Below are 144,179 nucleotides of genomic sequence, written 5' to 3' on the forward strand. Positions count from 1 at the left end.
TAAGGGGAAAGTTCATAGCAATACAGGCATACCTCAAGAAACAAGAAAAAAGTCAAATAAATAACCTAATTCTACACCTAAAGCAACTAGAAAAGGAAGAAATGAAGAACCCCAGGGTTAGTAGAAGGAAAGAAATCTTAAAAATTAGGGCAGAAATAAATGCAAAAGAAACAAAAGAGACCATAGCAAAAATCAACAAAGCCAAAAGCTGATTCTTGGAGAGGATAAATAAAATTGACAAACCATTAGCCAGACTCATCAAGAAACAAAGGGAGAAAAAACAAATCAACAAAATTGAAATGAAAATGGAGAGATCACAACAGACAACACAGAAATACAAAGGATCATAAAAGACTACTATCAGCAGTTATATACCAATAAAATGGACAACTTGGAAGAAATGGACAATTTCTTAGAAAAGTACAACTTTCCAAAACTGAACCAGGAAGAAATAGAAAATCTTAACAGACCCATCACAAGCAAGGAAATTGAAAGTGTAGTCAGAAATCTTCCAGCAAACAAGAGCCCAGGTCCAGACAGCTTCACAGCTGAATGCTACCAAAAATTTAGAGAATAGTTAACACTTATCCTACTCAAACTCTTCCAGAAAGTTACAGAGAAAGGTAAACTTCCCAACTCATTCAATGAGGCCACCTAATACCCAAACTTGACAAAGATGCCACAAAAAAGAAAACTACAGGCCAATATCACAGATGAACATAGATGCAAAAATCCTTAACAAAATTCTAGCAATCAGAATCCAACAACACATTAAAAAGATCATACACCATGACCAAGTGGGCTTTATCCCAGGGATGCAAGGATTCTTCAATATCCACAAATCAATCAATGTAATTCACCACATTAACAAATTGAAAAATAAAAGCCATATGATTATCTCAATAGATGCAGAGAAAGCCTTTGACAAAATTCAACATCCATTTATGATAAAAATTCTCCAGAAAGCAGGAATAGAAGGAACATACCTCAACATAATAAAAGCTATATATGACAAACCCACAGCAAACATTCTCCTCAATGGTGAAAAATTGAAAGCATTTCCCCTAAAGTCAGGAACAAGACAAGGGTGCCCACTTTCACCACTACTATTCAACATAGTTTTGGAAGTTCTGGCCACAGCAATCAGAGCAGAAAAAGAAATAAAAAGAATCCAAATTGGAAAAGAAGAAGTAAAACTCTCACTGTTTGCAGATGGCATGATCCTCTACATAGAAAACCCTAAAGACTCCACCAGAAAATTACTAGAGCTAATCAATGAATATAGTAAAGTTGCAGGATATAAAATCAACATGCAGAAATCCCTTGCATTCCTATACACTAATGAGAAAGTAGAAAAAGAAATTAAGGAAACAATCCCATTCATCAAAAGAATAAAATACTTAGGAATATATCTACCTAAAGAAACTAAAGACCTATATATAGAAAACTATAAAACACTGATGAAAGAAATCAAAGAGGACACTAATAGATGGAGAAATATACCATGTACATGGATTGGAAGAATCAATATAGTGAAAATGAGTATACTACCCAAAGCAATCCACATATTCAATGCAATCCCTATCAAGCTACCAGCCATATTTTTCACAGAGCTAGAACAAATAATTTCAAGATTTGTATGGAAATACAAAAAACCTTGAATAACCAAAGCAAACTTTAGAAAGAGGAATGGAACTGGAGGAATCAACCTGGCTGACTTCAGGCTCTACTACAAAGCCACAGTCATCAAGACAGTATGGCACTGGCACAAAGACAGAGATATAGATCAATGGAGCAAAATAGAAAGCCCAGAGATAAACCCATGCACTTATGGACACCTTATCTTTGACAAAGGCGGCAAGAATATACAATGGAGAAAAGACAATCTCTTTAACAAGTGGTGCTGGGAAAACTGGTCAACCACCTGTAAGAGAATGAAACTAAAACACTTTCTAACACCATACACAAAAATAAACTCAAAATGGATTAAAGATCTAAACGTAAGACCAGAAACTATAAAACTCCTAGAGGAGAACATAGGCAAAACACTCTCCGACATAAATCACAGCAGGATCCTCTATGACCCACCTCACAGAATTTTGGAAATACAAGCAAAAATAAACAGATGGGATCTAATTAAAATTAAAAGCTTCTGCACAACAAAGGAAACTACAAGCAAGGTGAAAAGACAGCCTTCAGAATGGGAGAAAATAATAGCAAGTGAAGCAACTGACAAACAACTAATCTCAAAAATATACAAGCAACTCCTGCAGCTCAATTCTAGAAAAATAAACAACCCAATCAAAAAAAGGGCCAAAGAACTAAAGAGACATTTCTCCAAAGAAGACATACAGATGGCTAACAAACATATGAAAATATGCTCAACATCACTCATTATCAGAGAAATGCAAATTAAAACCACAATGAGGTACCATTTCATGCCAGTCAGAATGGCTGCTATCCAAAAGTCTACAAGCAATAAATGCTGGAGAGGCTGTGGAGAAAAGGGAACCCTCTCACATTGTTGGTGGGAATGCAAACTAGTACAGCCACTATAGAGTACAGTGTGGAAATTCCTTAAAAAACTGGAAATAGAACTGTCTTATGACCCAGCAATCCCACTACTGGGCATACACACTGAGGAAACCAGAATTGAAAGAGACACATGTACCCCAATGTTCATCACAGCACTGTTTATAATTGCCAGGACATGGAAGCAACTTAGATGTCCATGAGCAGAGGAATGGATAAGAAAGCTGTGGTACATATACACAGTGGAGTATTACTCAGCCATTAAAAAGAATGCATTTGAATCAGTTCTAATGAGGTGGATGAAACTGGAGCTGATTATAAAGAGTGAGGTTAACCAGAAAGAAAAACACCAATACAGTATACTAACACATATATGTGGAATATAGAAAGATGGTAACAATAACCCTGTATGTGAGACAACAAAAGAGACATAGATGTTTAGAACAGTCTTTTGGACTCTGTGAGAGAGGGAGAGGGTGGGATGATTTGGGAGAATGGCACTGAAACATGTATACTATCACATAAGAAACAAATCACCAGTCCAGGTTTGATGCAGGATACAGGATGCTTGGGGCTGGTGCACTGGGATGACACAGAGGGATGGTATGGGGAGGGAGGTGAGAGGGGGGTTCAGGATTGGGAACACGTGTACACCCATGGCAGATTCATGTTGATGTATGGGAAAACCAATACAATATTGTAAAGTAATTAGCCTCCAATTAAATAAATTAAAAAAATTGAAGTATAGTTTATCTGTGATTTAACATGTTTCAGACTTACAGCAAAATGATTCAGTTATTCATGGATATGTCTGTTCTTTTTCAGATTCTTTTCCATTATAGGCTATTCCAAAATATTGAAATATTTTAAATATTCCAAAATGCTATATTGTATAGCATTTATTGTTTATGTATTTCATATATATTAATAGTAGTGTGTATCTGTTAATCCCAAATTCCCAGTTTACTCCCCCTCATGCAATTTCCCCATTGGTAGCCATCAGTTTGGGCTTCCCTGGTGGCTCTGTGGTAAAGAATCCTCCTGCCAATGCAGGAGATGTGGGGTCAATCCCTGAGGTGGGAAGATTCCCTGGAGAAGGAAAAGGCAACACACTCCAGTATTCTTGCCTGGGAAATCTCATGGACAGAGAAAAGCCTGGAGGGCCACAGTCCATGCAGTCACAAAGAGTCAGACACTATTTAGGAAATAAAAACAAGAGCAAACCATGTTTGTTTTCTATGTCTGGGAGTCTATTTCTGCTTTGTAAATAAGTTCATTTAAGATATCATTTTTAGAAAAGACATACTATTTGTGTACAGCCTAGAAAGAAGAGACAATGCTGCTAATTAAACTGTGATGTAGTGCCTTCCTAGAACTTTGAATTTTGATTCATACCTGTTAAAAGAGCATCTTATGACATTTAAATGTGAATTTGTGTTGTTTATCAATTTTTTGTATACGTAAGAAGGAAACCATGAAACTATCATTATGGTGTTCTTAAAATGTCTTCACATCTATATCCTTTAAATCATTTTTAAAGTCATAATTGTTTTTAAAATCTTAATTGTTTTTGTTCAGCATCCTCTATATTAGCTAAGCTGCTCAAACTTTTTCTTCAGTTTTGATGTTGACATTTTCCTGTTTGTTTTTTTTTTTTTCCCTCAGTTGAATTGCATGCTGCCAGCCAGAAGTTTAGAAGCTTCTGATCAAAGTCACTGTAAAGTTTTGACAAACTGATACTTGGCAGTTCTGAGTGAAGCATAACTTGCTCACACCAATCCTTCATTGCTTTGAAATTTCTTTAAACTATTTTGTGGAATTTGGCAACTTTTCCTGTCTTCAGGTGCATTGTTTGGTCTGTGATAGGAAATCTTCTGGCATGTGTTTCAGTAATCAAACATAGCACAGCTTCATCTCCTTGGGGGTATGCCATGCCAGAAAGTGTGGAACTGTGGTTATACCAGTCAGAGTGGGGTTGATGATGCCCAAACCTCTGTGGCTTAAAACTACCAAGTTTATTCTTGTTCATGCTACGTGTTCTTCTGGGTTGGCTGGGAACTTTTCTTCACATCATCCTTTATCCAAGATTCATTCTGATGAAATAGACATTGTTGGGAACATTGCTGGTCATTGTGGCTTAAGGGGAAAAATAGAAGTCATAAATTGTTCACAGCTTTTAAGGTTACCCATACAGCTGGTGCTCACATTTCTCTGGCCAGAGGATATCCTCTGATCACATCCATCATCAGGGATTTGGAGAAGTACAATCACACCAAATGTCTGGAAGAAGGGGGATATTTGGTAGACAGCAATAATGTCTACTACTGTTTTCCTTTGTGGGCAAAAGATACTGTTTGCCCTCTTCACTCCATATGGAACATACTTATTCCATCCTAAAAGAAATTGACTCAAACTCAACTCATTCCCTACAGCTACTTGAAAGACTAGCTATATGCATGATGTCAGGTGGTTTCTTCACTGGGGAAGGTGTGCAGTGACTTCTATGTCAGGTTTGAATGTAGTGTCTCTAGATTCAGAGACCTACAAACTAAAAAGACTTCTTGTTCTGCTCCCTCTACCACCTAACTCATCCAGTTAACCTATGGGTAGAACAGGAGCACTGACTCTCAGCACTTCTGTTCATGGAGGGGAAGACGGAGAGAAATGCACCAGTCACTCTTTCAAAGCAGTTTTGAAATCCCCCTGGGCAGACATGACAAAGGGCTACTGGTTTCGTGGTGGGGAACATTCCTAATTAACTTATAGGGATATCTTCTAACTCGTCTATTTTCTGTTAACGTTAGATCCACTCTCTAGGAGATTTTATTCTTGCCATTCTTTTTGTCTACAACTGTAGAAGACCTTGGCAGATATACCCTCTTAGGGCCTAGATGCTTTCTTAACCCATTATCTGTATATGTTCACCCCAGAGATGTAGTAATAACTTCAAGAAAATAGACAATAATAAAATATTATAAAAATAATTAAAAAGTGGTGAGTTTTGAGCATTATCTTGGTTTTTGACATAATTTATGTAATTTAAAAATAATGGTGGTATTTAACAACCATCTTACAAGTTTCTAAAAAATATAACCATTAAGCTTGTATGCTGCTGCTGCTGCTAAGTCGCTTCAGTCATGTTCGACTCTGTGTGATCCCATGGATAGCAGCCCACCAGGCTCCTCTGTCCATGGGGCTCTCCAGGCAAGAATACTGGAGTGGATTGCCATTTCCTTCTCCAAGCTCATATGAGTCAGTTCAAAACACCATTGCCTTAGTCCATTCAGATGTGATAACTGAGTGTGATGGCCATGCACTTTAATTCTTCCTTTGAGACTGAGCTCTAACTTTCTATTATTGCTTCATCTTTTTATCAGTTTGGGGATTGAAAAGCAGTTCCCCCAACAAGTTCTGGAATGCCCACCTGAGAGCAGAAGAAACTCCCAGTTTATGAACAATGAAGTTTGGAGAGGGGTTTGGAGATGAGATGGATCTTCAGAGCCTTCCTCCAGCCTCCAGAACTGTGAGAAATAAATATTTGTTGTCTAAAGTCATACCTGTTATAGTACTCTGTTATGGCAACTTGAACTAAGACGGAGGCTGTTGTATCAGGAAAACTGAGTGAGCAGCAACAAAGCAGATCAATAGATGTATCTGCAGGAATTCCACAGATAAAAGGCAGCACCCTTGGTGGCTGGTTCATATGGTCTGGGGCCATATTGCTTGGAGGGTGTGACTTATTCCAGTTACTGTATAGGATGAGCAGAGTTAGTCATAGCTGAGGCTAAATATATACTTATTTGGCAGCAGAGAAAAAAAAATCAGTTATATTTTTAATCTGTTATATATATGTGATATAAGGACTGGAATGATACTGAAATGGGCAGCAAAAGGTGAGAGGTAGTAGCTGGCCTGATTTGTTGGAATGAGTAAAAGAAGGAAGAAAAGATTTGTATAGAAAGTATTCTTGGGCAAAGCTGACCATATTTAATTTACTGGTGTAGTCATTGGAAGTGCCTCCAGTCATTCCTCTCTTCTCCTCACCAAGCCCATCACCCGCCTTCCCATGGCTGTTTGGTTAGGGCAAGTGGGAGAAGGAAAGAGTTATGGTTCTAGGGATAGGATTTAATTTTGGAGTAGAAACTACTCTACATTGTTTACCCATTTCCCAAGAGGGTTCTCAGGATTTTTTTACTGATGGGATAGTTGAGAATATTATCCATAAAGCCCAAGGGTACATCATTTAAAATACTGCCTAGACTTTCATTGCCTTTAGGAAGGCACAGATGTTGAATCATACTGAATTTTATATTTAAAATATAGATAAAATTTTACTTCTAATGACATGTGATTCTAATTACAGTCATTTCCTTATGCCATGTAAGTGTGCATCTTATATACCTTTTACGGTGAAGGTTGCTGGACCTATTAAGAAACATTCCTAACTTACATGCTGTGCATTAGGTTTTAAAGTCAGTGCTTGTTGAAAGTGCTAGTACATTCAATTACTCCGAATTTCTTCCAAACATGTTAAATGATCTTGTAGGATTAGGCACAGTAGATTTGCTACTTTTAAAAAATAACATATTTTGATTTAACTTGCCATACTTTTTTTAATTCCCTCTTCCCAACTCTTTGAATAAGAAGCAAGATTTCTGGGGAAAACACTCTTGGTACATATACTGGTCCTCCTCAGTTGGTAGATAGCAATGCTGCTATGATTGAATCTCCCAGTGGGATGGTTGTTTTCAAAAGATTGACATTGGGGCCCTGGTTATGATACTACAGTCCCAATCAGTCTTTTATTATTCTTGCTCTGTAACCTGACGTTGGTTCAGGAAGAGGAAATCCTTGGGCTTAATGAAGACAATCAGCCTAAGGTCAGGAGGGTAATACTAAACAGACTGAAAGTTAAGGTAGCATGGAAATAAGGAAGAAGGAAAGGCTGGAGTGGATTCAAAGGTTAGACTCAAAGATGGAAGCCAAATGCACCTGGAAGGCAAAATATACTTGAACCCTAAAATATACAGAGCCCTGGGGAGATATAAAAATAAATCAAGCTTATTTAGTTTATTGCCTTTCCACTTCCCTGGTGGCTTATCCAGCTGTTCCCCAACTTTGGGCAGGTGGTTTGTGGGCCTGATTTTTAGGTGTTTATCATGGGGTGCCTACTAGAACAGCTGCTGGGAAAAGGGGCCCTCAAGGCCTTCGTTATACATCAGTTCCCAAACTTCACAGTTCCTGATATTAAACTGCTTTGATTGGAGATTATAGTGTTTCATTTAAATTTCAAATGACACATTGCAATGTACTTTTAGGTAATCTGTAATGTGCCTCTGGGCATAGCGCAGTTTTTTTTTTTTTTTAATTTTTATATAGGTGTCTAAATTGCACAAGAAAATGGGAATGCTTTAGATTAAAATGAGTAAGCAGCCCCTTCTTTTCTGTTAGCTGCATTGCCCCTTGCAGACCTGGATATGGGTAATAAAATATCATATGAAAGTTACTGATTATTGAAAATGGAGTCTCTTTTGCAAAAGCCATTGAGAGTTGGCCATAAGTTTTCCCTGAAAGGTAGTTGTTATTAATACCATTTTACAGATGAGGAAATCAAAGGCTGCTTAAATGAGACTCATAAATTCTTATAGACTAGCACTGTGGTCAGAAGGCTGGACTGTGGGGAAAAATGCCTGGATTTGAGTCTTGGCTCCTTCACATATTATCTATGTTGCTCTGAGCAAGTTATTTATCGTTTTCATATTTTCACATCTGAAAAGAGAAATAACATTAGTTTCTGCCTCATAGGGTTATTATGAGGAATGATGAGTTCATATGTTTAAAGCACTTAGAATAATGCCTGGTACATGATAAGTGTGATGAAAGTGTTCATATAGATTCACAGACTCTTATCTGAAACCCTGAGGGACAGATAGATTTTGGAATTCAGAATTTTTCCAGCTTTTACAAAGGTGATACGAGACAAAAGTTTATTTTATTATACCTAACAGCTACAGAGTCTGAGCACACTGTAATCAACTGGATAATTCTGCAGCTAAATGGATGGGCAGTCATGCTAACTGGGAAAACATGTATAAACAGGCTTATATTAGCTTAGGCCAGGTTTAGGTACTAAGTCAGTTACAAAATTTTGGATTTCAGAGCCTTTCTATGTTTTTAAGTTATGGATGAGGGATTGTGGATCTGAAATAACATTGAATAGTAGATATATTATTGAATCTATTTCCAAGGTCCAGGCTAGAATTTTGAGCCAACATTCTTTCTCTCATGGTTTTGCAAAATGAAAACAGAACTTCAGTGGTTTGATCAAGGTCACACAACTGCTCACCAATGGTTTGGTCAAGGATGTACAACTGCTCGTGTCAAGTATGGGACTATATTCTTGGTTTCTTGATGTTGAGCCTAATGTTCTGCATGAAACACAAATGTTTCCAGAAGCATACTCCCTCCAAAACTAATCCCATGCAAAATAATGCTTAGTCCAATCAAAAAGGAGTTTTGGGATTTTTGTTTAGGAAACCTGTTTTTTCAGAGTCCTTATTGTTCTGATGATTCTTTACTTGGTGGCTCAGTGGGTAAAGCATCTGCCTACAATGTGGGAGACCTGGGTTTGATCCCTGGGTCGGGAAGATCCCCTGGAGAAGGAAATGGCAACCCACTCCAGTACTCTTGCCTGGAAAATCCCATGGACTGAGAAGCCTGGTAGGCTACAGTCCATGGGGTTGCAAAGAGTCGGACATGACTGAGCGACTTTCCCTTCCCTATTGTTCTGATGAGCATTGGGAGTCTGCAAGAAGGAGGACTGTTACATACCTTTCCTAAACTTATTTGCCCACTCATTCCTATTTTGAGAACATTTCAGGTATCACATTTTAGTACATGCTGGTTTATGTTAGTCTAAACAAGACCTTTAAGGGTCCTTGCACTTAGTGGATACAGGCAGAATTGTGATTCCCATCTTTATAATGAATGATACCAGTTTCTTTCCAGGACATCATTCAAGAAGAGCTGTGTGCTTACTGAGCTCTCTGTTTCTGGTTGTGGTTAGCTTGATTAAAAAGGCACTGCAATACCCATAGTTAAGGGGTCCAGGAATCCCAATATAGCAACTTCCAAGAATGTGAAGTCTTGAGTATTTATGGAAGACATTGATACAAATCATGCTTTTTATTTTGCATAGGATGAGGTTCATAGATTAAAAAAAGAAGTGAACCCATAAAAACTGACTTCATCCTGTCTCCCATCTCACAACTCCACTAAAGGAGAACAATTTCCTTATCCTTTGGCTACTGAAGAATTTCAGTTTCATCATTTTCACCACAAGGCAGTGAGGGGGTTGATGCTTATAACATCTGTGGGTAAATCCTTGGGCTTGGATTGAAATGAACCTTCTGGTATGTATGCCCATGAGTCTTCTAAAGAAAACATGGTTTCTTTTAATGTTGATATTCCAGAAATGTTGCATAGACCCTTGGAAATGAGTTGTTCTTCCTAAAAATAATATCAGCTCTCTTGGACATGCTATGAGGAGGGTACATTATGTGCTTGAAGCGTTTTGTTCTGCTAAGGTACCATTGGGAAAACTTTTGGTTAGAAATTGATTGTTTAGAGTAAGAATTTAATGCGCTGTATTCCTGTGAAATCTTTTGTTCCCTAAGTATTTGCTGTTTATGTTTCTCTTATGAATCAACTAGCTTTTCTTCCAAGTTTATGCTATTTTTTATTTTTAAAAATGTTGACTACTTTGGGAGCAAGGCTTATATATACAGACTTCATTTATGCTACCAGCAGCCTAGTAAGTTTTTCATTAAAAGAACCCTTGAAAGGAGTGGTATTTACTTGGTTATATATGAATCATTCAGGCTCACCTGGGAAACTATATCGGAATCACAGCCTCAGTATTAATGCTGAAAACTTGTTCTCTGTATGCTGGTGCTGAATCAAATCTCAGAGACAGGATTTGGGGTGAAGTAGAAAAGAATAGCTTTATTGCTTTGCCAGGCAAAGGGGTGTTGCCAGCCAAAATCTTGGCCTTCTCTGCCCACCGAAGCTGAATGAAAAATACGGAGAGTTTGGAGGAAACAGAAAGGTGGCTTTTATTCGCAGCCTCTCAGCCGGTGGAGAAGGGGAAACAGCAGGCTCATGCCTCAAGAACTGTGCCTCCCCCTCCGCGAGGAGTCCAGGGGCTTAAAAAAGGCAAGGGCTCACAGTCAGGAGTTGGTGGTGGAGCAGAGGTGATAGGATCTTAATTACTTCTTCTTGCATTATTTCAAAGACAGTCATAAGCTGGCGTCAGTAACCCAGTAATTGAGTCTGGCAGTTTGGTGGCCCTGTGGCCTGCTTTCTGATATGTAACTGCAAAGCGAAGGATGTTATAAGGATAAACACCAGATAGGAGAATGTATTTAGCATAGAGTCAAAGAAGAAAATGTGAATTGTCGCTCCTGCAGAGTTAGGGGTAGAAAAGCAAACTTAGTTATAGACATGTAGAGTTAGGGGCAGTTAAAGGAAAAACAAACAAAAAAACAGGAATGTTCAGGCCTTCTCTCTGTTCTGTTTATCTTGGTTCTCAGGAAAGAGAAAGAGAAAAACTCATTCCTCTTTTTTCCTTTTCATTGTGGGGTGGGGTTGGGGGATAGGGCACAGCCTTGTGCCTGTGTCCCACCCTGGGGACGTTTGGTGAGGAGTGTTCTAGCAGTGGTTCAAGGGCAGAGCTGCTAGGGATCAGGATGTGTGCTGGGCCTACAATCTTGTAGTCTGGCTTCAGGTAGTCTCTTGATGAGCTTCTTGAGGTTATCAAACTGTGACTGTCTCTGGGATGAAGGATGCTGCCATCTTCTTTTTCATGTTGTTCATGGGGTTCTCAAGGTAGGACTACTGAAGTTGTTTGCCATCTCTTGATGAAAGTGAAAGAGGAGAGTGAAAAACTTGGCTTAAAACTAAACATTCAAAAAACTAAGATCATGGCATCCGGCCCCATCACTTCATGGCAAGTAGATGGGGAAACAATGGAAACAGTGAGAGACTTTATTTTCTTGGGCTCCAAAATCACTGAAGATGGTGACTGCAGCCATGAAATTAAAAGACGCTTGCTCCTTGGGAAAAAAGCTATGACCAACCTAGGCAAAATATTAAAAAAGCAGAGACGTTACATTGCTGACAAAGGTCTGTCTAGTCAAGGCTATGGTTTTTCCAGTAGTCATGTATGGATGTGAGAGTTGGACTATAAAGAAAGCTGAGCACCGAAGAATTGATGTTTTTTGAACTTGTGGACTGCAAGGAGATCAAACCAGTCAATCCTAAAGGAAATCAGTCCTGAACATTAATTGGAAAGACTGATGTTGAAGCTGAAACTCCAATACTTTGGCCACCTGATGTGAAGTATTGACTCACTGGAAAATCCCCTGGTGCTAGGAAAGATTGAAGGTGGGAGGAGAAGGGGGAGACAGTGGATGAGATGGTTGGATGGCATCACTGACTCGATGGACATGAGCTTAAGTAAACTTCAGAAGTTGGTGATGGACAAGGAAGCCTAGGGTGATGCATTCATGGGGTCGCAAAGAGTCAAACACGACTGAGGGACTGAACTGAGCTGAACATCTTCCTTTGTGTGTGTGCCCAGTCACTTAGTCGTGTCCGATCTTCGCAACCCTGTGGACTGTAGCCCACCAGGCTCCTCTGTTCATGGAATTTTCCAAGCAAGAATACTGGAGTCGGTTGCCATTTCCTCCTCCAGGGAATCTTCCTGATCCAGGGATTGAACCATGTCTCTTGTGTCTCCTGCATTGGCAGGTCGATTTGTTACCACTAGTATGAGATGGTTGGATGGCGTTGCTGACTCAATGGACATGAGTTTGAGCAAACTCCAGGTGACAGTGAAGGACAGGGAAGCCTGGTGTGCAGTCCATGGGATCTCAAAGAGGTGGACACAACTGAGTGACTGCACAACAACAAGTGCTACCTGGGAAGCCCAATATATCTTCCTTTAGTTGGGGGCTTAGTTCTGTGGAAGAGATCAAAAATACTATCCTGTGTCTCCTTTGAGGCAGAACCAGGATGCTGCCTAAAGCCTGCTCTATTTTTTTCTTGGCTGCTCCTCCCTTGTCTCTGCATCCCCTCCCTTCCCTGATTAGCAACTGTTTGAATCTGCCCTTTTGAACTCAGGGAATGTCGTGGAGGCTGGAGTCTATTCCCCACAAATAAAATATGGAAGACACAGAAGAGCTTCTGTGCCTAGGAGCCCCAGAGAGTCCTGCTAGGTTTCAGTATTTTTTAACTTTCTGGATGATTCTGTTAGGGGAAGCACACTGACTGAAGCCGCCCACCCTGGGCAGACCCTTTAGTAACCATTCACATGAGTTGTTTTATGACAGGAGATCCTGGTAAGGAATACGGAACTAATAAGCCACCACCAACCGGAAGAGTTTGGGAAAGGTCAAAGGAGACACCATGTGTCTGTCCACTTCCCAGAATCCCTCTTGCTAGCATCCATCTTGGCTGGGCGATGCCTGCACCACCAGAAAAGACTGAATTAGAATGATTGGCCAAAGACCACCTGGAAACTAATCCCATCACCATAAAATCAGAGACTGCGAGCCCCGTGGCAAAGCAGTTCTCCTGGGTTCCCTTACCCTACTGCTCTCCACCCGGGTGCCCTTTCCCAATAAAATCTCTTGCTTTGTCAGCACATGTGTCTCCTCGGACAATTCATTTCTGAGTGTTAGACAAAAGCCCAGTTTTGGGCCCTGGAAGGGGTCCCCCTTCCTACAACAATTCTGTCTGGCCAAGATTGAGAAATACTCTTTTAGGCCAAGTGGTTGGTTTATCCCACCTGATTCAGGTATTTTCATTAACCATACCTCAGGGCTTATAGTCTAGTAGTCTGTGAACTGAATGCTGCATAGAACAATGTTAAATATGCCTGAATTAGAAAACCCATGGGCAAGATATGTGCTCTCCACTGCCCCCAGTCTCAGCAATCTCTGTTGTGTTATACCCAGTCACTTCTCATGCTTATGACATCTGTCTAGCAACCATGGGTATTTGAATCTGTGACCCCTGAAATACTGAGAGGGGTTCTCTAGTTCAAAACTATATTAAATCATTAAGAGTATCTGAGAATGACTACATGTACATGAAAGGCTGAAGATATTTGCTGTTTATGGGAGCCCAGATTACTAGTTCGGAGAAGGCAATGGCAACCCACTCCAGTACTCTTGCCTGGAAAATCCCATGGACAGAGGAGCCTGGTAGGCTGCAGTCCATGGGGTTGCTAAGAGTTGGACATGACTGAGCGACTTCCCTTTCACTTTTCACTTTCATGCATTGGAGAAGGAAATGGCAACCCACTCCAGTGTTCTTGCCTGGAGAATCCCAGGGACGGGGGAGCTTGGTGGGCTGCTGTCTACGGGGTCGCAAAGAGTCGGACATGCCTGAAGCGACTTAGCAGCAGCAGCAGCAGCAGATTACTAGTTGCACCCTTTAAGGAGAGTTTCCTTTGGGGCAGAGAGGTGTTCCTAGGGGTGCTAGACAAACTGAAACCCCACATGGTGTCTATCACATGTGATCAGTGGCAGTGGAACCAGAGCAAAACTGACTTCTCCCTTGTGAGGAGTGACTAAAGGTAACATCTCTGAAGGAGAGGCAAAGAGGAAAAGAGTAGGATGAGAAATAGGGTTAGCTGCTGAGAGGTAAGATCAAGTCCAGACTGAGGAAGGGTTAGGAGAAGTGTTCTGAATCAGGGTGGTGAGTAGGGGGCAATCTTTTGGCTTCACTGGGAGCACCCTTTAAGTGTGACAGGTTTGTTTTGTTGCTTTGTTTCAAGCTCAAATGCTGGACATCGATACCCACTATACCAGGGCCAGTGACTACAAGTACCTAAAGGTTTATTACTTAGGCATATGCAGGCAAGAGGCGGCTTTAGGAGAGGGGGCTGCCAGCAAAGTGGCTCTCTGACGTCTGAGCAGAGAAAATCTGATTGTGGAGACAAATATAAGGCAGAAACCTTCTGGCTGGGATTTTGAGTAATGCCCAGGGCAGAATTTCCATTGCTTGCCCTCATGTAGGGGTAGATGAAAGGAATAGGTATGTTGCCTTTCATGTGACTTAGAAGGTTAGCAGAAGTGTGTCTGTGTGATGTACAGAGAACAAAAAATTAGAGATCTTTCATTCTGTGAATTCAATAAATTTTATTAAACAGCTACTATGGACAGACTCTGTGATCCAAACAGTTACAGTCTCTGGGCGGAGAGAGACAAACACACAAATATACACCATATTGAGTGGAAAGGATATGAGTAAGATGCAAAGTTATTTAAATAGAGTAGCCTGGGAAGGCCTCTCTGAAAATGGAAATTTTTTCCTCCCAAGCATGGGAAGGGAGACCACTGGAAGGTTTTGAGCAGTGGATAAGAACAATCTGATTGACCACATATAAAGAAGGGATAATTTGTGGTTTACACACACTTATTGCAAAAGTCATTGAGGAAAGGAGTATGGGATGTGGATTAGAACCATGAGACCAAGGGTGTTCAGAGGAGGGAAGATAAATTTATTATGCAAAACCCTAGTAAGGAAACAGATTGGAAAATATGCAACAATTAATTTGCCAAACATGGAATTTGTTGCTGAAAACTAAAGAAAAAAAGCCCTGAGCCTTTCACATAAAACATTTCCTGGAGAGAGAAAGACAGACAAATTTGAAGTGCTTTCAGAGTGGACAGAGCCGTTTTGCTTCTAGCTTAAAAAAAAAAAAAAGCCCTTGGCAGTTGTAATCAATTGGGTAAATCTGGCTTGGATCAGTCTAAAGTACATTTGCTCTAAAATCTCAGATCTACTTTCAAAAGGCTGTACATGTGTATTCTTGTATCCCTTGAGTGAAAAATAGCTATGGTGCTGCCTGTTCTGTTTCCCAGGGCCTGTGAGAGCACTTAGCATTGGGTGCCTGGCTTAGCTGGGAGCACTGATCTGAAATCTGGTCTGGGTCCTCTTCCTTGGCATCCTTGTGGTTCACTGTTTGTGAATCTCTGTGTCTGATATCATCCTCCACTTGTCTATGATGAGATTCATGGAGGCTGGGCATTTTCTTTTTTAGCTTTTTATTTTATATTGGAGTATATTTTCAGGTGTATAGCAATTAAAATCAGGTGTATTCATGTATACATATACATGTATCTATTCTTTTCCCACTTAGGTAGTTACATAATATTGAGCCGGGTTCCCTATGCTGTGCAGTAGGTCCTTGTTGGTTATCTATTTTATTTTATTCTTTATTTATTTTAAATTGGAGTGTAATTGCTTTTCAATATTGTTCGTTTCTGCTGTACAACATGAATCAGCTATACGTGTATATATATCCCCTCTCTCTTGAGCCTCACAAAGCCCCCATCCCACACTTCTAGATCGTCATAGAGCACCAAGCTGAGCTGCCTATGCTGCACAGGAGCTTCCTACTAGCTGCAGTAGTGTATACATGTCAATGCTACTCTCTCAGTTCACTCCACCCCCTCCTCCCCACTCCCTCAGCCCCTGTGTCCAGAGTCTGTTCTCTATGTCTGTCTCTCTATTTCTGGGCTGGACACTTTTCTTTTGAAGCTTATGATATGCTAATTATAGAGTTAGGCTTCTCTTCTGCTGTGATTATAGTTCAGTCCTTCCCAGTTTTCTGGTTCAGCTAAGTTCAGCCACAGGCTTCTGCTCTTCTAACTAATACTCACTTACTGTTGCACACACCCACGCAGAGCAAGTGCCCTGGCAGTGACATTCTCAGAGCTTCAGGAATCTCAATGAAATGCCACCTCTCCACGAACGCCTTCTACAATTTCTGCTACTTCCATAGGGGACTTTAAAAAAAAATCACTTTTCATATTGGAGATACAATTTATTTTAAGAAGAAAATTGGGGCTTCCCTGAAGTGCAGGAGGGGTTTGATACTTGGATTGGGAAGATCCCCTGGAGGAAGGCGTGGCAACCCACTCCAGTATTCTTCCCTGGAGAATCCCCATGGACAGAGGAGCATGGCGGGCTGCAGTCCATGGGGTCACAAAGAGTTGGACACAACTAAGCGACTAAGCACAACACAGCACAGAGAAGAAACAACTTTAAAAGCTCTCATCTAAAAAATAAATCCCATCCACGTTATCCCCTATAGGTTTGTCCCCTACCATGAGCTGAATGCCTTCAATGACGGGTCGCAAAGAGTCGGACATGACTGAGTGACTAAGCACAAGCACAAGAAGAAAATTGCCTCAAATATTCTTATTCCTGGTTCAAAATGCTTTCATCTTCAATTGAAAAGATAATCTCTCCCCATCAGTCTTCCTTCTGCCTAGCTTCCCAGTTGGCAGCAGAGTTCCCTCTTGGTGGTCTTCAAACTTACTATTTGGTACTTAAACCATGGGAGGTGTATGCTCATCTGTGATCTTTGATGAGCTCTTAGCTGAGGTTCACCAGAACTATGACTATCCCTTAACATCACAGTTATGATTTCATTTCTTCCTCTCATCTCACCGACTCAGCCTGTGGTCACTTTAGAGAATTCTCTTTGAAGGAAATTCGTGCTTTGGTGAGATTCTTTTATGAATTTGTCATATGTCATTTATCTAATACATTCGTCTTGCATAGAATACACATTCTTTAAACATGTTTCAGTTCTCTAAATTCCTTCTGTACTGCTCCCCTCCTTTCCCTATAGCCACCTCTCGTATTATTCCTCATCTGGACTAATGAATCATTCCTCATCAGGACTGATGCATCAAACCCCTAATTTGCTTCCAGGCTTCTGTGAGTCTGATCACCATCAGGCTGTAAGCCCTTAGAAGGTAGAGACTCTGTCTTGTTTCTGTTTTTTCCATTGCCTAACTGGTGCCATGCACATGGTGGGATCTGAATGAATGTTTCTAAAAGAAGAAATGCTGCTGAGTCTGTAGAGTTACTCTAAATCAGAATTTCCCAAAGTTAAGTTATGTGGAAGAATTCTTTCTCCAATATTGTCTGCTTCAAACAAAGAATTTCCATGGTTAAATAATTATGGGAATCATGGTAAACTTCATATTTGCTGTAGGTAATCAGAGTGCACATTAGATTATCAAGCCACAGAAAAGACCCATAGAGCCTAACTTTAACTCTATTTACCAAACATACTTGACTGCGGATTTATTTTTAAATGCATAACACATTGATATCTTGCTGTTGTTGTTCAGTCACTAGGTCATGTCCGACTCTTCGCAAACCCATGAACTGTAGCACACTAGGCTCAACTCTCTTCCCCTGTCTCTTGGATTTGTGTCCATTGAATTGGTGATGCTATCTAAACATCTCATCCTCTGCTGCCCCCTTCTCCTTTTGCCTTCTATTAGCATTAGGGTCTTTTCCAATGAATTAGCTATTTGCATCAAATGGCCAAGTTATTGGAGCTTCAGCTTCAGCAACAGTCCTTCCAATAAACATTCGGGGTTGATTTCCTTTAGGATTGACTAGTTTGATCTCCTTGAAGTCCAAGGGAACTCTAAACTCCAGCAGTATAATTCAAAAGCATCAGTTCTTTGGTACTCAGCCTTCTTTATGGATCAACTCTTGCATCTGTACTTGACTACTGGAAAAACCATAGCTTTGGCTATATGGAACTTTGCTGGGAAAGTGAGGTCTTTGCTTTTTAATATACTGTCTAGGTTTGCCATATTTTTCCTTTCAAGGAGCAAGTGTCTTTTAATTTCCTGGCTGCAATTCACTGTCCGCAGTGATTTTGGAGCCCAATAAAATAAAGTCTGTCACTGTTTCCACTTTCTCCCCTTCTATTTACTGTGAAGTGATGGGACCAAATGCCATGATCTTAGTTTTTTTCATGTTGTGTTTCAAGCCAGCTTTTTTGCTCTCCTCTTTCAACCTCATCAAGACTCTCTTTAGCTCCTTTTCACTTTATGACATGAGAGTGGTATCATCTACATATCTGAAAGTGTTTATATTTCTCCCAGCAATCTTAATTCCAGCTTGTGATTCATCCAGCCCAGCATTTCACATAATGTACTCTGCATTGTAAGTTAAGTAAGCAGGGTGACAATAGACAGCCTTTATGTACTCCTTTCCTAAATTTGAACCAGTCCATTGTTCCATGTCTTGTTCTAACTTTTGCATCTTGGCCTGCATAAAGGTTTCTCAGGAGGCAGCCAAGGTGGTCTGGTTCCCATCTCTGAGAATTTTCCACAGTTTGCTGTGATCCACACAATCAAACGCTTTAGCATAGTCAATGATGCAGATGTTTTTCTGGAATTCCATTGCTTTCTCTGTGATCCAACAAATTTTGGCAATTTGATCTTTGGTTCCTCTGCCTCTTTGAATCCCAGCTTGTACATCTGGAAGTTCTTGGTTCACGTACTGTCAAAACTTAGCTTGAAGGATTTGGAGTATTACCTTGCTAGCATGTGAAATGAGTACAATTGTATGGTCGTTTGACTATTTGGGGGCATTGCTTTTCTTTGGGATTGGAATGAAAACTGACCTTTTCCAGTCCTGTGGCCACTGCTGAGTTTTTCAAATTCACTGACATATTGAGTGCAACACTTTAACATGATCATCTTTTAGGTTCTGAAATAGTTCAGTTGGAATTCCATCACCTCCACTATGTTTGTGGTGATACTTCCTAAGGCCCCCTTGACTTCACACTTCCAGGTGTCAGGCTCTAGGTGAGTGACCATGCCATCATGGTTGTTGAGGTCATTGAGACCTTTCTTATATAGTTCTTCTGTGTATTCTTGCCACTTCTTCTTAATCTCTTCTGCTTCTTTTAAGTCCTTACCATTTTTGCCTTTTATCATGCCCATCCTTGCATGAAATATTCCCTTGATAGCTCCCATTTTCTTGAAAAGATCTCTGTTTTCCTATTCTCTTGTTTTACTCTATTTCTTTGATTTATTCATTTAAGAAGCCCTTCTTATCTCTCCTTGCTATTTCATGGAACTCTGCATTCAGTGGGTATATTTCTCCCTTCCTCCCTTGCCTTTCAGTTTTCTTCTTTCCTCAGCTATTTGTAAAGCCTCCTCAGATAATCACTTTACCCTCTTGCACTTCTTTTTCTTTCGGATGGTTTTGGTTACTGCCTCCTGTAAAATGTTATGAACCTCCATCCATAGTTCTCAGGCATTCTGTCTACCAGATCTAACCCCTTAAAGCTATTCATCACCTCCCACTGTATAACCATAAGGGATTCAATTTAGATCATGCTTGAATGTCCCATACTTTCTTCATAAGGATTTCATAAAGTCTTCAGAAAGTATCCCATAATTTCTTCAGTATAAGTCTGTATTTTGCAATAATGAGCTCATGATCTGAGCCACAGTCAGCTCCAGGTCTGGTTTTTACTCACTATATAGAGCTTCTCCACCTTTGGCTGCAATGAGCATTCAATTCAGTTCAGTTCAGTCGCTCAGTTGTGCCCAATTCTTTGCGACCCCATGGACTGCATCACCCGAGGCTTCCCTGTCTGTCATCAACTCCTGGAGCCTACTCAAACTCATGTCCATCACGTTGGTGATGCCACCCAACCATCTTATCCACTGTCACCCGCTTCTCCTCCCACCTTCAATCTTTCCCAGCATCAGGGTCTTTTCCAATGAGTCAGTTCTTCACATTAGGTGGCCGAAGTATTGACATTTCAGCTTCAGCATCAGTCCTTCCAATGAATATTCAGGACATAATCGATGAACATAATCAATCTGATTTCTGTTTTGACCATCTAGTTATGTCCATGGATAGCATCATCTCTTCTGCTGTTGGAAATGGGTGTATGCTGTGACCAGCGTGTTCTCTTGACAAAACTGTTATCTGTTTCCCTGTTTCATTTTGTATCCCAAGACCCAGTTTGCCTGTTATTCTGTATCTCACATGCTAGTAAAGTAATGCTTAAAATTCTCCAAGCCAGGCTTCAGCAATATGTGAACCGTGAACTCCCTGATGTTCAAGCTGGTTTTAGAAAAGGCAGAGGAACCAGAGATCAAATTGCCAACATCTGCTGGATCATGGAAAAAGCAAGAAAGTTCCAGAAAAACATCTATTTCTGCCTTATTGACTATGCCAAAGCCTTTGACTGTGTGGATCACAATAAACTGTGGAAAATTCTGAAAGAGATGGGACTACCAGACCACCTGACCTGCCTCTTGAGAAAGCTCTATGCAGGTCAGGAAGCAACAGTTAGAACTAGACATGGAACAACAGACTGGTTCCAAATAGGAAAACGAATACATCAAGGCTGTATATTGTCACCCTGATTATTTAACTTCTATGCAGAGTACATCATGAGAAACACTGGACTGGAAGAAACACAAGCTGGAATCAAGATTGCCGGGAGAAATATCAATAACCTCAGATATGCACCACCTCAGATGGTGCCTTAAATTGAACCTCAGATGACACCACCCTTAATGGCAGAAAGTGAAGAGGAACTAAAAAGCCTCTTGATGAAAGTGAAAGAGGAGAGTGAAAAAGTTGGCTTAAAGCTCAACATTCAGAAAACGAAGATCATGGCATCTGGTCCCATCACTTCATGGGAAATAGATGGGGAAACAGTAGAAATAGTGTTAGACTTTATTTTTTTGGGCTCCAAAATCAGTGCAGATGGTGACTGCAGCCATGAAATTAAAAGACGCTTACTCCTTGGAAGAAAAGTTATGACCAACCTAGATTGTGTATTCAAAAGCAGAGACATTACTTTGCCGACTAAGGTCCGTCTAGTCAAGGCTATGGTTTTTCCTGTGGTCATGTATGGATGTGAGAGTTGGACTGTGAAGAAGGCTGAGTGCTGAAGAATTGATGGTTTTGAACTGTGGTGTTGGAGAAGACTCTTGAGAGTCCCTTGGACTGCAAGGAGATCCAACCAGTCCATTCTGAAGGAGATCAGCCCTGGCATTTCTTTGGAAGGAATGATGCTAAAGCTGAAGCTCCAGTACTTTGGCCACCTCATGCGAAGAGTTGACTCATTGGAAAAGACTCTGATGCTGGGAGGGATTGGGGGCAGGAGGAGAAGGGGAAGACAGAGGATGAGATAGCTGGATGGCATCATGGACTCGATGAACATGAGTTTGAGTGAACTCCGGGAGATGGTGATGGACAGGGAGGCCTGGCGTGCTGCGATTCATGGGGTCGCAAAGAGTCGGACACGACTGAGCGTCTGAACTGAACTGAACTGAACTGATGATGAAAAGGACATTTGTTTTTCTTATGTTAGTTCTAGAAGGTCTTATAGGTCTTCATAAAATGTGTCAACTTCAGCTTCTTCAGCAGTGGTTGGGACATAGACTTAGGTTACTGTGATGTTGAATACTTTGCCTTGGAGATGAACAGATTATTGTGTTGTTTTTTGAGATTGCACCCAAGTACTGCATTTTGGACTCTCTTGTTGACTATAAGGGCTCCTCCATTTCTTGTAAGGGATTCTTCCTCACGGTAGTAGATTTAATGGTCATTTGAATTAATTTTGTCCATTTCTGTCCATTTTCTGTTCACTGATTGCTAAGATGTTGATGTTCAATCTTGCCATCTCCTGCTTGACCCTGTCCAATTTACCTTGATTAATGGTCTAACATTCCAGGTTCCTATGCAATAACATTGTTGTTTACAGCATTAGATTTTATTTTCACCAGCAGACACATCCACAACTGAGCATCATTCCTGCTTTGGCCCAGCCACTTCATTCTTACTGGAGCTGTTGGTAATTGGCCAACACTCTTCTTTAGTAGCATATTGGACACCTTCTGACCAGAGGGGGCTCATCTTCTGGCATTGTATCTTTCTGCCTTTTCATACCACGGAGTTCTCTAGGCAAGAATCCTGGATTGGGGTGCCATCTCCTCTGGTGGACCATGTTTTGTCAGAACTCTTCACTGTGACCCGTCCTTCTTGGGTGGCCCAGCACAGTATCGCTCTTAGCTTCATTGAGTTATGCAAACCCCTTCTTGACAGCAAGGCTGTGATTCATGAAGGGGATTCATATTTGAGGTAGCTAATATTCTATGGGTCATATGCTGGGAGATAGTGTTCTGAATTTCCTCTTTCCATAATAACTGTAGAAAGAATATTGTCACTGATAGAGTCAACTCAGGCTTCTCTGAAGTTCTTACCCTCCAGGTTCTAAATAATAAAATATACTCGTAAGGGACTTATAGAAAATGGTGGCCCAAGTATTCTTTTTATCAATGGCCAGGCAGTTCTCAACACTGTAAACCTACAACTTGCAGTGGTGTGTTGAGGGGCTTGTCCTAGACTGGATGGTGATGTGGCACCGCCTAGTTTTCTCCCTACTGAATTGAGGGGTGTTAGCCCCGTGTAGGGTCACCGGTGTAGATGCAAGTGTAGACAAGGAATAAGGGCTGCCTCTTTTCAACACTTTCCAACAGTTTATACTTTTAACTTCTGGGGCTGAGTGGCTAAATTTATGATTATCCTTCCTCCAGGGGAAGGAGGGAAGGGCCTGCATTGAATCTCTGCAGTGGCAGTTTCATCTTTATTGGGGCTGTTTGCTCCCTATTTTCCCCTGGTTTTCCATGGCCATTAGGAATTTTAGCTTTTGTCCCAGAAGGTTCTAAAATGTATCATAAAGAATATTAAATACACTTTAGGTGTACACTGTACCTTATAGAAAGAGTAAATCCCCTATTCCCATTTCAAATTATGTCCTGACATAATTTGAAGATATAATACTGTTTTTTTTAACAAGTACAAAAAGACAGTATAAAAATAACCCAGAATAATTCAGTTTTAACTGTATGATAATGTCCCAGTGAGCAAGATGAATGATGCTCTAATTATTTTATTAGAAATAAAAATGAAACCTCCCTAAAACTAACATCCAGCAAAGTTAAAGATCAAAATTCTGTTCTCCACAATTACATAGTCTAGTTAATCTACATTCAGAAGAATGAGGGTTCTCAACATTGGGTGGACTTCAGGATATTTCAGTTCAGTTCAGTCACTCAATCGTGTCTGACTCTGTGACCCCATGGACTGCAGCATGCCAGGCTTCCCTGTCCATCACCAACTCCCAGAGCTTACTCAAACTACATCCATTGAGTTGGTGATGCCATCCAACCATCTCATCCTCTGTTGTCCCCTTCTCCTCCTGTCTTCAATCTTTCCCAGTATCAGGGTTTTTTCCCAGTGAGTCAGTTCTTCACATTAGGTGGCCAAAGTATTGGGAGTTTCAGCTTCAGCATCAGTCCTTCCATTGAATATTCAGGACTGATTTTCTTTAGGATTGACTAGTTGGATCTCCTTTAAGTTCAAGGGACTCTCAAGAGTCTTCTCCAACACCACAGTTCAAAAGCATCAGTTCTTCAGCACTCTGCTTCTTTATAGTCCAACTCTCACATCCATACATGACTACTGGAAAAACCATAGCTTTGACTAGAAGGACCTTTGTTGGCAAAGTCATGTCTCTGCTTTTCAATATGCTGTCTAGGTTGGTCATAGATTTTCTTCCAGGAGCAAGAATCTTTTAATTTCATGGCTGCAGTCACCATCTGCAGTGATTTTGGAGCCCCCCAAAATAAAGTGTCTGTTTCCACTGTTTCCCCATCTATTTGCCAGGAAGTGATGGGACTAGATACCATGATCTTAGTTTTCTGAATATTGAGCTTTAAGACAACTTTTTGACTCTCCTCTTTCACTTTTATCAAGAGGTTATTTAGTTCTTCTTAGCTTTCTGCCATAAGGGTGGTGTCATCTGCATATCTGAGGTTATTGATATTTCTCCTGGCAATCTTGATTCCAGCTTGTGCTTTATCCAGCCTGGCATTTCTCATGATGTATTCTGCATATAAGTTAAATAAGCAGGATGACAATATACAGGCTTGATGTATTCCTTTCCCAATTTGGAACCAGTCTGTTGTTCCATGTCCAGTTCTAACTGTTTCTTCTTGACCTGCATACAGATTTCTCAGGAGGTAGGTCAGGTGGTCTGATATTCCAATCTCTTTAAGAATTTCCCAAGGTTGTGGTGATCCACACAGTCAAAGACTTTTGCAAAGTCAATAAAGCAGAAGTAGATGTTTTCGTGGAACATGCTTTTGAACTGTGGTGTTGGAGAAGACTCTTCAGAGTCCCTTGGACTGCAAGGAGATCCAACTAATCCATTCTGAAGGAGATCAGCCCTGGGATTTCTTTGGAAGGAATGATGCTAAAGCTGAAAGTCCAGTACTTTGGCCACCTCATGTGAAGAGTTGACTCATTGGAAAAGACTCTGATGCTGGGAGGGATTGAGGGCAGGAGGAGAAGGGGACGACCGAGGATGAGATGGCTGGATGACATCACTGACTCAATGGACATGAGTCTGAGTGAACTCCGGGAGTTGGTGATGGACAGGGAGGCCTGGCATGCTGCAATTCATGGGGTCACAAAGAGTTGGACATGACTGAGCAACTGAACTGAACTAAACTTGCTTTTCCAGTGATCCAGTGGATGTTGGCAATTTGATCAGGATATTTATTGAGCCACATTTACTAATGATCAGGGCCACTTGCCCTCAGTAGGCCCTGGTAGCTTGTTTTCATTCTTTTTTTGACTAAGAGGATAAGAGTTCAGATTACTGTACTCTGCAGCCTTCTGGGAGATGGACCCTCCATGTATCTGAAGGCAATCTATCTTCAGCAGGAATCTGGAGGGTTCACCTTGACTTGATCAGGAGGATCTGCTCAATATCTTTTTCAAATCCTAGAGGGATCTGAAGTCTAGATTCCTCAGTGGTGGATGAAGTGCTGGTCTCATGAAAATTCAGGACCTGAGAATTAGAAACATTCATTTCTTCCTTGCTTCATCTGATAAACATACATCGGGTTTCTGTCATGGGTGAACTATGTGATAAAGAATAGGGATTTGATACCTGCCCTTGTGGTGCTTACAGTTTAACTGTGGATTTGCAGACTAGACAAACAATGATCCTTTGCAGCTTCGAGGGATACATTTTCAGAGAGATATTTGAGAAATTGGAGCACAAAAGAGGAGCAAGCATAGTGATAATGACTCTGGAACCCATATCCAATATCTAACAGTGGGAAGAACCAGGGGTGTTTGTTCTGCTCGTTAAGCAAGTATGTGTCCTTCGATGTTAGACGAGTCACTATGTGAAGGTCATGTAAACTCATTCTGAATGGCCCTAAGGTACAAAACTAGAAGCAGTGGACAGGAGTAATGGGCAGGTAGTTTCTGGGGAGCAGCTAAGTTGCCTATAGCAGAAACTGTTCTGGCAGTATCTACACAAATTTTGCCAGTGCTGCAGAAAAGATGCTGAAATGCTGAGGAGGATAAGCTAGGTGATAAAAAAAGTTCTGCAAATTCTTAAAGAGTTCTTTATGTAGAGGTTATGTAAGGGTCTTAAGGCATAAGAGATCTTAACATTTCTTGTGATCTGGGTCAGTTCAGATGCTCTAGGAACAGTGTCCCCAGCCTTTTTGGCACCAGGGACTGGTTTTGTGGAAGACAATTTTTCCATGGACCTGGGTTGGGGGGATGATTTGGGGATGACTCAAGGACACTGCATTTATTGTGCACTTTATTTCTATTATTATTACCTCAGCTCCACCTCAGATCATCAGGCACTAGATCCCAGAGGTTGGGGACCCCTGCTCTAGGAAGCAGACACTTAAAGAAGAAGAAACACCTGTGAAGGATAATGGGCATTAGTAGCAGAAATAGTTGGAGAGAGGGTCAGACCATAAGGCAGGTCTAAAAAGGGAGAGAGAAGGAAAAGAGATTGAGCAGGAGTCTCAGACTATGGGGCAGCTCTGAGAAAGTCTTAGCTGATATGTTGGGGAGCAAAGATCACCTGCTGGAAGAGCCCCATGTTGGGGAGGAATGGCCTTGTAGTACCCCTGATGTGTTCATTAGCTGGGGCAGCCCAGAGGGATAGTGCCCTCAGTGTGAACAGAACAGCGGATCACTGCCCACTCACTCCAGTGAGTCACGTCAGACTCTCTCCTGGGAGGATATCTAGGTAGCCCATTCCCATGACTGCTACAGGATCTCATACCCAGTGCAGTGTGTTACATTTGGCTGATACATGGTAAGGGCTTGCTGTGGATGAGGTCATTGAAATATTTGTGTTTTAATAGCCTTTGATGTCTTAGCCAAGGGGTTGCCCAATATTGAATTTTAGGGTTTGTGTAAGGATAATACCAAGGCTTCCCAGGTGGCTCAGTGGCAAAGAAGCTGGCTGTGATGCAGGAGATGTTTTTTCATTCTTTATTCTCTTTTACAGATTTTCTGCAGTTTTCCTTTATGGACTGGTGTTTGACTTACAAAATTTAGCGGGTAATATGTTCTCACTCTAGGCTCTTCTTGGAGGTGTGAACTTTTCAACCAAATGTCTTTCTTTTTTTGCAATGAAGCTCCTTAAACATTGGCCGTCAGTAGCTTTTGTCCTTTCTATAGGTGGTTGTTTCATTTTAATCAATACATTTATAACCCAAGGTGAGAATAATGGTTTTTGGAAAAAGTCTAGAGGATGGTAATAGTGTTATATAGTATTATCTTTAAAAAAATTGTTAGTGTTTTATGTGCTGATCAAATTCATGTGTGGACACCAACTTGACAACATCTTGGTGTCATGATTTAGGTATTTTAATCCTGAATGTGAATTAAGAAGTTTAATATATTTATGGTCTGCTCCAGTGGTCCAGCAGTAAAGAATCTACCTGCCAAGCAGGAGACTCAGGTTTGATCCCTGGGCTTGGAAGATCCCCTGGAGAAGGAAATGGCAACCCACTCCAGTATTCTTGCTTAGAAAATCCCATGGACAGAGGAGTCTGGTGGGGTACAATCCTTGGGGTCACAAAAGACTCGGACATAACTTAGTGATTAAACAGCCACAACCTTCTTTAAGGATACCCAGACAGAATTCTACACTTTGCATAGATGATTGGAAAGTAACTGTACCTTAATTAGTGTTAGTCTCTGAGATGTTGGGCAAGAATTTTCAGAAAGACATAGTGTCTTTTTTTGAAAAGAATAATCTGATTTTTGGTCAAAAGGATTGACCAGATTACCGAAGAAACGGACTCTCATGAAGCTCAAAGGATATGATATAATGCAAAAATTCTAAAGATATGAGTAGTTAATTCCAGGACACTCCATTTCCATGTAAAATCTTCAATCTTTTGAGGTCCTGAAATTTTGTGAATGTCTCATGGTTATCCTGTATTTGATCCATGAGTTTTGACTTAGCCATAAGTGGCCTTCCTGGATTCCTCTCTTATTTGTGAATTTCCTTCTTGGCGTAGCAAACCTTGTTTGACTTATTTTTCCTAAGAGAGGGATGGATGATTCACCAAAGTGTCTCTGTGCTGATAAATTGTGATTCTGAGCTACTTTATAATCTTGAGCAAAATCCTGTCAATTTGAGTCTCTTTGGTCAAGTGGAGCCCCTTTTGTGTTTCCTAATCAGATGTGTTACCTATTATTTTCTTAATCTTTATCAGAGTGTTTCAGCCATCTTAAGTCAAAATTATTGCTTCTCAGTCTTGGCCTTGGAGAACCTAGAGCAAAAATTGGTTATGTAAAGCAAATTACAGTTAAACACTATGATGTCTATATAAATCTATCTAAAGTTCATATGTGTAGTTTTGCTTTTTGAACAGAGGCTAATAATCACAAACATGGATATGATTTTCAGTGCTGATTAATGTCGGTCCATCTACCATTCTTTTGGGTTCGACGCATACAGTCATGCACACAGGTAACAACCATTCCCTCTGCCTGGAATGTTTTTCCTTCCTTTCCATCTGAGTGTCTAGAATACATTTCTCTTTTGAAGTCTATCTCATGTTACTCTAATGTAGGAAAATACTTGAATTGGCTTTTTTTTTCTTTTTTTTGGTCTACCAGACTTGACTTAAAGCTGAGTCACCCACAGGTTGTGTAATTTTAAATAAATTACTTATTTTAGACTCAACTTCCTTATATATAAAGTGGGAACAAAAATACCTACCTTACAGAATATTTATGAGAATCAAATTATATTAACAAAGCTTTGCACTGCATCTGTTTCAATGTATGCACTCAAATGTAAACCATTATTAATAAAAACAATCATCAGGTTCTTAGGCTAACCTACAACTCTTGATAGGTACTCATTAATTCCTAGCAACTATTATTACTTTTTCTTCATCTTCAAAAGGGATGTGATGTGTGTTTGTGTTCAGTTGTGTCCAGCTCTTTGTGATCCCCATCAACTGTAGCCCTCCAGGCTTCACTGTCCATGGGATTCTCCAGGCAAGAATACTGGAGTGGGTTGCATTTCTTTCTCCAGGGAATCTTCCAGGCTCAGGGATTGAACCGAGGTCTCCTGAGACTCCTGCATTGGTAGGCAGATTGTTTACCACTGTGCCACCTGGGAAGCCCCAGGATGTGTTGCCTACTTCTCAGCCTAGATGGTCCTGAATGTATCTTTGTGTTATCACTTGTAAAATGCCATAGATGATGGGACATCCCTGGCAGTCCAGTCATTCAGTTCAGTTCAGTCGCTCAGTTGTGTCTGACTCTTTGTGACCCCATGAATCGCAGCACGCCAGGCCTACCTGTCCATCACCATCTCCCGGAGTTCACTCAGACTCACATCCATCGAGTCAGTGATGCCATCCAGCCATCTCATCCTCAGTTGTCCCCTTCTCCTCCTGCCCCCAATCCCTACAGATCAGTCTTTTCCAATGAGTCAACTCTTTGTATGAGGTGGCCAAAGTACTAGAGTTTCAGCGTTAGCATCATTCCCTCCAAAGAAATCCCAGGGCTGATCTCCTTTAGAATGGACTGGTTGGATTTCCTTGCAGTCCAAGGGACTCTCAAGAGTCTTCTCCAACACCACAGTTCAAAAGCATCCATTCTTTGGCACTCAGCTTTCTTCACAGTCCAACTCTCACATCCATACATGACTAGTGGAAAAACCATAGCCTTAACTAGATGGACCTTAGTCGGTAAAGTAATGTCTCTGCTTTTGAATATGCTATATGGGTTGGTCATAACTTTTCTTCCAAGGAGTAAGCGTCTTTTAATTTCATGGCTGCAGTCACCATCTGCAGTGATTTTGGAGCCCAAAAAATAAAGTCTAACACTGTTTCCACTGTTTCCCCATCTATTTCCCATGAAGTGATGGGACCAGATGCCATGATCTTCGTTTTCTGAATGTTGAGCTTTAAGCCAACTTTTTCACTCTCCTCTTTCACTTTCATCAAGAGTAAGGGTTTGCTTTCCAGTGCAGGGGGTGGGGGGTTTGATCCCTGATCAGGCAACTAAGATTCTACATGCTTCAGGGTGTAGCCAAAATTTTTTTTTTTTAAATGCCATAGATAACTAAATGATTGTAAGATGCTTCAAAGATCCAGCTGTCTGCCCTGCTCCTTATACTTTTCCGTCAAGTATAAGGTTTGACTGCAACCTTACACTAAAGGTATTATCTAGATACAACTTGGATATGTAAAAGGCATTATCTAGGTATAACTTGGATAAATAGGTTTGGTTTTTCATCATTCATTTGACAAATATTTATTGACAATCTACTATTTGTTCATAACATGTGAGGTGAGAGTGGCTTCCTTTTGAGCTAATGTTAGGATAGCTGAAACTTAGATTCAAATAGGTTTTAGCTGTGCCTTTAGAAACAAATTCAATGATTAAAAATACCTTTTTTATTTCGGTCTTTTGATTTCCTTATGTTAATCAATGCTAGCTTTATGCTGTAGGAGAGGAAACATCTTTAAGTGCTGCGTGTATAGACAATTCTCAAAAACAATATTCTTGAACACATTTGGGTCAGTTCTAATGAGGTGGATGAAACTGAAGCCTATTACACAAAGTCAGAAAGAAAAACACCAATACAGTATATTAATGCATATATATGGAATTTAGAAAGATGGTAACAACGACCCTATATGCGAGGCAGCAAAAGAGACACAGATATAAAGAACAGACTTTTGAACTGTGGGAGAAGGCGAGGGTGGGATGATGTGAGAGAATAGCATGGAACGTGTATATTACCATATATGAAATAGATGACCAGTCCAAGTTCGATGCATGAAACAGGGCACTCAAAGCTGGGGCTCTGGGACAACTCAGAGGAATGGGATGGGGAGGGAGGTGGGAGGGGGGTTTGGGATGGGGGACATATGTACACTCATGGCTGATTCATGTCATTGTATGGCAAAAACCACCACAATATTGTAAAGTAATTAACCTCCAATTAAAATAAATTAATTTTAAAAAGAGATGGGAGGGGACATATGTATACCTATGGCTGATGTGTGTTTGGGATAAATTAATGCAATATTGTAAAGCAACTATCCACCAATTAAGAATTCTAAAAATAAAATAAAATAAAAAGAACATTATTCTCTATTCTATTTGCTTCCCCCCCCAAAAAAAACTTGTTTGACCCTGCCATTTTCTGCAGGTTATTGTAAGGTTTTATTTTTTAATGGTGCAAACTCACCTGCTCTGTATTATCTATTTTCAATTGCTACATGTAGTAGTAGCCAAATGAATCAGACATCTCTCTGCAGAAAATGTCATACAGTCCTCCATCTTAGACCCAGGGAAACTTCTGAAAATCCAGTGAAAGCGGGAGATTACTTAAGAGAGCGTGGGAATATTCTCCTTCTTTATACAGTGGAAGTGAGAAATATATTTAAGGGCCTAAATCTGATAGATAGAGTGCCTGATGAACTATGGAATGAGGTTCGTGACATTGTACAGGAGACGGGAATCCAAACCATCACCATGGAAAAGAAATGCAAAAAAGCAAAATGGCTGTCTGGGGAGGCCTTACAAATAGCTGTGAAAAGAAGAGAGGCAAAAAGCAAAAGAGAAAAGGAAAGATATAAGCATCTGAATGCAGAGTTCCAAAGAATAGCAAGAAGAGATAAGAATGCCTTCTTCAGCGATCAATGCAAAGAAATAGAGGAAAACAGCAGAATGGGAAGGTCTCTTTAAGAAAATTAGAGATACCAAGGGAACATTTCATGCAAAGATGGGCTTGATAAAGGACAGAAATGGTCTGGACCTAACCGAAGCAGAAGATATTAAGAGGTGGCAAGAATACACAGAAGAACTATACAAAAAAGATCTTCATGACCAAGATGATCATGATGTTGTGATCACTAATCTAGAGCCAGACATCTTGGAATGTGAAGTCAAGTGGGCCTTAGAAAGCATCACTACGAACAAAGCTAGTGGAGGTGATGGAATTCCAGCTGAGCTGTTTCAAATCCTGAAAGATGATGCTGTGAAAGTGCTGCACTCAATATGCCAGCAAATTTGAGAAACTCAGCAGTGGCCACAGGACTGGAAAAGGTCAGTTTTCATTCCAATTCCAAAGAAAGGCAATGCCAAAGAATGCTCAAACTACTGCACAATTGACCTCATCTCACATGCTAGTAAAGTAATGCTCAAAATTCTCCAAGCCAGGCTTCAGCAATACGTGAACCGCGAACTTCCTGATGTTCAAGCTGGTTTTAGAAAAGGCAGAGGAACCAGAGATCAAATTGCCAACATTCGCTGGCTCATGGATAAAGCAAGAGAGTTCCAGAAAAACATCTATTTCTGCTTTATTGACTATGACAAAGCCTTTGACTGTGTGAATCACAATAAACTGTGGAAAATTCTGAAAGAGATGGGAATACCAGACCACCTGACCTGCCTCTTGAGAAATCTGTATGCAGGCCAGGAAGCAACAGTTAGAACTGGACATGGAATAACAGACTGGTTCCAAATAGGAAAACGAGTACATCAAGGCTGTATATATTGTCACCCTGATTATTTAACTTCTATGCAGAGTACATCACGAGAAACGCTGGACTGGAAGAAACACAAGCTGGAATCAAGATTGCCAGGAGAAATATCAATCACCTCAGATATGCAGATGACACCACTCTTATGGCAGAAAGTGAAGAGGAACTAAAAAGCCTCTTGATGAAAGTGAAAGAGGAGAGTGAAAAAGTTGGCTTAAAGCTCAACATTCAGAAAACGAAGATCATGGCATCCGGTCCCATCACTTCATGGGAAATAGATGGGGAAACAGTGGAAACAGTGTTAGACTTTATTTTTTGGGCTCCAAAATCACTGCAGATGGTGACTGCAGCCATGAAATTAAAAGACGCTTACTCCTTGGAAGAAAAATTATGACCAACCTATATAGCATATTCAAAAGCAGAGTCATTACTTTGCCGACTAAGGTCCGTCTAGTCAAGGCTATGGTTTTTCCACTAGTCATGTATGGATGCGAGAGTTGGACTGTGAAGAAGGCTGAACTCCGAAGAATTGATGCCTTTGAACTGTGGTGTTGGAGAAGACTCTTGAGAGTCCCTTGGACTGCAAGGAGATCCAACCAGTCCATTCTGAAGGAGATCAGCCCTGGGATTTCTTTGGAGGGAATGATGCTAAAGCTGAAACTCCAGTACTTTGGCCTCCTCATGTGAAGAGTTGACTCATTGGAAAAGACTCTGATGCTAGGAGGGATTGGGGGCAGTAGGAGAAGGGGACGACCGAGGATGAGATGGCTGGATGACATCACTGACTCAATGGACGTGAATCTGAGTGAACTCTGGGAGTTGGTGATGGACAGGGAGGCCTGGCGTGCTGCGATTCATCGGGTCGCAATGAGTCGGACACGAGTGAGCAACTGAACTGAACTGAACTTAGTTTAGCCATCTGATTTCATCAGGCCTCTTGCTTCACTTCTCAGTAGACTAGTCATACATTGCCACAGTTGCTGGGGGCCATGACTCTGAGATGAATATAAGTCTTACGGTGAATGATTGGTTGTAAGTTTAGGAATTTTTCAACCTATGAAAACAGACCACATCCCGCTGCATGGGGGAAATTTGGGTAGAGTTCAGCATTTTCTCACCGAGTTGGATTGGATTCTGATCTAATTTCCTTTTCTATTAAAGTTATCTAAACTATGGTCAGGGCATCCCAGGCTCAGTAGTAAAGAACCTGCCTGCCAATGCAGGAGACATGGGTTCGATCCCTGGGTCTGGAAGATCCCCTGGAAAAAAGAAAAATGAAAGTGTTAGTCACTCAGTTGTGGAAAACTCTTTGTGACTCCATGGGCTGTAGCCTACTAGGTTCTTCTGTCCATAGGATTCTGCAGGCAAGAATACTGGAGTATTTCCTTCTCCAGAGGATCTTGCTGACCCAGGGATCAAACCCAGGCCTCCCATATTGCAGATTCTTTACTGTCTGAGCCACCAGGGGTTCCCATTCCCTGGAGCAGGAAATGACAACCCACTGCAGTATCTTACCTGGGAAATGCCATGGACAGAGGAGCCTGGTGGGTTACAATTTATGGGGTCGCAAAAGAGTCAGACACAACTTAGTTGCAACAACAAAGCTATGTTCATACAGAAGGAAAAAGTACTTTGTCTGCCTGTATTAGTATTGTCTTGGTGACAGTGTACAGACAGAAGCAATCAGTAAAACAGTGTTTTTTTTTTTTTTAAATTTAAAAATAGCTTAATTACTTTTGTCAGCTGAGTCTACAGGTAGGGTTCCATGTTCTGTGCTGTTTTCTGCAACTGGAAATAACACATTTTGAAGAAGCATGCAAGAGTATATTTGAAGATTTCACTCCTACTTTGACTGTTCTTGCTTTTTAGGTGCTAAATCGTGTCTGACTCTTTGCGACCCCATGGACTGCAGCACACCAAACTTTTCTGTCCTTCACTGTCTCTTGAGTTTTCTCAAACTCATGTCCACTGATTTGGTGATGCCATCCAACCATCTCATTCTGTTGGCCCCCTTTTCCTCCTGCCTTCAATCTTTCCTAGCATCAGGGTGTATTCCAAGGAGTCAGTTCTTCCCATCAGGTGGCCAAAGTATTGGAGCTTCAGCATCAGTCCTTCCAAGGAATATTCAGGACTGATTTCCCTTCAGATTGACTGATTTGATCTCCTTGCAGTCTAAGGGACTCTCAAGAGTATCATCTAGCACCACAGTTTGAAAGCATCAATTCTTTGGCGCTCAGCCTCCTGTATGGTCTAACTCTCACATCTGTACATGACTACTGGAAAAACCATAGCTTTGACTATCCAGATCTTTGTTGGCAAGGTGATGTCACTGCTTTTTAATATGCTGACTAGGTTTGCCAAAATTTTTTTTTTCCAAGGAGCAAATGTCTTAATTTCATGGCTGCAGTCACAGTTTGCAGTGATTTTGGAGCCCAAGAAAATAAATCTGTCACGATTTCCACTTTTCCCCATCTATTTGCCATGAAATGATGGGATCTGATGCCATGATGTTAATTTTTTTAATGTTGAGTTTTAAGCCAGCTTTTTCACTCTCCTCTCTCACTTTCATCAAGAGGCTCTTTAGTTCCTCTTCTTTTCCTGCCATGAAGGTTATGTCATCTGCATATCTGAAGTTATTGATATTTCTCCCAGCAATCTTGATTGCAGCTTGGGCTTCATCCAGTCCAGCGTTTCTCATGATGTACTCTGCATATAAGTTAAATAGGCAGGGTGACAATACACAGCCTTGACGTACTCCTTTCCCAATTTGGAACCAGTCCACTGTTCCATGTTGGTTCTAACTGTTGCTTCTTGACCTGCATATAGGTTTCTCAGGAGGCAGGTAAAGTGGTCTGGCATTCCCATCTCTTTAAGAATGTTCCACAGTTGTGATTCACACAGTCAAAGGCTTCAGCATAGTCAATGAAACAGAAGTAGATGTTTTTCTGGAATTCTGTTGCTTTTTTTATGATCCAAAGGAAGTTTGCAGTTTGATCTCTTATTCCTGTTTTTCTAAATCCAGCTTGTGAATCTGAATGTTCCCAGTTCCCATACTGCTGAGGCCTAGCTTGAAGGATTTTCAGCATAATCTTGCTAGCATGTGAAATGCATTCATTTGTGTAGTAGTTTGAACATTCTTTGACATTTCCCTTCTTTGGGACTGGAATAAAAACTGACCTTTTCCAGTCCTATGGCCATTGCTGTGTTTTAAAAATTTGCTGTCATGTTGAGTGCACCACTTTAATAGCAAATAGCACTATCTTTTAGGATTTGAAATAGCTCTGGTGGAATTCCATCACCCCTACTAGCTTTGTTCTTAGTAATGCTTCCTAAGACCCACTTCACTTCACACTCCAGGATTATCTGGCTGTAGGCAAGTGACCACACCATCAAGGTTATCTGGGTCATTAAGACTTTTTTTGTATAATTCTTCTGTGTATTCTTGCTACCTCTTCTTAATCTCTTCTTCTGATAAAGTCATTAAAAGAAGCTTTTAGGAGAGTAATGTGTTCCCTCTCTCTACCCCCAAATAGCCTCAGAATTAAAATAAATAAATGTATTCCAGTGGATGAAAACATTTATTTCAGGAATCATAAATCATAGTCTGTGTGATAAACATGTGGAACTGATTCTTGTCACTTCATACAACTGAAAAAACAATTTAATGTCAACTTACTGACAAATTAAGTTGCTATAACATCATTATTGTTTTAAGAAACACTGTTGGGGCAAAATATTTCAAAGCTAAAATGTATGTAGTGTGCTTTGTGAGTGTAGTTTGCTAATTACTGAGTGACAGAAAGTAAATCATTTTACAACCAGACTGTGGTTATTAGAGAGTGGTGAGATTATAGGATTATTATAATAGATGGTAATTTGACACTCCCTTGATTCAATTTTAAATTGAATCTTAGAGAGGGCAATACATTCAAATTGTTTCATCCCATATCTTTTTCCTCTTACCTCTTCTTTCCTTTATCTTTGTATCATCCTTTATCTCTTCTAATTCCAGGCTGAAATTCTAGGGAACATGCATAGTTAAGAATCTATGCTTCTGTGGGATGCTTGCATGCCTTTTAATCTATTCTTCTTACTCAGACAGCAATTGAAAATGATAGTTTAAATGTACATGGAACAGAATTTTCTTTATGAATCATAATAGCTAATGAGTTAACATTTATTTCTTATAAGGACAACAGTTCAGATATCTGTAATGCCTTTGAAAAATGCTCCTTCCTAAAGGGCTATCTTTGTTCTTGAAGGATTAGTAAGAACTTGGTGTTAAGGTTATATTTTTCTGAGCATGGACAAGCTAAAATGTGAAGCTATTCATCTTAATGATACTGTGACTCATATTTTCAAGCATTATTTTGAGTATATGTTTGTTTATCTGAGGATGCAGTTCATGGAAACATAATCTGCAAGTCAAATGCATTCTAAATGAGTGTTTTGCAAATCAACTAGCACCATTATGTTGGGAAAGCCACAACAATATTATCATATATCCAGGAACAGAAGTGGAAACAGAATGGAGGAGTTTTCAGTGAAGGGTGATAGGGGTAAGTACCAAGATAGGAGCTTACATAAGTGAAGGCTCAGTATCTAGCTACAGAGAAGAGTTGAGCCCATGCTTTAGTGTGAAAATCACACAGCATGTTGATCTTTTTCATAGACCTTCCTAGTCTCTCATGTAACTGTATCTTTTTATACTCTTTGCTCATGTAATATATTTCAAAGTAGATGGTTGGCAATGGAAATGCTTCTCTTTGTTACAATCTGTTTTGATTTTTTTTGATTGACCATGCCATGTGGCATGCAGGGATCTTAGTTCTCTGACCAGGGATTGAACCCATGCCCCCTGCAGTGGAAGTCTGGAGTCTTAGCCACCAGGCCTTCAGGGAAGTCCCTCTTTGTTACAACTTCTGATCTGTGAAGTTTGAAGTTTCACCAGCGTTTGAAACCAGACACAAGAGCATTAGCTTCCTATCTTCTTATTTTTATCCAAAATGCAACTTAATATAACGCATGGGGTGTTAAATCGAGATAACAAAACACCTCATTTAAAAATTGTTATTTTATACATCTGTGTCTCTTTTGCTGTCTCGCATACAGGGTCATCATTACCATCTTTCTAAATTCCGTATATATGTGTCAGTATACTGTATTGGTGTTTTTCTTTCTGGCTTACTTCACTCTGTATAATTTGCTCCAGTTTCATCCATCTCATCAGAACTGATTCAAATGTATTCTTTTAAATGGCTGAGTAATACTCCATTGTGTATATGTACCACAGCTTTCTTATCCATTCATCTGCTGATGGACATCTAGGTTGTTTCCATGTCCTGGCTATTGTATACACCCCTGGTGAATTCATGTCAATGTATGGCAAAACCAATACAGTATTGTAAAGTAAAATAAAGTAAAAAAAATTGTTATTTTATATTGGAGTATAGTTGATTAACAGTGTTGTGTTAGTTCAGATGTACATCAAAGTAATTTAATTATATATGTCTCTATTCTTTTTCAAAAGCCCCTCAGTTTGGATTAGACAAACTGATTAAGTCACAGTTTGTCATTAATTTGGACCCTTCAGGGTTCAGATCTTGAATGCTGAGGAATTCATTTATCAGTACATTTCATCTGTTTAGCAAATATCTGGGCATCTACCTCATGCCAGAATTTGTTAGACTTTAGTGATAGTAGTATATGACTTTATTGAATGTTCATTGTATTTCAGATAGCCTTCTAAATGCTTTTATGTCTTATATACATAGACCTCATGATAATTCCATGTGTTATGTCCCATTCTTGTATCCATTTAACATGTGAAGAATACAAGTTGCAGAGTATTTGTGTAATTCTCCCAAGCACACAAAACTGAGATGCAAACAATTCTGACTTCAGAGTCTGTGATCTTACACTATATGTTGTTCTGCTTCTTCAGTGGATGGTAAAAAGACTCGGGCCCCTGTCTTCAGTGCATTTATTGTTTAAAGAGGTAGGTAAGTAGATGATTTCAAAATAGTATATAAGTAGTGTGTTAGAATTAAGAGTATCAGGGACACATAGGGGAGGGAACTTACCCAGACTTGTCCGATCAGAGATAACTCCCTGGAGGGTATTTTTAGTAGAACTATGGAGTCTGGGTTGCCTTCCAAAGTTTCCTCTAACAGACTCAAATCACAGGCCCATAGAACTTTAGAAAACACCTACACACCTTCAATAAATAGACCAGGAAACTGAGGCTCAAACAAGTTATTTGTCTACAGGTTAATAGAATTTTAATAACTCAGGCATCAAGATACCCAAGTGCTTCTTTCATTATATTAGGTTGGCCAGAAAGTTTGTTTGGGCTTTTCCTAATAGGAAAACTTGAATGAATTTTTTCACCAATATTGTCACCTTGCTTATTTATATGCAGAGTACATCGTGCTAAATGGATGAAGCAAAAACTGGAATCAAGATTGCAGGGAGAAATATCAATAACCTCAGATATGCAGATGATACCACGCTTATGGCAGAAAGCAAAGAGGAACTAAAGAGCCTCTTGTTGAAAGTGAAAGAAGAGAATGAAGAAGCTGGCTTAAAACTTAACATTCATGGTGGGAATGCAAACTAGTACAACCACTATGGAGAACGGTATGGAGATTCCTTAAAAAATTGGAAATAGAACTGCTGTATGAACCAGCAATCCCACTGCTGGGCATACACACTGAGGAAACCGGAATTGAGAGAGACACGTGTACCCCAATGTTCATCGCAGCACTGTTTATAATAGCTAGGACATGGTAGCAATCTAGATGTCCATTGGCAGATGAATGGATAAAGAAGTTGTGGTACATATACACAGTGGAATATTCAGTTCAGTCACTCAGTTGTGTCTGACTCTGCAATCCCATGAATCGCAGCACGCCAGGCCTCCCTGTCCGTCACCAATTCCCGGAGTTCTACTTAGCTATAAAAAAGAATGCTTTTGAGTCAGTTCTAATGAGGTGGATGAAACTGGGCCTATTATACAGAGTGAAACGTCAGAAAGAGAAACACCAATAAGTGAAAGAGGAGTGTGAAAATGTTGGCTTAAAGCTCAACATTCAGAAAACGAAGATCATGGCATCTGGACCCATCACTTCATGGGAAATGGATGGGGAAACAGTGGAAACAGTGTCAGACTTTCTTTTTTGGGGCTCCAAAATCACTGCAGATGGTGATTGCAGCCATGAAATTAAAAGACACTTACTCCTTGGAAGAAAAGTTATGACCAACTTAGATAGTATATTGAAAAGCAGAGACATTACTTTGCCAACTAAGGTCCGTCTTGTCAAGGCTATGGTTTTTCCAGTGGTCATGTATGGATGTGAGAGTTGGACTGTGAAGAAAGCTGAGCACCAAAGAATTGATGCTTTTGAATTGTGGTGTTGGAGAAGACTCCTGAGAGTCCCTTGAACTGCAAGGAGATCCAACCAGTCCATTCTGAAGGAGATCAGCGCTGGGATTTCTTTGGAAGGAATGATGCTGAAGCTGAAACTCTAGTACTTTGGCCACCTCATGTGAAGAGTTGACTCATTGGAAAAGACTCTGATGCTGGGAGGGATTGGGGGCAGGAGGAGAAGGGGGCAACAGAGGATGAGAAGGCTGGACGGCATCACTGACTCGATGGACATGAGTTTGAGTGAACTCTGGGAGTTGGTGATGGACAGGGAGGCCTAGTGTGCTGCGATTCATGGGGTCACAAAGAGTCAGACACTACTGAGCAACTGAACTGAACTGAATGCATATATATAGAATTTAGAAAGATGGTATTGATAACACTGTATGCAAGACAGCGAAAAGAGACACAGATGTAAACAACATACTTTTGGACTCTGTGGGAGAAGGTGAGGGTGGGATGATTTGAGAGCATAGCATTGAAACATGCATACTACCCTATGTGAAAGAGATGACCAGTGCAAGTTTGATGCATGAAGAAGGGCACTCAAAGCTGGCTCTCTGGGGCAACACAGAGGGACGGAGTGGGGAGGGAGGTGGGAGGGGGGTTCATGATGGGGCGACACATGTACACCCATGGCTGATTCATGTCGATGTATGGCAAAAACCACCATAATAGTGTGAAGTAATTAGCCTCCAATTAAAATTAATTAAAATAAAACTCAACATTAAAAAAACCCTAAGATTATGGCATCTGGTCCCATCACTTCTTGGCAAATAGATGGGAAAACAATGGAAACAGTGAAAGACTTTATTTTCTTGGGCTTTAAAATCGCTGCAGATGGTGATTGCAGCCATGAAATTAAAAGACGTTTGCTCCTTGGAAGAAAAGCTATGACAAACCTAGACAGCATATTAAAATGCAGAGACATTAGTTTACTCACAAAGGTCCATCTAGTCAAAGCTATGGTTTTTCCAGTAGTCATGTAGGGATGTGAGAGTTGGACCATAGTGAATATTGAGTGGTGAAGCACTGATGCTTTTGAACTGTGGTGTTGGAGAAGACTCTTGAAAGTCCCTTGAACAGCAAGGAAATCAAACCAGTCAATCCTAAAGGAAATCAGTCCTGAATATTCATTGGAAGGACTGATGCTGAAGCTGAAACTCATACTTTGGCCACCTGATGCGAAGAACTGAGTCATTTGAAAAGACCCGGATGCTGGCAAAGATTGAAGGTGAGAGTACAAGCGGATGAGGTGATTGGATGGCATCACCGACTCAATGGACATGAGTTTGAATAAGCTCTGGGAGTTGGTGATGGACAGTGGAGTCTGATGTGCTCAGTCCATGGGGTTGCAAACAGTTGGACATGACTGAGCGACTTGAACCTACCTGACTGAACTGAATGGTGGCTCAGATGGTAGAGAATCTGCCTGCAAAGCAGGAGGCTCAGGTTCAGTTCCTGGGTCAGGAAGGTCTCCTGGAGAAGGAAATGGCTACCTACTCCAGTATTCTTGCTTAGAGAATTCTATGGACAGAGTGGCCTGGTAGGCTACAGTCCATGGGGTCACAGAGTTGGACACAACTGAGCAACTAACACAACAACAAATATATTTAAGCTGTAGTTTAAAAACTAAGTCCATGTTCCTCATGTGTTGATTGAAGATAAAATAGTCTTCCTTTTCTCACTCTATAGACCTTATTACTTTGCTATGATGTCACATGACCTTTAGGCTAGATATAAAATGCCATGCATAGGTTGATGCTGCTGCTGCTAAGTCACTTCAGTCATGTCTGACTCTGTGAGACCCCATAGATGGCTGTCCACCAGGCTCCCCCGTCCCTGGGATTCTCCAGGCAGGAACACTGGAGTGGGTTGCCATTTCCTTCTCCAGTGCATGAAAGTGAAAACTGAAAGTGAAGTTGCTCAGTCGTGTCTGACCCTCAGCGACCCCACTGACTGCAGCCCACCAGGCTCCTCCATCAATGGGATTTTCCAGGCAAGAGTACTGGAGTGGGGTGCCATTGCCTTCTCCAATGCATAGGTTAAGTGATCTTATAAAACAAAAAGAAAAGTTTGCTGATTATGGACAGTGTTAAGTATATATTGGTGTATTTTCAGGTGAAAGTCATGTAAGTGGGACCATCCTCTAGTTTAGATTCTTGTTATGTTAAAATTCTAGCTTTATTATTGTTGTTTTTCAGTCACTTAGTCATGTCTGACTCTTTGCAACCCCAGGGACTCTATCTAGCATGCCAGGCTCCTCTGTCCTCCACTATAAATTTGGGACTCTTACCCTTTCTACACCTCAGTGTTCTCACGTATAAACTGGGAATAGTAATCACTTCAGCATATCAGCATTTTGACATCAAGTTGCATTGAATTTCCAAACTTTTACTTGGTAATTACTCAAAGACCTCTCTTATGGACTATCTATTAACTGAGTTGCATAACTAATGTTACTACCAAAACCTTGAATTGAAAACAGAAGAATATTTATTTGCATTTCTCACTGGGCTTTTGCTTGAGGTCTATGAATCTTTTAAGCCCATGAGTGGATTTAGAGAATTCTTGAATGCCCAATATTGTGCATTTTTGTGGAAAGAAGGCTTATTATGATTTTTCTTGGTATCTTGAGGGCTATCCATGATCCCCATATTTTAGCAACTTATTGACCAGAGACATATCAACATATCTTTTGTTACTCCTATGTTACTGACTAAAGTGTTTCAATATTCACTTACATAATAAATCACTAGCCGCAGGCATTCATTTCTGCAAAAATCCCCTGGTCAATAATGTGTTAAGAACGACTAGAGTGTATTCTACCAAGTGAACCTGAAGTTGCTTGTTTCCAAAGATGGAAGACTCTTCCCACAACTGATCTGCGCTTCTCATTATTTATGCACTTTGTGGAGTATATGTGAGTAGTGAGAGAGATTTGATAGCTTCTCCTAGCTTCTTCTCTTGAGGAAACACCCTTCAGATTATATATAGACAAATAAACTATTAATGCCAATTAACGAAGCAATCAACCCACGACCAGCAAGGTGATTAACTATCAGCCTAACTAAGATAAACCAGCAGAAACCATGGAGTCTGTTGTAATGTCTCATCTGACTTGTTTGACTGAGTAAAGGGAGTCTGAAGAGGAGCTGATCTTTCCAAGTAGACTTTAAAATTAAGATCAGAAAAGTCGTTAAGCCTTATGCTCATCATTTGAGATGGTGGAAGAAGCATGAATTAGGTGAAGCCTGTGCAGTTGTGGGAAAGGCCTGGGCTTCACACACTGCATCTCATCAGTAGATGGCTGGGTAGTAAGTGGTGTCAGAGTGGCTCACATCATCTGTGTCGTCACCATAGCCTGAGCAGGCAAATGGAAACTTGGACCTTTGGAAGCCTGAGAACTGAGAGTATTTGCAAATGAACGTTAAAAACAACACAGATCAAAGAAAGAAATCCCACCAAAGGAGTTAGTTCCATGTATGATTTTAGGTAAGGCTAAGGCTAGGGACATCAGAAGCACTCTATCTTACCTGTCATCAGACAGGACCTGCACATCCTAGTTGAAGTTCCCCTTAGAAATTCTTGCCTGTCTGCCTCCCTAAACTGGATACTTTCTCATCCAGAGCATCCTTCATCTGAGTCTTCTACCTTCTCCCTCATCTTGTGACTTAAGAGCTCTTTTTAATGTCTATTGATTTGGAGCCACCATGGTCCTTTCCACTAGAAAAGAGGGGAGATGGCTATTTTCTGCTTTTGCATCTAAAATGTCTCCAAATGGAAATCCATCTGTGGCTGGCATCTTTTTGTCTGTTTCTAAGCAAACTTTAATCCATTGAACTAGTCAAAAATGTTTGACTTGGGCACTGAAAAAGAATTAATGTCTGTGTCCAAGATCAAAACATTACTTACAGTTAAAAAATAACCGTAAGTTATTTTTTTGGGGAGTTAGATGACCTTGAACAATATCTAGTGGTTTTTTAATAGTCCAAAGCTAAAATTGATTGAAATTTAATGGTTGCTTTAAGAATACTTAAATAGGAATGCAAAATAATTTTCAAACTACAGAGTATGTTTTTCAGACTTTGATATTTTTCTCTCTAAAGATGATTGCAGTTAAGTTTAGAAAAGTTGGTTATGGTGCTTATTGGCAAAGTCACCTGTCTCCTAGTATTGTTTGGTAGCCTGAATAACTGCATTATCAAAAGCACTTTTTTACTGGTATTTCCTCTTCTTTCATAGCACTGTTGCTGCTGCTGCTGCGTCACTTCAGTCGTGTCTGACTCTGTGCGACCCCATAGACAGCAGCCCACCATCCCTGGGATTCTCTAGGCAAGAACACTGGAGTGGGTTGCCATTTCCTTCTCCAATGCATGAAAGGGAAAAGTGAAAGTGAAGTCGCTCAGTCGTGTCCGACTCGTAGCGACCCTATGGACTGCAGCCTACCAGGCTCCTCTGTCCATGGGATTTTCCAGGCAAGAGTACTGGAGTGGGGTGCCATTGCCTTCTCTGCTTTCATAGCACAAGGAGTGGTATATAGATCATCTCCTATAATTTTCTAATGACCCCAGAATTAAAATATCCATTCAATAGAATTCCAGATAAATAGTGGCTGTGAACATGTGGACAAAGTCAGATGGAATAATTCTATGGTAGCAGTAGTTAAATGGAGGAGCAATGATACTAATTCAGAGATTTGGGTTGTAGATTATTTTATTCGAGGCCAATAAAAACCTCTTCAGTAAAGTGACCAATATAAAATATTAAGTCACAACTGGGTGCTAAGCCTTACTTGATATCTACTGACTATTGGTTTTAATATTAATCTTGCTTTTATGTAGTGTGTATGTGGGGGCAAATAAACTTAATAACCCAGGGTTTCAGATCATATGGATGTTTGAAATGGTCCCTGAGTAAAACAATAGATAACTGTAGGAGGTAAAGAAACTGAGGAGTATCTTGTTCTAAGGGAGCAAATGGTATTAATTTTCAGACAATTCAATTATAGAGTTATATGGGCCAGTGTTGTCAGAATGCTTGATTTTTCAAGAGAATCCTAACATTTAAATTTTATATGAAATATCCTGATTTTTAATTGATAGTTTAAATTAAGAGCAATTAGTTATTTTATTTCTAAACACTGTGCAGGTTAAGAACACAGCTTTAACCTTACGTTAGAATTTACAAAACACTCTTTAGTCCACATTTGGTCCTAAACGACCATAACATAGGAATGTATTTTTCTTAACTTTAAAAATAAGGATCATGAGTTCAGTTCAGTCGCTCGGTCGTGTCCGACTCTTTGTGACACCATGGATCTCAGCACGCCAGGCCTCCCTGTCCATCACCAACTCCCGGAGTTTGCTCAAACTCATGTCCATCGAGTCAGTGATGCCATTCAGCCATCTCATCCTCTGTCGTCCCCTTCTCCTCCTGCCCCCAATCCCTCCCAGCATCAGAGTCTTTTCCAATGAGTCAACTCTTTGCATGAGATGGCCAAAGTATTGGAGTTTCAACTTTAGCATCAGTCCTGCCAATGAAAACCCAGGACTGATCTCCCAGGACTGATCTCCTTTAAAATGGACTGGTTGGATCTCCTTGCAGTCCAAGGGACTCTCAAGAGTCTTCTCCAACACCACAGTTCAAAAGCATCAGTTCTTCGGCACTCAGCTTTCTTCACAGTCCAACTCATAGACTTGACTAGACAGACCTTTGTTGGCAAAGTAATGTCTCTGCTTTTTAATATGCTATCTAGATTGGTCATAACTTTCCTTCCAAGGAGTAAGCATCTTTTAATTTCATGGCTGCAATCACCATCTGCAGTGATTTTGGAGCCCCTAAAAATAAAGTCTGACACTGTTTCCACTGTTTCCCCATCTATTTACTAATGAGAACATACTGTATGTCACAGGAAACTCTAATTCATGCTCTGTGGTGGCCTGAATGGGAAGTTCAAAAGGGAGGGAATTTTATATATATATATATATATAGCTGATTCATTTTGCTGTAGAGTAGAAAGTAACACAACACTGTAAAGCAACTACACTCCAGTAAAACTTAATCTGAAAAAACAAGGAAACTGAGGACAGAGTGTTTAAAAGATAGGCCCAAGATGACACATCTATTTTGAAAAGAAAACACGTCCAGAATTCAAGTGTTCACACATGTAGGCTTAAATGAAACTGTATGTCATAGATCCTTTATTATTCATATTCTAAGACTTTCTATTACTGATGCAGAAAATAGCCCTCATTTATATCCTAAGATGTTCTACTTGAGTTTCATTCTTGCTCATCTGATTCCTCTGCTTTTGCAATGTATGTAATCTGTTGTCTCCCAAACAAAAATCACAAAGAATAATATCAACATTTCAGGCTTGGTTTATTTTGTTTAACTGACATTGGAGAGTCAACAAGAATTTTCACAGTGTTATTAATTATCCTCTATGTAGTTTTTTCTTTTTTAAAAATAATCAGTATATTCTCAGCTAGCAGGTGCTTTCCTAAAATCATGATGAATAAAATTATGAATTATACAAAAATTATTTTACTTTTATCATATATGTCTCAGTACAGCCATGATAAGCTTATTAGGAAAAATACTTCTTTTACACTGTTATTGTCAATTTTGTGCTCTACTTTTTGACAGTCTATACTTTCCAGCGGTCTCATAGTTAACTTCTTCAGCAAGAATAGATAGTTTTCTCTTTGTAATTAATTAAGAAAATTATATTTTACTAAAACCAAACTTATTTTTTGGAAGCAGAAGGGACACTTCATTTCTATAAAACCAATCAGCAAACAGTGATTTTACCTTAGCAATTAAGAAATCCCTCAAATGACAAGATGACTTGAGGGTATTTTGATATAGTCAAACTATTCCCTGGTGTTCTGAAAAGTTTCTAGAACTTTTTGATTAAAAAAATGCCTTGTTCTTTCAAGAGGGATTTGAACATTCAGCTTGAAACACCAAGGACTGCCTCCCCAACGGGCATTTGTCAGCTTTACCTGCAGCTGATGCTGTTCTAGACCCCAGGGGCATCCTCAGGAGCGCCTATACCTCTCTCCCATTTGTTACCTGAGTTTGTTTGTTTTTGAAACCATGCCAGTTCTCAGGAACTAGAAAATGGAGCCTGTAATTATATCAAGGTCAAAGCACTGGTGGAGGTTCAGTTCAGTTCAGTTGCTCAGTCGTGTCTGATTCTTTGTGACCCCATGGACTGCAGCACACCAGGCTTCCCTGTCCATCACCAGCTCCCGGAGTTTACTCAAACTCACGTCCATTGAGTCGGTGATGCCATCCAACCATCTCATTCTCTGTTGTCTCCTTCTCCTCCCGCCTTCAATCTTTACCAACATAAGGGTCTTTTCAAATGAGTCAGCTCTTCACATCAGGTGACTGAAGTATGGGAGTTTCAGCTTCAGCATCAGTCCTTCCAATGAAAACCCAGGACTGATCTCTTATAGAATGGACTGGCTGGATCTCCTTGCAGTCCAAGGGACTCTCAAGAGTCTTCTCCAACACCACAGTTCAAAAGTGTCAGTTCTTAGGTGCTCAGTTCAACTCTCACATCTATACATGACTACTGGAAAAACCATAGTTTTGACCAGATGGACCTTTGTTGGCAAAGTAATGTCTCTGCTTTTTAATATGCTGTCTAGGTTGGTCATAGCTCTTCTTCCAAGGAGCAAACGTCTTTTAATATCATGACTGCAGTCACCATCTGCAGTGATTTTGGAACCCAAGAAAATAAAGTCAGCCACTGTTTCCATTATTTCCCCATCTATTTGCCATGAAGTGATGGGACCGGGTAGAAATAAAAAAAAACAACACAACGGTGGGGTATGTAGGATGTCAAAAAGAGAAAAATTTAGAAGACAGGTTTAAATATCTCCCTGTTACTCATTATATGTGTGATCTTTTTATGTAGCTTAACCTGTTTTATTGGAGAAGGCAATGGCAACCCATTCCAGTACTCTTGCCTGGAAAATCCCATGGATGGAGGGGCCTGGTAGGCTGCAGTCCATGGGGTCTCTACGAGTCTGACACGACTGGGCGACTTCACTTTCACTTTTCACTTTCATGCATTGGAGAAGGAAATGGCAACCCATTCCAGTGTTCTTGCCTGGAGAATCCCAGGGACGGGGGAGCCTGGTGGGCTGCCGTCTATGGGGTTGCACAGAGTCGGACATGACTGAAGCAACTTAGCAGCAGGAGCAACCTGTTTTATATTCCTTTCCTTTATTAGTATCATGAGAAGAGTAAATCTTCTATTATGAGATAATGCGTGTGAAAGAATTCAATGGGTATTTTGTACATAGTAAACACATAACAAACATTTATTGAATCCTAACACAATTAAATGAAGAAAGAAAATAGGGCAAGATTTGGGGGTGGCATAAAGACAACCCAAAGCATTCTTTCTTGTCTGTACCTGTTCATTATAGGTTCCGTGCTTTTGGTCCGCTCTTGAACAGCTCATAACTGTTCCAAGATGGCGGCTCCATTTGGTTCATCACGCACAGGATACAGGAAGCCATTGTAGAGAGAAAAATCAGAGGCTTATTGAAACCCAGAGTCTGAAATTTCATCTTTCTCTCCTCTCTAGTTGAAAAGAAAAAAATCTGTGTAGCTAATTGAAAGACTGCCTTTTTTTTTTTTTTTTTTTCAGGAGAGAAGTCTCTTCTCTAATCACTTCCAGGACTTGGTTGGATATAACTGCTGTTCTGGGATTCTAGTATGTGAATAAGTTCCCTGCATCTGGGGGCCTACTGGAGCTGGAGCCCTAGAGGAAGAAAGCTATTCATTCGGAGCTGTCAGCACATCTTTCTCTATGAATTACTCTCTCCAACCTATCAGGACTTTTTCCTTTGGTATAGTAGAAGACTTTCTGTAAGAATGGGGCCCATTCAGAGCAGGTCACTACAAACATAGATTTCCTTGTTAATACACACTTGAGCCAAAGTATACTTCTTGCTTAACAGAACTGGGAAGAAATGAAATGGCTGAATCAGACTGCATTTGCCTTGTGGACTTTTTGAATAGATTCATATTAGCTCAGCCAAACAAAATGACTTTTTCTACCCTGGCACTGAACATGGGTGGCATACTTGCTGTGGTAACCAGGGCATATGAATTTATTATGGAAATGAGGTAACAATGTGTATTGAGTGGAGGAGTAGGAAAAGGATAGATTGATATTGAGCCTGCCCCCCCACATTGAAGGGCCTCCCCAGAGTCCCTGAAAGAACAAGAACAGTACACTAGGTGCAGAGATCCAGCTAGCTTTGTCTTTTGACCTTGGCTGCCACTTCAAGCATGGATTTTGCAAAGAATTAGGCTGACTCCATCACTCATCCATCACTGGCCCTGAAGGCCATGTCTACACAACAGCAAAAACAACTGAGTGATTCAGGCTGCAGCTACACCAGGGATTTCCCAATCTGTTGTTGTTTCCGTGGTTTCCAGGCATGTTACAAAATTTCACCCACTTGGTTTTTTACAAATTAAGGTAAATATGTATATTTTTAAGAAACTGAAAAAGAAGATGCTGTTTGAAGCTGAAACTTCAAGAGGAATAAGGATTACTCGTCTATACAATGCCTAAATAAATAATGGTAATCTGAAGAGTTCATTCATCAGATGGTTATTTGGCCTTCACCAGACCAAACAACCCATTTGATGAGTTTCTTATCACTGAATAATGTCTATTTTTCATGTTTCCTTGAGAAACATTGTATTATATTAAAAGTGAAACTCGACTATTATTGCTAGGAAGGGGTAAGTATGAATGTTTTAATCAAGGAAACACAAGCCTTTCTTTTTCCTTCCTTTCATCCCTTCTGTTTTTCCTCTCTCCCTTTCTTTGCTCCTCATTTCTCCCATTTCTGAGAGTCAAGAGTGAAATTGTGTTCAAGTCCTATGAATATAGTAGTATTTTGTAAAATACAGAGATATGTAACTACAGTAGGTTTATAAGAGAACCTTTGTTTATTATCACTAAGACTCATGGGTTGTAGGCCTTTGAATGTTATGGTAAGAAAAGAGGTAAGATGAAACTTCACTCACTTAATTATAATTCATTGGCCTTAGATTATGAACCAAGGTACATTGTCTTGGATACACCTGTAATCTGTAGTACTTATTTTCTAATGCTGGCAATGTCTTTGCCTAATTGTGCTTGGATAAACTGTATCACGTGGCAAACATTCTCTTCAGTGTCGATAGTATGCACTTGGCAAATTACATATCTGTGAGCTTTAAAGTTTTAAAATGTGTGTCTATAGTATTTCCAACTTTACCAGGAAGTTGTAAAGATTATATAAAAATACTTTGAAAAATTAGAGTTATTTACATAGAAGTGATTTAGCTCAATGATAAAGTGGTTTTTGGAATTAGACAATTCATAAGTTTAATTCGAGTTGCTCTCAAGCTGAGCAATCATAAATTATATTTCTTAATCTCTCTGTGTCAAGTTCTTTATCTGTATATTTAGAATAATAGCATTGTGTTGTTGATAGCATTCTTGTGAGAAAGAAATTCATGGAAAACACTTGATATAGCTTATGGCACAAAAGTCCTGAATGTGTGCTCAGTTGCTCAGTCATGTCCAACTCTTTGCAACCCTATGGACTATAGCTCACCAGGCTCCTCTTTCTATGGAATTTTCCAGGCAAGAATACTGGCATGGGTTGCTATTTCCTCCTCCAGGGGTCTTCCCCATCCAGGGATTGAACTCAAGTACACTATATTATTTTCAGATATAATTATAAAAGAAACTTACAATACTTAAATCAGATAAATATTTCTTATTTGTAATATATAGAAGTCAATATATCTGAAAAGCTAAAAAGTTGTTGTTGCTATTCATCTAAGGTGAGAAAACAAGTTTCTTCTCCTCTCTGTATACTCTTATGAAATGATCCCACCCATTGTAAGACTTTATATATTAACATAGATCTCAAAATCAGTCTCCAGGCTGGAGCTTTCTTCAGAGTTTTACACTTCATACATATACCCATTTGTATATAATTTCTTCTTGGGTGAGTAGCAAGCACCTCAAACTTAACTCCTCTGAACCTTTGATTTCCTTTGTAGTTTTTTACTCCTCAGAGTAAGTGGCTCTCCAGCTCAGTCACTGTTTCATCAGATCAAGACAGAAAATAGAAGTCATTCTTGACTCTTCATGTTTTACTCTTATTCTTCATCTTACCATCAAGTCCATCGTTTCTACCTACATAATTTACCTATATAAGCTGATAATAAGTGGATCATAGGTGTACTAGATTGAATCTTAGAACGTTACTCTAGGAAGTTATTTGTATAAGGGTTAGTTAGTGAAAAGAGATATCTACTGTTTTCATGAATCTCAAAGAAGATAATTGTATGATCCAATGGTCTACTGGTCCAGTAGATTTTATGATTATATCTATTTTTCCTGCTTGTAAACTACACACACACACATGCCTACAAATACTTCTGTCTCTTCAAATATGATTTCATCTTTAGTAATTCTCAGGTTATTAGCTTTACTTTTCATCCAGATGTTTTGGACTCATCACTGTTTCTTATTCATTGTGCTATGTTTGTGTCATACTTTTGAAACCTCCCTCATAGACACATCTTCTTGGTCCTCTGTTGTTGGATTTTGAATCTTTTCCAGTTCCCATTATCTTATTCTTCCCTAAGTCCCCACTCAGTGGAAAGTTAAGAGGGGACACTGTGTTTTGGGAATCTTTCACTCAGTTCTGCAAACTGAAACTATTTAAATGATTCTGAATAATCATATACATTTCTGATCCTTCTGCTGATTTCAAAAGAATATCTAGAGATGCCGTTAGTCATTCTGTAGATAGGACAAATCATAGCTAAGGCAGTGACTTCGATATAAGATGACTGTGTATCTTCACAACATCCCTTCTTTGGTGTTTAAGTGGGCCTCAGGCTCAACAAGAATTAGGACAGCACCCATCATCTACTCAGCTCAGGGTTGCAGAACTCATCCTTCTCCTTTACAAAGCTTCAGGGAGAAAAGCCTCCATCTAAACATAATTAAAATTCCATAATCCCTAAAAAGAGATAACAATATATGAACTCTCCCTTCCCATACTATGTTATAAATCTAATAACCATTATTATGTATTTTTCTAGTATATATTATTTTTCATTTAAAATAACATGCAAATATCTTTCAGGCATACTTGTTTTTCAGTCTTTAAGTTGTGTCTGACTCTGAAACCATGAACTGCAGCATGACAGGCTTCCCTGCCCTTCACTATCCCCTGGAGTTTCCTCAAACTCATGATGTCCGTTGAGTCAGTGATGCCATCCAACCATCTCGTATTCTGTTGCCGCCTTCCCCTTTTGCTCTCTCTCTTTCCAGCATCAGGGTCTTTTCCAGTGAGTCAGCTCTTCATATCAGGTGGCCAAAGTATTGGAGTTTCAGCTACAACTTCAAGTACACTATATTATTGCATTATTATTCCAATGCAATAAGTACACTTATTATTGCATTATTATTCCAATGAATATTCAGGGTTGATTTCCTTTAGGATTGACTGGTTTGATCTCCTTGCTGGTCTAAGGATCCTGAAGTGTCTTCTCTAGCAACATAATTTGAAAGCATTAATTCTTCGGTGCTCAGTCTTCTTTATGGTCTAACTCTCACATCTGTACCTGATTACTGGAAAACTTTCTGTTCAAATTCTTTAGTTCAGTTACTCAGTCTTGTTCAACTCTTTGCAACCCCAAGAACTGCAGCATTCCAGGGTTCCCTGTCCATCACCAACTCCTGGAGCTTGCTCAGGCTCATGTCCATTGAGTCGGTGATGCCATACAACCACCTCATCCTCTGTCACCCCCTTCTCCTCCTGCCTTCAATCTTTCCCAGCATCAGGGTCTTTTCCAATGAGTCAGTGCTTCATATCAGGTGGCCAAAGTATTGGAGTTTCAGCTACAGCATCAGTCATTCTAGTGAATATTCAGGACTGATTTCTTTTAGGATGGACTGGTTGGATCTCCTTGCAGTCCAAGGGACTCTCAAGAGTGTTCTACAACACCACAGTTCAAAAGTATCAATTCTTTAGCGCTCAGCCTTCTTTATCGTCCAACTCATATCCATACACGACTGCTGGAAAAACCATAGCTTTTTATTCAAATTCTTAGGATTTAAAATATTTTTTCTTTGATATGCATTTTGGTACTCTCTACATTATTGAGTGAGTCTGATATATTTTTAAAATGTTTTCTATGGAATTTCTATTAAAAGTTTAGAAAGCAGTCTGTGTTCATAGTTTGTATACTTAAATCAACAAACATTTATGGGTCAACAGTCTGTTGTCCATTGTGGGTCTAGAAGGACTAATAGGAAATAGGGAGAAACAGTGAATATGAAGGAGCACTCATTTATTTTGGTCTGTGTGATGGTTCCTAAGAGGATCAAAGGTTTAGTTCAGTGCCCAGTACTAAGAATATTTATTTCAAATGAAGAATTCATCAGAAAGGGATAGGGAAGCTTAGCATAGAGAAGAGAAGAACGTTGTCAGGAAACTATAATTAGATTAATGAAAAAAGTTGACATATGTCAGGTTCAGTTCCAAGTGCTTTATATGATACAGTAGCTTATTTTATTTTTTTGCAGCAACCCCATGATATGGATACTTGTTTTATCCATAATTTACAGATGAGAAAACTAAGGAACAAAGAAATAAATTATTTACCTAGGGTCACATGGTTTATGAAGTTGGATTTTAACCCAGGCAGCCTGGCTTCCAGGGTAATCTGAGATTTGGCCTTGCTTTTGCCTACTCCCCAATCCTTCTCTCCACTTCCTCTCCTATTTTCTCTCTTCTGTCTTTCCATTGTAGAGTGGAAAAGCAAATAAAGAAGGTGAAAACATAGCACATTTCATAGGTCAGAAGGAGACAGGAAGGCCAAAATAGGCCTTTCCTTAATTAACTCTGATGAGCCAAGCATCAATTGCTGATGACAGTTTGGTGGAAACTGAGAAAAACCCTAAGGAGAGTTGGGGTGAAATTGCTATGCTAAGCACAAGATCTTATACATGCATGTTTGTGGTGAGAGAGAAGAGAGTTGGGGATATCCACTGACAGGTAATTCTTCCTCTCCTAATGTAAGAATATTTAGAAAGAAGGTATATAAAAGACAATTTTAAAAAGTAGTGATTTCTTTTAAAGGCTGTATTATTACTAATAATGCTTTTTTGAAATATAAGCATTAGCCATAAATAAGCTTGGTTTTATTAAATGTCAAATAAGAGCTAATATTTATTAAACAACTAGTGTGTGCGGGTATTGTTATAAATGTTTTTCCTGATTTAACACTTAATGGCAGGCTTTGGCCTGCCATCATCAATTTCAGTGGCTGGCTCATGGAAATACCCAGTAACTGGGCATTGAACAGACAAATGAGGACTACAAACATTCATAGTAAAAGACTCCAGATACCTGGCTTTTTAATTCTATTTTTTGTCCCAAATGCCTTTTGATATAGTGTTAAATCATTAAGTTAAAAAATCAAGTATATACTATACAAAAATCAAGTTTACTGTTTTATGGATGAGGGGACTGAGTCATGAGAGGCCAGGTCACTTGCCCAAGGTCACACAGTCACATGGCGTGTACAGAGTATGGATTTGAAGCCAAACTGTGTGGCCACAGAGTCCATGCTCTTAACCTGGTCCTTTCTACCACAAGGGCATGTGTATCTATTTGCTTGGCATACAGTAGGTACTCAGTAAACTTTAAATTATTGAATTAATTACATGAATTCTAGCTGGTATGTCTTCCACTGTGGACTCAGTGTTCTTTTTATAATTAGGATAACATTTAAAGTGAAAACTTCAAGGCAGAATTATAAAGTGGAACAGAAGTAAAAACCACAGAAACTTTCACAACAATAGTTTTAGTGTTTTCACAGCCTGCCAGTCATTTCCAGCCATTTTCCAAAGACACAGCTCTCACATGTCTGTGAAGGTGCAGGGAGACCTACTGCTTAGAATCGTTTGCACTACTCTGATTAGTGCAGTTCACTGTTCATCTTTCAAAAGGTCCATTTAATAACCTCTTACATGAGGTCTGCATCCTTCTTCTCCAATCACCAATGACCTACTTCTCCCTTCTCTAATTGGACATGCTGGTAGCTGTCAAATTTTTACTGCCTCATCAGCAAGGAAGACTTTATTCAAGACTGTTGCAATAGGGAGTGAGATTAAACTCTACTCCACCAAAACAAAAGGTTAGAGGATTTTTAAGCGCTGGATGAGCTAGTGAAAAAGTACTGGAAGCACTTAGCAGGGAAGTTGGTCAAAGTCATTAGGCTATCTGTGTTTGCTAATTGTTGTTTACTGAAGTTAGACTTCTACCCTCTCACAGAAATTGAAAAATAGGGACACTGTCTTTTGTATTATTATTTTTTTAAATTTTGCTACATTGCATCTTAATTGTAGCACGTGGGATCTCTTGTTGCAGTGTGCAGACTTGACTTAGCAGCAGCAGCAGCAGCAGACTCTATAGTTATAGCATGGTAGTTGTGGCATGCAGGCTCAGTTGTGGTGTGTGGGCTAAATTGCTCCACAGCATGTGGGATCTTAGTTCCCAGACCAGGGATCAAACCCATATCCCCTGGATTGCAAGGCAGATTCTTAACCAAAGGACCACCAGGGAAGTCCCTGACAGTCTTTCTTGATGACTGTATTTCAAAGGGCTTCCCAGGTGGAGCTAGTGATAAAGAATCTGCCTGCCAATGCAGGATCCATAAGAGATGCAGGGATGCCTCCCAAGTCTATGAGAAAGATATTCCTGGACTGTACAACTGGCAACAGGCTGGGAGAAGGAGTTTGAGAGCATTTAAACTGTTGAAATTAAATTGTTGAATTCTTCCTGTTGAAAGAATTTACAACAGAAAGTTTCCTAAAGTAGATGCTCTAAGAAAAGGGAGGTCTACAGTCCAAAGTTTAATCAAGTAGAGGTGAACTTTAAGACTTGGTCTTAGGCAAACATTTTTCATGGTGGTTTCCATTGTATTATAACTAAAACTGTTGTCAAATTGACCCTCTTAAATATAAGACGCTTTAGCCTGCCATCATCAGTTTCAGTGGCTGGCTCATGGAAATACCCATTAACTGGGTATTGAACAGGCAAATGAAGACTCCAAACATTCATAGGAAAAGACTCCAGATACCTGGCTTTTTAATTCTGTTTTTTGTCCCCATATGCCTTTTGATATAGACTTTCAACTGACATGAAGTGAAAGGAGAAAGTTTTCTCTTATGTACTTTTCTCCAAAATAAATCAGGTTGAAGAAGTCTTGCTGAGAGAAAATGTTAGGAGTTAACCTTATTGGTGATGACAGTCCTGCCAAACCTGTCTTCTTCAATAAGTGCCTCTTTTGTTCTCTTTCTACTTTTGGGAAAGCGGTCTTGTTAGGCCCCTCCACCATCTCTGATACCATCTGGCTGCCCTAACCTCATCTGTATGCACACACATGTGGTGTAGTCTTTGGCAGGGAGAGTGCTGTTACAGAGACCACACCAGACAAAGAGCTAGAAGACTGCAGTCATGGGCTTGGATCCGCTCTTATTCAGTTGTTAAAGGCAAATGTCCTGCTCTGATCAGGTGCATTGGCTCACAGAAAGAGAATACAGATTAGATTATTTCACGAAACTACAATTTCCAGAATCTCTTGGAAAGTTAAAAGCCTCATTAATGCTGGGAAACTGTTAGTTGGTGCTGAGGGATGGCCATGGCCCCAAGACCTATTATTCATCATTGTCACCTCCATTCCCAATTTACACCCAGCCTGCTCCACCCAGTTTATCACTCACCTGGTCCAACGTCAAGTCAATCACTTCCTTTCCCCAGGACTCAATTCCTGCATCTATTACATGGGAATAATAATACTCCATAAAAAATTAAGGAAATCAAATGGGATTTTATTAATAGTTCATGCTATTTAGACATTCCACACCCAGTTCTTTTTTTATTGATGTTATATAACATCTCCCCTATGTTTGGCTTTGCTTTTTTGTGTGTGCAACTGTGTACTGTCTCCCAAATTGACCTTAACACCAAGATATAGTCGGAAGCACTTTATACTCCTTAGCCTCCAGTTAGTTCACAGTCAAAATACTTCAAGCGGTGATAAGGAGAAAAGATGCAAGATAAGATTGAAAGGAAGGGAAGGAAAAGAGCATAGAAGAATAGAGAAGAGAGCAGAGTTGTTTTATAGTCAAGAATTAAAGCCATTCTGTTAAAATTATAGTTTTGGAAGTCCATTTTGGTGATTTTCTTTTTTCTTTAATCAATGTTTAAAAATTGAAGTGTAGTTGATTTACAGATTTGTGTTGGTTTCTGCTGTACAGTAAAGTGACTCAGTTTTATACACATTCTTAATATTCTTTGCCATTACATTATCACAGGATCCTGGAGAAGGAAATGGCAACCCACTCCAGTACTCTTGTCTAGAAAATCCCATGGATGGAGGAGCCTGGTGCAGGCTACTGTCCATGGGGTCGCAAAGAGTCAGACACGACTGAGCGACTTCACTTACTATCACAGGATAGTGACTCTAGTTCCCTGTGCTATACAGCAGGACCTTGTTGTTTGTCCATTCTGAATACGAAAGCTTAAGTCTGCTAGGCCCAGCCTCCCACCCCACCCCACCCCTCCCCTGACCCCTCCGACTTGGCAGCCACCAGGCTGTTTTTTATGTCTGTGATTCTGTTTCAATAGATTCATTTGTGTCATATTTTAGATGCACGTTTAAGTGACATCATATGGCATTTGTCTTTCCCTTTTTTATTTACTTCATTTAGTATGATAACCTCTCGGTGCATCCATGTTGCTGAAAATGGCATTATTTTGTTCTTCTTTATGGCTGAGTATTTTGCCATTGTACATATGCACCACATCTTCTTTGTGATTTTCTTCTTAAACAAGTACGGTTTATATACTGTAATTAAGTTGCCATCTCTAATCCTAATCCTTGGGAAACCAGAATAGTATCCATCTGGGAGGAACAATGGTGCCTCAGTCTTTGTCTCCTTCAGCAGATACAGAAAACAAGGCCTAAGAAATTATCAGGTCCCTCAGATCTATTTGGAAAGTAAAGGGAAAAAAGTCGAGAAGGCGTAGTAATTTGTTGACTATAAATATCTTTGGAGTTCTGCAGATCTGGATTTGACATGTGCATCTAGTGGCTGTCAGTTATGTGATCTTGGGAAAATTATTTAACATCTCATTCCATCCTTAAAAATGGGGGACATGCTGTTTCCTTTGAGGGCTGATCTAAACTTTGCAGAGAATGCTTGGCATTTTTATAAATGTTAATAAATCCAGTTCTTGACATAGAAGATGTGCTCAAATTACAGTTTAACATGTAGATTTTCTGACTGAGTGGGGTTGGTTGTGGAGTTGTGGGAGGTATGAGAGTTAGAGAAGAAAGAACAAGGTAAAAGTAGTTTTTAGCAATGTCAGAGGGACTTAAGCTGGTGATGCCATGTCAACAAAGCCATAGTTGATATTAAGGACATTTATCTTCCTGTCAGTGAATTGGGGACAGCTCTAAAAATGCCTTAGGATGTGTCCTCCTATACATAGTAGGTGGTAAATAAAACACATGCTTACTCCCATATATATATCTTTAGACCAAAGAGTCTTTGGTTTCCTAGGACTTATGACCCTGGAGATATTAAGACAGTTTATTGGTTTGTAAGTTCTCCCTTCTAAGGGAATGCTTTCATTGGTAATTCGGCATTTTGTTTCCTCTCCTCATATTTTGTGGGTATGTTGGACATTTGTTGTTACATTTGGGCATGTGAATCCAATTCCCCTTCCTACTGGGTGGTGGAATGCAGTGCTACTACTACAAATGCCTTTGAGGGGACAGTCTCTCTCAGCCTTCCTCTGGCAGAGAAAGGGCATGGTGTCTTGGCTTGTCTATTATGATTCACTCACCTGGGATTTGAACCTGGAGAGACTGACAACAGGTGTATTGAATAGTTAGGACTTATTTGTGATGGTGGTAAGGAGCAGTGGCTCAGATGGGAAAGAATCTGCCTGCAGTGTGGGAGACCTGGGTCGAGAAGATTCCCTGGAGAAAGAAATGGCAACCCACTCCAGTCTTCTCTTGCCTGGAGAATTCCATGGGCAGAGGAGCCCGGCAGGCTACACAGTCCATGGGGTCACAAAGAGTCAGACATGACTGAATGTCTAACACTTTCAGGAAGCAGAAACTTCTAGTATTTTATAGAAGACCATGTTTCTATTTTCTGATAATCTTCATTATGTCCTCTGAACACTCATTGTTCTCTTCATGTTCTCTTTCCAGTTCTAAGACCAAAGCTTCTGCCTCTGTACTAAAAGGATGCTGTTGGAAGCATCAAACCACAAAACACATCAATGACAGGACTGCATATGTTCCTGGGAACAGTTATCTTGGCTTACACCTGACTGTGGCAACCTCATATTTAAAATCCTTCAGCCGAGGTCTCCAATACCCATTAATAGAAATTCCATTTTTTTTCATTTTCAGATCTCAACAATCCTTTATTATTTGTCTTATTGAAATTTTAGACCTTATGTCTCACTCCATTCTTCCTTGAGCACAAAGCTTAGTTTGCATTCTGAAATTTTTCGGTTCTTCAAAATGCAGAAACTCTCCACATGTATTTTAATCCCTCCTTGGACTTTTAAACTCCTAGGCCTATAAAACTGATTCTTGTTATCATGATGGTTAATGTTCTATGAAATCCCAGCAACGCTGCATTACCAAATACTGAACTATTTCCTGGGGGAGTACACACATACACACAGGTATACATATATCATAAAGATTATAATGTTAAATCCTAAAGGCAAAATATCCTGGTAGATTCTATTTTCTTTATTTTATGAAAGTAAAAGCGACATTCAAAAGTACTAAAGTGACTTATGTGAGGTTGCCCCAGTAATAGGAACCAGAGTTGGGATTCAAACCCAGTCTAACAGGCTGGTGTCAGAGCATCTTGCATCGCCCTGAAAATCTCCTTCCCCACCAGCACCCTGCAGTCTCTACCCTCTGCTCCTCTCTGAGCTGAAATGAGGAGACAGAACATTATCTTCTTCCATCTCTGCGGGGTACCTGTGAGTCTGGACATTTCAAAAATTTCTCTGCTCTGCACATGTCTGTGAATGAGCCAGAAAGAATTTCAAGTATTGATTTTAGGGTTACTGATTTTAGTGATATGACTTTGCAAATACAGAATCCATTGATAATGAGGACCAACTGTACATGTCTCCACTTCCACCCTTAGACTGAGTTCAGTATTCCTGCTGGTTGCTCTTGAATTTCCTCTGTCATACCTCAGTGTTAAAATTGCCTATTTATCACCCTGAGAGTATATAGTCTATAATAGGAACTTTTCTATATCAGCCATCATTGTATTTCCAAGTCCTATTCCAGTGTTTGACACATGATAGAAACTAAAAAAAGATATTTGCTGACTAAATGAATTAATGAGAAACTACAAATCATTCCACATGGCTGTGGCTATACAACCATCTTCACAACGAAGATTTAGTTAATTTCTGGTTAGGGTCTCAGGATATCTCCTAACAAAGGTTAGGGCATATTGCCCATTCAAGATGCCTTGATCAGTTTCCCTACGGTTCTTGCGAAAGACAGTGATAATGCAGAAACTTTGAAGTTCTGGGTGTTTCCTTCATTGTTTCTACATAGTAGGAAAGTATCACACATCAGAGGAGTCCTTATTTCAGAAGAGTTCTAGTATCGCCTTGAATTAGAAGAGATTTCTCTTTTTGACCAGCACACCCATAAAAGCTGTTCCATAAGCTTAAAAGGGAGGCTGACAAATCCAATGTCTACGTTTTGCCTTTGAATACAGAGAGATTGTCCAGTGGCACCAGTGATGTGTTAATCACTGAAGAAGTTTGGCGAGGTCAAAGTCAAAACTATCCTGTGGCTATTTTAACCAAGCCGTTCTGCTCTCAAAAGGGTGATGATTGTCTTAGACAAAGAATAAATATATTGCAAAAGGGGGACTAAGCCTTATAAACTGAGGATTTTTTTTTAATGAAATCCAAAAGAAAACCAAACTTATATCACACCTGATAGAAAATGAATGAGCCTATGATTGATGTGATTAAGACTAACATTGAGAAAATCTGACAGATATTTCTTTTGGACCTTGTTTTTATCGGTGATGTTAAAGCTAACTGGGGAAATTTGCCCTGGCCATGTATCAGGTCATTACAGAGGACGTAGGCTGAACTTCCATTCTCTGCTTTTCTGGTTAGGGCCTCCTATATCAGGCTCCCCTTCTAATCTCAGCCATGTTTATCTTGAATATAAAACTTGGCAAGAAAATTTAGCCCAAATGTAATTAAACTATGGTCATTCCAAATTTCTTTTTTTTTTACAAAAGTATGTTTTTCTCATTCCAATACTGAATTTCTTTCTGAGTTCCCATTTTCATAATTATCCATCAGATGAGTGTCAAGAAATAAATAACTTTTGTTAATTTGAGCAACGTAGTTACAAAAATCAAAATAGAACATTAATTCTAACAACTGATTTAATCTCTCTAAGCAAGAGAACTGTTATATAGGTTTAAAGCTGTTTGTGAAGGAAATATTGACAGTTTGCCAACAATAACTATCGATGATAGTAAAATTGCCTCTGGTGACAAGTCTTTTCAAGCTACACCTAAATTGGAAATAATTTGCATTGATCTTACTCTCCTTACCTATGATGGTCTATAGCTGTAAGAATGTTAATATGAAATATTCTTACTCTAAATTGATTATTACAAATATATTAGTAGTAAGCTGGCTTTTCAGTTACGTCTCCAAAGAAACAAAGCCAAGTCTCAATGTTCAGAACGTCAGTTTGAAACCTAATAACTTGGCAAGTGTGTTCTTTAACACGTGATAATTTCATTGACTTTAAATTTTGTCCCCCAAGTTTTTTAAACCTTTGTTTATTCTTGAGTGCCATCATTATTAAAACCATTAAAAAAACTTGATTTTATATTGAAGTACAGCTGGTTAACAATGTTGTAATAGTTTCAGGTGGACAGCAAAGGTATTCAGCCTTACACATGTGTGTATCCATTCTCCTTTGAACTCCCTTCCCTTCCCATCCAGGCTGCCACATAATGTTGAACAGAGTTTCCTATGTAAAGCCATTTATTTTTTAAAGTTTATGGCCAATCCTAGTTAGCCATGTCCGCTTAAAACTTTGCTCTTTCATTTTATTTTGCCTTTATTTACCTCTGAGTATCAGTGTATCTTCCTAATTTTTCTTTTACCTTCCTATTCTTTTCATCCTCCCTTTATTTTCTACTCTTATTTTTTCCCTTACTTGTCATCTGTGATATAAGGTATTAAAAACATAATAAATCAGAGCTTCTTAGATATTTCTCATAACAATTTGAATTCTCAAGTCAATTCCCGTAATGAATCTAAACATTTAAATGACTTGATACACCCAGAGGGTATATTGTTAATAGCCATCAATTAAATTTTTTATGTGCTGGAATGCTTATATTAAATATAATCAACAGAGAGAAGATCAAATTTTCCCTGAAGAGAAATATAATCTTAGTATATTAATCAAAAAACAAAAACTACGAAAGAGAAAAGTAAATCAGGAGGTTAGTCTGATGGAGTTCTGCTATTTTTAACTTTTATATTAGTTTATTTTTGTTAGATTTCATGCTCTAAATACAGGAATTGTTGGAAAGAGTTTGAAACTTGAGTAGTAATTTTATTTTTGCATGTGTGGTCTGTGAGTGATTTCTGAACACTATTGGTAATATATGAAATTTTATAAAATAAATACTGTTTTATGATACTTTGCCATAGTAACCTCAGAATCAATTGTCAAATTATTTACAAGCATTTAAAAGAATTTTTCAGCATGGCCATATATGTAAATTTGGTTATGCTGACCTCTGTCAAATTCAAATCTTTTAATAATAAAATATGAAATATATGACTTGCCTACTAAAAGATTTTGAATGTTGCTATATTTGAAGAGTTACTTATATCTACAAGAAAGAATGCATGTGTTGAGTTCAGTGTGCAAAGATCATTTCATGTTATCTAGGTAATAATCAGCATTTGTATGTTCGTCACAATGAAATATAAACAAAAAGAATCCTTACTTCCTTAAGAACAAAAATAAGGGCAAATTCAAAGATGAAGATCCTTAAGGATCTCATTAAAATTATAATGCAGGAGATGAAATCACAAACTTGAAAGACGTGCTCAAGACTTAAGGAGTGTAATATTTTAGTTTGCTTGGCCTTGAATTTGGAGCTCTGAACTTGCATGGTTGTATGCGTAACTGTTCCTATAACTGTTCAACTAACTCGGTTGGAAAGAGAGTCATTATGATATGTTGGAAAATTACAGTATGTGGAGACTGAAAATACTGATCCTGAGAAGTACACTCCTGACTCTTTGATTATAATGAACAAGTTATTTGATTGCACCCAATGTTATTATTTATTGTCCCCCTGGAAAGTACACATAATATCTCTTAATAATGGCACGTGGCTATTGTAAATCTCTGTCTGTTCTCTTTCTAGGATACAAAGAAAGGAATATGGCAGCACTATACACCTTCCAGTTCTCATGGGGTAGCTCAATATGGAGAGGAAATAGTCTTTTTACCTCTTGGAACAAGGAGGAATTCTAATTCCTTTATTTATTCAAATACTTTTGAATACATACATTGATACAGACATGAGCTACCCCTGGGTTTATGTTTCTGTGAGTTCCTTTCCCATTTGGAACTCTGGTCTGACTCAAGAATTTTCTAGTAAATGATGGGAACACATGTTAAACCCATTCCTACTGACTTTCAGTTTTATATTTGTTATATGGTAACAGAATGGTTTTCTTATTCCAGCAGCTCACTTTCCATGCAGCAACCAGAGTAATTTTTAAAAACACAAATTTTTTACAAAATGCTCCTGGTTAAAATCACTCGTTTCCAATTACACTTAGAATTTTTTTAAAAAAATCTTTATCCTCCTCTTTGTAGAAGAGGATCCCTCTAAAATCATTTGATGCTAATCCCTTCCTGGATCACTCTGTTCCTCAAATAGCCCTCTTCTGATGCAGGAACTTTGCACAAGCTTTCTTTCTGCCTGAACATTGCCTCATGTCTTCATGTCAGCCTAGGTCTTTGCATGAAGGTAACCTTTTCAATTTTTAAGGTCTTACATCATTTTCTTCCAGTGTTCTTTGTAGTATTTGCTGTAATCCTAAATCATATCTGCCTATTTACTTTTTGTCTGTGTCCAAGGTTAGATTAAAAAAAAAATTCTCCTCCCTCATGGTTTTACACATATTCAATAAGCAATCAGAATAATTAACTGAATGAGCAAACAGCTTCAGCACGAGTTGGTTAAAAGCATAGGCTTCGACAGATTGTATTTACTTGGTGTATAAGTGTTTGCCCACCCTTTCTTTGTCTACTTGCAAGTTAGATGCGTCACCTCTAGCACCTACCACACCCCACACTGATAGATAAGGACATTCAGGTCTAGTGAAGGTCACTCTGTCTTGCAGCAAAAGAGAGCTTATTTGAAGCTCAGGCGCTTCCCACTGTGATGCACTATGTGCTGAGCTGCTTCAGTTATGTCCAACTCTTTGTGATCCCCTGGACTGTAGCCCACTGGGCTCCTCTGTCCATGAGATTTCCCAGGCAAGAATACTGGAGTGGGTTGCCATGCTCTCCTCCAAGGGATCATCCTGATCCAGGGACTGAACTTGCATCTCTTACGTCTCCAGCATTGGCAGGCAGGTTCTTTATCCCTAGTGCCACCTGGGAAGCCCCTGTGATGCACTGCCTCACGCCTTTTTTTTTTTTTTTCCAGACACTACTAAGGATGTTCCACATTCCAATTTCTAGAATAATTGTCAGACCTATACGTTTCCTTTTAGAGCATTTTCTTGCATCTCCTCTTCTAGGCTGCTCTTCATTTATGGCCTCTCTCTCTCAAACAACTTTTTTTGAACATGAAGTTTGACCACCAAGACTCCTCTGCCATATACAGCTGTATGCAGTCTTTCCTGGTAAGTTTCTGGTTTTATGTAATGACATTTTCCATCATAGGTATATTCTTGTTAAGGTTGGTAAATCCTATAACTTCCTGCTCTGTGGTTAGACTTTAAAACATACATGGTGGTTCAGGATCTTGGCTAAACTCCTCAATCAAAAGTTGGGTCTCAGTGAATGGTTGTTGTGTTGACTGCTGGGTATATCTGAAGTTTGTGCATCCAGTTTGGAGTTCCATTTCTAGGGGGCACCTACAGTTTGCAAGTTAATCTTCAAAAGCAATATGAGTGTCTTTTGGGAAGTTCCCAAGGATCATAATTCTTAAATGTGTTCTTGCTTTCATAGTTTGGACAGTTACTACTGTACTATTTTTAGAAGCTGCTAGATTTATTTTCTTTTTAAAGATTTTCTGTTTTGACGATGATGCTTGTGAGTCTTAGAAAACAGTTTTTCTTCTGCCATGTAATTAATACTAAATAACCTTTCAATTCTATAACATGGTTTATAGAGTTCAGGCTTGTTTCTGACGTAGGCAAATGTGCTCCTTAAGCATTCCTTTTGTGTTGTTCCAGGTTTTTACAGGGAAGATGTTTACATGATCTTTGCCATAACACATCAAGCTATTCAGGAACTTCTGAGAAAAAATTTAGCATTGGTGTGATTAAGGAAGAATCAAGTCAATGAAAGCCTTGGTCCTAAGGAGTGGAGTGTGTGTGTTGTGTGTGTGTGTACGTGTGTATGTGTGTGTGTGTGCATTGTGTATGATATGTGATCTTTGTGAACATATGTGTGGAATGTAGGGGGTTATATGGTGTGTGATATATGTGTATGTTGACAGTGTCAGCAGGTAGGGATGGCTTTTTCTTCTCTTTCACCTTTCAAATCTCACACAAGGCTCTCCCATCCTCTGACTTTAATTGCTTTTGACATGGGAGTCAGGGGTGTGTGTTTTCCATGTTCTCAGCCCCCATGGTACAATAACAAGCGAAGAGGGATGAAGATGTACTGATTATTAGCCAGCAGCATCTGGAAAGTTACCACATTCACTGCAACTTTTAATTAGAAAAGACAACTGCCTTCATTTAAGGTAACTAGGCAAAGGGCCTTCTGTAGAGTTTAATTTAGTGCTGATAATTGGGGGCTGTGTAATAGTGTGCTCCTTGACTCCTTTTAATGTCCAAGGACACAGATTGAGGAGGATCAGCGGTCAATTAAGTACCTGGCATGTATGTGCACTCAGTATTTGTGGTTGTCATTACTTCTAGAACAGCAGGAAAGACAATTAGCTCTTGGCAACATATTGAGGCAACAAGGCTGAGTCACTCGAGGAAGTTAGGCATTGGCCACAGAAATCACTGTCACTACCACATGCAAAAGACGAAGCACAAAGGGTATGAAGGATGCAAAGGGTGAAGCGTGAAGCTGCTTGGAAAAACCACATGTTGAGTTTCGGTCTTCCCACATCACACTCTACATCTCATTGCCCAGCCCACTCTCAGATGTATTTATCAATTTCTGCTTGGAGATTTGTTTTTTCTTTCTCTTTCTACTTTTTTTTTTTTCCTCTCTCTCTGTGAATAATGTTTCCAATTCTTTCAACAGATGCTTACTGAACACTTGCTATATGAAAAGCACTGTTCTGGGAACTAGGAAAATAGGAATTTATAAATAAAAAGATTAACTACGAACTTTGCAAGACACCAGTGTAACAGGGAGAAAAGAATGTGCGTGTCTGTGAGTGTGCATATATAGTGGTTATTATGCCCTATTCTCTACTGGGGAAGGAGCAGAAATGATATTTTTCCTCTCTTTCGGGACTTTGTTGACCTAGTAGGGAGGGCTAAGACAGATGTGAGAGATAGGTATAGGAGGATTTGAAGATTTTGGAGTTTATAAACAGATGAGATGCATACTTAAAGGTCATGTAATTAGAAGTAGACCTTCTAGGCTATATATCATAAACTGTGAAAAAAACTCTTACTTGTTTTATATACCCTTTGCCTATTAAAAAAATGCACACCAGAGTCTTTTGAGAAACTAAAGGAGTAAATGTCAATGATAATAAAGGCTACAGTTTACTGAGTGCTCATCAGGTTTATATCTTACAAAAACATTGCAGCAGTCATTTGACTTGCTGTTTCACCAGTATTATCTTTTAAATTTGTTCCAGAAACCCTAACATGAGAACTATCATTCTTTTATAGGTGATACAGCTACCCAGGCAGTTGAGCTGCTCTGTCGGCCCCATTGCTAGTTGCAGGCAGGGAAAAGAATGAGGACCCTGTCTGCTGGCTCTCATTTTCTACCATAACATAGTGTCCTGATTTAAAACAGAAAATGCCTATGGTGGATTCACTCTCATATTAACACTGTGAAGATTTTTTTCCTGGATTATCCCAGATCATTGCTGCTCCTCTTCACCTCACTATGTTTTAGATTATTTACCCCCAAATAGCACCTACTTCAGGGACAAGGCAAGGAAAGAGAGACAAAATAAATATACATCAATATATTTTGCTGTGTGTATGCTTTCTTGTTGTGTCTGACTCTTTGCAACCCAGTGGACTGTAGCCCACCAGGTTCCTCTGTCTATGGGATTTTCCAGGTAAGAATACTGGAGTGGGTTGCCATTTCCTGCTCCAGGGGATCTTCCTGACCCAGAGATAGAAACTGCATCTTCGTGCATCTCCTCTTGTACTGGCGTGTGGGTTCTTTACCACTGCACCACTAGTTTTGCTACACCTAGAAAGTGAGAGGAGAATGGATTAGAGTTACTTGCCAATTAATTCCCTCCCTCCACCAGCCTCCCTTTCTTTCCCCTGCTAATTCTTATGGAGAGCCTGCTACATACCAACCGTAAAGGGTTTGGGTGAGCAACTGACATTTTATCTATAAAATAGGGATGCTGATTCCAGTCTTACAGAATTGTGAAACAGAATAAGATTTCTAACCCTTTACTATTACAGTTAAAGTTCATGAGACAACTCAGGGGATAAGTGACATAGGCATTTATTCCTGTTCTTATTAAACACTTTCAAGTACAGCACGGTATTTTCTGTTGATCTTGGCTTATTGCATTTCCCATTGTCTTATATAATTTAAAAATGACAGGGCTGCAAAACCTGGTTGACCCAGCCATTTGAGCTAGTAGCTTTGATAAGAAAATACCCAAATTTGGGATATGGTGGGCAGTGATTCTTCCTCTCCCAGGTTGTGTCCTTTTCTTTTTCCTGAAAACAGATAAGCAGACAAAATGAGAAGACAAATCTGTGTGTGGACAATAATCCTTCCAAGAAGTTAATAAAGAGCTAAAGTGCTGAGGATTTTAAAGCCTTTCATTTTATCTCTTTCAATTGGTATTTTTTTTTTTTTTGGTGCGCATCAACTCTATTGGATATTAAAGGAGTTTTATATATCTAGCTTCAAAGGCATCTACTCTTCAAACTTCTTCAACGAGGAAAACAGTCTTTTAGAAATATGTTAAAAAACCAAGACTGCCAATGCTATAAGCACCCTGCTGACACAATATGATTTTATGCCTGTTTTTTTTTTTTTTTTTAAACTTGAATCTCTAGGCAGGGGATAAGTGCCTGCTAATTAATCCAATCTCAATCCTGTTATAGTCACGCTCAAGGGAATATCTATTCCCTTCTTAAAGGGAATGGAGATACTCAGAAACACACATGCATTAACTCAATAAGTCCTCAGGCGGCTTTGCTGCCAGAATGTGTTGCCAAGAGACTGTAAGCCATCAGGCCTTTCTGACTCATTATAAAACATATTATCCTGATATGTAAAAGCCAGTATGGGAGGAATTTGATGGAGTACTAATGAGAGAGGCAAGTGACTAGGATACCTGCCCAGATGTGAGAAAACCATCTTTGTGGAAGGGCTCAAGGGACCACTAGGAAAGGAAATCTGAGAAGGGGATGTTGTGGCCATGAACAGAGGCCAACAGATACCAAGAAACTGTGCTATCTATTCGCTGCTTAGGTCCAGGAGGCAGAGAGCCTGTGTGACTGACTGGCAAAGAGCCAGTGGGTGGAGGAAGAAATGGGGCTTGATGGAGGTGGCCATTCTCTCTCTTTTCAGGCTGTGGTATCTAGAGGTCACTAGAAAAAAGTTCTGTATATTGTAGATGAGATGTTATCTATTCTTCTGGTAAGGAGGTTTACACAGTGCTATCCAGTAAACCCCTTCTAGTAATGAGTCTTTTTAAGCTAACAGGTTTTTTTGCCCATGCTGGGATTTTACCTGTTGCTTATTCATGAATTTATTCATTCAAAAAGGTTAGAAAGCGATTTCTTTTCCATTTCCTTAGTGACAGATGAGGGGATGTACCGCTTCTTTTCTCCTTATTCTAGATGCTCTGGATTCCTTGCTTGGTTGATGGCTTAGGGCTTGAAACAGGGCAAATATCAGAAATGGTTAAGAGTGCAGATTCTGTATTCAGAAATATCCACTTTTCAAATTCCAGTTCTGTCACTTCACAGCTGGAAATCAGTTTCTGAACCTGTATGATGGGGATCAAATAGCACTTACCAATATGATAGATATCACACAAAAAGTGATACAGGGACTGGCCCACCTTTGAAATGCTCAGAAATGTTAGCCATTACTTTATAATCACTTCATCTCCATTATGATTGTTTCTGGGAGTACTGTTTCTAACCATCCCCCAAGGAAATGTGCTTCTAATGATATTCTCATATAATTTTTGAAGTTAAACTTTCTGTTAAGTGAGAAGGAATATGTAATACAGGTAACAAAATAGGTAAAATAGATAATAAACAAGATGGATGGAGAAGGGAAGGGGAGAAGACAGGGATGCTGTTTAAGTAATCTTAATACCTAAAGTTGAGAAGCAGAGTTAACATCTCACCCCAAGGAAATCTTTGTGTTTTTATCACAGTGGAAATACTGTTTTAGGATTGTAGTTTTCAGATCACCATACTTTGTCCAGTTCAATACAATGTCGCATCATTTCCTGATACTTCTACACAAAGAAATGTTTATGATGCTTCTTAACAGGCATTTTTCTGAACTGCTCTGAAAATAATTTTCATAGTCCATTCTCAGAATTACAGAATATAGAAATTTATAACTGCAAATAGTCATAACTTTATTAATGCAAATCTTTCAATTTACAGATAAGGAAACTAAGGATAAAGGAGATAAAATAATATGCTTAATTTCATACAGTGAATTAGGACCAGAATCCAAGTCTCCCAGTTTCTTGGGCAAGGGATTCCTCCCTCCTTCCATCTTCTAATAGAATAAATAAGTCATCAAAAAAAGCAATACATAATTAATAATAAACAAAAACATATTTTGCTTGATTTTTAAAAAATAATTCTCCTGAATATAATCACTCTGGGTCAATTCTTTTCTTAAGTTTTAAAAAATAAAGGATATGATAATCCATTCCAGCATTCTTACCTGGAGAATCCCATGGAGGAGCCTGGGGCAGAGGAACCTGGCAGGCTACAGTCCACAGGGTCACAGAGTTGGACATGGCTCAGGCGAATTAGCAAGTATGCATGCATGCATGCATGCATATATAATATAATGTTTACCATCTTAACCATTTGTAAAATATAAATCAGTGGTATTATACACATTCACAATGTATCAGCCCTGTTGTACGCCAAACCTTTTGATCATTCCAAACAGAAACTCTGTATCCATGAAGGAATAACTTCCTTTTTCCCTCTGCCCCTGCTGCTGCTGCTGCTAAGTCACATCAGTCGTGTCTGACTCTCTGCGACCCCATAGACAGAAGCCCACCAGGCTCCCCTGTCCCTGGGATTCTCCAGGCAAGAACACTGGAGTGGGTTGCCATTTCCTTCTCCAACACATGAAAGTGAAAAGTGAAAGGGAAGTCACTCAGTTGTATCCGACTCCTAGTGACCCCATGGACTGCAGCCTGCCAGGCTCCTCCGTCCATGGGGTTTTCCAGGCAAGAGTACTGGAGTGGGGTGCCATTGCCTTCTCTGCCCTCTGCCCTTAGTCCCTGGTAAACTCTACTCTGCATTCTGTCTCTGAATTTGCTTTTTCTAGGTACCACATGTTAAGTGGAATGATACAATACCTGTCCTCCAGGCTTATTTCATTAAATGTAATGTTTTCAATGTCCAATCATGTTGTATCATGTCCAAATTTCATTCCTCTTTATGACTGAGTTTTCTATGCATAAAAATATGTAAAAAATCTCAATATAAATAACACACATATCACATTTTGTTTATTCATCTGTTGATGGGCATATGGCTTGTTTATCCTCTGGCTATTGTGAATCATACGGAAAAGGTAATGGAACCCCACTCCAGTAATCTTGCCTGGAAAATCCCATGGATGGAGGAGCCTGGAAGCCTGCAGTCCATGGGGTCACTGAGGGTCAGACCCAACTGGCTTCACTTTCAATTTTCACTTTCATGCATTGGAGAAGGAAATGGTAACCCACTCCAGTGTTCTTGCCTGGAGAATCCCAGGGACAGAGGAGCCTGGTGGGCTGCTGTCTATGGGGTTGCACAGAGTCAGGCATGACTGAAGTGACTTAGCATTGTGAATCATATTTCCATTAACATTGTGTACAGATATTCAAGTCCCTGCTTTTTGTTCTTTTGGATACAAATGTAAAAGTAGAATTGCTGGGTCATGTAGTAGTTCTGTATTTAACTTTTTGAGAAACTGTTTTCCACAATGGCTACACACACTATTTCATGTTCCTGCCAGTAGTGCATGAGGGTTCCAATTTTTTACATCCTTGCTAACTCTTGCTATTATCTTTTCCAAAAAGTTACAGCCATCCTAATTAAGTATGGATTTATCAGTTCTTAATAATGGGGTGATTTTGCCCTCCATGGGACATTTAACAGCGTCTGGAGACGTTTTTGGTTGTTACATTTTAGGGAACAGAGCTGGCTACTGGCATTTAGTGAATAAAGTTCAGAGATGCTACTAAACATCCCGCAACACACAGCACTTCTCTCCACAGCAAAGAACATGCCAATAGTGCTGGGGTGCCTTTCTCTAGGTACGTGTCCAGTCATCAGAGCTGGGTTTCTGATACTCAGTCCTGTTTGTGCTCCTCGCCACTGAAACAACAGCATGATATGAAACAAACTCCTTGACACTAGATGGCCCAGAGAGATGAGCTTTTCTGAAATGGTGACACGCACAGAATTGCTAGGGACAAAATACTGCTTTGAATGGACAGAGCACTGGCAGAATCACCTGGACTATCCCTGCTCAATGACAGTGATTCCACTGCCACTTTTGATTCTGCTTCGAGGCATTTCTCTGCACTGAACTTACACCCAGTCAGGAGTTCCCTGGGAATTGCTACAGTATTCTCCAAAGTTACTTGCAACATGAAACCTGTAACAAAAATATGTAGTCCATTAATGAATCATTTTGGAACCACTCATTAGAGGCAGATTCAACATATGCACTAATGTAACTCTTTATTAGGGAAAATTTTGATTATAAATTTAAAACACCTTCTGTCTTCAGTGCAAGGAATGTTACTGAGGGCACTTACTATGTGCTTAGTGCTGTGTAAACTTAGGGACAACATGATGATGCTTAAATAGTGTCTCAGTTTTGTGAAGATTACATGCATGTTTCTCTTAAAGGTAACTAGTATAAGCTTATGATGAAGTGCCATGCAACAAAAGTCATATTTTTAATGTTTAATGACAAGTATAAATATTCACCAATTAATATAATATTAATTGAGGCAGTTGTTTACAAAAGTATACAAATTGTATAAATCCAGTTCTATTTTAAGAATTATGTTGTATAATGTATATATATGAAGGAAAATCAAAGAAAATACCTCTAAATGTTAACTGGGAAATGATAAGGTTTTTTCTAAATATTTTCTCTTTTAAAAAATATTTTCTACATGCATTAGGTTTATAATCCATAATAATAATAATTAAAAAATAAGGTTAGCCTATATTAGATGATTGTCAACTCACTCCCTGCCTGCACTCTTAAGTAAACCAATGTCTAAATGAAACATTGCTCTTTGGAGGATGCGGAAAGGAAATTGGGGAAGACTCAGGAGTGAACCCCACTGGTCTGTTTGGATGGCTCATGAGAGTCTGCTCGGGAAGAATGATCAACTCTGAGACTGATGTAAGGGCTGTGCTTCACAACTTTCATGTGCACAGGAGCCACTTGGCAGCTTTGTTAACATGCACATCTCTGATTGAAAAGTTTTGGGCTACAGACTGAGATTCACATTTTTTAAATATAAATTTATTTATTTTAATTGGAGGTTAATTACTTTACAATATTATATTGGTTTTTCCATACATCAACATGAATTTTTAACAAGCTTCCTGGGGTTGTTGCTACTGGTGCTCCATAGACCACACTTCGAGTAGCAAGGAGTTCAGAGACCATTCTTGACTCCTCTACTTAATTTTTTGAACTATAGTTAGTAATCATATAGAACACATTTGTGTTTGCATTAAAGTCTCTACAGAACTTTACGTAGAATCCTTACAAACGCAGGGGCAGTATTTTGTTTTAGAGCAACAATGTTTAAGTGACTGGCCAGTATCACGCTGTTAGTGAGTGACTGAGCCAGATCTTGGGGTTCAAGTATGGCACTTACACTACTTCTCTGTGCTTGATTTCTCTTATCAGTAAAATGGAGATGTAGGCCAGGCAATGCTTCTAGAATGGACAGAAGGAGATGCCCATGTGTTGGCAAGCTATAGAATTACAAATATGAATATCTACAATTTTCTACATAATTTGGAAATTATAACTAGGTAAAGTTGAGATTTTGCCCTTATTTAATGAAGAATTAAATTTATGCCTCACCTGTTTGGGAGGGATGCAAGTCTTCTCAAAGGAAGCCAGCTGCTGAGCCAGAGAATGCAAACTGAGCCACCTGACTTCCAGCCCTTGTCAGGATCCAGTGGATTCCTTTCTTCCAGGGAAACACTGAGCCAGGGGCAGCTGGGAGCATCTCTGTTCACATCTGGTTTGTGGTCTGGGCTGGTGAATGTTGACACTGCATCTTTGACATTTCAGCCCACACTATGTTCTTCATGTCACAAACTAATTTGCTTGATGTGGTGAATCTCCACCCCACTCTGTTCTGTGCAATAGACTGTTATATCTGCATCTGGGAAACGATGTGTGTGCCTGGACATGACTTAGAGAGCAAGACGGTATGCAGGGTTATGACACCTCGGGCAAGGGGCAAGGATTGTAATTCTTTTATTTCTGATGGAGCAATGTACACCTGGTTTACTCATAAACAATGTCATTTTGCCAATTCATCTTTGTTACTATTGGAAATTCCAACTGTGTGTGTATATGTGTGTGTGTGCATATATGTATATGTGTGTTTGTGTGTATGTGTGTGTTTGGAGCCAGTGTGAGTGGGATAGGGTGGAAACAAATTGCCAGAAGAATGTGTAGATGTTTCATTTCAGGCCTCACTGGAAAGGGGAGAGAGAAAAACAGTTGGCAGGGAAACTTTATTTACTGAAGTATACCAAACTTCTCCATGGAAAATTTTGTACTTCCCAGATTGTTCTATAGATTGGCCCTGAGGATTGATTTATTAATATCTGGAATTCTATGCACTTGGCTAATAATAATGCTATTTTCTTAAGGCCTGTGGTGCTAAAGCTGCCTTATAATGACTTTGCAGGCATCTCTAAGTGGAGAAGAGCTGGAAGACTACTCAAAATGGAAAGAAGACCAAATCCTACTAGTCCAATATTAGACATCTATGAATGCAAGGTCAGCAGGGCCTCTAAACCTAACCACAGAGCTTCCCTACTGCCTTAGACACCAGCTAAATTAAAAATAGATATCATATATTAACATATATATGTTGAATCTAGAAAAATGGTATAGATCTTATTTGCAAAGCAGAAATAGAGATACAGGTGTAGAGAACAAATATATGGGTACCAAGGGGGAAAAGGGGATGGGAGCAATTGGGAGACTGACACATATACATTATTGATACTACATATAAAATACATGACTAACGAGAACCTACTGCATAGCACAGGAGACTCTACTTAATGCACGGTGGTGACCTGAATGAGTTGGAAGTTCAAAAGAGAGGGGATGTGTGTATATATATGGCTGATTCAATTTGCTGTTCAGTAGAAAGTAGCACAACACTGTAAGGCAACTATACTCCAACAAAAATTAATTAAAAAATTGGAGACTATGGATTAGTTTTGATGTACTGTATTGTTTTCCTTGCCTGGCAAATCCCATGGACGGAGGAGCCTGGTGGGCTGCAGTCCATGGGGTCGCTAGGAGTCGGATATGACTGAGCGACTTCACTTTCACTTTCCACTTTCATGCATTGGAGAAGGAAATGGCAACCCACTCCAGTGTTCTTGCCTGGAGAATCCCAGGGATGGCAGAGCCTGGTGGCTGCTGTCTCTGGGGTCGCACAGAGTCAGACACGACTGAAGCGACTTAGCAGCAGCAGCATTGTTTTCCTACTATCATTTGAGATTATCTTGTCCCCATTAGAAGTCAAGGGAATCTCAGGTTTGGGCTCCACTGGAGTAAATAAAGGACCTGTATTATCTATTGCTGCCTGAAAATGTGGCAGCTTAAAACAATGCACACTTGATCATGTCTGATTTCTGAGAATCAGGGATCTGAAAACAGCTGAACTGGGTCACGTGCATTATGGTTCCTCACAGCATGCAATCAAGATGCTGACTGGGGCTGCAGGTACCTAAGCACTCTAAAGAATCCACCAGGAAAAAAAATTCATTTCCAGACTCACCCATGTGTTGTCAGGATTCAGGCTGTTGGTCAGAGGTGTCCCTCAGTTTGCCATGTGGGTCTTCTCCAGGGGCAGTTTACAATATTGAACAGTTTGCTTCATGAAAGCAAGCAGAAGAGAGAGTGAGAAATGGAAGTCAGCCATCTGTAACCTAATCCCCCTCACCTTGGTTTTATTTTATTCATTAGAGAAAACCCATGGAGTATAGCTCTCACTCAGGTTTCCACAAGGGCCTGAGTATCTGGGGGGTGACGATATTTGGTGGACTTTTCAGAAATTGCCTCTCACCTGGTCCCTGAAATATTCAGTATTGCCTGCATTGAATTGGGGTTTAAGAAAAATTGGACAATTTTATGTCAAACAATCTAAATTTGGAGGATAGTCCAAGGCATTTCTCTTTGATTCACTCTGGGCCTTAGGGAAAGACTCATATCAGGGTATCCTAGAGGCCTAAGGGCAGTGGGGACAAGTGCTTTTTAAATTCATTTTATCATTTTATTTATTTATTTGGCTGGACCACCACGTGTAAGGGATCTTAGTTCCCCCACCGGAGAGTGAACCCATGCACCCTGCAGTAGACATATGGAGTCTTAACCACTGGACCACCAGGGAAGTCCCTGAGCAAGTGTTTATTGAATGTCAACTATTTGTGGAAGGTTGTGCTGGGGATTGTGGAGAATAAGAAGAAAGAAAATGAACAAAGTGTGCCTCACGCCATGCGCGCTGCTTTCCTATGCCTCATTTAATCCTAGAAAGTGGCGCCTACTCCTCTTTTTAAAGAGAGAAAAATGGGGCTCAGCAGTATTACAAAACTGCTGAAGAACCCAGAGTTATTTAGTAGTGGGGATGGAATTTAAATCCAGAGCTATCTAACTTCAAAATTCTTCTTCTCCCCACTAAGTGCCTTTATATGACCTTAAAATATCTCAGTTGAGTGTGACAAGTAATGCCAATACACATAGAAGTACTGTCCCCACCACTTGCCATCACCCCATTATTGATTTTATTGAGTGGTTTTAAGTATGATACATTTAGTTCAGTTCAGTTCAGTTGCTCAGTCATGTCCGACTGATTGTGACCCATGAATCGTAGCATGCCAGGCCTCCCTGTCCATCACCAATTAGGCTACCCTGAAGATGATAAGAAAAACCTTCCATTGTGTATCTCCTAAGGATATGAATCATTTCTTGCAGTGTTCTTTGTAGCAAGGTTTTCATGTCTGATCTTAGAACTAAGAATGGCTATCCTTGCAGTAGGTCATTGTTTAGTTCTCATTTGTAGACAAATTTCCCATTTTAGAAAATGCTGAGCCATACATTTGACTGTCAGAAATCTCAAAGCAAAAAATACGAGGGCCATACTGATATTAAGTTTTAATCTCATTCTTGAATTTAATGTCCCTATTCCTGGTTTTCCTTCTGCTCTCATACTATATCAGTTTTAAGTTTATCTATTTTAGTTCAGTTACTGTATATAGCTTTTTAAGCAATCTTGAAACACTTTTGCAATAAGATGAAATATAATCAGTAAAAGTTAACTATACTCCATTTGTGACTATAGAAAACCTCAAAGTGCTACACTGTGCCATATCTGCAATAGGATTTCAGGTGGGCAAGAGTGAGAATGATGTGGATTGGAGCCCTGCTTTGATTGCCCAGAGTACAAAATTGTCTCTTCTCCTAGAGCCAATATCTGCTCAAAAAATATTACCTCAAAATGACAAACGACAGGAGAGTAAATGGCATGTATACCCTAGTGAGCCCTCATATTTGTCATAGGTTCTACACTTGCCACTTCAACTATTAATAACACTTTCTAAAATCCTCTCTAGAAGGTATGGCTGTGATAGTTCACCCACTGGGGCTCACTGAAGTCGTGGCTTACCTAAGGTTACATGTTCAGGGGTGAAGTGTAAGGGACTCTGACACCAAATCCCATTTATATTGTTGGGTCATTTTTTCTATGTCATGGAAGAGAAGATTCTATAAAAATATAAGGCAAAACCTTCTTTGATCAGTAGGTGGAGCTTCATGACTTGCAGAAAATCATTTTCTTTTTTCTGAATCTTCGTCCTTTTTTGAATGACTCCTCCTCTTCCTCATTCCTTCTTTAACTTCTATTTTTTCGCCCTTATTTCTTGTTCCATGTTGACTTTATTATCATGCTACCCATTCTCTTCAACTGTAAAGGTTTCACCAGACATCAAAGCCTTGTGATCCGTCTGCTGGGTTGCTTGGTTGTTTAAGCCAAGTTTCCTAGGACTTAATTCACCTGACTAATATTTTGGGGGTGAAGGAGATTCATATCTGGCCTTTCTCTCCTGACATCTCAAATCTGGGCCTTTTACAGGTGTAATTGATTGGTCCTTTCAGTGTGAGAACCACATAGGCTTGTTTTGTTCCTTCTCTAAGCCTCATGCATCCCTGCATATATTCATCAGATTGAGAGATTGATTAAGCCACTTTCCCTGATAAAACTAGCGCCTTTTACCTAAGAGCATTTATCACTATGTAATCTTGTTTGCTGACTGTCTCTCACCAATATTATGCAAGCTTCATATAAATACAGATCTTGCTTTGTCTTGGTTACCACTCTTGTATTAACTCTTAGAGTAGACTTTGGTGTATTATACAGTCTCAGTAATATTTGTTAAATGAATTAGATGAACAATTGTCCGAGGCAATTCAATCAGGAAGTAGAAACCATCTCAAGTACTCTAACTGGGAAGAGCTTTAGTACAGGCAATAAGTTACTTGTAAAATCAAAGGATTGAAAAAACAGGTTCTAAGCTTCCAGAAGTACACAGACCTGATCTTAGAGCTTGAAAGTGTGGTCTGGGGACCAGAAGCATTGAGTCAATTGTGAGCTTGTTTATCTCAATTCCAACCCCAGACTAACTTAACCCAGAATCTGATTTTAATAAAATTTCCCAGTGACTTGTGTGCATTGTACTGAAGTATGGGAACCACTGTTTCTCAGGGGTACTTCTGAGACTCTGATGTCCAGCGGCCAAAATTCTTCACACTAGAACCTAGAGAGAAAGCGCACGTGCTCAGTCATATCTGACTCTTTGCAACCCCATGGACCTGTAGCCTGCCAGGCTCCTCTGTCCATGGGGAGAACCTACAGAGTGGACACTAAAGATTCGGTCCAGGAGTAGGAAGTAGTAGCACAATAGCCTCTACCACCACCCCTGCTTTTTTTTTGGTAGAAAACACATAATATAAAATTTATCATTTTGACCATTTTGAGTGCAGTGCAATAATATTAACCATGTGCATATTCTCTTGCAACAAATCTCTAGAGCTTTCTCATCTTGCAGAACAGAAATGCTGTATCCATGGAACAATTCCTTTTGCCCCAGCCCTGGTAAGCACATTGTACCTTCTGTTTCTAAGTCTGGCTGATTTAGATACCTCATATTAGAGGAGTCATGCAGTATGTGTCTTCTTGTGACCGGCTTCTTTCACTTATCACAATGTTCTCAAGTTTCATTCCTGTGGTAGCATATGACAGGAGGTTTAAGGGCTAAAGAATATTCTATTGTATGCATATGCTACCCTTTCTTTGTCCATTCATCTGCTAGTGGACATTTAGTTTGCCTCTACCTCTTGGCTATTGCAAAGAATGTTGCAATGAACATGAGTGTGCAAATATGTCTTGGAGATTCTATTTTCAATTCTTTTGGATATATACCTAGAAGTAGGATTACTAGATCATACGGTAACTCTATTTTTAATTTTTAAGAGAACCTCCATACTGCTTTTCATAGCAGCTACATGATTTTACATTTCCACCGACAGTAGACAAGTGTTCTAGTTTCCTCACATTCCTTGCAATACTTGTTTTCTGTTGATAGTGAATGTTCTATCAGGTATAAAGTTTTATCTCATTGTGGTTTTGATGTGTATTTCCCTGATGATCCGTGATTTGGAACATCTTTTCATATGCTTGTTGGCTATTTATATATTTTCTTTGGAGAAATGTCTATTCAAGTCCTTTGGCAAGTAAAAAAGCAGATTATTATTTTTGTTAAGTTGTAGGAATTCTTTAATATTCCAGATATTAACCCTTTATCATGTATATGGTTTGGAAATGTTTTGCCCCATTCCATAAGTTGCATTTTCACTCCGTTGCTTATTTCCTTTGCTGTGTATAGCTTCTCAGTTTGATGAAGTCCCATTTATCTGTTTTATGTTATTTATGCTTTCAGTGTCATAGCCAAGAGATCATTGTCAAAAATGCAAGGTTATAAAGTTTTTATCCCATGTTACAGTTCTGGGTTTTACATTTAGGTTTTTAATCCAATTTGAGTTAATTTTTATATATGGTATAAGGTAAGTGTCCAGCTTCATTCATTTGCACGAGGTATTGGACATTTCCCAATACCTTTTTTTGATGAGACTATACTTAGTATTCTTGGTATCCATGTTGAATATAATTTCACCATACATGTGAGAATTTATGCCTATTCACTCTATTTTGTTCAGTTGGTCTATATGCCAGTATTATACCAATTTGACTAAGGTAGTTTTATAATATGTTTTTAAAAAATATTTATTTATTTGGCTGTGTTGGGTCTTAGTTGTGGCATGGGGGATTACTTGCCCTGTGGCATGTGCAAAATCTTAGTTCCCTGACCAGGGATTGAGCTCACATCTCTTGAACTGCAAGGCAGATTCTTAACCACTGGACCACCAGGGAAGTCCCTGTAATATGTTTTGAAATCAGGAAATATGAAGTGTTTCATTTTTCTTTCTCATGATCATTTAAAATATTTGAGGTCCTTTGAAATTCTGCATCAGTTTGGGGATTTTTTTTTCAATTTCAGCAAAAAAAAAAATGCCCTTGGGATTTTGACAGGGATTGCATTGGATTCATCAATTGCTTTGGATAGTATGAACATTTTAACAATATGACATCTTCTAATCTGTGAACACAAGGTATTTCCATTTATTTGTGGCTTCTTTAATTTCTTTTATCAATGTTTCATAGTTGTCAGTGTACAAGTCTTTCACCTCGGTTACATTTACTAAGTATTTTGCTCTTTTTGGTGCTCTCAACTGCTTTTTGACCTGTACAAAGCTGGAAAATGTATTCCACAATATAGCTCAGGGAACACTTGTGTTTTTATGACCCTCCTAGATAGCAGCGATATTCAACAGCTGCAGGAGGATTTTGTCACCTCATTTCCACTGTCCAAATCTCATACAGTCTATTTCTAGCACAGAACTTTGGCTGCAAGGAAGTCTGGGAAATAACAGGTTTTGGCTTTCCATCTTTTCTAATAGAATAAACCAATCTAAAAGTATCTAGCTTATGAATAAAATAAGTTATAAGGATATATTGTACAGAACATGGAATGTATCCAGTATTTTAAAATAACTTTAAATAGAGTATGAGCAGTAAAATTTTTGAATCACTGGGTTGTAAACCTGGAAACTAATATTGCAAATGAAGTATATCTCAAAGTATAAAAAGTAGAATATAGCTAGCTAGAGTATGAGCTATATGGGTGGTCTCTCCAATTCCCTTTGATCACTTACACTGATGCTACACACCCATCACCCCACTTCTGTGTATTTTGCTGCTACAGTAGAACCTTCAACTGTCTTTAGAAGATTACCCTTGAGCTATTGGACCCAACCACTTCTGCATTTCTGCCTGGAAATTTACCTACTGCCTGTTTGTCTGCCTACCATTAGTGGCTTGTATTAATGATGGACTAGTGCAGTACTAAAGCATCCTAACTGAAGCTGGGACTTACCAAAAATCCATCCTTTTTTGGCTTCTTCTCCTTTTTCCTATCCTGCTTTCCTTATTCCTTTACCAGTCTCCTTGGGAGCACTTCTTTAATAAACACTGTTCACATGTACCCTGTAAGCTCTGCTACCAAGAATCTGACCTAAGACAGTGTGAGCAGCTAGATTGGGATTGCTAAGGAAGATCTGCTTTCAGATTCGTAATTGTTTTCTTATCTACTGCTTTATTAAAACCGGTAGGATACAAGCCCTATAACCCCTTTCTTCAGACATAAATTCATTGTATTTCAATTAGAAGAACAGACAGATTTTATACATTCATGCTAACTAGTTACAAGTTTATTATTTTCTAGATATCTGAAGACAAAGTTCCTTCAGAATTTGTTTCATTACTTAATAGTCTCCTTCCTTTAAAAGAACACCTTTTTCTTTTGCCTACTTTTTAAAATAACTGTTAAATCAATTTGAAACAATAACCTTTATATTATTATTATAACTGACTGTTCAACCTTTATATTATTATTATAACTGACTGTTCTTTATGCTCTTCTGGATCATTTTGTCTGTTAAAAACTGGAAGAGTCCAATTTATTTGTTAAATGATTTATATTTCTTGCATGGAAAGCATGAAATAATCTGAAATGTTTTTAATGAACTGTGACAAGACTAACATTTTTGCTTGTTCACATGATTATTTCAACCCTATAGCTCCTCTGTCTCATTCACAGAGCTGGGTATCATGGAAAATTCAAAGAATTAGAAGGTATTGTCACTACCTTCAAGAAACATATAGTCTGTTTAACTCATGAATTATCAGTTTGGTCCAGAGGCTGTTTTGACTTTCAAGTTTTTAGTTTAATTGTATTATGTGTAAGAAATTAGGATAATATGAGCATGGGTCAATTTCCACTCAGTTTTTTTTTTTTTAACTTAATTTTCTCATTCTAATGAAATTCTTCCCTTTGGTTCTCATCTCTAAACTTGCAAAAAAAAAAAGTTAATAATCACTGCCTCTACTTATTTATCTCACTTTTTTCCCATGCTAATCTTTCCCCTGCTTAATTGTACTGAATATGCTCAAGCAGAGGTCACCAATGGCTATTTCCCCCCATCTTTATCTCTCTGTATGTTTTCTGTAACATTTGAAATTCGTAAAAGTCTTATCCCTTAGCTTCTATGATTCAATTTCCTACATTTTTTCTTTTTTAATAAGTAGAATCTATTGTACTTGTTACATATTTACAAAAAGTTCCATGTATTTTTATCATACTATATATTTTTTAATTGGAAGATAATTGCTTTGCAATGTTGTGTTCCTTTCTGTTGTATAACAAGGTGAATCAGCTGTGTGAATACATATATCTCCTCCTTCTTGAGCCTCCCTCCCACGTCCCCCATCTCACCCTTGTAGGTCATCACAGAGCACCAAGCTGAACTCCTTGTGTTGCACAGCAGCTCCCCACTAGGTATCTGTTTTGCACATGGTAGTGTGTGTGTATGTGTGTGTGTGTGTGTGTGTGTGAATGTGAATGCTACTGTCTCAATTCATCCTGCCTTCTCCTTCCCTTGCTGTGTCACAAGTCCTTTCTCTGTGTCTGCATCTCTATTACACTTTAAATTATTTTTCATAGCTCACAATCCACCCTTGAAGTATTCTGATTTAGTCTTAGTCTTTTTTTTTTTTTCCAGATTACATCTCATGCTCTTTTTCCTGGTTTTGCCCATTTCTATGTTTTAAAACGTAGTCAAATCCTAGTAATAAAGTTTTCATGCTCCAGAAACCCAGAGAGCTTTGGGCATTAAGCAAGTCAAATGTCATCTGAAAAATACCAATGACCTGGCATCTCTGTCTAACTTGTCGGTGGCAAACATTGATGGTGAATTTTCATAATGTGTATTCATAGAACTGCTGCTATTTGTAAACAGTTATACATTATAGACTGAATTGACATTAAAAGAACTGTGACTTGTCAGCAAAAAGAAAAAGAAAAAAAATTGCATAGTAGACAAAATGTTTGACTCACCTTGAATCAGAAATAGTATGACGTTTGATGGTAAAAGATGGAAATTCCTTTTGAATGAGAATGATGGAATATCCTGAAATGCTGATTTGAAGAAACTAACGCTAGCACTTTTCACATTATTTGCATGGACACGTCTTAGTTTAATCTTTAGAGCCAGCCCATAGTTAAGACCTTATTATTAACACTCTTCCAGTTATAAATGACAGAAAACTCAAAACAGACTAGCTTTTAAATTAAGAAAATACATTACCTTGTGTAATTTCACAAAGTCTGGGATAACCTGGGTATGGCAATAAGAGGCAGAGAGGTTTCTCTCTCTTCCTCTGCTCTGCTTTGATCTCTTTTGGCATCATTTTCAGGTAGCCTGTTGTCACATAGCAGCAAAGATGCCTGCAAATAGCTCTGGGTCTTCTATTGGGTTGGTCAAAAAGTTCATTCCAGTGTTTCTGTAACATCCTATGGAAAAGCCAGTGCGAGTATTTTGGCTAACTCAATGCATTCTACTGCTCGGTAACCCAGAAAAAGCAACACTTCACTGATAGTTTCTGGGCGTGATTTTTTATGTCTGTGTCATAGCTGGTGTCTGTGTCACCTTTGGAACTGGGGAATGAAACCAACTTTATCTGAATCTAATAGGGTGTTGACAGGGAACGATTGGACCCCAAATGCAAACAACGCACACACACTTTGTGTATGTGTATTACTGTCACATCTTATTATTCTTATTTTATAAAATAAGAGGTTCAAAAACTTTACTTGCCAGAGGTGATATGGCTACTAAGAGGACTTTATGAGAAACAGATGTTATTCCAGTATCAACGAATTACAGATATCAAAAGCTGAAAATTAACCTAAAATGATAACGTATAATCTTTTTCCATAGTTCTCAAACTCTTATTTGTTGTGCCCTAGGCATTGTGTATTGAAAAGCAGAGATATTACTTTGCCAACAAAGGTCCGTCTAGACAAGGCTATGGTTTTTCCAGTAGTCATGTGTGGATGTGAGAGTTGGACTGTGAAGAAAGCTGAGTGCCGAAGAATTGATGCTTTTGAACTGTGGTGTTGGAGAAGACTCTTGAGAGTCCCTTGGACTGCAAGGAGATCCAACCAGTCCATCCTAAAGGAGATCAGTCCTGGGTGTTCATTGGAAGGACTGATGCTAAAGCTGAAACTCCAATACTTTGGCCACCTCATGCGAAGAGTTGACTCACTGGAAAAGACCCTGATGCTTGGAAGGATTGTGGGCAGGAGAAAAAGGGGACGAGAGAGGATGAGATGGCTGGATGGCATCACCAACTCGATGGACGTGAGTTTGAGTGAACTCTGGGAGTTGATGATGGCCAGGGAGGCCTGACGTGCGGCAGTTCATGGGGTTGCAAAGAGTTGGACACGACTGAGCGACTGAACTGAACTGAGGCATTGTGTGGGTGTTCCAAAAGACATGGGAGAGCCCTCTTCATATTCAAGCAAAGAAACTTGTTTATCTGTTTTATGTTTTGGAATACAAAAGATTCTGTGAGAGAAAACATTCCGTGTGTTAGAAAAGTTTCCATACAATCACTCTGACTCATTCATTAGGCAGAGGTTGCTTTTCCATTGTTATAATCAGCCCCTCAAATGCTCACAAATCATTTTAACTCATCTCTGCCAGTGTAAACCAATAGCAGAGACTGAACTTTATTCGGTAATCCTTGAAATAAATATTCTGAGTATGTTCAAGTTCATTCTTTTTTCAGTTGACTCAAATATCTAAAGATGTTCTCAGTCTTTCCCTGTCAATCTGAAGGATATGACTCACTTTATGGAGGTAATTCTAACATCAGTTCAGTTCAGTTGCTCAGTCATGTCCGACTCTTTGCGACCCCATGAATCGCAGCACGCCAGGCCTCCCTGTCCATCACCAACTCCTGGAGTTTATTCAAACTCATGTCCATCGAGTCGGTGATGCCATCCAGCCATCTCATCCTCTCTCGTCCCCTTTTCCTCCTGCCCCCAATCCCTCCCAGCATCAGAGTCTTTCCCAATGAGTCAACTCTTCGCATGAGATGGTCAAAGTATTGGAGTTTCAGCTTCAGCATCAGTCAGGACTGATCTCCTTCAGAATGGACTGATCTCCTTCAAAATGGTTGGATCTCCTTGCAGTCCAAGGAACTCTCGAGTCTTCTCCAAAAGTTCTAACACAGGAGGGAGTTAATGAGTCAAGGGTAGATATAATGGGAAAACTCTTTTATGATGTAAAATCTCCTTGGGTTATTAGAAAATTCTGAAGATTTTTGTCTTCTCCCCACACGGAGAATAATTAGACGTTCTTTACTTTTTGGCATCCGAGGCTATAAACTCAAATTCTTTCAGGATAATTTGTTTACCAGGCTGGGCATATTGTTAACCTGGATGATGTACGTTCTATTGACAGGGGCAGTTTCTACTCAGCTTCAGTTGCTACATGGAAATCATCATTTAGGAGATTTTTTTGTTCTTTTTTGAGCTCAAAAATGAATTTTAATGTGGATTTTTAAATGCTAGAAACTCGGATAGCTTTTTTCTTTTTATAACATCGACCGCTTTAAAAACATGTCCCCAGTCTAATAGGCCGTGGATTACCCATTTGTGCCCTGCTTTATTCTTGCCTGGAGAATTCCATGAACAGAGGAGCCTGGTGTTCTACAGTCCACAGGGTCGCAAAGAGCTGGACACAACTGAGCGACAGAGTGAGGGTTAGCTAATTAGCGCCTGATGGATGAGTATACTATTAGCAACTTTATCGAGAAAGGCCATTTTCTTTTTCCTTTAACATTTGATTCAAACCTCACAGAATGTACAAACACAATCACATAGATTCTACACGATAGATATATCAAAGGAAAAATATTCAGAGGATGTAAACTAAGGTAGGGAGTGATATTTTTAAATTTGTTTCTTACTAAAATTCTATCAGATGTTGTTTCTGGCCAAACCTATATACTCTTTGATGCCTGTCTTACCTGTATTTGGCTGTGTTGGCCCCACCCTGTTAATCAAATCATTCTCCTTGAAAGAATGAGCTTATTTCTGGAAAAAATACCTGAGAACAGAGGAAATATTTACTGCTTTCTCCTACACACTCCACCTTCAATGTAAAAGTGTTCTTGCGTTCAAAATGTACTGTGTGCTTGGCTAATTCACCAGTTTGCATCTTTGATCCGACCCTTGGCAAAGTCTTATGCAAGTGAATAATGAATCATTGTTCCTCCTCCTCCTCCTCCAATGAAGCAGCAAAAGGCATGTTTGGAATGAGTGGTAATGACAGGACAGGATTGGAAATTGGCATACAGAATCCACAGGCAGCTAATACCAGGGAGAGAAAAGATGAAAGTGATGGGAGACATTCAGGAGATATGTACCCAAAGGCTAGTCTATTTGCTTGTATTCTTCTGGATTTAGGATTTCAATATATCCGAGTATATCTGATTCCCCCAGAAAAGCCCTGAAATAGAATGGGAGTGATAGGGCTTCATGAAGGAGAACCAGTATACTGGTGTAGGTGTGGATCTTGTCCCTTCTCCAGTGATGAAAAGTAACAAGCTTTTGTTCTAAGAGGTTACAGAGAGTAGTAGTTGAGTCCATAGAGTTCTGGGTCTTAATTTGGTCCTTTCTGTGTGATTTAAGCCGATTATTTTCTAAGACTCAATTGCCTATCTGTAAAACTAGAATCATATTAGCACTTCTCTCACAGTGAAAATGAGTTTCTGGCAGAAGCAACGTTCTCGAAGGTGGCAAGTAATTTACAAGAATAAGAATTCCTCTAGGAGGAGCCATGCCAACATTGACAGTGCCTCTTGCCAATACCCAGCTTTGGCAGCAAAATCTTTTTTGTTGACAAGTCATTAATTCACTCACTTAATTGAATCGTTCATCTAGAAAATGTGTTAAACATCTGCTGAATGCAAGAAAATTACCTATTTGTGTATTAGTAATAAAGTATATTATCTGTTTATAGATTTTTAGTAGCACAAGAGGCCTTTGGAATATGTTTACTGAATGGATAGCAGGGATATTTAAGGCCAGTAGTGGCCTGGCACACCCTTTTCAGAGGCACAAGCAGGAGATAACTCCCACCTCCTCATCAACAGAGTTGCTCCCCTTGGTAGCTGTGGAATGAACGCTTTGGTTTGCACCAGGACTCAGATTTTAGAGGAAGCAGCAAATGTCAAGCTGTCCTTGGTGGAGATGCTTTTATTAGGCAGATGGAAGCTTAAATAGAAATTGAAGATTTATGCAGCAATTCTATGCCCAAACATTTGTGTAATGAACAAACTGGTAAACTCAAAATGATACTATTTTCCTGACGTAGATCCCACACGGCTTGAATTGCTAGGCTCCATTTTTTTTTTTTTTCCTTTAACACCATCTAGTTTTATTAGAACCTTCTGTGCTTTTCATCAAATCTGAACTCCTCAGCACAGGCCAACTGCCTTCTCCTGATTCATGCCTGACACAGTGCATGATGGTGAGAAGGAGACAAGAGTGACTAGCAGGTGACCTCCTTTGCATTTATCCCCTCAAGTCCCATTCTTTGGTCTAGCTTGCCTTGGTAGACTCCTTGACCATTTGTTCATCTTGTAAACTCTTTCTCAGCGAGGGCTCTTATTTCCCTCCTCATCTCAGAGAAGCTGGTGGACTACCCTTGCTGCTCCCCTGCCATCCTTCACATTCCTTTATTGGCACTCATTTTAACACATTTTATTTATTTTTTGATAAATTTTGTGATTATGAAAGCTCTTCATCCTTGTAAAAAATGTGGAACACTATCAGAAAGAAGCAGAAAGTATGCATAATTCTACTGCCCAAGAGATAAACATTATTAATATTTTATTATTTGAACTTCTGGTTCAAAGAATAAACTGAATAAATTCATTCACTGTATGAATTTCTTTGGTGCCTAAAGATTTTTTTTTTAATTGAAGGATAATTGCTTTACAGAATTTTGTGGTTTTCTGTCATACATAACCAAGAATCAGCCATAGGTACACCCATGTCCCCTCCCTCCCAGACTTCCCTCCCCTCTCCCTCCCCACTCCACCCTTCAGCCTGTTGCAGAGCCCCTATTTGAGTTCTCTGAGTCATACAGCAAATTCCCATTGGCTATCTGTTTTACACATGGTATTGTAAATTTCTATGTTGCTCTCTCCTTACATCTCCCCTTCTTCTTCCTCTCCTCCCACTTGTCCACAGGTCTGTTTCTCCATTGCTGCCCTGCAAATAAATTCATCAGTGCTATCTCTTCAGATTCTACATGCATGTGTCAGCAGTGTACAATATTTATATTTCTCTTTCTGGCTTACTTCACTCTATATAATAGGCTCGAGTTTCGTCCACCTCATTAGAACAGATCACGTGTTCCTTTTTATGGCTGAGTAATATTTCACTGCGTATATGTACCACAGCTTCTTTATCCATTCATCTGTCGATGGACATCTAGGTTGCTTCCATGTTCTAGCTATCGTAAACAGAGCTGCAGTGAACATTGGGGTACGTGTGTCTTTTTCAGTTTTGATTTCCTCAGAGTATATGCCTAGGAGAGGGATTGCTAATCATACAGTGGCTTTATTTCTAGCTTTTTAAGAAGTCTCCATACTGTCTTCCATAGTGGCTGTATCAGTTTACATTACCAACAGCAATGCAAGAGGGTTCCCTTTTCTCCACACTCTCTCCAGCATTTGTTTGTAGACTTTTTGATGATGGCCATTCTGACTGGTGTGGGGTGGTATCTCACTGTAGTTTTGATTTGCATTTCTCTGATAATGAGTGATGTTGAGCATCTTTTCATGTGCTTGTTAGCCAACTGTATGTCTTCTTTGGAGAAATGTCTCTTCAGGTCCCTTTACCACTTTTTGCTTGGGTAATTTGCTCTTTTGATATTGAGTTGTATAAGGTGCTTGTATATTTTGGAAATTAATTCTTAATCAGTTGTTGCCCTTGCTATTATTTTCTCCCATTCTGAGGGTCATCTTTTCACCTTGTTTGTAGTTTCCTTTGCTGTGCAAAAGCTTTTAAGTTTAATTAGGTCCCACTTGTTTAGTTTTGATTTTATTTCCGTTACTCTAGGAGGTGGATCACAGGAGATTTTGCTTTGATTTATGTCATCAAGTGTTCTGCCTATGTTCTCCTCTAAGAACTTAACAATTTCTGGTCTTACATTTAGGTCTTTAATCCATTTTGAGCTTATCTTTGTGTATAGCGTTAGGTAGTGTTCTAATTTCATTCTTTTGAATGTAGCTGTCCAGTTTTCCCAGCACCACTTATTGAAGAGGCTGTATTTGCCCCATTGTATATTCTTGCCTCCTTTGTTAAAAATAAGGTACCCATGGGTGCATGGGTTTATCTCTCGGTTCTCTATCTGTTCCACTGATCTATTAGGCTCCAGTTTTGTTTGAATTAGAACTGAAAGGGGCTAAAAACCACTGAGGACTTCGATTCTGATGAGGATGTGTTTTTCCTTAATCCCCACACTTTTTAAGAAAAATGGTCGATCTCCTTTTAAATCCCCAGAAACTCAAGATGCGCCCATACTTGTCAATGTTTCATTTTCGTGAATTTCATGTTCCCTCTAGAAATATTTATCTTTGACAAGTGATTTCTCAATTTATTTAGACAGACATTTTGTTTTCTTCAGAAGAATGTAGGATTAAAGAACTGAATTGTCCTTTCTAGCCAGAGGCCATTTCCAGAATGTTAAATCCATGATGCCAAGCTATTCTCACTGCGAAGCTAATGAACCAATTCCTAATGTTTACTCTCCAACTGCAAATTTTAATCCAAAGAACCTGCCTGACTGCAGACAACCTTGCCAGACACAGACAAAGGGAGCGTATTCATTAAAACGTTTTGCTTTCCAACAGACTGTTCCTCAATTTACTTACCAGGGAAGGAAGCTTTGATTCTCCAGAAATACTGGACAATAAAAGCAGCAGAGAACAACGCTTTCCTGTAGGTTTTTACTAGAGCAGGGATTGGTCCACTCTGGCCCATGAGCCAAATCGCACTGCCTTTTTTAGTATGACCCATGAACTTTTGTCACTTGGAAAAAAATAACAAAAGAGAAATATTTTGTGAAGCCTGCTAATTATGTGAAGTTCAGATTTCAGTATCTATAAGTCTTACTGGAACGCAGCCAAGCTCATTAATTTATGGTTGTGTGTGTCTGTTTTCATGCAACCCTGGCCCCATAGTTGTGACGGAGACCACATAGCCTGCAAAACAAAATGCTATCTGACCCTGTACAGAAAATGTTTGCTGCTTCCTGAGCTAGAAGAATCTTCATGAGCTTAGGAAAGCTTGGGTTGTTCATCACTCTACTTCCCACTCAGAGGTAGGAAATTGGTGAAATCAATTGGGGAAACAGACCTGCAGAATGAGGCAAAGTAAAAGACAGACATTGTTACCAAAGAGATGTAAGTTTCCATCTTAGAATCTCCATTATGCAGCAGTATGAACTTAGGCAAAGTGCTAAATCTGTGATTCTATTTCCTCTATTGTATGATAAAATTGATAATTCTTTTCAAATTTTTTATTTATTTTTTGACCAAGCCATGGCTTATAAGATCTTAGTTCCTTGACTAGGAATTGAACTCACACCCTTGGTAGTGAAAGCATGGAGTCCTAACCCCGGGATGACCAGAGCTTTCCCTGATTATTCTTCTTCATCAAAGAGTTGTTTAGAAGCTGAATTATATATACCTACATGTATTAATCTATTTAATATATATGAAAATGTAGATAGCTAAAGACATGCTTTATTTTATCTGGCAAAGTTTGTCACATAACAAACAGGTGTTCAATAAAAGTATTAATAGTTCTCATTTTTTTTGTAAAAGTCTTCAAAAAAAGCTTTATGTCCTTTCCCAGTAATAGCATTTTTACTCACTTTTACGTTGAGGAATCTTTGCTTAGTGCCTTTTTAAAAATCACTGCAATAATAGAAACTGAAAGGCTGTTTAACAATAGTCTTTTAATGGGTGGAGGATTTTTTTTTAAATTAAATATCTCACATTTGTGCTGACCCTTTTTCTTCTCCTAGGATAAGCAAACAGAGTTATTTTGTCTTCTTCATGGAAGCTGTTTCCCCCAATTTTAATCATTTTAACTTTCTCTGGGCCTTATCCCAGTTGTTCATTCCAACACATTCTGCTGTATTGAGTGATTATTAAAAACTTACTCTGAACTCAGTCCAGTTACCAGATCTCAAGTTAGTTCATGTACCCCAAAATAGGAGTCTCCAGTCATCACCAAAGAAAGATTAAAGCTGTATTTACTCCAAATATTGGGTTTCCAAGGAAGGGTAGAGAGATGTGTGCATTTTCCAGTAGATATGCCCACGACTAGTTAGGAGTTCTAGGGGTGACTTTTAGAGTCATTTTTAGTGTGTTTTAAGAATTTAGTATTGTAATGATGGCCAGCCAATTGAAGCATTCAGGATTTCTATTGGTATACCTGACCCCAAATTGTTTGAATGTATCACAGTTGCACTATGTAGGCAAACTCTACATGGTATGGAGATCTGATTTGCTACACAAGCAATTGCATATTTTGCTGTTGTACAACAAATATTCTATACTTTACAAACTGATTTTTAAGTCCATCTTGCCCCAAAATCTGTCTCAGAAACACAAATTGGAGAGATTCTTATTCCGTTACATATACATGATGAACTTCTGACCCAGGCAAATGTACATTTATTAAATATCTACTGTAGGTCTGTAATGCAATGGTCACTTTTACATGCATTAGATTATTTAATATTCACATTGTGAAAGCTATTGTTCCATTTTATTTCCATTTTTTTCTTTTATGGGGTTTATATTTATTCCCTCTTTTATTGCTTTCTCTGGATTAAATTTTTATTTTTCTCCTATTATTTCCCCTAATTTTTTGGAATGTACATTCTTTATATTCTTTTAGTGCTCACCCCTGCTATTTTAACATGCAAACTATATTTAACAAAGCAATCTGTATTCATACCCCCAAACTGGAGTTAAAACACTTGATAATTATTAATTTGGAAGGGTTGTGATGAGAAATTGTTTTGTTTTTCCACATATATTTAAATAAGATCATTTATAAAAGACATACACATGTATTTACCAATAACTTCTTTCATTCCATCTTGCTTCTTAGACCTCCCATTTGGTATCATTTTCTTCCTGCCAGAGCACAGTCCTTTCCAATTGCTTTTCTGAGTAACTGTTAGTGCTAAATACTCTCAATTTTTACTGGTCTGAAAATTTTTACTTATCACAAGTGTAATAAATATTCATTATAGAAAATTACATATAATAATACATATCACATGTAGGCAATCCTCATTCTGCATGTTTCTGATATATAAAAATATCAGTTATCATGATTTCATTAAATAACATCCTTCTCCCATCAGCACAGTTTAAATTTCAGTTACTGTGTTGTGTTAATTGTGAATCCTTGTGTAAAATACAAAACTTGCTGCTAGGTGTTCATTCCACAATTCCACAAATTGGTATAAATAACCAATCTTACTTGGGATCAGTGACCAATCAGGCCACTTCTTTCATAGTCTTGTCAGTGATGTGCTCACAGCACATCTGGTGCTCAGTTCATTTACAGAGAGTAAAGTATATGGATGCATTCTTCTAGTCTCTTGGCAATAAACTCATTTAGCATTTATAAAAATAGGTAACCAAGAGAGAGAATTGGCCAACAACGATGAAGTGTAATGAAGAGACATGAAATGAAATTTGAATTAGAGGTAAAAGTGGAATTTTGGAAGAAATGGCTGCTTGTGAGAATGTCGCCAGTATTGCTGTTTGATGCGATAGAGGGATAGCTAGAGAAACTTGGTATAGATGTCCTTGTAAAAACAAATGAAGAAAGTAGTTGTGATGAAAGATATTCCAGGGGGAACTGTAAAGATGGCAGAGGAATAGGACGGGAAAACCACTTTCTCCTTCACAAATTCCTCAAAAGAACATTTCAAAGCTGAGCAAACTCCACAAACAACTTCTGTAGGCTGGCAGAGGACATCAGGCAACCAGAAAAGCAGACCATTGTCTTCAAAAACAGGTAGGAAAAAATATAAAAGACGAAAAAGGAAACAAAGGAGGTGGGGAGGGAGCTCCATCCCGGGAAGGGAAGCCCGTCCCAGGAAGGGAATTTTAAGAAGAGAGGTTTCCAAACACCAGGAAACACTCTCCCTGCCGAGTCTGTGGCGAGTCTTGGAAACACAGAGGGCAACATAACAGGAAGGGAAAAATAAATAAATAATTAAAACCAAGAGATTACAAGCCCAGAAGTAACTCCCCCAGCAGAAAAGCAGCACAGATGCCTGCATCTGCCACAAGCTAGTGGGGGCAGGGCAGGGAAGCATGGGAGGCGCGGGCTGCAGTGCTTTGTAAGAATCGGGCAGGAACGCCCCACGCATAACCAGAATGATCTAACTTGGGCTAGCAAACCAGACTGTGGGATAACTACCGCACGAAAAGCTTGAACATAAGACACCGCCAGAACTGAGCACAGAACAAAGGACGGAACGGAATAAGCTGGCTGCAGACCATCCCCCACCGGGGACAGGCAGCCAGAGCCGTAAGGACTGGAAAGGGGCAATTGCAGACCTGGAGAGACTTTACTTACCTAACTGCAAGCAGGCTTCTTTGCTAAGACTTCTGGGGGTGCTGGGCAGTCACCATCTGCCTTACGGGGGGGCGCCAGCGGTCCACCCAGAAAGCTGAGCAGCAGCGGCAGAAAAGGTGACAAGCCGCAGCGATCGCGCTCGCCAACTCCTGAGCTACTCGGACCTGGGAAGGGCACAAAGTGCAGTCCCAGCCGAATCTGTGCCTCTGAGGGCTGCCTGAGCGCCGAACCTGAGCGGCTTGGACCGGGGAAGTGCATGCAGCCTAGGGCCGGCCCCAGACGGTTCCCGGCTGAGCATCGCAGAGCCAGAGCGGTTTGTGTGCCGCGAGAAGGGACAGGTCAAGCGGGGCTGAGACACTGTGTGCACACGACAGTGCTATTTGTTTGCAGCATCCCCCCTCCCCACAGCGCGACTGAACTAGTGAGCCTAAAAAACCAGCAAACAGAAGAAGTTAAACAGAGGGAACCACCTTGGAAGTGATCCCACACGGCCCACAACATCAGAGAAGGGCCAGATATATTTTTAAAATCATTCCTTTTTTTTTTCTAACTTTTTTTTAATTGTTAAGTCTTCTATTTCTCCTCTAATTTTTATTTCTATAACCTACTATTACTATTTTAAAAAAAAAATTTTTTTTTTTTTTAAGGCAAACACCATATATAGTCTTTGGATGGTTGTTGGTGGCTTTTTTTTTTTTTTTTTTTTTAAATAATTCTTGTTTTTTTTTCTCTCTTTTTTTTTCTTTCTTCCTTTTTCCTTCTGCTTCTTTTCTTTAATATTGTATTTTTGAAAATCCAACCTCTACTCTAGATTTTTAGTCTTTGCTCTTAGGTTTTTGGTGTCAATTTTGTACATTTAAAAACCCAAACTTCACTACCCAAGTTTACCTGAGAGCGAGATTACTGGCTTGACCACTCTCTCCTCCTTTGGACTCTCCTTTTTCTCCACCAGGTGGCCTCTGTCTCTTTTCTCCCCCATCTCTTCTCTACCCAACTCTGTGAATCTCTGTGGGTTCCAGACGGTGGAGAACACCTAAGGAACTGGTTACTGGCAGGATTTGTCTCTCTCCTTCTCATTCCTCTCTCTTATGCTCCTGGCCACCTCTGTCTACTTCCTCCCTCTCCTCTTCCCCGTATAACTCCATAAATACCTCTGAGCGGTCCAGACTATAGCGCGCACATAAGGAAGTGACTACTGGCTAGCTTGCTCTCTCCTCTTCTGATCTCACCGCATCTCATTCCAGTTACCTCTAACTACCCCCTCCATCTTCTCTTCTCCTTGTAACTAGTGAACCTCTCTGAGTGTCCCTCAATGTGGAGAAACTTTTCATCTTTAACCTAGATGTTTTATCATCGGTGCTGTATAGATGGAGAAGTCTACAGGCTACTGTAAAAATAAAACTGAAAACCGGAAGCAGGAGGCTTAAATCTAAAGCCTGAAAACATTAGAGAACTCTTGAATTCAGGGAACATTAAGCAATGGGAGCTCATCAAATGCCTTCATACCTACACTGAAACCAAGCTCCACCCAAGGGCCAACAAGTTCCAAAACAAGACATACCACGCAAATTCTCCAGCAACACAGGAACACTCCCCTGAGCTTCAATATACAGGCAGCTCAAAATTATTCCAAAACCTTTGATGTCTCATAACCCACTACTGGTCACTCCACTGCACTCCAGAGAGAAGAAACCCAGCTCCACCCACCAGAACTCCAACACAAGCCTCCCTAACCAGGAAACCTTGACAAGCCACTGATAGAATCCCACCCACAGTGAGGAAGCTCCATAATAAAGAGAACTCCACAAATTACCAGAATATAAAAAGGCCACCCCAAACGCAGCAATATAACCAAGATGAAGAGACAGAGGAATACTCAGCAGGTAAAGGAATAGGAGAGTTGCCCACCAAACCAAACAAAAGAGGAAGAAGTAGGGAATCTACCTGAGAAGGAATTCCGAATATTGATAGTGAAAATGATCCAAAATCTTGAAATCAAAATGGAATCACAGATAAATAGCCTAGAGACAAGGATTGAGAAGATGCAAGAAAGGTTTAACAAGGACCTAGAAGAAATAAAAAAGAGTCAAAGTATAATGAATAACGCAATAAATGAGATCAGAAACACTCTGGAGGCAACAAATAGTAGAATAACGGAGGCAGAAGATAGGATTAGTGAAATAGAAGATAGAATGGTAGAAATAAATGAATCAGAGAGGAAACAAGAAAAATGAATTAAAAGAAATGAGGACAATCTCAGAGACCTCCAGGACAATATGAAATGCTCCAACATTCGAATTATAGGAGTCCCAGAAGAAGAAGACAGAAAGAAAGATCATGAGAAAATCCTTGAGGAGATAATAGTTGAAAACTTCCCTAAAATGGGGCAGGAAATAATCACCCAAGTCCAAGAAACCCAGAGAGTTCCAAATAGGATAAACCCAAGGCGAAACACCCCAAGACACATATTAATCAAATTAACAAAGATCAAACACAAAGAACAAATATTAAAAGCAGCAAGGGAAAAACAACAAATAACACACAAGGGGATTCCCATAAGGATAACAGCTGATCTTTCAATAGAAACTCTACAGGCCAGGAGGGAATGGCAAGACATACTTAAAGTGATGAAAGACAATAACCTACAGCCCAGATTACTGTACCCAGCAAGGATCTCATTCAAATACGAAGGAGAAATCAAAAGCTTTACAGACAAGCAAAAGCTGAGAGAATTCAGCACCACCAAACCAGCTCTCCAACAAATTCTAAAGGATATTCTCTAGACAGGAAACACGAAAAGGGTGTATAAACCTGAACCCAAAACAATAAAGTAAATGGTAACGGGATCATACTTATCAATAATTACCTTAAACGTAAATGGGTTGAATGCCCCAACCAAAAGGCAAACACTGGCCGAATGGATACAAAAACAAGACCCCTCTATATGCTGCTTACAAGAGACCCACCTCAAAACAAGGGACACATACAGACTGAAAGTGAAGGGCTGGAAAAAGATATACCACGCAAATAGAGACCAAAAGAAAGCAGGAGTGGCAATACTCATATCCGATAAAATAGACTTTAAAACAAAGGTTATGAAAAGAGACAAAGAAGGCCACTACATAATGATCAAAGGATCAATCCAAGAAGAAGATATAACAATTATAAATATATATGCACCCAACATAGGAGCACCGCAATATGTAAGACAAATGCTAACAAGTATGAAAGGGGAAATCAACAACACAATAATAGTAGGAGACTTTAATACCCCACTCACACCTGTGGACAGATCAACTAAACAGAAAATTAACAAAGAAACGCAAACTTTAAATGATACATTAGATCAGTTAGACCTAATTGATATCTATAGGACATTTCACCCCAAAACAATGAATTTCACCTTTTTTTCAAGTGCTCATGGAACCTTCTCCAGGATAGATCACATCCTGGGCCATAAATCTAAACTTGATAAATTCAAAAAAATCGAAATCATTCCAAGCATCTTTTCTGACCATAATGCATTAAGATTAGATCTTAATTACAGGAGAAAAGCTATTAAAAATTCCAACATATGGAGGTTGAACAACACACTTCTGAATAACCAACAAATCACAGAAGAAATCAAAAAAGAAATCAAAATATGCATAGAAACTAATGAAAATGAAAACACAACAACCCAAAACCTGTGGGACACTATAAAAGCAATGCTAAGAGGAAAGTTCATAGCAATACAGGCATACCTCAAGAAACAAGAAAAAAGTCAAATAAATAACCTAACTCTACAACTAAAGCAACTAGAAAAGGAAGAATTGCAGAACCCTAGAGTTAGTAGAAGGAAAGAAATCTTAAAAATTAGGGCAGAAATAAATGCAAAAGAAACAAAAGAGACCATAGCAAAAATCAACAAAGCCAAAAGCTGGTTCTTTGAAAGGATAAATAAAATTGACAAACCATTAGCCAGACTCATCAAGAAGCAAAGAGAGAAAAATCAAATCAATAAAATGAGAAATGAAAATGGAGAGATCACAACAGACAACACAGAAATACAAAGGATCATAAGAGACTACTATCAGCAGTTGTATGCCAATAAAATGGACAATGTGGAAGAAATGGACAAATTCTTAGAAACGTACAATTTTCCAAAACTGAACCAGGAAGAAATAGAAAATCTTAACAGACCCATCATAAGCATGGAAATTGAAACTGTAATCAGAAATTTTCCAGCAAACAAAAGCCCAGGTCCAGACGGCTTCACAGCTGAATTCTACCAAAAATTTCGAGAAGAGCTAACACCTATCCTCCTCAAACTCTTCCAGAAAATTGCAGAGGAAGGTAAACTTCCCAACTCATTCTATGAGGCCACCATCACCCTAATACCAAAACCTGACAAAGATGCCACAAAAAAAGAAAACTACAGGCCAATATCACTGATGAACATAGATGCAAAAATCCTTAACAAAATTCTAGCAATCAGAATCCAACAACACATTAAAAAGATCATACACCATGACCAAGTGGGCTTTATCCCAGGGATGCAAGGATTCTTCAATAACCACAAATGAATCAATGTAATTCACCACATTAACAAATTGAAAAATAAAAATCATATGATTATCTCAATAGATGCAGAGAAGGCCTTTGACAAAATTCAACATCCATTTATGATAAAAACTCTCCAGAAAGTAGGAATAGAAGGAACATACCTCAACATAATAAAAGCTATATATGACAAACCCACAGCAAACATTATCCTCAATGGTGAAAAATTGAAAGCATTTCCCCTAAAGTCAGGAACAAGACAAGGGTGCCCACTTTCACCGCTACTATTCAACATAGTTTTGGAAGTTTTGGCCACAGCAATCAGAGCAGAAAAAGAAATAAAAGGAATCCAAACTGGAAAAGAAGAAGTAAAACTCTCACTGTTTGCAGATGACATGATCCTCTACATAGAAAACCCTAAAGACTCCACCAGAAAATTACTAGAGCTAATCAATGAATATAGTAAAGTTGCAGGATACAAAATCAACCCACAGAAATCCCTTGCATTCCTATACACTAATAATGAGAAAGTAGAAAAAGAAATTAAGGAAACAATTCAACTCACCATTGCAACGAAAAGAATAAAATACTTAGGAATATATCTACCTAAAGAAACTAAAGACCTATATATAGAAAACTATAAAACACTGATGAAAGAAATCAAAGAGGACACTAATAGATGGAGAAATAGACCGTGTTCATGGATTGGAAGAATCAATATAGTGAAAATGAGTATACTACCCAAAGCAATTTACAAATTCAATGCAATCCCTATCAAGCTACCAGCCATATTTTTCACAGAACTAGAACAAATAATTTCAAGATTTGTATGGAAATACAAAATACCTCGAGTTGCCAAAGCAAACTTTAGAAAGAGGAATGGAACTGGAGGAATCAACCTGGCTGACTTCAGGCTCTACTACAAAGCCACAGTCATCAAAACAGTATGGTACTGGCACAAAGACAGACATATAGATCAATGGAACAAAATAGAAAGCCCAGAGATAAATCCACACACATATGGACACCTTATCTTTGACAAAGGAGGCAAGAATATACAATGGAGAAAAGACAATCTCTTTAACAAGTGGTGCTGGGAAAACTGGTTAACCACTTGTAAAAGAATGAAACTAGATCACTTTCTAACACTGCACACAAAAATAAACTCAAAATGGATTAAAGATCTAAATGTAAGACCAGAAACTATAAAACTCCTAGAGGAGAACATAGGCAAAACACTCTCAGACATAAACCACAGCAGGATCCTCTATGATCCACCTCCCAGAATTCTGGAAATAAAAGCAAAAATAAACAAATGGGATCTAATTAAAATTAAAAGCTTCTGCACAACAAAGGAAACTATAAGCAAGGTGAAAAGACAGCCTTCTGAATGGGAGAAAATAATAGCAAATGAAGCAACTGACAAACAACTAATCTCAAAAATATACAAGCAACTTATGCAGCTCAATTCTGGAAAAATAAACGACCCAATCAAAAAATGGGCCAAAGAACTAAATAGACATTTCTCCAAGGAAGACATACAGATGGCTAACAAACACATGAAAAGATGCTCAACATCACTCATTATCAGAGAAATGCAAATCAAAACCACAATGAGGTACCACTTCACACCAGTCAGAATGGCTGCGATCCAAAAATCTGCAAGCAATAAATGCTGGAGAGGCTATGGAGAAAAGGGAACCCTCCTACACTGTTGGTGGGAATGCAAACTAGTACAGCCACTTTGGAGAACAGTGTGGAGATTCCTTAAAAAATTGCAAATAGAACTCCCTTATGACCCAGCAATCCCACTGCTGGGCATACACACCGAGGAAACCAGAATTGAAAGAGACACATGTACCCCAATGTTCATCGCAGCACTGTTTATAATAGCCAGGACATGGAAACAACCTAGATGTCCATCAGCAGAGGAATGGATAAGAAAGCTGTGGTACATATACACAATGGAGTATTACTCAGCCGTTAAAAAGAATTCATTTGAATCAGTTCTGATGAGATGGATGAAACTGGAGCCGATTATACAGAGTGAAGAAAGCCAGAAAGAAAAACACCAATACAGTATACTAACACATATATATGGAATTAAAAAAATGGCAATGACAACCCTGTATGCAAGACAGCAAAGAAGACACAGATGTGTATAACGGACTTTTGGACTCAGAGGGAGAGGGAGAAGGTGGGATGATTTGGGAAAATGGCATTCTAACATGTATACTATCATGTAAGAATCGAATCGCCAGTCTATGCCTGACGCAGGATACAGCATGCTTGGGGCTGGTGCATGGGGATGACCCAGAGAGACGTTATGGGGAGGGAGGTGGGAGGGGGGTTCATGTTTGGGAACACATGTAAGAATTAAAGACTTAAAAAAAAAAAAAAAAAAAAAAAAGAAAGATATTCCAGAGGAAGTGATGCTGGCTAACAACATATTAAAGCAAGCCTTGGAGATGGTTCATGACATTAAAAGCACAAAAGATAAAGTCTTGGAAGCTGATCCAAACTTAGAAATGAGTATTATAATTTGGTAAGACATAACTAAGATGTTCACTCCATTTTATAAATTATAGAATGAAAAGGAAATCACTGCTCAAGCTAATCTTGATAAGTTCTTACCAAAAACAAAATAACTTCTCAATATCTCTAATGTTTAAAATTATAGTATACTACATATTAATTTTACTATTTCTCATTTCCCTATATATTTATCAGTTCAGTTCAGTTGCTCAGTCATGTCCGACTCTTTGCGACTCCATGAATCACAGCACGCCAGGCCTCTCTGTCCATCACCAACTCCTGGAGGTCACTCAGACTCGCGTCCATCGAGTCCGTGATGCCATCCAGTCATCTCATCCTCTGTTGTCCCCTTCTCTTCCTGCCCCCAATCCCTCCCAGCATCAAAGTCTTTTCCAGTGAGTTAACTCTTTGCATGAGGTGGCCAAAGTACTGGAGTTTCAGCTTCAGCATCAGTCCTTCCAAAGAAATCCCAGGGTTGATCTCCTTTAGAATGGACTGGTTGGATCTCCTTGCAGTCCAAGGGACTCTCAAGAGTCTTCTCCAACACCACAGTTCAAAACCATCAGTTCTTCGGTGCTCAGCCTTCTTCACAGTCCAACTCTCACATCCATACATGACTACTGGAAAAACCATAGCCTTGACTAGACAGACCTTAGTTGGCAAAGTAATGTCTCTGCTTTTGAATATGCTATCTAGGTTGCTCATAACTTTTCTTCCAAGGAGTAAGCGTCTTTTAATTTCATGGCTGCAATCACCATCTGCAGTGATTTTTATAGCTGACAGTAAAAAAGCACTTGATGTTTTCACAAAAATTTTAAAGGTCATGGAACAATTATAGTTTTTTAAATTGATTATTAAAAAGATTATTTTGCAAGACAGTCATTTTTATGGTTCTGCACTATTGTGCAAAGCTTGGACTGCCTGTGTATTATTGTAAATACTTATGTAAAAACATAATATTGTGACACTCACAATGCTAAGACATAAGCACTGTCAAATTTTTATTTATATACTTCTAGTATTTTTATCTTTTTTGGAAAATATCCTTATTTTGACTTTGTTCTTAATAGTTTTGCTGAATTTAAAATTTGTGTTACACAGTTATTTTCCTCCAACTCATTAAAGATAGTATTCCATTATATTTTGGATTCTATGGGTACTCATAAGATGTCAGCTGTCAATATAAAAATCAATAGATTTTCGATGATTTCATTTAGAAAGTCCCTTTTCTTTAAAGTTCTCTAGTTTTACTATGATGCAGGTAGAGGTATTTTTCCCTTAAGCATATGGAACAGAACTTAATTACTGCCCTTCCCTAGGTCTGAATGATACTGATCTCATGAAACTATGAGCCATGCTGTGTAGGGCCACCCAAGAAGGATGGGTCATGGTGGAGAGTTCTGACAAAATATGGTCCCCTGGAGAAGGGAATAGCAAACCACTTCAGTATTCTTGCCTTGAGAACCCCATGAACATTATGAAATGGCAAAAAGATATGACACTGAAAGATTAACTCCCCAGGTTGGTAGGTGTCCTATATGCTACTGGAGAAAAGTGGAGAAATAGCTCCAGAAAGAATGAAGAGACAGAGCCAAAGCAAAAACAACACCCAGTTGAGGATGTGACTGGTGATGGAAATTAAGTATGATGCTGTAAAGAGCAATATTGCATAGAATCCTGGAATGTTAGGTTCATGAATCAAAGTAAATTGGAAGTGGTCAAACAGGAGATGGGAGAGTGAACATTGACATTTTAGGAATCAGTGAACTAAAATGGACCAGAATGGGTGAATTTAATTCAGATGGCCATTATATCTACTACTGTGTGCAAGAATCCCTTAGAAGAAATGGAGTAGCCATCATAGTCAACAGTAGTCTGAAATGCAGTACTTGGGTGCAATCTCAAAAATGATAGAATGATTTCTGATCGTTTCCAAGGCAAACCATTCAATATCACAGTAATCCAAGTCTATGCCTCAGTCACTAATGGTGGAAGTTGAACAGTTCTATGAAGACCTACAAGACTTTCTAGAAGTAATATCCAAAAAGGATGTCCTTTTCATCACAGAGGACTGGAATGTAAAAGTAGAAGTCAAGAGATACCTGGAGTAACAAGCAAGTTTGGCCTTGGAATACAAAACGAAGCAAGGCAAAGGCTAACAAAATTTTGCCAGGAGAATACACTGGTCATAGCAAACACCCAGTTTCAACAATACAGGAGAAAACTGTATACATGGACATCACCAGATGGTCAACACTGAAATCAGATTGATTATATTCTTTGCAGCCAAAGATGGAGAAGCTCTATACAATCAGCAAAAACAAGACTGGGAGCTGACTGGCTCAGATCATGAACTCCTTATTGCCAAATTCAGACTTAAATTGAAGAAAGTATGGAAAACCACTAGACCATTCATTCAGGTATGACCTAAATCAAATCCCTTATGATTATACAGTGGAAGTGACAAATACATTCAAGGGATTAAATCTGATAGAGTGCCTGAAGAACTGTGGATGGAGGTTCGTGATATTGTACAGGAGGCTGTGATCAAAACCATCCCCAAGAAAAAGAAATGCAAAAAAGGCAAAATGGTTGTTTGAGGAGGCCTTACAAATAGCTGAGAAAAGAGGAGAAGTGAAAGGCAATGGAGAAAAGGAAAGATATATCCATCTGAATGCAGAGTTCCAAAGAACAGCAAAAAGAGATAAGAAAGCCTTCCTAAGTGATCAATGCAAAGAAATAGAGGAAAACAATCGAATGGGAAAGACTAGAGCTCTCTTCAAGAAAATTAGAGACATCAATGTAACATTTCATGGAGAGATGGGCACAATAAAGGATAGAAATGGTATGGACCTAACAGAAGCAGAAGATATTAAGAAGAGGTGGCAAGAGTACACAGAAGAACTGTACAAAAAAGATCTTCATGACCCAGATAACCACGATGGTATGATCACTCACCTAGAGCCAGACACCCTGGAGTGAAAAGTCAAGTGGGCCTTAGGAAACATCACAATGAACAAAGCTGGTGGAGGTGATGGAATTCCAACTGAGCTGGAAAGTGGTGAAAGTGAAAGTGTGGCACTCAATATGCCAACAGATTTGGAAAACTCAGCAGTGGCCACAGGACTGGAAAATGTCAGTCTTCATTTGAATCCCAAAGAAAGGCAATGCCAAAGAATGCTCAAACTACTGCACAGTTGCACTCATCTCACACACTAGCAAAGTAATGCTCAAAATTCTTCATGCTAGGCTTCAAGAGTACATGAACTAAGAATTTCCAGATGTTCAAGCTGAATTTAGAAAAGGCAGAGGAACCAGAGAACAAATTGCCAACATCCACTGGATCATAGAAAAAGTGAAAGAATTCCAGAAAAACATCAACTTCTGCTTTATTGACTAACCTTTATTGCTGAAAGCTTTAACTGTGTGGATTACAACAAATTGAAAAATTCTGAAAGAGATGGGAATACCAGTCCACTTGAGAAATTTGTATGCAAGTCAAGAAGCAATAGTTAGAACTGGACATGGAACAACAGACTGGTTCCAAATAGGAAAAGGAGTATGTCAAGGCTGTATATTGTCATCCTGCTTATTTAACTTATATGCAGAATACACCATTAAACGCTGGGCTGGAAGATGCACAAGCTAGAATCAAGATTGCTGGGAGAAATATCAATAACCTCACATATGCAGATGACACTACCCTATGGCATAAAGCTAGGAGGAACTAAAGAGCCTCTTGATAAAGGTGAAAGAGGAGAGTGAAAAACCTGGCTTGAAAATGCAACATTAAAAAAACTAAGATTATTGTATCTGGTCCCATCACTTCATGGCAAATAGATGGGGAGACAATGGAAACTGACAGACTTTATTTTGGGGGCTCCAAAATCACTGTGGATGTTGGCAATTTGACTATGTCAAAGCCTTTGACTGTGTGGATCACAGTAAACTGTGGAAAATTCTGAAAGAGATGGGAATACCAGACCTGCCTCTTGAGAAATCTGTATGCAGGTCAGGAAGCAACAGTTACAACTGGACATGGAACAACAGACTGGTTCCAAATAGGAAAAGGAGTATGTCAAGGCTGTATATTGTCACCCTGGTTATTTAACTTATATGCAGAGTACATCATGAGAAATGCTGGACTGGAAGAAACACAAACTGGAATCAAGATGGCCAGGAGAAATAACAATAACTTCAGATATGCAGATAACACCACCCTTATGGCAGAAAGTGAAGAGGAGCTAAAAAGCCTCTTGATGAAAGTGAAAGAGGAGAGTGAAAAAGTTGGCTTAAAGCTCAACATTCAGAAAACGAAGATCATGGCATGTGGTCCCATCACTTCATGGGAAATAGATGGGGAAACAATGGAAACAGTGTCAGACTTTATTTTTTTGGGCTCCAAAATCACTGCAGATGGTGACTGCAGCCATGAAATTAAAAGACGCTTACTCCTTGGAAGAAAAGTTATGACCAACCTAGATAGCATATTCAAAAGCAGAGACATTACTTTGCCGACTAAGGTCTGTCTAGTCAAGGCTATGGTTTTTCCAATGGTCATGTATGGATGTGAGAGTTGGACTGTGAAGAAAGCTGAGCGCCGAAGAATTGATGGTTTTGAACTGTGGTGTTGGAGAAGAATCTTGAGAGTCCCTTGGACTGCAAGGAGATCCAACCAGTCAATTCTGAAGGAGATCAACCCTGGGATTTCTTTGGAAGGACTGATGCTGAAGCTGAAACTCCAGTACTTTGGCCACCTCATGAGAAGAGTTGACTCATTGGGAAAGACTCTGATGCTGGGAGGGATTGGGGGCAGGAGGAAGAGGGGACAACCGAGGATGAGATGGCTGGATGGCATCACGGACTCGATGGACGTGAGTCTGAGTGAACTCTGGGAGATGGTGATGGACAGGAAGGCCTCGAATGCTGCGATTCATGGGGTCGCAAAGAGTCGGACACGACTGAGCGACTGAACTGAACTGAACTGAACTGAAAATCACTGCAGATGGTGACTGCAGCCATGAAATTCAAAAATGCTTGCTCCTTGGAAGAAAAGCTATGACCAACCTAGACAGCATATTAAAAAGCAGAGACATTACTTTGTCTACAAAGGTCCATCTAGTCAAACCTGTGGTTTTTCCAGTAGTATGTAGTATGTAGCAGTATTCCATACATTCCGTGTATGCATGTGAGAATTGAAATATATAGCAAGCTGAGCACTGAAGAATTGATGCTTTTGAACTGTGATGTTGGAAAAGACTCTTGAGAGTCCTTGGACAGCAAGGAGATCCAACCAGTCAATCCTAAAGGAAATCAGTCCTGAATATTCATTGGAAGGACTGATGCTGAAGATGAAACTCATACTTTGGCCACCTGATGCGAAGAACTGAGTCATTTGAAAAGACCCTGATGCTGGGAAAGATTGAAGTCAGGAGTAGAAGAGGATGACAGAGGATGAGATGGATAGCATCACTGACTCAATGGACATGAGTTTGAGTAGGCTCTGGGAGTTGGTGATGAACAGGGAAGCCTGGGGTGCTGCAGTTCTTGGGGTTGCAGAGTCAGACATGACTGAGCTACTGAACTAGACTGACTTAAGGGTGTTTGTGTTTGCATGTGTTCTATTTAGTCATATTAACTTTCTAACATACTTATACATGTATATGGATATGTGTGTGTGCATGTATTTATGCTATATGTGTTACATATATGTGCATTTTATTCATCACTTTATTTAGTTATGGACATTAAAATATCCAAGGGTGGCTCTACTATCAAAACCTAGGTTTAATCCCCCAATTTTTCATTTAGAAATACCTTAATATAATTTGTTGTTTTGGAGATATAGTTATATAAGATTGATATTCTCCACTATAATATCTGTTGTCTTTTGTCGCCCAAGGCCAGATATAATTTTACTTATATTTCTTATTCTCTCAATAGCCTCATACTTTAGGAAGAAATGGCATAGACTTAAGAGGATTGTAAACAAAAATAGAAATTTCTTTTACCCCACACATGATCAGAGATATTTCGAGGACTATATGGTTTGTGCTGTTCAGTTCAGTTCAGTTGCTTAGTTGTGTCCGACTGTTTGCGAACCCATGAATCACAGCACACCAGGCCTCCCTGTCCATCACCAACTCCTAGAGTTCACTCAAACTCATGTCCATCTTGTCAGTGATGCCATCCAGCCCTCCTCTGTTGTCCCCTTCTCCTCCTGCCACCAATCCCTCCCAGCATCAGAGTCTTTTCCAATGAGTCAACTCTTTGCATGAGGTGGCCAAAGTACTGGAATTTCAGCTTTAGCATCATTCCCTCCAAAGAAATCCCAGGGCTGATCTCCTTTAGAATGGACTGGTTGGATCTCTCTGCTGTCCAAGGGACTCTCAAGAGTCTTCTCCAACACCACAGTTCAAAACCATCAATTCTTCGGCGCTCAGCTTTCTTCACAGTCCAAATCTCACATCCATACATGACCACAGGAAAAACCATAGCCTTGACTAGATGGACATTTGTTGGCAAAGTAATGTCTCTGCTTTTGAATATGCTATCTAGATTGGTCACAACTTTTCTTTCAAGGAGTAAGCGTCTTTTAATTTCATGGCTACAGTCACCATCTGCAGTGATTTTGCAGCCCCCCGAAAGAAAGTCTGACACTGTTTCCATTGTTTCCCCATCTATTTCCCATGAAGTGATGGAACCAGATGCCATGATCTTCATTTTCTGAATGTTGAGCTTTAAGCCAACTTTTTCACTCTCCTCTTTCACTTTCATCAAGAGGCTTTTGAGTTCCTCTTCACTTTCTGCCATAAGGGTGGTGTCATCTGCATATCTGAGGTTATTGATATATCTCCCGGCAATCTTGATTCCAGCTTGTGATTCTTCCAGCCCAGAATTTCTCATGATGTACTCTGCATATTAGTTAAATAACCAGGGTGACAATATACAGCCTTGATGTACTCCTTTTCCTATTTGGAACCAGTCTGCTCTTTCATGTCCAGTTCTAACTGTTGCTTCCTGACCTGCATATAGGTTTCTCAAGAGGCAGGTCAGGTGGTCTGGTATTCCCATCTCTTTCAGAATTTTCCACAGTTTATTGTGATCCACACAGTCAAAGTCTTTGGCATAGTCAATACAGCAGAAATAGATGTTTTTCTGGAACTCTCTTGCTTTTTCAATGATCCAGCGGATGTTGGCAGTTTGATCTCTGGTTCCTCTGCCTTTTCTAAAACCAGCTTGAACATCTGGAAGTTCATGGTTCACGTTTTGCTGAAGCCTGGCTTGAAGAATTTTGAGCATTACTTTACTAGCGTGTGAGATGAGTGCAGTTGTGTGATAGTTTGAGCTGTTCAGTTCAGTTCAGTCGCTCAGTCGTGTCCGACTCTTTGCGACCCCATGAATCGCAGCATGCCAGGCCTCCCTGTCCATCAGCAACTCCCGGAGTTCACTCAGACTCATGCCCATCGAGTCAGTGATGCCATCCAGCCATCTCATCCTCTTTCGTCCCCTTCTCCTCCTGCCCCCAATCCCCCCCAGCATCAGAGTCTTTTCCAATGAGCTGTTACTACATGCCAAATAAAAATAATAAATACAGGACTGCAGTAAAATATACATATGAATCTCCTGGAGTTAAAGTATTTGGCTTTATGCCTCCCCACCTTCATTTTATTTTATTTTTTGGCCATGCTGAGTGGCATGTGGGCTTTTAGTTCCCCAACAGGAATTGAACTCGTGTCCCTTACAGTTAAAGTGTGGAGTCTTAACTGGTTTTAATGCCCTTTATGATTTTCTATGATAAGCATTCTGATATAACTGTGAAATTCCAAGATTATTATGACGATAACTGATTAAGGGTAAAAGTGAAGCAATTTCAAGCAATTTTAATATAATTAGATTAGCTATTACAGAAACAGTTATAGCCTTGAAGTGAGGGACGTTTTATACCCTTGAAATGAGGGAGTTTTATTATTAGACTATTTTCCCTGTGAACTGGTTTATACTTCCAAAGGGGAAATGAACAATCAGATGAAATGAAATGCATGACATTTGCCTCATCTAAGATGAATCTCCTCTTCTCTGGTTTTCAAAAGTACACCATGTCTTGAATTTATGGGGAAGCTAGACTGTCAAGAAAACCTTAAAATAAGACAAGTTGTGTCACAGAGTAAAATGAACATAAATATTAAGACTCAAATAGGCCTGGCTTTGAGTATTCTTAGATTTCCACTTGTTAAATATACAGCCTTGAATGGATTGAATAACCTTACATATGTTTTTATATTTTTGCACTCCACTTTCCTAATCAGTTATATGGGGATATTAACATCTATCTCATATAGCTGTTCTTATTGAATAAAAAATGTGTGAAATACTTAGCAGAATATCCATAAAACAGTAAGCATAAAGTAAATGTTGGCTTCCTTTTCTGAAATAATGGATGATACATGTTTTTTGCTCCCCCATCCTGATATTTTCAGAAGCAAAATAATGGAGAATATGCTCATATGCTTTTTATTTTAAGATTATTTGGCTACATTTGTTTATTACATAACATTTTCATTTTAAAAGAAATATGTAATTTTGCAATGCCAAGGTTTGATTTTATGATCTCTAGATATCTTTAAGGTCTCTTCCAATTCTCATTTCACGAGTCTATAAATCAAACATGCCATTTTAATTTTAGCCCTTGCTCATGTGTCATTCAAAGTAAGTATGATACTGAACCATAGTATATCAGAGCTCTAAAAGGCCTTTCTGACTTTATTTAACTTCTGTTTTTATACATAAGTAATCTGAGGTCTAAGAAGGCGGATTTACATATGTAAGGCATATTGGTTAGTGGAAAAGCCCAGACTGGAATCCAACTAGAATCCAACGACTTTCTTCATTGGTCCTGAGGGCCAGCTCTAAATAGCTTTTGGAAAAGTAGAATTATTTGATAGAAAGCATTTGTGGACTCAAAGAATTGATTATGAGAATACTATTGAAAATAGGTGAGTTCTAGAAACAAAATGTAAGGTAGAGTTTGGCTTCACTCTTATAATCTCTTTACTGTGTTTTCCCATTGATGGTGCTGTTTTGATGTCTCATTGAAGATGCATGGTTCAAGGAAAATATTTGCCTGACAAACTAATTTGTCATGAAGATTTAATTACTTAAGGTTTTTCCTAGAGAAATCCTGAATAGCAAAGTGCTTAACTGCATAGCTTTTCTGGAAGGTGTTCTGATATTAGAGATGTGTAGGTTACAGCGTCCTGAATCTAGTCCAATTATAGGCCTGGAAAGATGTTCTTTTGTTTTGCTACCATTGTCAATGGGAATATTTCCAGGGTTCAGTAAATTAGCAGAAAGTTTGAGGATATATACAAGTATAGGACTATTATAGTTGAGAGCAGAATTCACAAATACTGAGGTTTCAGTGTCAGACCAGAACTATCTATAATTAGAGGGCACTGGAAGGAGGGAGTTGCCATTAGCATTTTCCCTTGGTTAATCGAGGCATGAGGCCCAAAGAAATATTCACACTTAGGGCACATATACATTCTCGACCATGGCTAGGGAATGAATAGAAGGTGATGCTTGTGACTGAGTAAAGGGTCAGAGAAGAAATAGACCTAGAATGGCAAAAAAATATGACAAGTTGCTCTGTCAGATGATAGGGAAATATGCATCAGACCTTTCTCAGGTGAGGCAAATAGGAAAAAAAAAGAATCAGAAGGTTATTGTGTAAGTTTTATTATTCTTCCATAATCTAAGTAACATTTCTGGTCATGATTTTGCTTTTGAATTGAATTCCTCATTTGAAAAATAAAAAAAGCTTCGATTTACAGAAATATAAAAATTCACTTACAATAATCTCACAACAATTTAGATATCACATAATTATTTCACCTAAAATTTCCTCTACGTTTTATAATTGGAGGTTTTACTTTTACTTCTTTATTTTGACTTAATTTTGTTGTCTAGAGTAAATGGCAAATTGTAGATGATGAAGTACCCATTGTAGGGCATTTGTGGGACAAAGGGCTATTGAAGACTAGCTCTGGCCCTGCCTGCTAGTTAGCAGAGAAAGTCATGTGGTACAGAACATTGTGCCATGATTTGTGCTAAGTGCTTTTCACTGTGTAACTTGAATCTTGTATTAGCCCTGCAAGGTAGGATACAGTTATCCTTTAAAGCCCTGCAATGTAAGATACGAAGTTATCCTTACTTTAAAAATGAAGACATTGAAGCAAGATCAAGATGGCAGAATAGGAAGATCCTGAGCTCACCTCCTTCTATTTTGTTGTTGTTGTTTAGTCACTCAGTTGTGTCTGACTCTTTGCAATCCCATGCACTGTAGCCCACCAGGCTTCTCTGTCCATGGGATTTTCTAGGCGAGAATAGTGAAGTGGGTTGCCGTTTCCTTCTCCAGGGGATCTTCCCAACCCAGAGATCGAACCTGCGTCTTCTGCACTGGCAGGCAGATTCTTTACCGTTGAGGCACAGGGGAAACATCTCTCCCCATTGACACCAAAACTATAGCTACATAAAGAACAGCTCCCTCTGAGAATGACTTGGAAATTAGTTGAATAGCTCTTCTACAGTTAAGAATATAAAGAAAACACACTGAGATGAGTAGAAGCAGAAGATTTGTGATCTAGTCAAGACCCACACCCTGCTGGTGTAGGAAATGGCAACTGACTCCAGTATTCTTGCCTGGAGAATCCCATGGACAGGGGAGCCTGGCAGGCTGCAGTTCATGGGGTTGCAGAGTCGGACATGACTGAGCAACTGAGCATGCATGTAAGACCCACATCCCTGGAAGAGAACTCAAAAGTGGGAGGGGATTTTATTACAAACTCAGAGGTCTTTCCTTAGGAGCCAAAGGGTTTGAGCACCATATTGGGCACCTCAGCCCTAGAAACCAATATCAGGAAAATGAGCCTCCTTAATTGTTTTTGAAAACACAGCAGCACTTATGACTAGGAACTGGATAGCCTCACAGAGTAATTCTACCAAACATAAGAATTAATATCTATCCTTCTTAAAGTATTCTAAAAAATTGAGAAGGAGGGAGTACTTCCAAACTCATTCTATGAGGTCAGCATTACTCTGATACTAATACCAAACAAAGACACTACATATAAAGAAAATCACAGGCTAATATTGCTGATGAATATAGGTGCAAAAATCTTCACCAAAATATTAGCAAACTGAATTGAACAATGCATTGGAAAGTTCATAGTGGGAATTATTCCAGGAATATAAGGATGGCTCAGTACCACAAAGCAATCAATGTTATATACCATATTAACAAAGTGAAGAATAAAAATTGCATGAAAATCTCAATAGTTGAAAAAAATGCTTTTGATAAAGTTCAACATTCATTAATGATAGAAACAACAAGTACGTATAGAAGGAACATACTTAAACATAATGAAGATCAGTTATGACAGTCCTATAGTTTACATCATAATCAATGGTGAAAAGCTAAAAGCTTTTTCTCTAAGATCAGGAACAAGACAAGAATACACATTCTTGCCATCTTTATTAAAAATAGTATTGGATATCCCAGCCATAGCCAGAACCTGTCAACAAAAGGCATCCAAACTGGAAAGGAAGAAATAAAACTGTCACTGTTTTCAGATGACATTATATTATTAAAAGAAATTCCTAAATACTCCACTGAAAACCTATTAGAATGAATAAATGAATTCAGTAAAGTTGCAGGATACAAAATTAATACACAGAAATCTGTTGCATTTCTATGCACTAATACTGAAGTATTGAAAATCATTATCAAGAAAACATTCACATTTAGAGTTCCATTAAAAGAATAAATACATAGAAATAAATTTAAACAGGAGGTAAAAGACTTATACTCTAAACACTTTAAGACTTTGATGAAAGAAATTGAAGATGATGCAAATAAGTGGAAACATATAGTGTATTCATGGATTGAAAGAATTGACACTGTTAAAATGTTTATACTACCAAAAGCAATATACCAATTTAATGCAATCCTTATCAAAATGTCCATGACGTTTTGAGAGAATTAGAACAAATACCCCTAAAATTTGTATGGAACTACAAGAGACCTCAAATAGCCAAAATAATCTTGAGAGATAAGGCCAAAGCAGGACATATCATACTCCCTGACTTCAAACTATACTACAAGCAATAGTTATCAAAACACTGTATAGTACTGGTACATTCATAAATCAATGAAACAGAATAGAGAGCCCAGAAATAAGCCCATATATATACAGTCAATTAATCTATGATAAAGGCAAGAATTGGGACAATACTGTCTCTTTGTGGATGTGTGTGCCTGCTAAGTTGTTTCAGCCATGTTCTATTCCTTGCAACCCCATAGACTGTAGCATAGATGGGGAAATAGTGGAAACAGTGTCAGACTTTATTTTTTGGGGCTCCAAAATCACTGCAGATAGTGACTGCAGCCATGGAATTAAAAGACGGTTACTCCTTGGAAGAAAATTTTTGACCAACCTAGATAGCATATTCAAAAGCAGAGACATTACTTTGCCAACAAATGTCCATCTAGTCAAGGCTATGGTTTTTCCAATGGTCATGTATGGATGTGAGAGTTGGACTGTGAAGAAAGCTGAGCACTGAAGAATTGATGGTTTTGAACTGTGGTGTTGGAGAAGACTCTTGAGAGTCCCTTGGACTGCAAGGAGATCCAACCAGTCCATTCTGAAGGAGATCAGCCCTGGGATTTCTTTGGAGGGAATGATGCTGAAGCTGAAACTCCAGTACTTTGGCCACCTCATGCAAAGAGTTGACTCATTGGAAAAGACTCTGATGCTGGGAGGGATTGGAGGCAGGAGGAAAAGGGGACGACAGAGGATGAGATGGCTGGATGGCATCATCGACTCGATGGACATGAGTCTGAGTGAACTCCAGGAGATGGTGATGGACAGGGAGGCCTCGCATGCTGTGATTCATGGGGTCGCAAAGAGTTGGACATGACTGAGCGACTGAAATGAACTGAACTGAACTGAGACTGTAGCCCGCCAGGCTCCTCTGTCCATGGAATTCTCCAATCAAGAATACTGAAGTCGGTTGTTATTTCCTTCTCCAGGGGATCTTCCCAACTCAGGGATTGAACTGTGGTCTCCCGCACTGAAGGCAAATTATTTACCCCTGTTCCACCAAGGAAGCCCAGCTACATGCAAAGAATCAAAGTGTTTAGGGTGTCCTTTGCTGTAAAAAAGTTTTAAAGCTCAATTAGGTGGGATTTATTTTTGTTTTTATTCTCATTACTCTAGGAGGTGGATCAAAAAAGACCTTGCTGTGATTTATGTCACAGAGTGTTCTGCCTAAGTTTTCCTCTAAGACTTTTTTTTTTTTTTTATACTTTCTGGTTTTACATTTAGGTCTTTAATCCATTCTGAGTTTATCTTTGTGGATGCTGTTAGGGATTGTTCTAATTTCATTCTTTGACATGTAACTATCCAGTTTTCCCAGCACCACTTATTGAAGAGGCTGTCTCTGCTCCACTGTATATTCTGGTCTCCTTTGTCATAGATTAGGTGACTCTACATGTGTGGGCATATCTCTAGGCTTTCTGTCTTGTTCCACTGATCTATATTTCTATTTCTGTGCTAGTACCATATTGTCTTGATTACTGTAGCCGTGTAGTATAGTCTGAAGTCAGGGAGCCTGGTTCCTCTAACTCCTTTTCCTTTTCTCAAGATTGTTTTTGCTATTCGAGGTCTTTTGTGTTTCCATTGTTGCTATTGTTCAGTCACGCCCGACTCTTTGTGACCCCATGAACTGTAGCATGGTAGGCTTCTCCGTACCTCCCTGTCTCCTGGAGTTTGCTCAAACTCATGTCTGTTGAGTTGATGATGCCATCTAACATCTCATCCTTTGTTTACCCCTTCTCTTGCTCTCAGTCTTTTCCAGCATCAAGGTCTTTTCCAATGAGTCAGCTCTTCACATCAGGTAGCCAAAGTATTGGAGCTTCAGCATCAGTCCTTCCAATGAATATTCAGAACTGATTTCCTTTAAGATTGACTGGCTTGATCTCCCTGCAGTCCAAGGGATTCTCAAGAGTCTTCTCCAGCACCACGGTTCAAAAGTACCAGTTCTTCAGCACCCAGCCTTCTTTATGGTCCAACTCTCACATCCATACATGACTACTGCAAAAACCATAGCTTTAACTACACAGATCTTTGTCAGCAAAGTGATGTCTCTGCTTTTTAATACATTGTCTAGGTTTGGTATAGTTTTTATTCCAAGGAGCAAGTGCCTTAATTTCATGGTTGCAGTCACTGTCTGCAGTGATTTTGGAGCCCAAGAAAATAAATCTGTCACTGTTTCGATTTTTTCCCCAATGTAGTTGCAACTAATGGGACTGGATTCCATCATCTTAGTTTCTTGAATGTTGAGTCATAAGCTAACTTTTTAACTCTCTTCTTTCACCTTCTTCAAGAGGCTCTTTAGTTCTCTTCATTTTCTGCCATTAGGTTGGTGTCATCTGCATATCTGAAGTTACTGATATTTCTGCTGGCAATTTTGACTGTAGCTTGTACTTCTTCCAGCCTGACAATTCACATAATGTACCCTGCATATAAGTTAAATAAGCACAGTGACAATATACAGTCTTGACATACTCATTTTCCAATTTTGAACCAGTACATTGTTCCATGTCTGGTACTAACTGTTGCTCCTTGATCTGCATATATGTTTCTCAGAAGTCAGGTAAACTGGTATTCCCATCTCTTTCAGAAATTTCCACAGTTTGTGGTTTCTACACAAATTATAGCATCTTTTTTTTTTATTCTAGTTCTATGAAAAATGCTATTGGTAAAAAAAATACTTATTATTTCAAACATCTTTCAGACTTAATGCAAGACTTGTAAAATTTTTAGATTGCACCATATTGTATTCAGTTAAGTTATTGTATTAAATTAAAGTCCTATGTTGTGTCACTAGAGAAAATAAGGGTCACTGAAGAAATTCCTAATTTAGGTACATAACTTGAAATACCTTAATTAGGTAGTTTTCTTCTAATTCCCACAAAATATTCCATGGGAAAAAACTTTCAAGCTTTCATTTCAGTTTGTGTATTTAATAAAAGAGCTACAAAAAAAAAAAAAAAAAAAACAACCAACACCAACAAAACATAAACTAAAGAATCAAACTGGACTTTCTCACACCACATACAAATATTAACTCAGTATGGATTAAAGACTTAAATATAATACCTAAAACTATAAAACTCCCAGAAGAAAATGTAGGTAGTCTGCTCTTTGACATAACCCTTGCAATATACTTTCACATCTATGTCTTCAGACAATGGCAACAAATGCAAAAATAAGTGAGATCATGGCAAACTAAAAAACTTTTACATAATGAAGGAGACTATCAACAACACGCATGAAAGGCAATGTACTGAACAGGGGAAAATATTTGCAAATGGCATGTCCAATAAGGAGTCAACACACAAAATATACAAAGAATTTTTAAAACTCAACGTCAAAAAATTTGCTAAAAAATAGGCAGTCGGCCTAAATAGGCATTTTTCCAAAGAAGACATACAGATGGCCAACAGACACATGAGAAGAAGGTCAACATTACTGGTCATCAGGGAAATGCAAATCAAAACCACAATGAGATATCACCCTTCACATGTCAGAATGGCTATCATCAAAAAGACAAGAAATAAGTGTTGATAAGGATATGGATAAAAGGGAACCCTTGTGCACTGGGAATGTAAATTGGTGCAGCCTTATGGAAAAAAGTATATATTTTCAAGAAAAAAAAAGGAAAAATAGAACTACCATATGATCTAACAATTCTATTTTATCTGAAGAAAACAGAAACACAGATCTGAAAAGAAATTTACACCCCAATGTTCATGGCAACATTATTTAAAAATGCCAAGATATGGAAACAAGCTGAAAGTCCATGGACAGATACACACACACACACACACACACACACACACAAACATATGCATAACATGTGTGTATGCATAAACACATATGTTATACATATATAATAGAATATTAGCCATACAAAAGAATTAAATATTTTGTATGCAAATTAAAATTAAATTTGCAGCAACATGAATGGACCCAGAAGGTATTATGTTTAGTGAAATAAGTTGAGTCAGATAAAACCAAATACTGTATATTTTCACTTATATGTGCGTGCGTGTTAAGTCACTTTAGTCATGTCCAACTCTTCATGACCCTATAGACTGTAACCCTACAGGCTCCTCTGTCCATGGAATTCTCCAGACAAGAATACTGGAGTGGGTTGCCATTTCCTTTTCCAGGGGTCACTTATACGAGGAATCTATAAAAGCAAGCTAACATGTAACAAAACAGAAAGAGATTCCCAGATACAGAGAACAAACTTGTGGTTCCCAGAAAGGAGGGGGCACGAGAGTGGGCAAATAGATGAAGAAGATTGAGAGGTACAAACTACCAGTTATAGAATAAGTCACAAGATGAAATGGACAACACAGGGAATATAGTTAACAATTCTATAATAATTATGAATTATCTATAAAATGTTGAGCCGTTATGTTCTACTCCTGAGACTAATATAATATTGTAAGTTAAATACAATTCAATTATAAAAATTTTAAAAAGATGAGTATACTGAGGTTGAGAGACTTTAAGTGACTTATGTAAGCTCATATAGCTATGTAAGTAGTGTACCAGGAGTCAAACTCAAGCCTGTATGAGACTGAGGTTTGAGTTCTTCATGGTTACAATATACAAAGACAGACTGCTGGTTCCACAATGTACCTATTATATGTGCAAGAGCTTCTTGCAGATAGCTCAGAAATGTGTAAAACCTCAAGGGTACGTTTGTGGATGGCCTCAGATGCTGGATTTTTGGAAAATAATCACTATCTACAGTTCCATTTGAAGTATAATGCTCATTATCTGGGGTTGTCTGTTTTTGAGAAGTATATCAATCCATTTGAATGATGAGACATCAGTCTCACAGATAGAAACAAGGTCTCCATGGGACAGTAAAACCAATCAGTTCCCCTAGAGAAAACCATCCAAAGAGTCTTACTGAAATTGCTGATTATTAACATTTTCCTATTTTGCTAAAGAATAGGACATCCTTATTCCCAATTCTGACCTGTCAAATATTCTGTATTTACTTTGCATTCTGGGGTTATTAATGTTTAATATCACTCTGTTAATTATTTCATCATATCAGATGTTTAAAGCTGGAGTGTAATTCAGTGGGCAAGCATACTTTCAAAGCTAGAAATCTGATTTTGTTCCTTGTAACCAATTTTGAGTCAATTTTATAATTGTCCTAGAAATTTTAGTCATTCTGGCTATTAATTGGCATGTGTTAGATGACTGATTAATTAATTAATGTTAGATTTCAACTTACCAATCAAGTAACCAGAAGTTTCAAGTTAGTTATCTTTTTAAACTCAATGAACAGAAGCAGCTGTATGCGAAAAGCATTTTACAGAATTTTTCTTCTTCTATTCCTCAACCCATATTTTTACTTCATCTTCTAATGATTGCTCTTCTGAATAGAGAGACAAATCAGGAAATAGTGATTGCCTGGCTGTACAGATACAAAACTAGTTGATGTGGATACCAGGATTTCATTTTGGAAATATTTCACACCTGTAGGTTCACTCAGTGCTTTAAAAAACTCCATTGCAATGGAGTGATCAGCTATCAACCCATGGGAAAATGAGCATAATCAGTGAGAATGGGGAGATTCAGAGAAATTTTGTCTTTTATTTTTCTCTTGCTCATTTATGATAGTGTATATATAAATAAATTAGTTTAAAGACACTGCACATAATTTTTCATATGTGGTGATTTAATTTTCAGGACAAACAACAGAAAACTATTATTCTATGATCAATTTAATAAATTGAATAATTAAAACTGATTAATAATTCTTTTTATCTGGATACCTTGGCTCTAAAGTGTGTATTTTAGTAGAAAAACTATAAGAGTCCCTTATATTTAATGTCTTTCTTGTGATAGGTTTGTGTGTATGTGATAGGTTTTTATGTTAACCTGTGTCTGGGCATCTTGTCCTGGCTATCAATGTATTATTCTTTAATACTGTTGTTTCCCCTTTCTCATTATTATTAAAATAAGCCCCAAAGGAATCTTTAACTTTCTAGTCACCTCTCCAGAACCACACTAATTACTCCTTTTTGAATTTTTTATCTGAGACAAATATCATTTGCTTAACTTGAATTTGGAGACCAGTTTCATACTCATGAACTTGAATGGCTTCTCTGGGACTCAAGGTTCTCATCTTTCACCTAGTTTTCAAAAACATCTTTTCTTCTATATAATTGTTTTTTTCACATTAAATTTAGTCACAGACTCAACAGTCAGCTGCATATTTTTTCAGGAAGTTTCTATCTGGGAACTTTTGGTAGAGGAATCCTTTACTCTGTCTCCCTGTCCGGTCCTCTGTCCTTACCAAGGGAAGAACAATGATATTTAATTTGTGAGACTGGGAAAAGTCTCAGCTTCTTTTTGGTTCTTTCCCTTTTCTTATTTGCCTGCGCATAGGAGGCAGCTCACCACTCTTCTGCCTTTCTCAGATAAAATTACCTGGGAGAGGTCTGTGGTCTGCCTTCTTGAGAAAGATCTAGAGACTATTTATATCTGTCACTGTCCCTCATCACTGAAGCTGGATTTCTTTGAGCCAGATGAATAGAAGAAGGTAATGATTTAGGGAAAGCTCTCCACTAATCCAAGCTCCCTTGTAAATTGGTTATCCCAGTCCAGACTTGCTGAATGAGGGGATTTTAGCAAATTTAGTAGAAGAGCCAGGATAAACTGGCTCTGAAGGTAAAGATTTATTAGTGAGAAAGCTGACAGTTTCATTTCCATTTGTCTCACTCCTGCCATCTCTTTCAACTCTTTCTGAATTTGGTAGTGAGGAGGATAGTTATAATAATCACTCCCAAACTCTTAGATGTTCTTCTTTTATTTTTAGGCTGAAAAACACATTCATAGCTTTCATTTGCCTGGAGGAGTTATCTATGCCTACTGTTTGTACCTTTAAACTTAATATTTCCTTTTCTACCCACTGAGAGCGTCGTTACTGAAATGAGTTTCATGAGCGCAGAAACAGAGTGGAATGTGTCCACAGCTATAACCCTAACACCCTAGCTAGCATAGTGCCCACCACAGAGTAGGTACCCAGCAAGTCTTTCTTGATGAATGAGTGGAAGTATTACGTATATGTTCATTTACATGGTATTAAAAAAAACTCCATTTTAGGACTCTGCCTTCCTAGGCACCTCTCTTTCACATTCTTTATTTTTGCCTCAAGACACAACCACTTAGGTTACTTCCATATCTTGGCAGTTGTGAATAATGCTGTTATGAATATTGGGTGCATACATCTTTTCTAGTCAGTGCTTTTTGTTTTTGATAATATACCCCAGGGTGGAATTGATGGGTCACATGATAGTTCCATTTTTAGTTTTTTGAGAAACCTCCATACTGTTTCCCACAGTGCCTGCACCGGTTCACATTCCCACTGACAGTGTATGAGGGTTCTCTTTTCTGTGCATCCTTGCCAACATTTGTTATTTCTGTCTTTTTGATGATAGCTGTTCTGGCAGATATGAGGTGATAGCTCATCATGGCTTTGATTTGCAAAGGTTTGAAACTCTTTGAGTTTTAAGATAATAAATAGTTCTTCATTTGCTTTAGGCTCTATTTAGAAAAAAATAATCTTTTAGAAATAGTTGTCTTCTGGATGTTATAGTGCCGTCTGATAACTGCGTGTCTCTGGTTATGTGATGTGATAATATTTTCCCACGCTGAGCAATGTTCATTCCACTGCAACATTAAACATAAAAATGTTCCCTGTGGAATTCTGCATTTCTTTGAAGAAGGACAGTATATTTGAAAAGGCTTACTGATGATACATCCCTTCTTTCTTGATATGTTTGCAAAGACTATAAAATGAGACTTTCTAGTTAAATAATGTAAACCATATTTAAAATAATTTTAAACTGAAGGTAAACTAAATATATAGCAGTACTAAAAAGTCAGTCTTGCAGTTATGATTGTGAGGATATTTATGCTTAACTGGCTCAGATCTTATAATTAGAAAAGTGCTACCTGCACACATTTGTAATTAGAGATGTATTCAATATAGCTATTGTGTGTATGTATGCACTATGAAACATATCTATGAATAATGGAGATATTTCTTTAAGCTATATGTCTCAATTTTGGAGGGCATTAATCTTTTTGATTTAGGTTTATTTCCATTTAAAGGTTTCCTGCATTACTTTGATCAGTTACATTTTGCTGAAATACTCAAATTTCTGTAACAGTTCATTCACCATAACACAATATTTAAGGTTGGCTTTGCCTCTGAAAACTGGCAGATTTGATGACAGTATCTATAATCATTTTAAAATAGAAGCCAGCTTTAGATGAAGAGTTGTCTAGACATTGACTTTATTTACACCTGGAAAAATGAATAAAGAAATGAATATTTTTGCACATTTTCCCTCCTCCCACCATATAGCTCAGTGGTAACTGATTTCCTCAACACATCTGGACCCTTCCATTGTTCTTACCCAATAGTCTTTGTTGGCATTCTGACTTACCCTTTTCATATTTTCTGGAAGAGATTATTTCTTCCCTTCCTGGACAGTTACTCCTCTTCTTGAATATGTCTTTCCCAGATTTAAGAAATTTTCTTTTTCAGACCTGATATCTTTAGCCTTCATTGTTTGCATGATCATAGTGGACATTTAGAGAATAGCAACTTATTTAGAGAATTGGTTTGTATCTTTTCAAATCAGTTAATGCTTCCATCTGATAACTTATTTGTCTGGAGAAGGAAAAACCCATATAGCCCTAGACATACCCCATGTCCATACACATAGATATAAATTCATAGTAGCTGTTAAAAGCTATTCTAGTGTCCCAGGCATACTCTATTTTAGTGGTAGAAATTTTGTCCAAGGAAATATTGCCATTTAGTATTTAGAAAATACTGAATAGAAGGTTCTTCTATCAACTCTCTCTTTCCTCCTGTGTTTTTTTTGTGACAATAAAGCACTGTTAAGTAACCCTTCCATTACCCTTTAGTCATAATGACAAAGTTCTTCTATGAGTCTATTGCCTTTGTATCCAGGAGGGTAGGGGCTCTGAGGCAGATGGTGACTATGAACAAGATATGATGACACAAAATTCCCAAATCTTCCCAATTTGTTTATAGATTCCTGGGAATGGCCAATACTAGTGTCTTTGCTATGTTAATCGAAACTTTTTCCATATCTAAGTCCTTGAACCTGTTTTTATTTGCCTCACAGGAAAATCGAGTGCAAAGAACAAAAGAAAAGAAACAGGCTGAGAAACTTTAAAAGGCTACCTCAACAAAATGGAAAGAATCATATTTATTTTTTGTCATTGAGCTGATGATAGCATTTCAGACTTTGATTATGCCTTAAAGATCATCTGTTCTGATCCTTTTTTCAGTGCTTGAATCCCATTTCCCATATCCCCACCCACTGGTTTCTTAGCTTCTGATCACTCCAGACAGATGGCTAGTTGGTTTAGGTTTCCAGCTAATTAATGCAATTCAAGGGATAGGAAGAATACTGACTTTTGAAGCTGGAAGAGTTGAAATCTTATTCTCATAGAGTAGAGAACATCTGAGCCAGGAAGAAATCTGCATTCCAGCTCCGTTCTGCTACTTACGAATTGAATGAGTCAGTCAAAGCAAATGACTCTGTTTCCTCAGACCTCAGTTAATTCACCTATAGAATTGTCATGCGAGTGTATGTTCCTCGGTTCTTTGTCTTGTCACAGCAAAGATTGGGAGTGATGGACATTAAAGGCCCCTTGGCGTGTCACAGCTCTCGGGCCTTGGATAGACCATGCTATAGCTCTCAGGTCTCGAATGGACCATGTTATAGCTCTTCGACAAATCAGTGTTACAGCTCTATTTTATTTAGAAGATAGCAGGAAAATCCATCTTTGAGGTGTGAGGGCACGTCGATCCAAAGACGCCAGGAGAAGAGCGCTCCAGCGTGCATGGGAGAGAGAGAGAGAGAACTAGCTTTGGCTCCTCTATTTATATGTTTATCTCTCCCTGGGCCTGTCCTATGTAAATTGGGCCAGCCAGGAGTGTTGTTTGTTTAACCTGAGGTCCTCATTCCTGTCCTCGGACCTTCTTTTGTTCTATTTTCGCGGGCTTTTCCCTTCCTTGTCTTTTAGCCACCACCATTTTGGACTCCTTTTCCCTCTTCTACCTACCTAACAGAATCAGGTAAAAATAACCTGCTAGTCAACTCCATAGACTTGTATGATTCAAATAAGATAATAAAGACACATGGCTGGCAAACTAGAAAGCATATAACAATATTATCATATAGAAAAGATTCATAGAATGCACATTCAGGGCACATTAAAGGCAGATGGGAATTCTTGATGATAAAGTTAATAGCATTAATTTGCAACTTAACAATCTTGGTATAGGTCAGAAAAATAATTAATTAAAAAATCCATACATTTTACCCAGTTATATTAAATTAAATGAATTTAAATTGAATGAATTCAATATGACAATTGATCAGAAATGATCTTGTTTTATCTTTTTTTTTTTTTTGATTGTTTGAATTTGCCCCTCTATACATAGAATGGGTATTATGGGATGAGAAAAAAGCGGGGAGACATGAGCCTAGCTAGGAGGAGAGAAGTGCAGTTTTGATGATTCACAGAATACAGGTGATGAAATATTTAGAGATCAACTGTTATTTTATCCCATTTCTATTCCTGGGAATATAGACCCACAGAGATGCAGTACTTTCCCGTGTCATAGAGTTACTTAGTGTTAGGTGCAGGGCTAAAATTCAGATTTTTTTCATGGCCAGGTCCCATGCTCTCTTAAATAGTTGTTGTTGTTTAGTCACTAAGTCATGTCTGACTCTTTTGTGTCCCCATGGACTGTAGCCCCCCAGGCTCTTCTGTCCATGGGATTTCCCAGGCAAGAATACTGGAGTGGGTTGCTATTTCCTTCTCAACTCTTGAATAGTACCAGAGTTTATAAATTGGTAGCATGGAACACTGTCATTCTTTCCTTACCACCTTACTACATGGAAATCACTGTGAATCAATTTGCTTTTCTCTAAGCTTGGGCATACTTTGCAAGTGCGGTCAGTGATGCAATTCAGGAAGATCCAGCCTATTGATTAGTGGCAACCCCTACTCTATATTATAGAAATTCCACTGGTGCTACTAGCAACATGTTACCAGTGGGCAAGACCAGCTATACTTATTTACAGTAGCATAGTCTAGATGTGTCTGATTCAAGGTCCACAGGGGAATGACTCTTAGTGGGAAATCATGCAGTTAGTGGGCTTAGCAGCCACAAAAGAATGCATTTCTGGCCACCCACATTATGTGGGAGGCTTAACACTGACACAGACATTTGGACAAAGATTTCCCGCTCTCAGCATTGCCGACATGGGCTCCATTCCATCCTGGATTCCCCCAGAGTTGTTATAGATCATGAGAATCTGGCCTTAGTTAGGCAATAACACAGTCATGGAGTTGAGACATCCTTATGAAGCCTAGCTTCCGAGGTTGAAGACATCATGAATCATACTGTGTAGGACTGACAGCACAAAAGGTTACTTTTTAGGAGGAAACTTGACTGAGGAGACTGTGGGTTATCACAGGAATCTTGTGTGTAGGGCTAAGAAGGCTCAACTCTGGCTCTTTCCCCTCAGAGTATTTGCAGGGTGTCCCTCCCATCTGTGATTCAGTTCCATTCAGTTGCTCAGTCATGTCCGACTCTTTGCGACCGCATGAACTGCAGCACTCCAGGTCTCTCTGTCCATCACCAACTCCTGGAGTTCACTCAAACTCACATCCATCAAGTCAGTGATGCCATCCAGCCATCTCATCCTCTGTCGTCCCCTTCTCCTCCTGCCCCCAATCCCTCCCAGCATCAGAGTCTTTTCCAATGAGTCAACTCTTCGCATGAGGTGGCCAAAGTATTGGAGTTTCAGCTTCAACATCAGTCCTTCCAAAGAACACCCAGGACTGATCTCCTTTAGAGTGGACTGGTTGGATCTCCTTGCAGTCCAAGGGACTCTCAAGAGTCTTCTCCAACACCATAGTTCAAAAGCATCAATTCCTCGTCACTCAGCTTTCTTCACAAGCTGATGCCAAATCCCCTCTTATGCTTCTGGGAACACCACGCGGGAAGCAGATGGGGATTCCAAAGATAGAACTTCACTTCCTTCCACGCCCTGCCCCTCATCCGTCTGGAAACTGTATAACTACTTCAAAGGCAAGCCCCACCTATCAATATATTGAATTTGGTGTTAGGCTCATTTCCTCTGTCAAATGGTGGCATAAGAATTCCTTGTTAGAGTATACATTGCTCAGAAATGATCAAAACCTTCTACTTCTTCAAAATTCATTTATTTTATGCAATCACTTCCATGTCCCTATTACTCTTGTACAATTTTTTTTCAGGTATAATTGGCACTCAGTTGAATGCACAGATGTGAGAGCACAGTTCAGTGAGTTCTGACAAATGTGTACATTTAGTTAACATGCTTATTAAGAGAGAGAGGATTGATATCACCCTAGAAAATTTCTCTGGTCCCTTCCCTGGTCAGTTTACTCCCCACAAGAGATAAACATTATTTTTATTTCTATCACTAAAAATTCATTTTCTTGTTTTGGATATTCATATAAATATGTGAATATATATAATATATATTATAATATATATTCATATGGAACCATACAGTACATATACTTTTATGTCTGGATATTTTGCTCAGTATATTGATTCTGAGATTTATTTAAAATATATATAGTGTTCCATCTCTCTGCATTTTACATTGTATGGTTTCTTTGTCTTTAAATACACACATCTGTTTTTCTGCACACCTGATCTGTGATTGCTACTTGTCAGTGAATTTTTCATTCTAGATATTTTTATGCTTTGAATTTATACTTGATTTTCTTTTATGCTTTTCCCTTAGTTGATGAGATTTCCATCTCTTTACCCATTATGTACATATTTTTTATCTTTGAGTATATTTGGAGTAGGAAATGGCAACCCAGTCCAGTATTCTTGCCTGGAAAACTCCATGGACAGAGGAGCCTGGCAGGCTACTATCCATGGGATCATAAGAGTCGGGCGTGACTGAGTGACTTTCACTTTCATATTTATAATTGCATTTAAAATTTGTTGTTTCTTAATTTTAACTTCTGTGTTAAGTCGGTATTAAGCATTCCCCCTCCAAAATACGACAAATGTCAATTTTTGCAATGTCTAATTAATTTTTAAAGTTATATGGGAGACAGTGTTGCATTATTGGGAGTCTGGATTTTCTTTTAGAGATTTTGTGTTTTATCTTGGCATGTACTTAATTTGCTAATAAATTGATATTTTTAACTTTATTGGAGTTGATCTACAGTAATACTTTTTGTAAAACCAGACTAGCCCTAATTTTAAAATTCAGCCTTTTTGGAATTCAACTGAACACCTAGGTGTTTCACAGTTTCTATAACTGATTGTTGGACTCCAGTAGTTTCTAGCCTTGTGTGACTTTGTGAATATCTATTCAGCTCACTGCCCCTTTGCCCAGTAGCTATATGTGTATATGTATATTCATGTGTATGGACATGCCTATTAAAATAATACCCATTTTATGTATACAAAAGCTGGGTATTGGGAATTCCCTGGCAGTCCAGTGGTTAGGACTTTGTACTTCCACTGCAGTAGGCATGGCTTTGATTCCTGGTCAGGAAACTAAGATCCCACATGCTGCAGGATAATAATACCCCAAACTTGGGTATTATTTTGATTTACAAATTATAGATGCAAGGGTAGTTTTTGTGTTCTGTGAAAAAGTTTTGCATAGCACTTGGTCTCATCATTCGGAATTAAAAATGTTCTTTGTGGATCATGACTTGGGTATCTATGTGGCAAAACATTATAAAAAATATCAGAGAAGAATGTGAAATTTTCTGGTATGGAGATTGGTCAATCTAAAGAAGGCTTTAGGAGAATAAGGATTTTTATTCCTAAAGTGTGACAAGACATTGTCTCACATTAATAGCATTGTTTCTCAAGTATGATGACTTTGTTGTTACACAAGAGCAGACTTTAGTTTCCTCCTGTGTCAAATGAAGATGACGATACTACTTACCCTTTGTAAATAAATAAAATGGTATGCCTACAGTGCTAGGGCTTCCCAGGTGGCTCAGTGGTAAAGAATTCATTTTCCAATGCAGGAGACACAGGAGATGTGGGTTCGAACCCTAGGTTAGGAAGATCCTCTGAATGAGGAAATAGTGGCTGCTGCTGCTGCTAAGTCGCTTCATTCGTGTCCAACTCTGTGCGACCCCATAGACAGCAGCCCACCAGGCTCCTCCGTCCCTGAGATTCTCCAGGCAAGAACACTGGAGTGGGTTGCCATTTCCTTCTCCAATGCATGCGTGCATGCTAAGTTCCTTCAATCGTGTCTGACTCTATGTGACCCTATGGATACCAGCCCACCAGGCTCCTCCATCCAGGATTCTCTAGGCAAGAATACAGGAGTGGGTTGCCATTTCCTTCTCCAGTGAAGATGCAATATTCTTGCCTCAAAAGTCTCATGGACAACGGAGCCTGGTGGGCTATAGTCCATGGGTTCACAAACAGCTGGACACAACTTAGAGACTGAGCATGCATGCACACATACAGTGCTTAGCACAGTGGCACATAGAACGTGAGAAAAAGCCATTGCATTATTATGATTATTCTCCCTACTGGCATGTGATAAATACAATCTCATAAGGTTTATCTCAAAGCTCAACAATAAATAAATAGTGGCACTAGACTCATACCTAAGTTTTTTGACCCTAGGCTAAATGGCTATTTCTCTTGAACTGTGGATTATGCTAAAATAATATTAAAATTTATTGGAAAAAGAGAAGTTACGTGACAGTCTTGTTGGTCTTCTGAAAAGATGATTAAACTATACCAGGAACTAGCCTTGATGATTGAAAAGTCCCCAGCCAAGTCTTTCTCTTAGAGTGTGTGTGATCTCTCTGGCTATGGATATATTCAAAATCAAAACCTGAGCTGATGACAGGCAGACTTGAAAGGACACATCAGTATCATTGGGTAGCAGTAATTATAACATTTTCTCCAATATCCTCAAGAAGAAACCATTATGTACCCGCCTTTCTCTCTCTCTCTCTCTCTCTCTCTCTCTCTCTCTCTCTCTCTCTCTCTTTTTCTCTCTCTCTTTCTCTCAATGGTGCCTTGAACTTCTACTATGTTATTTAGCAGAAAACAAGTTTAGATACTTGAATCCTAGGTCCAAATGTGTAAAGGATCTCTCCTCTGCTTCAATCCTGTCTGAAATTTCAGGGGCTTCTTCCTCCATGCCATGTCTTATCTCTCAGAGTAACTGTTACAAAGTCAGTTCTTCTTGGGCTTTGCGGGTGGCTCAGTGGTAAAGAATCCGCCTACCAATGCAGGAGACACACAAGACACGGGTTGATCCCTGGGTCAGGTAGATCCCCTGGAGGAGTAAATAGCAGTGACCCATTCCAATATTCTTGCTTGGAAGAATCATGGACAGAGGAGCCTTGTGGGCTATTGTCCATGGGGCAGCAAAAAGTTGAACACAACTAAGAACTCACACACAGCTCTTCTTGTCCTTTGAGATATTTTTCTTATCAGCTGTAGCCCTACCTATGCTCACCGTACTTGCCTGCTTCAGTTTTTGAGGAAAAGGGGATAATAACTTTTCTGTGATTGCAGCATTGGAGGCTGGGCACACTGGGGTCAGCTTCAGATGGAGCCTCACAGTTCCCTTCCTCTAAAGCTTCCAAAGGATTCTGGGTCTGAGTTCCTTGAGTAAACCTTTACAAACTCTGCACATCTCCTGTTTTGTTCTCCCTTTTTTTTCCCCAGAGTCTTTTTTTGAGTTCAAAATATGAACCTTCTTTATGCACTCCCATTGCTTGTATAATTCATGTGTCACTTGCTTCCCAATATTACACAGCAGGAAACTGAATAGTCACTGTTCTTTTGTGGGCATCAGATAGAAAAATAGAAACTGATGTACCTCTTCCCCAGGAGATGCTTCTCCCTCTTCCAGGTCAATTGTTAGCCCTGTCAGTAAAGCTCAGAACCTTATGAAAAATATATTTTTACATCTTCAAAGAATTAATCAGGTAGTCAAACTAAGGGTATTGAGTCAATGTTCAGAGAGTGAAAAAATTTCCTTTTTTTTAAGGACTCATAAGGAATGGGTAAATGGACACTTTGTATTACAAGCTACCAAGTAAACTCTTGGGGACTTTAAAATTAAGCTCAATTTTTGTAACTACCATCTTTTTGTCATCTTACATATTGATTGCATAGTCATCTGCATTCTGTCTTTTTCTAGTTTTTTTTTCCCGGTTTTTGGTAGTAGTGATTCTTTTTTGTCCTCAGCGATATGAAATCTATCTTTGATTTCAGTATTTGATTTCATTAAGGGCTCAGTCATTGTAAAGTCAAGAGAATCAATAGCTAGTTCTGTGCAAGAATTCAGTGCCTCCCATGAATTTTTAGAACAGCTTCACAAGTTACTGTAATAAACTGTTGACACATTAATAGCTTTTAAAACAAAAGCTTGAAATAAAAGCTTTCAAATATTATTATTAAAATCACATGCAACTGCTAGGTTTCTCTGGTAGAGAAGAAATGATAAAAACATAGTTAATAATAGAAACACTTATCAATGGCATGCAGGGGACCCCAACTTATGGCTCAAGATGTTTCCATAAATCTTCAATCATTCTATTTGAACGGAGTAATGTGAAATTCTGGTGCTAGATTTGTATCTTCTAACTAAAGTATAGGTTATATGGTATGATTTTTTACTTATTAATAATATACAAACCCATAAATGCATGATTTGTGGTAGGTTTAGTGTATGTTATAGCCTTGCTCTACCACTTATAATTTTCATGGCAAGTCAATGTGGTAAAATGGATGGAAATGCTCATAAACTTTAAGAGGCTCCCTGCCGCCAAGCATCTGGCCCACCATTTACCACTAGATATATAGAGTCTGCAGATACAACAGGGAATTGTCTTTGATCAAGGTCCCTAGAAAGACTGAGATGGAGAACTCCATGAAGAAATTTTATTATGGAGTACTCTTGGGCTCAGTGTCTGTGGGAATGTGAAGAAAGCAAGATTAGGCAAAGAAGTTGAATTGTGATACAGTTTCAAAAATGACCTCAGCTGATCTCTCAGGGAGCTCTGGCACTTGGGTGGTCCTTCAGAGTTTTCTTGAACTGAGTTAAGGGGAATGGACCATTGAATTTATCATTAATCAGTTACTGGATATGGACTATCTCTGGAGCAGGGGTGTGATGTTGGGTGAGGCAAACCCCTGTGATCTCCAGGTCAGGTCTTGGATATGGACTCAGCTGTAAGCTGTCAGTAACTAGTACTTCCAGAGGTGGGTGGGGTAGGGGTGAGTGCCTTTATCCTAAAGGGATATAACTTCTGGGCAGTCCCCTCCAGTAGCCACAACTGAAAGTCAGCTTCTGTGTAGATTGCCAGTAAAATACCTTAACCTCATTCGTAATTAAGCAAATAAAACCATCAACTTTCTACGCTAATTATACATTTTTAAATGTTGAAACCACGAGAGAACAATTAAAGTTGACTTCTATTCAATTAATTAGAACTAGAACACAACTACCCCAGCCTTATCTAACTCAATGAAACTAAGCCAAGCATTGTGGGGCCACCCAAGACAGGCGGGTCATGGTGGAGAGGTCTGACAGAATGTGGTCCACTGGAGAAGGGAATGGCAAACCACTTCAGTATTCCTTCCTTGAGAACCCCCCAAACGGTGTGAAAACGCAAAACGATAGGATACTGAAAGAGGAACTCCCCAGGTCAGTAGGTGCCCAATATGCTACTGGAGATCAGCAGAGAAATAACTCCAGAAAGAATGAAGGGATGGAGCCAAAGCAAAAACAGTACCCAGTTGTGCATGTGACTGGTGATAGAAGCAAGGTCCAATGCTGTAAAGAGCGATATTGCATAGGAACATGGAATGTCAGGTCCATGAATCAAGGCAAATTGGAAGTGGTCAAACAGGAGATGGCAAGAGTGAACATCGACATTCTAGGAATCAGCGAACTAAAATGGACTTGAATGGGTGAATTTAACTCAGATGACCATTATATCTACTACTGTGGGCAGGAATCCCTTAGAAGAAATGGAGTAGACATCATGGTCAACAAGAGAGTCTGAAATGCAGTACTTGGATGCAATCTCAAAAATGACAGAATGATCTCGTGTTCATTTCCAAGGCAAGCCATTCAATATCATGGTAATCCAAGCCTGCTAACCAGTAACGCTGAAGAAGCTGAAGTTGAATGGTTCTGTGAAGACCTACAAGACCTTTTAGAACTAACACTCCAAAGAGATGTCCTTTTCATTCTAGGGGACTGGAATGCAAAAGTAGGAAGAAAGAAACACCTGGAGTAACAGGCAAATTTGGCCCTGGAATACGGAATGAGGCAGGGGAAAGGCTAATAGAGTTTTGCCAAGAGAAAACACTGGTCATATCAAACACCCTCTTCCAACAACACAAGAGAAGACTCTACACATGGACATCACCAGATGGTCAACACCAAAATCAGATTGATTATATTTGCAGTCAAAAATGGAGAAGCTCTATAGAGTCAGCAAAAACAAGACCGGGAGCTGACTGTGGATCAGATCTTGAACTCCTTATTGCCAAATTCAGACAGAAATTGAAGAAAGTAGGGAAAACCACTAGGCCATTCAGGTATGACCTAAATCAAATCCCTTATAATTATACAGTGGAAGTGAGAAATAGATTTAAGGGACTAGATCTGAAAAATAGAGTGCCTGATGAACTATGGATGGAGGTTCGTGACATTGTACAGGAGATGGATCAAAACCATCCCCATGGAAAAGAAATGCAAAAAAGCAAAATGGCTGTCTGGGGAGGCCTTACAAATAGCTGTGAAAAGAAGAAAGTGAAAAGCAAAGAAGAAAAGGAAAGATATAAGCATCTGAATGCAGAGTTCCAAAGAATAGCAAGGAGACATAAGAAAGCCTTCCTCAGTGATCAATGTAAAGAAATAGAGGAAAACAGCAGAAAGAGAAAGACAAGAGATCTCTTCAAGAAAATTAGTGACACCAAGGGAACATTTCATGCAAAGATGGGCTCAATAAAGGACAGAAATGGTATGGACCTAACAGAAGCAGAAGATATTAAGAAGAGGTGGCAAGAATACAAAGAAGAACTGTACAAAACAGATCTTCACGACCAAGATAATCACGATGGTGTGATCACTCACCTAGAGCCAGACATCCTAGAACGTGAAGTCAAGTGGGCCTTAGAAAGCATCACTACGAACAAAGCTAGTGGAGGTGATGGAATTCCAGTTGAGCTATTTCAATCCTGAAAGATGATGCTGTGCAAGTGCTGCACTCAATATGCCAGCAAATTTGGAAAACTCAGCAATGGCCACAGGACTGGAAAAGGTCAGTTTTCATCCAAATCCCAAAGAAAGGCAATGCCACAGAATGCTCAAACTACCGTACAATTGCACTCATCTCACATGCTAGTAAAGTAATGCTCAAAATTCTCCAAGCCAGGCTTCAGCAATACGTGAACCGCGAACTTCCAGATGTTCAAGCTGGATTTAGAAAAGGCAGAGGAACCAGAAATCAAATTGCCAACATCCACTGGACCATGGAAAAAGCAAGAGAGTTCCAGAAGAACCTCTATTTCTGTTTGATTGACTATGCCAAAGCCTTTGACTGTGTGGATCACAATAAACTGTGGAAAATTCTTAGAGATGGGGATACCAGACCACTTGACCTGCCTCTTGAGAAACCTATATGCAGGTCAGGAAGCAACAGTTAGAACTGGACATGGAACAACAGACTGGTTCCAAATAGGAAAAGGAGTACGTCAAGGCTGCATATTGTCACCCTGCTTATTTAACTTCTATGCAGAGTTCATCATGAGAAATGCTGGGCTGGAAGAATCACAAGCTGGAATCAAGATTGCCGGGAGAAATATCAATAACCTCAGATATGCAGATGACACCACCCTTATGGCAGAAAGTGAAGAGGAACTAAAAAGCCTCTTGATGAAAGTGAAAAAGGAGAGTGAAAAAGTTGGCTTAAAGCTCAACATTCAGAAAACGAAGATCATGGCATCTGGTCCCATCACTTCATGGGAAATAGATGGGGAAACAGTGGAAACAGTGTCAGACTTTATTTTGGGGGGCTCCAAAATCACTGTAGATGGTGACTGCAGCCATGAAATTAAAAGACGCTTACTCCTTGGAAGAAAAGTTATGACCAACCTAGATAGCATATTCAAAAGCAGAGACATTACTTTGCCAACAAAGGTCCATCTAGTCAAGGCTATGATTTTTCCAGTGATCATGTATGGATGTGAGAGTTGGACTGTGAAGAAAGCTGAGCACTGAAGAATTGATGCTTTTGAACTGTGGTGTTGGAGAAGACTCTTGAGAGTCCCTTGCAAGGAGACCCAACCAGTCCACTTTAAAGGAGATCAATCCTGGGTTTTCATTGGAACGACTGATGCTGAAGCTGAAACTCCAATACTTGGCCACCTCATACAAAGAGTTGACTCATTGGAAAAGACTCTGATGCTGAAAGGGATTGGGGGCAGGAGGAGAAGGGGACGACAGAGGATGAGATGGCTGGATGGCATCACCAACTCGATGGACATGAGTCTGAGTGAACTCCGGGAGTTGGTGATGGACAGGGAGGCCTGGCGTGCTGCAGTTCATGGGGTCACAAAGAGTTGGACATGACTGAGTGACTGAACTGAACTGAGAACACAATTGAAGCAGCTTAGTATGCATGCATACATGGAACCTGCAAAGATCACTTCTGAAATGATGCCTGTAAGTCAAAATTTAGCTATACTTGCCTGGTAACATTAATTAGTGAAATTTATTTGATCAGTTTTGTAGTAAGAATGTGTCAGAGGTGATTTTCTAAATCAAAGGCTGAGAAGGTAGATAGGAGCTAGTGTTTCCAACTTGTCCCAGTTTTCCTGGGACTGTTCTGGTTTTAGCTCTGAGAGTCCCAAATCTCAGGAAACTCCTGATTGTGGGTCAACTGGCATGTCTGGTCATCAACTGCCTATGATAAACAAACCTGGTGATAATTCGTAGCAAAATGTCAAGCCTGATTTTGCAGGATTTTATCTGGGAGTAAATAGGTAGATGGGAGGAAAGAATGACTCCTTCCAGCTTCTACAAACCAAAAAGACCCCCTTGGTCATAAGTAGAGGCCTGAATGTAGAACCTGGGCCATGGTTGGCCATGAGTGAATTGTGATAAAAATAGTGTTGAGTTGCAGAATAGCACTTTCCCCCCATCTTTTTAAAATTTTCATGTGCCTAAAACTAATTGTAAGGGTGTAGAAGACTCTGAAAATTCAGAAAAAATGAAGATTATGCTATTGTAGTTTTAAAGCCTTCCTTAGTTTAATCTATCACCAAAACCATCTCCCAGGGAAATACATGATCAAAAAATAAAAGGATTCAGCAGACTTTTATACTCAGTATGTGAGAATACTGGAACTTTCTCTGCGTAGAATTTCTACTTCATGGTGTCTTTTGTCTATTATGTAGTAACTATGGATTTTTTGGGATGACTATAGAGGATGAGACAAATTGACAGACTAGAACTGATATATTACACTCCATTAAAAGACAAGAGTAAGAGCAAGTTCAGGCTATATTGGGTGGATTTCTGCAGATGGTGGACAGAGACAGTCTGCTTGGACTAGAGTGTGGTAAGCATATGGAGGGAATCTCTTTGAGGTTCTTGATGGCACTTTTTTCTGTCATGAGTGAGCCAAGGGGCAATGAAAAGACAGTTAGTGGGGCCAGGTTTAACTCTTAGCAATTGACATCTCAATGCTTTGAGCAGTCTGGGTGAATTGGTTGAAAATAAAACAGGGTAGTCATCAAGATCTGTGGGATCAGCCTTGCTTTGAAAGGTTTCAGACCTTGCTTCCTCTCTAGTGTGGAAGACTGTGCCTCCTCTTGTACCTTCTCCTATTAAGAAGAACCACTTTAGGTCATGACAGCATTGTGCATTACATTTGGATGTGCTACTTCAAACTTAGGCCCTGAAGGTTGCTTGCTTTGAGTGTTGTCCAAATTAAAAGAAGAATTTCCAACTGTAAGACTGTAAGATGCAACCACTTCTATCCCTCTGCCTTTATGAAAGAATAGACACTATGATGTTCCACATGTCTGTGGTAGACCAACAGACTTTATTTTTGGGGGCTCCAAAATCACTGCAGATGGTGACTGCAGCCATGAAATTAAAAGACACTTACTCCTTGGAAGGAAAGTTATGACCAACCTAGACAGCATATTAAAAAGCTGAGACATTGCCAACAAAGGTCTGTCTAGTCAAGGCTATGGTTTTTCCAGGGGTCATGTATGGATGTGAGAGTTGGAATATAAAGAAAGCTAAGTGCTGAAGAATTGATGCTTTTGAACTGTGGTGTTGGAGAAGACTTTTCAAAGTCCCCTGGACAGCAAGGAGATCCAACCAGTCCATTCTAAAGAAGATCAGTCCTGAGTTTTCATTGGAACGACTGATGCTGAGGCTGAAACTCCAGTACTTTGGCCACCTGATATGAAGAACTGACTCATTTGAAAAGACCCTGATGCTGGGAAAGATTGAAGCAGGAGGAGAAGGGTACAACAGAGGATGAGATGGTTGGATGGCATCACCGACTCAATGGACGTGAGTTTGGGTAAACTCCAGGACAGGGAGGCCTGGCGTGCTGCAGTGCATGGGGTTGCAAAGAGTGGGACACAACTGAGCAACTGAACTGAACTGAACTGAAACCTTGGAGAAAAAGGTCATCCTAAGATTTTTAGAACAAAGCTGTCTTCATCAAGTAATAAGTAGTTTTCACCCTTCTGAAAAATAGCCACTCATGGTTTGTTACTGGGTCCTAGCAGAGAATAAACACTTGACCATGAGATATCGAGTATCCATGCAAATGGAGCTTCTTGTCATTTATTCATTCAATGGGATACTTATTGTTTATCAGGTACTATTTTGAATATTAGCATTTTATTAATTACTCAGGGAACACAAGAGATAAAGGCAAGTTTTGTTACATGGACACTGCCTATGATGGACGAGACAATGATTAATCCTCCTTGGAATAGGTATTCATGCTCAAATTTCCATTTATTTTTCTGTGTATTAGCTTTTGCCAACTCTACCAGCAATGGACTTACTGAATAATATATGCAGGGTCATATTAACAACAATGTTGATTTAAAATAGGAAACACATTGTAATACAAAAGAAGTTGGGCAATAAGCTGCTGCTCATATGATTCTTTGGTTTCTCAATCATCCAGAAGCCAGTGGCCTTTTAAATATCATAATGACAGTATTTCATGTTTCCCTCCCCTGAAAATTTGAACTGTACTGCCTTAGAACTTAAAATGTCCAAGGGATAAACAAAGATTCAAGAATGTTTATTCTGAATTGGAAGCTTAAACATCCAGCTTGACATTTTGAACTTCATATGCAACTAGTAAATAAAAGAAAAAAAGTGGATGAGTTATGGGATTGGCTGAAGTTATTAATCTTTACTTTCAAGTGGAATAATGTAGCTTCTGCCAAAGTAGGGTATGGAAAAAGATCAAAGAAATTCAAGGATTCATTGGAACTACCAAAATCAGGGGATCTAATCGTAGTAGTTAATAGATAATTAAATCTATGTCATAGTGGCAGAATAATGAAGAGGGTGAGTTTCTAAGGAATGAAGTTAGGTAGAGAGTCACGGAAACAAACTTATGGTGACCAGGGAATAAGGGGAGAGGGAGGGATAAACCAGGAGGTTGGGGATCACATATACATACTACTTTTTATAAAACAGATAATTAATGAGGACCTGTTGTGTAGCACAGGGAGCTCTACTCAGTACCCTTGAATGATCTATATGGGAAAAGAATCTAAAAAAATAGAGGACATATGTATATGTATAACTGATACAGTTTGCTGTACAGCAGAAACAACACAGCATTGTAAATCAACTAGACTCCAATAAATTAAAAAAAAATTTGTTTTTTAAAAATGAATCCTTGCAATCTGAGTTGCCGGCTAAGGAAAGTTTAGGGTATGATTTGAACAGTAAAGGAAGAAATTCAATTCAATTCTGACCATAACTTTTTAAAATTAAGGATTTCTTGTACTTCAAGATATTTGCATGTCTATAACGTCACAATTTGGAGTTTTGGACTTAGATTATGAAAGATCATATTACTTACATTCTTGATACAAATTGGTATTTTAGACATGAGAGGATACTTAGAGGTTATTGGGCATGATCGGTTTTAACTAGGAATTTGAGGCATATTATCCATGGGGCATTTCATCTTGTAGATGCCTGGGTCCCATTCCAGTTGCTAAATCAGAATCTTTGGAGGAGACCTTGAGTGTTCGCATTTTTTCTCTCTATTCCTAGATCCTATGCTAGATTCAGTAACTGAAAAAAAAAAAAAAATTGGGATTGCTTCCTTCAGGGGATGATTGAATTTATTAGGAATACAATTTCATGTTAGGGTATGTGCATATGTGTGTTGAAAATATTTATGAGGAAGAAGGTGTTATTTGATGTTTGCTAGCCTAAAGGAATAACTATCATGACAATTTGTCAGTTTTTAATGTGCCAGCCTCTGAGTTTCTTTACTATCTGGAAGGAATTCATGGTACTCTTACTGAAAGAAAAAGCATATCTCCAACTATAAAAGTTGAAAAATCCAGATGCTATTTTTTTCCCTCAGGTTTTCTTACAGCTATGGCATGGGTAAGTGACCTAGACTTGGTCAATGAACTGAACTAGCTCTGGATTTTAAACTGGAAGCTGGTATAGAAGAACCTTCCTGTCATTGATGGTGATTAGTTTTCTAAATAGTTTCTAAATAGTTATTTCAGTGTCAATGGTAGCATTGGCACTGAAATAGTATTTCAGTAGTATTTCTCTCGTATTTTTTTGAGATTCTGGTATCTCCAAACTACATGTGTGTTTTCTGATAGTAGTAAAGCTCAGTAAGTGATATTTAAATTAAACTGAATCTTCTTTCCTGCTAATAATCATAATATTTTAAACCTGAAAGGGCTTAAACAATTCTTATAACTCAGTGTTTAAAGCAAGAAGTCATAGAGTTCATTTATTCACTAAGTCTTAACTAGTGAGCCCATTGTATTGAGATTGCCAAAAAGTTTGTTTGGATTTTTCATAAGATGGTACGAAAAATCCAAATGAACATTTTGGCCAACCCGATAGTTCTCCTGAATAAAAATCTCTAGACAAAGGTGTTTGTCACAGTCTGGTCAAGAAAACAGAAACCACTTTGTATGTTTCAAAAAAAAAAAAATAGAAACTTATTTGCCGGGAGCCAGCGTGAGGAACTCCGCCCTTGGCAAAGGTCATGAGGAAGGAGGCTCGGCATTATGCAAAGGTGAGATCGAGCCTCAGGAGACCCCCTGTTCCTGAGCATCTACCCCCAAAACCAGACTGCCTACTTTACTGTTTTATGCTCTCACCTATACCTCTGACTTTACGAGGGGCTGACCCCCCACCACCTCTCTTGGAGAAGGAGTTAACTTGCAGCTCCAGTTAATATAAATTCCTGGGCATGACAAGAGTGATTCAACTTACAAACTCCTCTGAAGGTTCTCTAGCCTGCCTCAGCAGGTTCGTCTGGCTGCATGTGATTGTTTACAGCCTCCCAACCGTGGCAGGTATGAGATGCTTTAAACTTTCTATATACAGATTCTTTTGAGAAGTTACAAAATTATTAGTATAGTATAGTGGGTTGATTAAAAATTATATTGGTGAAGGGCTTTTCATTTGTTGAGCCAATATTTGCTGCTAAATCTCCATATTCCCTGCCCTTATAATGAATATAACTAGCATATAGGAAAAATAAGTATTAACCTTAAAGATTAATCATGTTAAACCTTAGGCTAAGTAAATTCCTTTCTTGACTGTAACCCACAACACCCTCACCATATAGGAATGCAACTTTATTTGGAGGTTGGAGCCTGGTTTAAGAAAAAAATCACCCCTGGAAAAAATTTTTCTGGTTGACTGACCATTATCAGAAAGGGCCATAAAATGTCAGCAGGCCTCATGGCCAGAAGATGATGTAAAACCCCTAAGACCTTTGTATAATTTTATATGAAGCACCTGATTCTGACAAGGGTCAGGTCTGCTGACCCCGTGTGACTCTGTATTCATCCCTATGTATAACAAAAAGTATATAAGCAAACCTGAAAATAAAGAAAACGGATCAGTTTCTGGAAAGACTGATTCCCCTGTGTCGTTTCTTTCTTGTTCTCCGTTTTTGTGGCTGAATTCCCATCTGGAGCGTGGGTACTCACCAAGCCTGCTAATTTTGCCTGGGCTTCTAAGACCGAACCGGGGAGGCCTCAGTGCCTCCTCTCCTTCAGGAGAACGGAGAGACACCTGTGGCCTACGTAGGTGGTTCAAGCTTCTTGTCTCGAAGCTTTATTGGTATCCCACGTAAACCAAGTTATTCAGCCTCTTTTTCTCCACTAATTTTCCTACTACACTATTTCTTTCTAATCTCTCTTTATACTTCTAATTAAATAGCTTTTTCCTAGGATGCCAATTCCGTCTCCCCTTCGAATTACCCTGGATTCACCGGGGCTGGACCCCGGCACTTATTGAGGTAATTATGAAAAATCAAACAGGACAAAATGAGGTACCCAGAGATGAATGAGCAAGACCAGGAAGGCACTCCTTGCCTCAGGTTGTAGGGACAGATAGAAGAGGTGGTGATAGTCATGCCCAGAGGACCCTCCAGGCAGCTGGAACCTCGATGGAGGTTTTCCTGTGGGAGCTGGAATCAAAAAATCAAAGGCTGCGCAGCAGGAGTGGAAGCCACAGAGTCAGTTAAGTATTTCCAGTAATGCCACCCAGAGATGTCCATGAGAAGTAGGCTGACTGTCTGCTCTTTAGACGGATCCTGATGTCTAAGCCTTAAGTCAGGCATTAGGGGCAATTCCTGTTTCTACCTGTACTTCCCCATTCATTAGGAGCAGTAAAGCTACAGGGCTGGGGGCTGATACTATGGCTTCTCCCTTCTTATTCACTAATATCTTACCAGTGTTTCGCACTGGCCAAACCTAACCACAAGCCAATTGACAAAGAAGCCTGCAAAATGTAGCCTCCAGTGGTCTATCTCAGAGTAAAGGAATGGCAAAAAACAGAACTGAGCACAAACAAACAAGCAAATGATCAGACACTGTCTTGGGGCATAAGTACATCCTAGTTATATAAGTGATTTTGATGGTAAAAGTCTCAGTACAGAATTACTCCCTCATTTTTTAAGATAGGAAAGTATGTTCCAGGTAAGGAGTGACTTTGGGCTTCCCTGGTGGCTGAGATGATAAAGAATCTGCCTGCAACGGAGGAAACATGGGTTTGATCCCTGAGTCAGGAAGATTCCCTGGAGAAGGGAATGGCTACACACTCCAGTATTCTTGCCTGGAGAATCCCATGGACAGAGGATCCTTGTGGGCCACAGTCTATGGGGTCGCAAAAGTCAGACATGATTGAGTGACTAACAGTAACTAAAGAGTGACTTTATGAGCTCCCAAATTCACTCATGAATGGATACACTTCAGGTCCTTCAGGGATCTCTGTCTTTGTTATACACGTAAGGATGGGTTGCCTGTTAGCACCAAGTGACTATTTAGAGGGACTGGCCTAGGGATAGAGCTCTAAAGACATAGTCTAATCCTATCATCAGGTTAATTAAATGTTTTATTTTAAAAGAATTTTTTACATTTAGGTGCAGTTGATTTCAAATATTATATTAGTTTCAGATGTACAGGACAGTGATTCAGTATTTTTACAGATTATACTCGATTAGAAATTATTACAAGATAATGGCTATGACTGTACTTATATAAGGCAGGTTAAATTCGGATATTTTAAACCAAATTTTTTCTTTGTGTTCCTGTTGCCATCTCCATTTCCTGTCTTCTGGTTACATAAATTCTTTACATATTGGTATAGATAGGTGATAAATGAACCAAAATAGGCAGGTGGATGCTTGGGCTCAGTTGTGTTTGACTCTTTGCTACCCCACTGACTGTAGCCTGCCAGGCTCCTCTGTCCATGGGGATTCTCCAGGCAAGAATACTGGAGTGGGTTGTCATGCCCTCCTTTAGGGGATCTTCCCAATACAGGGATAGAGCCCAGGACTCCCTTATTATAGGTGAAATTTTTTTACCATCTGAACCACCAGGGAAGCCCAAATAGGCAGGAGAAGGACCAAAATAGGGAAATGATAATGGCATGTATTTGGCTTTTAAGGTATTCCAAAAATGCTGTGGGAGAATTTGTACAAAAAACTTGGGCTTCACTGAGGTTAGTGACATTATAATTGGTGGTATGCAGCAGGAATAGAATATGTACATAATATTCAAAATTAGGTGGGATGGGATATTTCAGATGAACAGGCAATCAAGAGCAGTTTACTACAAAGTTCAGCTTGCTAGGAAGGAGGGTTGACAAGAGCATGATACATTATTGGGACCAGGAGTAAGTCAGTAGACTTTCAGAGTTTCTACTCTGAGCAGAGGAATGAACTAAACAGGAAGTGAGGCAGAAGGCAAGTCTATAAGGAAAGAATGGGGATTAAGAAAAGGTGATGGCTCAGTGGGTGTGCAATAGCAGAGTTTCCTCAAGGTCAATATAAGCTAACAACTGCATTGTACATTTCAGACCCACAAGCTGAATGCTCCTAAGCGAGTCCTGTCCTGATTGAGATGGGTTCAAGACCAGGGTGGGGCTGATTCGAGGTGAAAGATGGAGCTGACTGCTGCTGGATGAGCCTGAGAAGACAGGATTGATGTCCACTCCTGGTCACTATCTATCAAGTGGACTTGAGATGTAGATGTGGCTAAAGATTCACATGGTCTTTAGCCTCTGGATTTGAGTTTTCTGATTTGGTTCCTGACCTCACTTCTGCCCAGAGCCTCCAGACCCCGTGATTTTCTTACTTGGTGTTAGAAACTTAGGTAGGAGGTCCCACAAGACATTCGCTGCTCAAGACCTCACAGAATGACAAAATCAGTTTTCCCTGATGATTCGCATATCTAGTGGAAATCCCTCTAGAAGACTACTTCTTATGATTGCCTTTACTTTTAAAATTATGAAAATCTCTCATATTCATTGATAATTTTGAAATTACATCAAATCGTTTAATGTGAAAGCATTGTCTGCCATTCCCTCTCTTCAGTTCTACTCTGTGTTGGTAAACAATTTTAGTTACCTGGTGTGGTAAAAGATTCTGAATGAGGAGAAGTTATTTGACAAGCCCCTATTGTCAAAGAATATATATTCCTTTGTTCAAGGAAGAATTCCTTCTGACCTCAGACTCTGAGATATCTTGAAAAGTTTGGCTCTCAGATTTTGACAGGTGATCTTCCTTTGAGTGGGCTAATTAAAAGAGATGTTATTTAGGGGGGAAATACAGGCAATTATTCTGATGTTTCTTCCTTAGATGATGAAATATTGAAGTGCTTAGAAATAAATTTTGCCTTAATTACTTTACCAAAAATTTCTCTTGAGCAGAATCCTTATGTTAGGGTTGCAGTGTATTGATGTCTAAACACCTTAGCCTTTTAATCATTGGTATGATTTGGTGCTAACAAGAAAAGAAAATCTACTTGAGATGGAAAAGAAAATGGGAGAGTGAATTTTCAAAACATATAGATGATTTATGTTAAGTAGACAGAATCACTGGTGGTTAACTATATTTTCAGTATTTCCCCAAATAGTGTGATGATCATTCAGATCTTGCTGTAGCCCTGCCTGAAGACAGAGGATTAGGTTTTCTTATCAGGTGTCAAGGGTCCCTGTGCAGTTGAGACTCCAGTAAATTTTCTTCATTTTATCAGACATACTTTGGAAAAGAATTTTGCTTTGCTTCCCTATGTCAGGTGCAAGAATCATTTTTTATATTTAATTTAAAAAAATCCTCTTATAAATCTGTTCAGCTGCCTGAGTCACAAAATGATTGACCACTTTAATTCTAAGTTTTTATTCTTAAGGGAAATAAATATTCAGGTATGTTTTCTACACCAGTAGCATACATTTGACAGGTATTTTTAATCTGACTTTTCAGTTCCCTTCATTCCATCTTTTTGTTTTGCTAAGATTTTTGAATGAAAATCTTTTCCTTTAGACAATAGCTAATTGGCGAAAGAAGGAGTTGAATGTTGATTATTTAGTGGGTTGGTTAGGACCAATATTGGCTCCCTACTTGTGATGGGTGTAAGGATAAGTTAAAACTTCCATTGCTATTGCTATATCTCGATTAGGAGATACAGAGACTCACCAGAGAAAGATGAGTCTTCTCTGCAGGACAATGGGAATTCAAGGCTTGGATGAAAGAACAAGTAGATAATTTATAGCTCTCCAGGACAGAGAGATTGTGTGGCTCAGTAGAATACCATGGAAGAATAAAGAATTAAATAATTTTTTCATTGGAATATAGTTGATTTACAATATTGTATTTGTTTCTGCTGTATGGGAAAGTGAATCAGTTATCATATACATATATCATCTCTTTCTTAGATTCTTTTGCTATCTAGGCTCTAGAGATTGTCATAATGAGTGAAGTGAGTCAAAGAAAGATAAATATCCTATATCACTTATATGTGGAATCTGAAGAAAAGTGTACAAATGAACTTATCTACAAAGCAAAGCCTTTTTTTGGTTTGTTTTTCAGGACAGATGGTTAAAGCTGCAAATAATACCAGTGAACATTCTTTAGTATTGAATCAATTGTGAATGAAAATATAACTTGACAGTGAGAATGACCCAGAGATGTTTTACAGTCTTTTTGTCCCTGGGGTTTGGGACCGGGTCTTAGGGGTTACCATGGATCTGTGCCTTGAGACCCTCAATGC

The sequence above is a fragment of the Budorcas taxicolor genome, chromosome 14, assembly GCF_023091745.1.
Source record: "Budorcas taxicolor isolate Tak-1 chromosome 14, Takin1.1, whole genome shotgun sequence".
Classification (NCBI taxonomy): Eukaryota; Metazoa; Chordata; class Mammalia; order Artiodactyla; family Bovidae; genus Budorcas; species Budorcas taxicolor.